This window comes from Staurois parvus, unplaced genomic scaffold (genome assembly GCF_062004578.1).
Source record: "Staurois parvus isolate SC_StPar_1 unplaced genomic scaffold, SC_StPar_1.0 ptg000561l, whole genome shotgun sequence".
In the NCBI taxonomy this organism is placed as follows: domain Eukaryota; kingdom Metazoa; phylum Chordata; class Amphibia; order Anura; family Ranidae; genus Staurois; species Staurois parvus.
Window position 1 is genome coordinate 2,293,924 of NW_028318357.1, and position 144,179 is coordinate 2,438,102.

Sequence of the window (144,179 nt, forward strand, 5' to 3'; positions counted from 1 at the left end):
GAGTATACAGATTTGTATTCATTGTTGGGCAGCGAAAAGGAAAAACATAATATTTCATATACTGCTACAAATGGGAAAAATCTAGTTACATTTTAGTATAACGCTAGCTGAAATTTAACCATTTCAGAAAATCAAGATGTATGCATTAAATAGGTAACATAGGAGTTTATTTACTAAAGCTGAAGAGTGCAAAATCAGGCTCACTCCTGTTCAGCTTCTAACCTCAGCCTGTTCAATTAAGCTTTGGCAATAAAACCTGGAAGCTGATTGGTTTCTATGCAGAAATGAGTCTGATCTTGCATTCTCCAGCTTTAGTAAAAAAAACCCATAGGTGTTCAAGGGTCTGTGTCAACAAGCTTTGAGTTTGTGTAGATGGCATTAGTTTGCGATGCTTCTAAGATCATTCAGAATTTATTGACAGGTGCACTTAACCTGCTTCAAGAGGGTTAGACCTACTTGAAGTAAACAAAAGCCAGTGAACACAGACCTAAGTGATAAAAGCGTTATGTCCTGTAAGCCTAAAACAAAGTAGTCTTTTGTAAATAACAACTTTCCTGAGAACAAGTGCCCAGCTGCAATGACTTTGCAACTGAAGAAGCACCAAAGGTTCACACAGTTCACTGATGAGCAAGCACACCTATCAATGTACATTGAAAGAATGTCAGACACAAGTGAATATGACAGTGTCACATTGGCTAACATCTTACTGTATACATAGACAAGCATACTTCCTGTTGGGTTCTGTCAATCCACCCAACAAACAGCCTAGCACACACTGTTCACATTGTACCAAATGGAGCTAAATATAAAGATAGAGGTACACATAACTCAATCAGATTATTCCTTTCACCCTTAAGGACAGTCAGGATTTCATCTTATTTACTTAGATAGGTGCTGTATGTATATAAATGAAGACTGAATGATGCTGCGCTACTCAATAAAGATATTATAACTAAACCCACACAATATGAAATAAAAATCATGTAACAATTAATAATACTATGTTAAGAAAAATATGTGACCCAATAATTGTGAACAAAAATATTGGGCAAGAAAATCACTCAATGCAAGTAAAATGAAACCACACAGTGTAAATAAAAGTGACAATATTGAATAAATATGTAACCAAAATGGAATGATCAATGGTACATAAAATAATAAATAAAGAAATGTGAAGTGCCACAATAAAGTGTAAGTCCCAATGAATCTTCAACAAAGGCCGTGAAACATCCAGTGACCACTGCAAAACCACAAATCCTCCACCAGCTATCGTGCGCGTTCACCTCCAGGCTGAGACCCACAAGGGGTCATAAGGCTTTTCAATGCACTCAAATGATTATATCTCTGTGTATCCCCTCGATAGTGGTCAGGATAATCCTCTATGGTGGAGATAGTAAGCACTCATAAGCGTACCAGCAGTAATGGCTCAGGTGTCCCCTCATGGATGTGAACAAATACTCTCCTCTCAAATGGTCCCCACATAGAAAATTAAACAAAGAAACTTCCCATAGTGTAATATGTAAACATATATTGATAAAAAAGGCAGAGTGACTACTCACATTAAAAGCAGGGACCGCAAACCCATGCAGGCAAGAGAAAACTGCAATGCAGAGAGAAGTAAACACTGAGGTGTACTAAGATGGCGGCTGCCGTCCATACCGGAAATTATGTCACCACGCTTCCATTCTACACGTTACGTTATGAATCATGTGACTTCCTCAGGGGTTTTTTTTTGCATGTTTTTTTTGCACTGAAACTTGTAAGCACATGCAAAGGAACACATGCACACAAACACAGTTTTCAAGTGAAAAAAATAGAAACACACACACATACACTATAATGCCTTACAAATGCACTAAAATGCATGAGTATGCGGATGTGGAAATGTACATAATGCAGGGATTGTTTTGTAAACTAGCCCTTAGCTCTGTTCAGCACAATGTGAACAATGTGAGCTGGGCTGTGCTGCTGGGTTAATTGATTGAAGGGAGCATACCTATAGTGATTCTAAAGGTTGTAATTTGAAAAAAAAAAGACAAATGTCATACTACCTGATCTGTGCAATGGTTTTGCACAGAGCATCCCCAGTCCTCCTCTTCTCTGGTTCCCTGCTAGCGGTTCTGGCTTCTCCCTGCTGCTGAGTACCCCCAATAACAAGCCTCTTGCTATGGGGGCACTTGAGCAGGCCCACTTCTGAGCCATACTTATGTGAATGGACACTGTCCATTCACACACAGAGTGTGGCTTGGCCCTGCCCCCTACTCTCTCCTCATTGGCTCACTGCCTGTGATTGACAGCAGCAGGAGGCAATAGCTCCCACTGCTGTGTGAGCCAATGAGGAGAGACCCGGGAGAGCTGTGGCTCTCATGTAAATTTCTGAATTGAGATGGAGCTCAGGTAAGTATGGGGGGGGGGAGCTGTCCCAAGAATTTTTACTTTAATGCATAGAATGCATTAAAGTGGTTTCAAAGGATGAAGGCCTTTTAATCTTTTTGCATTCTATGCAGGAAAGTATTAAAAAAAGTATGTGTGCTGCTCCCCCCACAGCCCCTCTAATATTCATGTGAGCACCCTCCCTCTTTATCCAGAAATGTGCATGGGAGCCTTGGTTGTTCCAGCTCCCTCTTTCCTCATTGGCTGAGACACAGCAGTGGGAGCCATTGGCTTCCACTGCTGTCAATCACAGCCAGTGAGCCAATAGGGAAAGAGCAGGGGGTGGGGCCAAACCATGGCTCTATGTGTCATATGGATGCATAGAGTAGGGCTCGGGAGCAAGCATGCACCAGTGCCCCCAAAGCCAGCTATTGGGGGCACTGGTGAAGGGGAGGAGCCAGGAGCACCTGCGGGGGACCCAAGAACAAGAGGCTCAGGACTGTTTTGTGCAAAAACCACTTTAACCACTAAGGTAATAAAACATTCTACCTTTAGAACCACTTTATGTATATTTATTTCAGGTACTTATATAGCACTGTCAATTTACGCAGCACTTTACATACATATTGTACATTCACATCAGTCCCTAACCCTCAAGGGGCGTACAATCTGAAGTCCCTAAAGTACATTCATACATACACATACTAGGGCCAATTTAGACTGGAGCCAATTAACCTACCAGCATGTCTTTGGACTGTGGGAGGAAACCGGAGTACCTGGAGGAAACCCATGCAGGCACAGAGAGAACATGCAAACTCCAGGCAGGTGGTGCTGTGGTTGGGATTTGAACTGATGACCCTAGTACTGCCAGGTGGAAGTGCTAACCATTTAGCCACTGTGCTGCCCACACAGTATATGCATGCACATATATATATATATATCCAAGGTTAGTCACCAGACACTATATAGGGAACAATGGCTGAAGTGCGCTCATGCAGTAAAGTCAAGATACATAATCAAGATGTGTTGGAGGCACTTGTAGGTTTTGAAATAGGAGCTAGTGCAGATCAGCAATGTTTTTATATTGATGTTTTGCTGGCATACTCTCTTGCGAAAGATGGGCGCAGCGCAGTGTGATGCAATAAACTTTGCTGATTTGCATTAGTTCCTGTATCAAGATCTGTGAGTGCCACGTCTGGAAAAAAACATCTGCCTTTAGAACCACTTTATGTATATACAAATATATATTGTTGTAGCTTTATTTATTTCAGGTGCTTATATAGGACAATTGACGCAGTGCTTTTACACATATTTATATTATACAGTCACATCAGTCCCTAACCCTCAAGGGGTTTACCATCTAAGGTCCCTAACTTACAATCATACACATATTAGGGCCATTTTAGACAGGATCCAATTAACCTACCAGCATGTCTTTGGATTGTGGGAGGAAACCAGAGTACCCTGAGGAAACCCATGCAGGCACAGGGAGAACATGCAAACTCCAGGCAGGTGATGCTGTGGTTGGGATTTGAGCCAATGACCCTAGCAATGCCAGATGGAAGTGCTAACCATTTAGCCACTGTGCTGCCCGGCATTAGTTGTTGTATGGGGGAATATTTCAGTATAAACTTTACTGATTTGCTCCTGTATCAAGACCTGTGAGTGAGTGTCTCATCTGGAATTTATATACAGTATATATATATATATATATATATATATATATATATAATATTTACTGTATTTATAGCTGTAGCATTGGTTGTTGTATGAAGGGTAGTTCAATTGCTGCAGTGTGATTTGCACTAGCTCCTGTATCAAGATCTGTGAGTGAGTGTCACATCTGGAATATATATAGATAAAATATTTACATTATTTATAACTGTAGCATTGGTTATTGTACAAGCAATACTTTAATTGCTGCATTCGCAGCGCAGTGCAGTGTAATTAACTTTGCTGATTTGCACTAGCTCCTCTATCAAGATCTGTGAGTGTCACATCTGGAATATATATAAATAAAATATTTACAGTATTTACAACTGTAGCATTGGTTATTGTATGAGCAATAGTTCAATTGCTGCATTCGCAGTGCGGTGCAATGTAGTAAACATTGCTGATTTGCGGTAGCTCATGCATCAAGACCTGTGAGTGCCACATCTGGAATATATATATATATATATATATATATATATATATATATATATATATTATATTTACTGTATATGCAGCTGGAGGATTGGTTGTAGAAGGGATAGTTCAATTGCTGCATTCGCAGTGCGGTGCAATGATGTAGTAAATGTTGCTGATTTGCGGTAGCTCATGTATCAAGATCTGTGATTGCCACATCTGGAATATATATATATATATATATATATATATATATATATATATATATAATATTTACTGTATATGCAGCTGGAGCATTGGTTGTAGAAGGGATAGTTCAATTGCTGCATTCACTTTAAATGTGATATCTTATTCTTCAAATCCTAAACAAAATTGGCAATTACCAATATAGATATAATAATGCAACGACAGTCTAACACTTTTAGTGTCAGCTGCAAAAGTTGGTTGTAATTTAGGTACTGCTAATTAATATAAAACAAACTCTACCCAGGCATGGCTGCATACTGTGAAAGGAAAAAAAGGGTAAATGCAATAGGAAGCGCCCTCTGTCTGCCAACACACGGAATTGCAGTGCTGGCCTCTGTCATTGTGTTCATTCTGTTATGAGACTGTAGTCCATCTGACACTTGTAGCCATATGCCATAAGGATAAGGCGTAGGTTAGTGCACATCACACAGCACATCAGGCTGTTTACAAATATTAGCACATCTCCAATGTCTTTGTATTTATTCCACCCTTGTAATCATGTATTTCTTGATTCCTGTTCCCATTTGCTTGTAGGAGAGCAGTGTTGCTGGTGCACGTCTGCATCCCATATGCCTTGACATTTGTTGAAATGTGCACAGAAAGCAAAGCCCTAGAAGCGTGTAGCTGATTATTGGAGGTTGCACTGGGGTGGGTGTGTTGCTGTTCTTGTGCACCACTATCTCTGTGTCAGTAGTGCTTCTCCCATTCTTCAGAGTAGTGGCTCTTGCAGGCTTGTGGTGGGGATTGCGCTGGTGCCAGGACTAAAACAGATTAACACGTGATGAGGAGCAGCTTGATAAATGGGACCTGAGAGCACTGGGAGCAGAGAAAAACACCAAGCAGACAATACACAACCTGGGAGCCCTGTCTGCTGCAACTGAAGCAGAAAAACGCAGCAAAAAAAAAAAATCAAGAGATAAGGGGAAAGCATCCTGAAGATTTGGGGCAGGATCAGCTGACCGAGATGTTAAATGTCATTGACGAGCAACACACCCCTGTGTCAGTGGCAGGCTAGGAATGCTCTTAGGTACAAGAGAAGATCTCAATAGCATTGACTTGGTCTGATCAGATTCCTAACAAGCAAGATCTGTACTAGAGATACATGAAGTGGATTAAGACGCCTCCTATCTTTATGCTTTGCTTGCACTGGCAGAGGCTCGAGCTTTCCCTAAATCGTGGCTGATCGGAGCAGACTGTGTGCTGTGTGTGTGACTTTGTGCTGCTGCGCCCGGGGCAGTGTACTGTGCTAGCGGCGCTCTCTTCCCTTCCTCCCTGTTGGGGGCAGCAGTTCAGCACCAGCGACTTCAGCACCACCGCCAGTGGACAGCGCACGGCTCAGTCCGCTCCACAAGTTCAGCCAGAGCCCCATCGCCAGCACGGGAAGGAGGCTGACAAGCGCAGGGAGCATCCTTCTCACACGGTGGCATGTAAGGAGCGGTAAGTCTCGTCTGTCCACGCCTGGATCCTTGCTTCCTTTTCAATCCCAATGCTATTCTACTATTTCTTTATCAATCTTTTGTTTTTCTTTAAAGATGGTAGAGATTAGAAAGTTTTCACTTAGATCGTTTCGTGCTGAAATTCTCATCTGCTAGATGGAAAACAAGCACAGTGTCACCAGCAACTGAGCTAAATGAAAAAAGGAGCACATTAATATTGGATAAAGGATATGTTTTACATGTCAGTGTCATGGAGATGTAAAGAGACTGTGAGCATGGAAAACAGAACCTGCAGCTGGTGTGCAGAGATTTGGTACTAGCCATGGTCCTGATCACACATTGTTAGCTCATTTCTTTAAATAAGTGGGAATATGGAGATATTTGGTATATTTTTTAAGTAGGGTTGGTTAAAGGCACGTTCAGCTTCCAATATCAGGGACAGTATAATGCCTGGCAAATGGGCTTGTTTACCAAGTGTGTGTGTGTGTTGGCTTTGTTTTATCATCTTCATATTACTACAAAAGCCGAATCTAATCACAATTCAAATATGATCTTAATGTGACCTGTAACATAAGGGTAGCATTAATTATTATTTTTTTTACCAAATTACTATAAAATTCATATCTAACCCCAATTAAATATGAGTCTAACGTAACCTGTAGCATAGAGCTAGTATTAATTCATTTTAAAAAAATTACTATCAAAGCCATATCCAAACCCAATAAAATATTATTCTAACTTGCCCTGTAACATAGGAGCAGTATTAATTAATTTTATAAAACAAATACTACCCAAGCCATATTCAACCACAACTGAATATGAGTCTAACTTGCCCTGTAACATTGGGTTAGTATTAATTAATTTTATAAAACAAATACTACCCAAGCCATATTCAACCACAATTAAATATGAGTCTAACTTGCCCTGTAACATAGGAGCAGTATTAATTAATTTTATAAAACAAATACTACCCAAGCCATATTCAACCACAACTGAATATGAGTCTAACTTGCCCTGTAACATAGGAGCAGTATTAATTAATTTTATAAAACAAATACTACCCAAGCCATATTCAACCACAACTGAATATGAGTCTAACTTGCCCTGTAACATTGGGTTAGTATTAATTAATTTTATAAAACAAATACTACCCAAGCCATATTCAACCACAACTGAATATGAGTCTAACTTGCCCTGTAACATAGGAGCAGTATTAATTAATTTTATAAAACAAATACTACCCAAGCCATATTCAACCACAACTGAATATGAGTCTAACTTGCCCTGTAACATTGGGTTAGTATTAATTAATTTTATAAAACAAATACTACCCAAGCCATATTCAACCACAACTGAATATGAGTCTAACTTGCCCTGTAACATAGGAGCAGTATTAATTAATTTTATAAAACAAATACTACCCAAGCCATATTCAACCACAACTGAATATGAGTCTAACTTGCCCTGTAACATTGGGTTAGTATTAATTAATTTTAGAAAACAAATACTACCCAAGCCATATTCAACCACAACTGAATATGAGTCTAACTTGACCTGTAACATTGGGTTAGTATTAATTACTTTTTTAAATTACTACACGAGCCATATCTAATCCCAAATAAATGGGATTCTAACTTGCCTTGTAACTTAGGGGCAGTGTTAATTCATTTAAGAAAAAAAATACTACCAAAGCCATATCCAACACCGATTGAATATGATTCTAACTTGACCTGTTACATAGATCTAGTACTAATTATTATTTTTTAATTACTACCCAAGCCATATCTAACCCCAACTGAATAAGAATCTAACTTACCTTGTAAAATAGAGCTAGTACTATTTTTTTTTTAATTACTATCCAAACCATACCCAACCCCAAATGAACATGCCTATCTTGACTTGTCATATAAGGCTAGTATTAATCCATTTTTTAAAATGACTACCTAAGCCATATCTAATCTCAATTAAATATGATTCTAATTTGTCCTGTAAAATAGAAGCAGTATTAATTTTTTTTTTTAATTACTACCCAATACATATCCAACCCCACTTTAATATTATTCTAATTTGACATATAACATAGGGGCCATATTAATTCATTTTTTTAATTACTCCCCAAACCATATCCAACCCCAACTGAATGTGCTTCTAATTTGACCTATAACATAGGGGCAGTCATAATTCATTTTTTAAATTAATACCAAAGCCATATCTAGTCCCAATTAAATATGCTTCTAACTTGACCTGTAACATAGGGCTAGTATTAATTTTTTTTTAATTACTACCCAAGCCAAATCTAACCCCAAATGAATATGATTCTAACTTGATCTGTAATATAAGGGTAGTAAAATTAGTTTTTTTTTTATAAATCACTGCCCAAGCCAGATATAATCCTAATAGAATTTTGATTATAATGTGACCTGTAACATAAGGGTAGTATTTTTTCATTAATTACTCTCCAAGCCAAATCTACCATAATGACCTGTAAAATAAGGGTTGTGTTCAATTCTTTTCATACATTATTACCCACGTTAAATCTAACCCCAAGTAAATATAATTCTAATATGACCGCTAACACGAGGGTAGTATTTATTCCATTTTTTCAGGAATTACCCCCAAGCCAAATCTAATCCCAGCATCATATTCTGTAACATAAGGGTAGTACACATTCAACTTGTATTTGTGTATGCCCTTATGTTATCTCTGAAAGGTACTAGGATGATGGTGATTACCATTTAATAGATGTTTATTCATATTATTGTCACTGTATCTATGTTTAAATTACAATGACTGTTTAATATTTTGCCATTTCACTCATAGGGACATAGGGAACAACCAAGATAGTGACATCACACATTCACAAGAGTTTGGTGTGTTCTTATGCCAGATTGGAATACTGGAGGTTCAGATGAAATATCTGGGTTGGGCATCTGTTGGTAACTGTTGAATGAGTGGTTTTAGAAATGAACCTGTCCTTTTACTGTGAAGGCTCATTATATGGGCTCTCCTAGAAGCTATATTGAATAAAACTTTGAGATATAAGCAAAGAGATCACAAGACTAAGGAAGGAGTGTGAGAGACAAGTATGTAAACAACATTAGGATAAAGGAAATTATAAAAAAAGAATATATTTAGTATAAGTTAATATGGTTATGCAATCTAGCTTTCTCAAAGTGAATGAGCATTATATATTCTATGCCATATAGTAGATTTATTTTTGCTGCACTAATAACTGTGAATCTTTTGTTAGATTCTATGAGAAGCTGTAGGCAGCCATTAACACAACACAAAACAAATCTAATGAGGTCAAGCACAATATGTTGTTAGCTCAGACTTTATAACAGATACACTGCTAACATCAGACACAGATTGCACTACATTAACCAAAGGTTTTCTACTGGTGATTCTCAGGGCAAGAGCCAAGAAGGATGACCTGCATAGTTCTTTTGCATTTTCCATTGCAAAAAAATCTAATTTGCCATAAGAATATTGCCTTTTCAATCATTGTTATGGTTATGATGAAAAAACATGTCAATTAATGCTAAAGGATAAAAATGCTATCAAGAGAAATAAAGTTAATCTAAAACAATATGTGATACTTAATTTGGCACTTGGCTAGGAATTTCTTAAAGAAAAACTCCCACAGTTGTATGCAAATCCTAAACCACTGTGTGTTAAATCATTAGTTCTTTGAATGAAATGATGGTATGCGTTGCATATGTGATGACATTTGTTTCAGTTGCTTAATTTGGATTTCTGCAGCATGCATTTAACACCTTTGCTTTTCCCTTACTATCTTGACAGCAGTAATGGTCTTCATTGTAAATATTACGGATAAGTTAAACACAAATGTCTATGAGCTAATATGTAAGCATTATCTCACTTTTATGGGAATTAGTGTATAGGTTAATTCCCCTTTTTCTACAACCATTGTTTAAACAGCCTACTGCCTAAATACTGCTCATTGGTAAACTTTACTGAGTGCTCATCACTTAAATTAATTTTAGCACAATAATGTATTGCTAAATGTGCTTTGTACATTGAGCCTTGCATCTGGTTCAAAACATCCACATATTTGTTAGCAGGGCAACGCATGTGCTTGGTTGAGGGAATATAAAATGAATGGCTTAAAAGTGTATGTTTTCACTGGCTCTTTCAGGGAACTTGCAGTGCATAGTAATATATAGTATTGATTTTTTTTTAGACAACCCTTTGCTTCTGTCAGCTTACAGTATATGTCTTAGCAGAGCGGTATTACCCAGATGTAATAACAACATTAATGCTCATGTCATTTTTTTATGGGCAATGTAATGAAAACTGCTATGTTATATAAATGGTACCCACCCCCACCCTTCTGCTATCTTATCTTCTGTTAACTTATGAACCTGTATTTTATAATCCTGAGTTAATCTGAAAAATGAACCTAAATTAGGAAAGATAGCATTGCATGATAATGGAATATTTATGCTTAGTCCATCTGCCACAATCTCAAGATGTTCACTTCATATATTTCACAGGCATTATATATATATATATATATATATATATATATATATATATATATTGTATATTTTTGTTATAAAAATTATTAGGTATGTAGTTAGAGGTCAAGAGGTCATAAGGTCATGAAATCTTTACAGATAGCCAACAGAGACATTTTTATCATAATGCAGGCAAAATAGGGAGTAAAACCCTATTTCTTGCCGTGTTGGGATTTACTGCCTTAGCGATAAAGAATTAGTATTTCACAATTGCTCTTAGTGTGAATTCTAACCTTCAGAACCACAGTAGCCAAAAAATATGACTATAATGCATGGCCCTTAAATTCACATTAGCTTCCCAAGGAGTTTGATGATAGGGTTAATATTGATTATAAGGACCACAGATGTTTGAAAACATAACAAAACAAAATATCCACAGCCCATTTAATTATATCTCAGGTGTTCACGTTTTCAGAGTATGGTAACAGACTTTGCTTACTTTGGTATTGACTAATCAAGGATCGCTTACATATTGGAGATTTTGTTGCCTTTTTTTCCACTGAGCATTGACTTCTATTTATTTTGTTATTATATTTGAGATTTCACACTGTCTTTCACAATTCAATATTTATAAGACTAATGGAAGATTCCTATCTACTGGATACATTACCAATGGTTGGAATAGCTACTCACCAATTCTTAGAATCAGATGACTAAAGTTTGCCATCTCATTTTATTCATATGGATAAGAAGATAGAAATCCAAGTGGTATCTGTTGTCCCTATAATAGTTAAACTTGTTAGAAAAGTCTCCAAAGTATCCATTAAGAGCCTCCATGCTTCTTTGCATTACGAAATAGTTTTGTTTTTTTCAAGAAAATATATTTGAAACTAACTTATTTGTAAAGACCATTGAAAAGAACCAAGCAAATGAATAAATTAAAAGCATGTAATAAAATACAAAGTAGAAATCCCCAATACACCCCTAGTGGTCATGTTCTATGACATTTTAACCTTGTGGTTAAATATTTAATAACATGATAACAGAGTGAACTATAGAGCAATCTTTGGCAACTACAGCAATACAGCGCTGTTTTAATAAATGGCGCTTCATTTGGTTACAGTTCAATAATTTTAGTGTCATTGGCTGAATATAAGCTACTTGTAAATTCTAGAAAAAACTTTTTAATTGCCAAATATCTACTAAGATAATCTTACAAATGTGCACGCATACATACTTCTTCTATCTCTCTGTGAATTGCCTTGTGTAATTACATTTTCAAACCTACTATTCAAACTGAAATTACCTTAAGTTATGTAGACCTAAACTATGTCTGCAAATTACAAACATTTATACTGTAATATTTGTTTTAGAAATTGCTCTTTGACCACTGTATTCTTGATTGCTGTTTTGAAACTGTCAGAGAACAAAAACTGTAATGCAGTCTCTGTGGATTGTGCCATAACAATGCCTACGGGAAGTCTGAAAAATACGCATAGTGGGTGTGAGCTATTACTGTTGCTATTAAGAAGAATGGAAAACTGAGAGTAACATAAATTTTTAATTCCCCATGATTTCAGATGAACTTTTCGCTGGCCAGTCTTACCAAAGTCTTTGTCAATGAGATGCGAGGATATTTGAATTTCTATCAACATTCTTGGCTCTTATAGGTGATTTTAGATGTTCAAATCACAACAGTGACCTTAACTGAATAATCAAATGAAAGTTAAAATAGAATTGATAAAAATGACATTCATCAGAATCAGTTTTCAAAGTAAAAGTTTGGTTTATATTTAAATAAACAGTTTTTTTTTACTGTCCCTATTCATGTAGTGTGTTTATTTGTATTGGTGTATGTATGTCATAGCTAAACCATTGTTATGTGCTTGTAGTCATGGCAATGCTAGCACCTAGAGCACACCCTGGAAACAAAGGATTATCTGTGCATTTAGTAATTGTAGTGCTTTACCCTAAGGGAGCAAGTATTAGATGTTTTCTATGTATCTGTGCACGTTGCACTGGGACTGCAAAGTTTTTATGCCCTGGAGCAAAGGGCTTTCTGTCTTCTGGCAATATACCATGGCAATAACATAATTTCTCCAATCACATAATATTTGATGGTAAGAGACTTATGTACTGTTAATATAATGTTAATAGTGTCTATTTTTGCAATAATGTACTTAAATAGCTTTATAGAAAGTAAGGTTTTATTTTGAGCAAGGAATGTAAGCAATTGTTGTAAAAAAGGAGTGTGGTTTGAATATGACATACTGATGCCAAGCTATCAGGAAGCACGCTAATAACATTAGTGATTTATAGGGGACACATTGTCTACGGATCTATTGTATCATAAGTGCCACGTGTTCTGTTAAATGCTATTTCACATACAAATCAGCCATTTAATAGACCCATTAGCATAGCACATTATAATCCATCACAGTAGTCCTTACCGCATTAAAGCTTATCTCCAAAGTTGCATTTTACCTTTTTCCATTTTATGATGATTGCCAACTTCCACAATTTCCTATGTGGCCACCTATTAAATTACAATAATTTTATTATGTGTGATTGATTTATGCAGAATACTATGCTAGTAGTGGGGGAACCGGGGAAAAGAGGACCCCACTCCCATTGTCAATAGAGAGGGTGAGAATAAAGATTAGGAGTTATTTATCATATAAAGTACAAATCCCATTTGAGTAAGTTACCCTAAAACATATTGGAAGGTGAACCCACAAAGAAAGGCTAGTTCAGTTTACAAATGTATACACACAGATTTATCTGGTGGCTAAAAATCAGCATTTTTGTTACCTAAGTCATATTGTATGTCATTAAAAAGTGTGAGTGCTTTTATTAAAAAATAAATAAATAAATAAAATAAAGACAATGTTGATTGCAGGTTTATACTTAGTGTGAATCACTACACTAAGTTGCTCCTGGGGATGTTTAAAGTATAACTAAAGGCAAAACTTTTTCAGTTCAGTTTTGGATAGAGTGGAGATGGATTAGAACACCTGTTTTTTTATATCTGTCTGTGCCCCCATTAGAGAAATTCACCCTCTCTCTTTGACTTGCTTACCCTTAACTTTAAAAGTAAAAGAAAATCCCAAATTTTGGTTGTCTCCAAAACAGGAATAGAGGTGAAATCTTCCAAAGAGGACACCAGTTCTGGTGACTCTTGTGACAATCAGGGATTCCCTCACATTGGAGCTATTTCCTCTCATGTCCTATTTCGGCAATGGAATAGGGAAGGGAAACCTCTACAATTGGACACACATGGCAGAAAAAACTTGACAAGGGTTATAACCCCACCTTATCCTATCCAACATAAAAAAGGTCTGCCCTTAGTTGCACTTTATCTCCATATCTAAGAATTATGATAAACTATAGAGTATATTAACTGCTCAGAGCCCACCCAATACCAAGTGATACTTTGTGGGAGGAGTAAGGTATTCTATGATGTAGTTATGATATGACTGTGAACAAAATATTGCTGTACATCATACATCTTGTTAGCAAGGCTAATGATGAACAGTGCAATGATATCCTTATTGCCTGATACAGCTGGAAACAGAGTTCATCTGATGGAGTGGAGTAACAGCAAACATTAAATTGAATGCAATTAAAGTGTGAATATTTCACAATATTCTTTCACACTGCATCAACTTACTTGCAAATCACGGTAATATGATGATTTTCAGTGGCAGCAAAGCATCCTAAAGACCTGGTAAGGCACATATATTTGTTCCCAGGTGACTACAGCTATTGCTTTAGTCTTGGCTTTCACATATTTCGTAGATGCTTAGTATTCATTCAACTAAATTAGAACTAGTCTTTTCTTCTTATTAAGCACATTCAATGTTCAGTATGTTTCCCATTTTAATTTTAATAGTATTGATTAAAATACATTCATAAAATAGGGCTATGCAGTAAAATTTGTCTTCAAAGACAGGTTAGGGATAATATTTTTTGTACCTAGAGACTCCAGACTGGCCCCAGTAAGTGCGCTTTTTATATGTTGTTACATTGTAACTTTGTTGACTATGTGTTTTTTGCCTTTTGCAGAAGAAGCTAGTCTCTGTAGTTACTTCCTGCTGTGATATCTTGTCTGCAATTCAGTAGGAGGAACTGGACCCGTAACATTTTGCAAAAAAGTCAGGATTACTGCTTTCTGTAGACATATTTAGGAGGTTTACAGTGCACATTGCTGTAAGGACAGGAACTAGGTGAGGGGGAGATACTTAATTTGGACCAGTGTATCACATGGGCTAAGTACCTTTTTTCTACCAGTCCCCAATCCTCTTTCTGTGCCAATGCCATTGAAGCATGGTCCTCATTCTGCTGCAGTGACTGCCTTTTTTGTATTCAGCTTCTTGCTGGGGTGTGCTGGGCATTTCCAGCAACTTCCCCCAATTAGCATGCAAGGACACGTAACTGTCAGGTTTCTGTGGTAGTGAGCCCCTGTAAAATGCCAGCCCAGGGTTCTTCAGTGTGCGGAGTCTAAGCCCCAGCTTGCTTCTTTACTAGGGCCCCTGATGGTGGGGATGGACCTGTAGTAAGCTGGAACCAAGTCGTGGCCCCCAGGTATGCCTAACTGGCGATGTGAAGACCACTCACATGTACAAAGTACAGATGATAGGAGACAGAAGAGGATCTGGAAAAAATTCAAGGGCAGGGCAGGTGGCAGAGAAACACAAACGGAAGATGAAGCTGGGGTCTGTACATGGGAAGTCAGGCACAGAAGACACATAATGGTAAGGGAACAGGAGCTTAGAGAACTGTGACGTTGCTTAGGCAAAGAGGGTTACACTGAGCATGTATATATATAGAGAACAAACTGGGGTGCTACTTAGGAAGCGATAAAAGGGAAAAGGTTATAAATCCACAGTAGAGAAGGCAGTGACCATAGATGAATGGAGAAGCCAGCAACACATGTGAATAAAATCACAGATCTAGCAGAACCACTACAGCAAGGACATTAGAAATACACAAACAGAAATCTGCAGGCTAGACTGTGACAGTAACTTTTCTTCTCACAATTTTTTGACTGTATGACCTATGCTTAACACATTGGCATATGCCTAATGAAGGCCAGGGGGTGATAACTAGTGGCATGAAGGAGGACAGAGAGAAGTATAATGCACAGTAATTGGATGTTGCCAAAAAACCTGATTTTCATCATAAACTTGAGGCTAACAGATGTACCACTAGGTGTCCTGCTACATTTTGCTGGTCAGTGGTAATTTATTATGTGTGTTTACCCCACTTAACCTACTCTATAGGTTACAATATAGAGTTAGTTGTTTCTGTCATAAAGGTTGCCAAAAACATCCAACAAAGCCAATTACTATTTTGCTCTAGTTCAGTTAGCCCTTGTCTCCAGTAATTCAGTGCTCGGGGAAAATTTCCAATTTGCATAGGATTTGGAGCATTGTGTTAGAGTATTAGGAAAGCCCCAGCTACAGAGCCTCAAGGAATTATTCTATACAAAAGCATGTAGTGAGAATAATTTTACTTTAAAGTGGCAGTGATCTTTCGACTGCCTTGTTAGGCCAAAGTAAAAATTATGTAAAGGATCGAAATTACCCAAATGAGATGCTGCATTGTATGAAGGCATCTGTTTTAAAAATGGAAATTGTTATATTCATTATGTCCATTATTATTATGAACACTGCAGCAATTAAACTGATTTGCCCCAAATATCATATGCTACCTAAATCACTAAAGGGCATATTTATAAAGAGTAGGTACATCTGGGCATATTCATCCTAATAGATTAACTTGCAAATATGTATCATATTTGCTGAGATTTACTCTGCACATTTGCAAACTTCCCAGGCATCAGAATGAATATAAATTAGGGCTTAAGTGTAAGTTCACCTTAAAAAGCATACAATGTGCTCTTAAGCCTTCTTAAAATCTTTTACAGCCTGTGATTGCTTCTAATGTGAGTTATTGTAGGGGCAAAGCACCTGTTGGAACCAGCAACCTCTTGTGATATGGGAGGGAGAACTGCTCTGTTCCTTTGTGCTGCACATGTACAGTAGGTACTCTTTCCTGACAGCTATACTTAGCTCATGGTCTACAACAAAACCATGTAATCTAAGGGTTGCTGGTCCCAACAGCTGCTCCGTTTCTACAATAATTCAGAATGGAGGCTTAGAACATTTTCTTTTTAAACCACTTACCTACTGGGCAGTTATACCCCTTTCCTGCCCAGGCCAATTTTCAGCTTTCAGCACTGTCGCACTTTGAATGACAATTGCGCTATAAGCCAAAAAAGAGCAAAAAATGTGAAAAATAACGTTTTTCTATTATAACATTTTGCAAACAGGTAATTTTTCTCCTTCACTGATGTGCGTTGATGAGGCTGAAATGATAGGCAGCACTGATGGGCACTGATAGGCAGCACTGATGGGAACTGATGAGGTGGCACGGATAAGCAGCACTGATGGGCACTGATAGGTGGCATTGATAGGCAGCACTGATGAGCTGGCACTGATGATGCTATGCTGATAGGCGGCACTGATGGGCAGCACTGATGGGTGGCACTACTAGGCAGCACTGATGGGTGGCACTGCTGGGCACAAGTGGGTGGCACTGCTGGGCACAGGTGGGTGGCACTGCTAGGCACAGGTTGGTGGCACTGATGGGCACAGGTGGGTGGCACTGCAGGGCACAGGCGGATGGCACTGATGGGTACAGGTGGGCGGCACTGATGGGCACAGGTGGGTGGCATAGGGGGGCAGCACTGCGGGGCACAAATCATCAGTGCCAATCACTTCTCTGACAGTTGACAGCATGAGGAAAGTGCAGGCGATAACCGGCAACAGTATTTACCCAGTGATCTGCTGTGTCATTGGACACAGCTGATCACGTGGTAAAAGGCCGCCGTGATTTGCCATTTACTGTATCATGTGATCAGCTGTAGGACACAGCGAACACCAGCGGCACCGGGTGCACACCATTTGGGGCATGGGGCATGTTCTGGAATGACGTCCATGGACGTTGTACCAGTACCAGACAACCGCGCTGTAGCTGTCCTTTGGTTATAGTGCGGTAGGGAACTGGTTAATGAAGTTTTGGCACACATTCTTTGGCAGGAGGATGGGTTTAGCACACCATTCTCCTTTAGGCCTCTTTCACACTGTCGAACGGTCTGTCCATTTTTCATCCATCCGTTGACCGATGAAACACAGACAATAATGTATTTCTTTGGACCAGCGAACGTGAACAGATGATCCGTGTCAGTTCCGGTCTATCTTTTTAAACGGACAAGGATACACCCAAATTCGCTGAAATGGAATAGATCGAATGTAAACAGATGTAAATGAATGACATCCGTTCCATTTATGTCAGTTTTTAGGCAAGAAAATTTTTTGTTTATACTTTTGTCACCCCCTTTGGTCTCTGCAAGAACGGATGCAAAAACAGATGTAGACTGATGTAAACTGAGCTGATATCTAATTTAAACTTGACTGAACTAAATGAAAGTGAAAACTGAAGTAAACTGACCTAAACTGACATAAACTAAAATGAAAACTGACGTAAAAACAGGTTTAAAAAATGTGACTGAATGGATGATACTCATTTGAAAGTGGCCATACCCATTTGGGACAGTTTAGTCTGCTTTTTGGAAAAGTTGAACTTACACTTTAAAACCTCCTTTACAGGACATCAACTGCATGATACATATATGCAAAGGTGAGTGAAAGTGGCAGATTCTCCATAAAAATCAATTGGTGAGTCATTGGTAAATCTATGTTCCACCCTCTAAAAATGTCAGAAGGCAACTTTGGCCAGGAGGCTTTAACTTTCAATGTATTTTTAAGATCCTAGTTTCTCACAGAATAGGGAAGCATTCAGATCGGTTGTATATGGGACTCAATCCAGTGAATGTGCAGGCAGCAGATGTTCTTCCGTAACTACAGTTAAAACCAAATAACAAGCATATAGGATATATTGGAGAGTAGCAAGAACGTAGGAATTTTACAGTTATTCTATTCCATACAAAATGCCATAGTAATGCATTGAAACAGAACTCAAATGAAAATTGGTTATAATTTTGACTGAAGATAATAGGGCTCAGTAGGTAGGAATACCAGATTATGTGTGGGTGTCACTCAGGAGTAAGGAGACCTGCTGAGATATTCCTCTGTGATATGGTAGCTTTTCCATATCCCACTTAGCTTCATCCTAAGTACTAGTACTCAGCACATTTGAGTTTATTCAATTACTGCTATGGGTAGGGATAGGAAAATAAGAATCACAGTAAATATGGAGAAGCAAGTTAGGCTGAGCAATGCTGGTGCTTGGTCTAAGGACAAAAGGCCCATGAAAAAAAAATAATGGTGATAATGTGGAGGGATCCCTATATGGATTCTCCAACAACCCATGTGGATTCTGTTTCACCCTTTGGTTTCAGGCAGATAGGAGCAGAGCTGACTGCAGGGAGCCCAGTACTAAGCGCAGTGTAGTTGCAACCTGTAAGTGAGTGCAAGGATCAGCATGCTACCATTTCATCTAGTGTAATGACTGTTTCCCTGGAAATAGACTTTACAGAGGGCACCATTGCTAAATATTAGTGAGATGCATGAGGTTATTTTATGGGGTAAGAATGATGATAGTGTGTAACACTTTTATTATTTCATGACCAATTGCAGATTAAAACTGGCAAGATAAACTGCTTTTTTCAGTGTGGCAATGCATATAATAATGTGTAAGATGCTGCAACCAATGGCAACCACTCAGCAGGATTCACTTTGTACATTACATGACCAAAACCTGACCCCTGTATTATCTTTGTTGCCCACTCTTGATCCTTGCTATTCTCTCCTGACTATGGATGAGATCCCAGTCCAGTTCTAACACAGATTCAGACCAAATTTTGTTTTCTGAATGCCAAACTCTCATCCCACACATCAGGAACCCAACATCATATTGTATATAGTAACAGGTTTTTCTGCTAGTATAAATGACAGTTTCCTTCTTCCACTGTCAGTGTTAAAATGAAATAGCAGGTGCCAGCACCCTCTGCGTCCTTAAAAACCAGTGACATCATCAGGCCACATTATTTACAGCTAGGAATCCCTAGCCATTTAAACAAATTGGTGTGGGGTTCCCCCAAATTATACACCTGGTATGGATTTTAAAGGGGAACCCAACATAAAAATCAAGAAAAAAAAAGCTTGATCCCCCCCAACAAAAATCCAAACATACAACCTGGTGGGCAAGGATATTGGTGGAAAATGAGAGTGGACCCCCCCCCCCCCTTTTTTGAACCAACCAGGCCACACACAGTTATTGAAAGGTCTTTAAGAAAAAAATAAAACAATAAAACAACAAAACATGTCCAACTATGTGAATCAACCATCAATTGCCCAGTGATGCAGATGCATGTCAGTCAAGATGAATAACACCAACCAACCTGCTGAAAGAAAAACCTGCCAGTGTGATCTAATTCCAATGGCTGCTCAACTACAAATGACACCATTGAAAGAGCCAAGTATAAACAAAAGAGCAGGGTCATGATCATATTTAGTCAAGTACATCACTTTTTCAAATGGGGGGTGATATCTGAGAGCCCACTTATTATTAAAGATGTCTTCCAGTTTCTGATAACTGTTCTGCCTGCAGACTCGAAGAGTCACTAGGACAGTTTTGTGGGGAAGAGGCCTTGTGCTCATCAATGTGGGAACAATGCTTTGCCTGGGGGTCAAAGTAACCCCCATGTTGAGGGCATGTGGCCTGGTATGGTTCAGGAGAAGTGCATGTTTGTCCCTCCTTTCCTGGCCTGCCCAGATGAAGGATTTTGCTTGGATAAGAGTCTGGTGTGATGGACCCCTATGCTTACTTTTTCTTGATGTTTGTGCAAATTGCCCCTCAAATTCAAATCTGGAATGGAATTTGGAGGGATGCCAACTCGTTTTTTTGTTTTTTGCATAGGATCTCCCTCAAAATTAATACCAGACCGGAAGGGGCCCAGTGGGAATTATGGGGAGAACCTTTTTTATGTGTGGGCTCCCCTATTAGCATTTATACCAGACCCTAATCTACAATAATGGTATTTTAATAATGAAAATAATCTCTTATCAATTTGTTTAAAAACAGAAGTGGCTGGAGCTGTCAATTGTCAGCAATTTAATAGCATTTTTTTTCTTTGTAAATGTCAGTTTTGCTGTAGTAGGTTGTATACATCATACAGATGTGCCACTTCACAGGCAGGTTAAGGGCATCCACAAGGCATGTTATTTAAATGAATTTTGCATTTCTAATCTTTAACTATAAGAATTCATAAAATCACTGCTCCCCACCGAAATTTTTAAAACATTTTTTGTTGTGGTACATTTTTTGCAGGGTACTGCCCAGCCCGTATGCCATTTGTTTAACAATCCCTTGCCTATTAGCTTGGAAAATTTATTCTGAGCCCAGGTACATTTGGCTCATCTGTACTCCTGACCCCTGCAATCTATACATTACCCATTTCTGACTCCTGCACTTGCTCCTTACTTCGACAACCTGTATGTTACCTACTTCTGACCCCTGGACTCTGTACGCTACCCACTCCTGATACCTGCACTCTGCATGTTACCCACTTCTGATCCCTACACTCTGCATGTTACTCATTCCTGACCCTGCACTCTATGCATTACCCATTACTGATCTTTGCACTCTGTACATCACATATTCCTAACTCCTAAACTATGTACAGTACTGTCACGCACCTTGCTTGTGAGCCTGACAGCAAAGGATGGCCTCTCATACTGCTCCGGCTCAATAGCCACTGAAGGTGGAACAATAACAACCACAAGAGCACATATGAGTACCTGGTCAGTCCTGTAGTCTGTGTAGAACAACTGGCATTTTGCTAGCAGATGGAACAGCTGTCTTCAGGCGGATGTCGTAGCAGAGCAGGTTGGCAGTAGGATGTGCAGCAGAGCAGGCTGGCAGTAGGATGTGCAGCAGAGCAGGCGGGCTGGTAGTACCCAGACATCATAGTTGGACAGGCTGATCAAAGAGCAGGCTGGCAGCAGGCAGACATCATGGCTGGACAGGCTGGAAGCAGAGCAGGCTGGCAGAGCTGGATGCAGGGTCAAACAAGCTGGGTCGGTAACAGATGGGCAGGTTAGGCATAAACAGCAGGCAGAAGAATAGTCGGGTCACAGGCCAAGGTCAAGGCCAATGGTGGGTACAGATCAAGCAGATACAGAAGGCAGAGGCAGAGTCCAAGAAGCAAGCTGAGGTCAATCACGGGTATCACATATAAGAACAGGCCCAGGAATACAGGGGGAGCTGAAGATCAGACAGCATAGGCTAACAGAACTGCTGGGTTTAAATAGTTCCATTGGCTCCAACATTAGCAGCGGCGGTCTTGCATACGCGAACGCAAATGTGTACGGACATCTGCGCCTGCGCAGCCATGTATGTTCCGATGCTTCAGCTGCACTATGCTAGTACCTTCCTGACAAATATCTTTTGATCTCTGCACACTGCAAATTACATACATTATATTGCCAAAAGTATTGGGATGCCTGCCTTTACATGCACATGAACATTAATGGCATCCCAGTCTTAGTCCGTAGGGTTCAATATTGAGTTGGCCCACCCTTTGCAGCTATAACAGCTTCAACTCTTCTGGGAAGACTGTCCACAGGGTATAGGAGTGAGTCTATGGGAATGTTTGACCATTCTTCCAGAAGTGTATTTGTGAGGTCAGGCACTGATGTAGGATGAGAAGGCGTGGCTCGCACTCTCCACTGTAATTCATCCCAAAGGTGCTTACTTGCTTGATTTTTTACACCTGTGGCCATGGAGGTGATTGGAAATCCTGAACCAAATGATTTGGAGGGGGGTCCCAATACTTTTGGCAATATAGTATACTTCCAACACCTGCACTCTGTATGTTACATACACTTGATACCTGCTTTGTATATTACATAATTTTGACCCCTGTGCTATGTACTCAGATTCTAGTTTAAAGTCCCCTCCACACTGCAAAATGATCACACATAATTTTCTTTTTCATACAATTATTTTTTTCACCTAATTTTTCATTCTTCTCTGTTGGCAAGCTGGGGGGAGGGGAGGCACTCTCAAGACCTACTAGGTAAGCAGTACAGGGCTCTGTGATTTCAAATGGCAACCCTATAGTGTAGACCTGGCTTTACAATAATAATATTAATTGACAGTCTGCATGGGCTCCTAATGTGATCAAGTAGACAGTAAAGTATATTTAAACCTTGAAGAAGAAATCTTATTTATTCCCTATTAGTCTGTTAAACATACAACTAAAATATTCATGGATCCTGCTTGAAATCCTGTGAGCTGACAGATACCTGTGCATTTTCTCGTTGCTTACTCTTACTAGTCAGCATTTTTTTGTGGACTACAAACTCCCCCCTCCCCCTTCCCCCTCATTTTATGGAGGACATATGGGTGCTCTGCAGTCTTATCCTAGGTTGACAATGGTTCTATACATACTAGGTTCTATAGGTTACTAGCTTCTATGGATACATTAGGTAGGTGACTGTTGTCACCCCAGGACAAGAAATGTTGTTACTGGCAGGATCACCAGTTGAAAATAAAGGAAAAAGCCTGAAAATAGAGAACTAATGCAGCCAACATATTTAAGAGCTGGTGAGCTGCAAAATATTACATTCTTGTTTTTCGTTTTACATATCCATTTAACAGACTGTCAAACAATCACTATCATTTCTGTATCCATTCCTTTTTGTTATAATATGGAAACGAACCCACTCAAAATACAGCATTCAACTACAGTATACGTGTTCATGGTTTTTTTTTTTAAAAATCCTGTTTGAATGAAAAGGAAATGTTCAAATATGTAACAGTTTCAATACCCTATCACTAACATCAGAACTGAGAGCCTCCCTCACCGCCCCTAATTTAAAAAATAGAAATATGGCGCAAAAAGGGTTTACATCATATAGAAAATATTCAACCAATTCTTCTTTTTCTAAGGTCTAACTAATAAATATATGAAATGTCAAGTCAATATTACTACTATCAAAAAGGTAACCAGCTTTATCCAGATAAAAAGATAAACCAGAGCTTGCCTGATTGCTTCAAATATATAGCACTAATGTTTAAACATCAAAAAGAACAACAGGTCCTCTTTTTTGTGTAGTCATCTGTGTCATAATAAATAATACTGGTCATTGGGATTCAAGAAGAGATCAAGTGATGTTTTTAAGCAGACACAAACAGAAAACAGCTTGTGCCCTTTGGCTGCCCTTCAGATGCTGCTCTAGGCTTCTTTCACAATGCCTGATGATATTGGAGAACGAGAAAACCAGGGCAGAAAAAGAAAATGGCTGTTGTCTTCATCACATTAACCTTTCCTAGTCAAGTTAAATGTTCTAGGGTAGCAAAACAGAGTGAGATACATTCTTTGTCATAACATCCATTTCTAAAAGAGAGGTAAAGTATTTTAGGTAGTTTTTTAATTAGAGATGTAAGACAAACAAACCATTTAACTTACAGGGGTGCTTACAATGGTCAGCTTTTATTAATTTATTCAAAACCTTTATCCCAAAAGGGAAAACAAAGCTGTTGTTGTAACTGCTTATAAACTGTTAGCTGGAATTCAGCTTAAATAGGTTAGTCAAGTCCATCTAAATCTGCTAGTTCAACAGTGGCCTCTTCCCAGACTGGCAATGCTGCTGTCCAAATGTGCCCCCATTTGCTCCTCTTAAGACATGAAATGTCTTAATTGCTGAATCACCAGGTGAAAATAAAGGAAATAGCCTAAAAAGTATAACAAATGCAGCCACCACGTCTAAGGATTAGTAAAATGCAATATATAGTAAACTTTTGTTTTCAGATTTAATATCACTTTAAGCACAGTATGAGCTATAAATATCCTGACCCTTTTTCAGTGATTTACTTATTATGTAATCCTGCATTTGTATCTACAATAATCTGTTCAATCCCTACAACCTATATCAGAACAGAACAATTTATTTAGAGAGAAACCCCTGTTTTTTAAATGTGCTTCACCAACGTGTACTGGAAACTTTTTAAAATGATATGCAGGGTCAATTGCTGCTGAGATGGTATATCTAAGCCAGTTGTTCATTATATTATTTTAGCATGCCTTGGGCAATATAATCCCATCATGGCATATTTAATACATTTGATTATGATGTCATTTAATATTAGAATTTGAATGGGTGTCTAAACACACGAAAAAAAAGGTAAGAAATTGCAGCTTACAGTCCATAAATGTGGTGGCTATATTCATTTCCTTTATCCCCTTTATTCATATTAATACGTTGCTGTAATTTTTTGTTACATACGTTCATTTGAAGCAGTACCAATGCATACTGCCAACAGCTAGGGTTGTATCTAGCCTGTCTGATGTGGTGGTGTAGTAAAAAATGGCAGGGAGGTAAGCAGGGTAGTGTACAGGGGGTCAGCAGGGCAGAGGATAAGGTTAGCAGTCTGCAGGGCAGTGTACAAGAGGTCAATGGTACCTCTGGAGGAGCTGCAGAGATCCACAGCTCAGGTGGGAGAATTTGTCCACAGGACAACTATAAGTCGTGCACTCCACAAATATGGCCTTTATGGAAGAGCATCAAGAAGAAAGCCGTTGTTAGAAGAAAGCCATAAGAAGTCCTGTTTGCAGTTTGCGAGAAGCCATGTGGGGGACACAGCAAATGTGGAAGAAGGTGCTCTGGTAAGGTGAGAGCAAAATTGAAGTTTTAGGCCTAAAAGCAAAACGCTATGTGTGGTGGAAAACTAACACCGCACATCACCCTGAACACACCATCCCCACCATAAAACATGGTGGTGGCAGCATCATGTTATGGGGATGCATTTTTTCAGCAGGGACAGGGAAGCTGGTTAGAGTTGATGGGAAGATGGATGGAGCCAAATACAGGGCCATCTTAGAAGAAAACCTGTTAGAATCTGTAAAGACTTATTTCAAGGGGTATGAATACTTTTTCAAGCCACTGCAGGTGCAATCCTGGTTCTTTGCAGCCTCTGAAGCACTCTGGCGGATAATTTGGTACAAATTTAGAAACACATGGTGGGACCAGCTACCAGTGAGAAAGAACTTTATAGGATGCTTCCAGTGTGGCAGTATTAGAACAGGACTTAGTTGCCAGCCAATTTTCAATACAATACTCAGGATCAATAATAACATTGAGGTTGGATTCCCGCTTGCTAATGTAGGTGGTGAGATGTGGGAAAAGCTTAGAGGAACAGGGAAGAGATTAAGCCTGGAGCATGAGGGTCTTTTTCACAACTGTGTTCAAGCATTGTAAGCTGATCTATAGATGAATGTGAGAATGATTTAGTGAGTGAGAAAGAAATTTTAATTTGGAGGTAGCTAAAGAGTTCAGATGACAGCAAGTTGAAGCATTGACACATCATCAGGAAAGAAAGAATACTGTTAAGGCCCCTCAGATGGTGCAATTTAGTTAGCTTTAGTTCAATCCAGGCATGAAAATAAGTAGGGGAGGTGTAAGCCGAATATAAAGAGGGATTCCCCACAAAAGATATAGCATGGGGGAGTTGAGAGAAGAGTGGCCTGCACAGTTTGTGATTAATCTATGATTCTTTGGAGCTATCCAAAGATGGTTGGTTTTGGCTAATGGGTAACACTCTTCTGCTTCCAGGACTATTCAAAGAGGGACTTCAGATTGGAAATGCCATTTGGTTAACTGACCCATCTGAGGGGCATGGTAATATTTTGTTGATTGAGGGGGCCCCGGGTCACCACTCAGTTTAGCTAGAAAAATGGTGGGTCTAGGGAGTTCTTTTCCCCAAAAGAACTGGAAAATGCAGCTCTGGAGTATACTTAGGTAATACAAGGGTAACCAGGCTAGTAAATATTTTGAGGAGTAGGGTCATCTTGACTGCAGTAATTTACCAAGCCACAGTATGTAGAGAGACGTCCATTGAGTCACTAAGGAGGTGATTTTCGTTAACATGGAGAGGTAATTAGCCCAGTGTAGCAACTTGTATAAATAAGTGAGGTTGATGCCCAAGTAAGGAATAGAGTTGGTAGACCATGAGAAAGGGAATGAAGATTGGAAAGAGGCTAGGGTTTGTGGGGTGAGGGTCAGATTAAGGGGCTTTTATTTAGTTTGATTGACCTCAAAACAAGAAATGGAGGCAAATTTTTTGAGGATCTGATAAAGATTGGGAAGGTGATGAATAGAAGGACATCACTGGTGAACATACTAAGCTTATTGTGACATCCCGCTAGATCCACGCCTTTGATGTTCGGGAAAAGCATATCATCTGGGCCAAGGATTCAGTGGACAAGGTGAATAGTAAGGGGGCAGCTCTGACTCATTCCCTGTGCTATAGGAAATAGTTCAGACTTACATTACATCATGAATATTTAATATAGGGATGAGATCTAATGGAGGAAATGGGGGTCAAATCACCATCAAATCAAAATGTAACAGAGAAATGTGACAATAATAATCGAGAGCATGAGGATCCTTGCCAGGCTTTGGGATCAGGACTAAAAGGACCTCTCGCATGGTAAAGCTGAGACCTCAATAATAGCTTTATACACTTCCAGCAATTTAGAAACCAAAATTCAGCAACCTGTGTGTAAAATTCAAGGGGCAAACCATCAGTGGCCGGGGCTTAGCAGGAGCAAATTTAGGTATGGCTGATTCTCTTTCTTCTGCTGACAGCTGGGCCTCAAGCAATGATACTTGGTCAGCTGACAAGGTTGGAAAAGGGACTGCAAAACTTCAATATTGGAGAAGTGTAAACCCCATGAAAATACCTAGCAAATTCAGCTGTGATCAAAGACGGGTCAGTCACAAGTGGGTCCTCTAATGTTTTTAAAGTAATCATCATGGGGGGTCTCGTGTTCATATGTGCCAAGTACACCAGAAGTTTTCCAGGGTGTTATCCATGCTCAAATATACACTTTTGTCTGGCCTTTTCATAAATCAGCTGATCCACTACCCTGGTCTGGAGTTTCATGATTGAGAGGTTACTAGGGGTCAGGGTATTGACATATTGGCCTTGGAGATTGGATAATTGGGTGGTGGCATGTTAAAATAGAGTTTTAGAGGCCTATTTAGCTCTAGGAATGTGTGTTGTGCGGAGAGAAGCATGTTTCTTAAAGGCTTCCCAGACCACCAATGGAGAGGCTATACCAGTATTGACAGTGAAAAAATAAGTTCAATCCTTGGCAAGTAATTCAGCATCAGGTATAACCATCAGGTAAAATTGGTTTAGGCACCAAAAAGGGTTGGGCGGATTAATATATACTCTAAAGATTATCAATAAGGGGCATGATCGGATAGCAAGCAAGGGCAAAAACTAACCACTTGTAGCCAAGGAACTAGCTATTTGGAAATAATAAATTCTATCTTTAAGGCATTTATATCTAAAAGGTACCAAGAGATCAACTATAAATTTTTAATCCAATGGTACCAAACATGGCCTTCCTTAAAATCTTTTCTACAGTCTCCAGTGTCTATTGTGAATGTGGGGAGGATGAGGGGACACTGTTTTATATTTTGTGAGTGTGTCCCAAACCCACTCCCTTGTCATTCAAAGTTACCCAGATTATTACCAAATTGACCACACTTTCTCTCCCCTGGCACTACTATCTCGAAAGCATTAAAAATGTATTACATAATACACATTTTTCGAAGAATTAAGCCCCCTATACACGTTGAGAATATCAGATGAATAATCATCCATTTTTTTTGCATGCTAGTCTCATATCGAAAGTGGAGAAGTTACTAATGTTACAAAAATTCAGAAGTGATATAATGTATTTGTATTGTATTTTCAGCTGTACTGGTTAAATGAAAATCATACAATCTGGTATTGTGCCACAAAAATTTTCATGCTTGTCCCTATTTCAGATGATTTTGTGTACTAACAATTAGATTATAGTACGATCGCTTTGAAAGCAGCATTTATCATATGATTTTCTGATCATGTATACAGGGCTTTAGGATGAACACTTCACACAGACCTGATTCTACAAGACTGAATGCAAAACCTTCCCTGAATTCTCACGCCCCCTACTACACCTACTTTGCAAATCAATACCCTATATACAGTAGACATATGCGTATGGATGCTTTGCTATTCTGACATGTCCAGCCTCCTGACCCCCTCCCACTCACCCAGACCTGCAAACCCCTTCTGTCACCCTTTCTTACTTTTTTCTTCCTTCCTTCTTTTCCTTCTCACTTTCTCTTTGCCCCACCTTAACAACTATACCCGCTCTTTTTCCCTGCTTTGTTTTACCTATTAAAAATATTAAAAAAGAGATAAGCTAAAAGGCAGGTCTATACTGCCAATGTGATAAATCTTCATTTCATTGCACCATTCCTCTGAATGAATCATCTACATAAAAGATTTAAAATAAAAAGAAAGAAACAATTCATTTTGTGTTGCTCTTGGGTGATTGTGGGAGCAGGTGACCACCAGGCTCTAGTGAGAACCTGTATGGCTGATGTGAATAAGCAAAATTATTTGTACAGGTCTCTGCTTTTAAGTGTAGCAAAGCTTCTTTTGAGGTTTTCAGGATACCCAGACATCTATCCAGCAGTGTATAAACCAGCTAGCATACATCAGTTCAATATCTTGTACTTTTGGGACATTCCCACCAAATATGTAAATGTGTACCCTGGGTCTGAATTATCTGAAGCAACAGTTAGAAGCAGTTGAAATAAATTTTGCCAAATGATGAGGGACAATATATCAGTGAATAAGTAATTTGTAGTTAGAATCAGTTGCTGATGCATTAATTACGCATTGAGTGGTGGTTTCCCAAATGTGTTTCCAATATTCCTGCCGTGGACTGCTCTTTCTCCAAAGATTACACATATGGAAAGGGATTAGGGATCTGTCCTGCAGATTATACCCCTAGCTGAGGAATCACATTGATAAATACTGTATGTTCAAAAGTTGTTAGGGTTTGTAAGGAGGAGAATTGCTTAATGGTACGGCAAATAAAGTTTTTAATTTCTAGGTATCAGAATATTTCTAGTGATTGGACCTTATGTAAATTTTAAAGCTGGAAACTGCCCTAGGCAACATGTTCTAAAACCAAGAACATTTTTAAAAAAATCTGTTTGGCAAATTGCCGAGATTTTGGTAATGCTTAAAGTGAAACATGAAAAGTGCAAAACTTAATTATATAACATGCCTGGGGGTGGTCTTACCCTGCCTGTGAAGTGGCACATCTGTACAATGTATACAACATACTACAGCAACACCGACAAAGAAAAACGTAGGTGTAAAAGACAGCTCCCAGCTACGTTGTTCTATGTGTAAACAAAAATGGCTGGGGATTCCCTTCATCTGGACCAGACCTATCTTAGATGAGTGTCTGGTATAGATGTCAATGGGGGACACCACAAGAGAGGCATATAGTTCACCCAAAACCTTGCCAGGCCCTTTCTGGCATGGATTTTAAGGGGACTCCACAAAAAAACAAAACAAAAATGTCTTTCTACCCCCACTCTTACCCACAATTTTTAAACCAAACCCTTTGGTGTGTATGAAGGAGCATGCAGCCCCCTTTCCTGAACCACACCAGGCAACATGCCTGCAACATGGGGGGGCACCAAGATACATGTACTCTTACTCATTACTTTTTTTTAAACGATCCCAGCTCAATTGCGTACATGGTCATGGATTCCAGCCATGTAAGTGAATAGGGCTGGTGATGTCACTGGTTGTTAAGGATTCAACGCTGCCTGGACCTGCCAGCATCCTTAACAACCATTGACAGCAGGAAGATGTAATTTATATTAGTGCAAGTAATACGGCTACTATACATGATGTTCAGTTCCCACCAAATGGGTAAATGTGATCAGACAAAACCTTAAAATATATGTAAACCCACACCTTGTTAAACAAAACATTGGTTTTAAAATAGAAGTTCAAGGACAAAAATTGTGTATGTACAGTATATACTGTACATATAAAAAAAATTATAAATACATGTTTTCTTATTTTTAGAAGTAATCACAGGACCTCTATTCTCACTTAAGGGGCTTAGATATCTGTGGGTGGAGAGTGCAAGGGGGGGGGGGGAGCAGGAGGCAGACAAACATACTGATGTTCCCAGTGAAGAGATGCATCAGCAGAAGTCTGACCACTGGATAAAAAGGAAGGCTGTACCCCCAAGTAAAATGCAAAGAAGAAAATTGACCACACTGAGATGAATGTGTTTTCATGTTTAGTGTGATCAATTTGGAATTGAAAAAGCAGGGTTCTGAAATGATTACTGGGTATTTCACACAAGTACATGTACTAGGAGAACAGGATACTTTTTCATACAAGTACATGGCAATGCAGACACATGTCAGGAATATGAAATGTTGGGGTAGTATACACTTTAATCTCATCCCTAGTTAAATGTAATCAAATTTAGTTATCTGCAGGGATCTTCCAAAGCATATTGTTGTAATCCTATAGCATACCAAATGATCTGGAGGGGATGTCAGTGTCTTGTATGAAGTACTAGCTAGTGACATTTGCCCACAATTTAAACTATATCATATTTTTCTTTGCAAATGTCATTTTGGCTGTAGCACATACTACAGCAAGAATGAGAAAACATTGTGTAGTCCTGGTGTAACACCAAAGGCTTTTAACATCCAGGGCCATCTTAATAGCATCATTGGTCTCTGGGAAAAGCAATGCACTTGGACCCCTACCAGCTTGCCCCAATTTATGCACCTACTCTCAAGAATTAAAGTATAAATCGTTTATAGAATTAAACATATTTATTAGGACTTTCAATACGATTAATTTAAAAAAATAAGAAAATATGCCATAAATTAACAACTAATCAACACAAAGGCACAGTACAGGGGGTAGCCAAGATTCTGGGATTATCTACAAATATATGTTGCGCTCCAAAATATTTCTCAATAAATAATAATTAAATTAATGTCATTAAATTAATTCAAATTATGATACAAATAACTAATAAGAGTGTAAGAATACCAAAAAGATATTTAAATAAATTATTTCAACTAATCAATCACCTCCAAATAAATATCAAAATAATTCCACATGATGTACTCCTCTAAAAAAATTTAAATCAAGTGCTCATAAATCATCTATTAGTGACATGATGTACTTACTAATACCCTCAATTTCATTTATATTCATAATACCCTCATTTAATATAATAAAAAATGTGAACCAACTTATAACCCTCAACTAAAACACATTTAAATGATCCCCCATAAATAAAAATAACCAAATGCTCATAAATCATAAATTAGTGATTAATATAAGTCCAAATATCATCAAAATAATAGTCCCATTGAATAAACAATTTTTTATATAGTGACTTGGTGCTTGTTGTTCTTCAATTTGTTCTTCAACAAGCGCCAAGTCACTATTTAAAAAATGTTTAATGGCACGTATGATGTAATGCAAGGTTATAATGTGGCCCCATGCACCTGGGGACCCTGGGCAGCGCCCAGGGGTGTCCATGCATTAAAACAGCCCTGTTAGCATCATAATCCAGGGGTTAAAGATGACACATCCCTGGGTATTATCAGGGTAGGGGTGCACCTGGATTCCATCAGGGAGACGTCTGGTCTGGGGACTGGGTTACACATTCACCTTGGTCTAATTCAAATGAATTGTAGACTGGTTTGGAGAAGATAGTATTGCTACTTTTTTCTAGGGGATATCACCTAAGGCACCTTTGCCTAAATAATCTGAAGCACAGCACTATAAATACAGGAAAACATGCTCACTAGAAAGGAAATGAATCGACATTGCAGAGTTTTTACCTTGAAGAAAAAACCTCCATCTTGAGCCCTGAATGAATACTTGGAGCAATGTCACATAGCAGGATGAAGTTCACTAGGGTGTGCAAGATGAAACAAAACATTACGTCCATTACCAAGGAGAAAAACTGATTTTGCTGTTTCTTGCTTGATGTGTATAGGATGGGAAACATCTAATATTTAAAAAGTAAAGTATATATTCCAACAATGACCAAAAATGGTTTCTATATTATTATTATTATTATTATTATTATACAGGATTTATATAGTGCCAACAGTTTGTGCAGCACTTTGCAAAATGAAGGTAGACATTACAGTTACAATACAATTTGATACAAGAGGAAACAGAGGGCCCTGCTCATTAGAGCTTACAATGTAGGAGGAAGGGTTGAGTGATACAAAAGGTAATGGCTGTGGGAGATGAGCTGATGGAGAAAATATAAGGCAGTGTACTAGTTAGAAACAGGATAGGCTTCTTTAAAGAGAAAGGTTTTCAGGGATCATCTAAAAGTGGATAGATTAGGAGATAGCCGGAGACATTGGGGTAGGGAATTCCATAGGATGGAAGAAGCTCTGGAAAAGTCCTGGAGGCGAGCATGGGATGAGGTGACATGGGAACTAGAGAGCAGAAGGTCTTGGAAGGATCAAAGATTGATGGTTTGGTTGATATTTTGAGACCAGGTTGATGATGTAGCTGAGGGCAGAGTTGTGGATGGCTTTGTAAGTTGTTATTAGTATACTGAATTTGATTAGTTGGGCAAGTGGAAGCCAGTGGAGGGATTGGCAGACAGGGGTAGCAGACATTGAATGGTTGGTAAGGTCAAAGAGCCTGGTAACAGTATTCATGATGGACTGGAGGGGGGATAGCCTATGTAAAGGTAAACCATTGAGGAGGGAGTTGCAGTAGTCGAGGCGATAGATAACCAGGGAGTGAATTAGGAGCTTTGTGGTATCATTGATTAAAAAGAGGCATATTCTGGAGATGTTGCAGAGGTTGAGGCAGTATTATTTGGACAGGGAATGGATGTGGACCTGAAAGGATAGTTCAGAATCCAGGGTTACTCCTAGCACCCTGGCATGCGGGATGGGTTAATAGTGGTGCTATTGATCCTGACCGAGAAATCAGGGGAAGAGGCACATGGAGGAGGAAATATTAAGAGCTCAGTTTTGGATAGATTGAGTTTTAGGAAGTGGTATAACATCCAGTCTGATTTGTCTGTTAGTAAATTGAAGATACGTGAGGAAACTGATGGGGTGAGCTGAGGAGTAGAGAGATAGATTTGTGTGTCATCAGCAAATGGTATTGGAAACCATGGAAAGCTATCAGCTGACCCAAGGAAGAAGTGTAGATCGAGAATAGGAGAGGTCCAAGGATAGATCCTTGGGGGACCCCGACAGTAAGAGGAGTAGGAGAGGAGGAAGTAGAGTTGTAAGTTTCACTGAAGGTGCGGTGAGATAGGTAAGATTCAAACCAGCAGAGAGTACAGTCACGGAGACCAAGTAACTAGGGTTTTTTGTGGAGAAGGGGGTGGATAACTGTGTCAAAGGCAGCAGAGAGAACCAAGAGTAAGAGTACGGAATAGTGACCATTAGTTTTAGCTGTTAGTACGTCGTTTGAGAGTTTTAAGAGAGCAGTTTCTGTGGAGTGTTGTGGGCGAAATCTAGACTGAAGACTAGACATTCAAGGAGTTTGGAGGCAAAAGGGAGCAAGGAGATGGGTCTTAGGTTGCCATGATTGGTGGGGTCCAGTGAGACCATTTGAAGTATGGGTGTGACTAGTGCATGTTTTAGAGAGTTGGGGAAGATGTCAGTAGAAAGGGAGAAATTGAAGATTTGAGTTAAAGAGTAAAGGATAGAGCCATAGGGTGACCTTAGTATTTGTGAGGGAACAGGGTCCAGGGGACAGGTGGTTAGGTGGGCTTTAGAAAAAAGATTACTAACCTCCTCTATAGTAGCTGGGTTAAACAAGGGAAGTATAGATTGTGCAGATGGGCAAGGAGTGTACGGTGAGGGAGATATCTGTACAGTGGATATCTCTTCACAAATTGTATCAATCTTATCTTTGAAGTGTTTAGCGATCAATTGGGCAGTAGGTAGGCAGAGGTAAAGAAGGATGACATAGAGAGTTAAAGGTAGAAAAGAGTTGATGGGGAGTGCCTGAGAGGATGTTAATGAGAGTAATAAAATAGGTCGGTTTGGCAGTGTGGAGACAGGATTTATATTGGTCGAAGTCTTTTGGGCCTTAATCTTACGTCATAAATGCTCAAGAGCAGGGCTATGTTTTTGAGGCATCTGGTATTGTATGTTTGCGGGGGGTTTTAATGGTCAGGGTCTAATTCTGTGTGTCCACGGTGATTGGCAGTGAACTTTTGTAGACAGAAGTGGCCAGGTTGGAGCAGGACAGGGATGAGATTTTGTCATAGAGACAATCTGTTGCTGAAAAAAGAAGGGAAGGGTAAGATAACAAAGGTTTTTACAGGTAACTGTTCAGTAGTTGGAAGACAAGGAGGAGGAAGCCAAGGGGAGGGTGAAGCTAATAAGGGAGTGAACAGAGAGGAAAAGGAAAGTTGGTGAGGTTGCAAGGAGTACATAAGTAGGAGAATACAAGGTCGAGGAAGTTACCATTAGAGTGAGTAGAAGCATGTGTCCATTGTTTTAGCTTAAAAGAAGAGGTTAGGATCAGAAGTTTAGAGGTAACAGGAGTGTTAAGATTAACAGGGATGTTGTAGTCATCAAGAATGATTGTGGGAATTTTAGAAGAGTGAAAGTAAGGCACCCAGACAGAGAAGTCATCAAAGAAGTGGTCCAGGAAGTCAATAGATTACAGCAATTCTTAAACTGGAGAGAGCAGACGAATACACTAAAATTCAAATGAGGAGAGGAACAGAGAGGGAGATGAATGAAGGACCTGAAAAGTGCTTTGAGGGAATAGAAGGATTCCAACTCCACCTCCTTTTAGTCCACTAGGCCTGGGATAGTGAGTCCAGAGGAGACCACCATAGGATAGGGCAGCAGGTGAGGGAAAGTCAGATTCATGAAGCCAGGTTTCCGTAATTGCAAGTAGGTTAAAGGAGTTTGTGATAAAAAGGTCATGGACAGAGGTGAGTTTGTTACAGACAGAGCGGGCATTCCAAAGGGCACAGGAAAAGGAGAGGCTGGTTCTAGGAAGAAGAATAGTAACCAAATTGTGTGGATTGCGGCCATAGGAGTAGGGAGTGCATGTTGCAGAGTGGTGAGATGAAGAAGCAGACTGGGTAGGAAAACAGGTAACCTATAGTCTGTTTAGTCTTTGAAGTTGTCTGCTGTTGTTTCTCGCTTTGTGCATTCGCTGAAGTGCAGAGCCAAAGTGCAATGCTCAATACTTAATCCAAGATCAATACTTTATCCAAGATGATAATTGCCAATGCTGCCCCTGGCTGTGCTGTCCCTGGCATGGACTCCCCCAAGTGGGAGGTAAGGTCCACAAAGGGTGCAGTTTCCACAGGTGTAGAAATTTCAAAGAGTAGGTGCAGGCGGGGTGGGGTAAATTGAAATTGCCCTATCAATCAATTGCATGAAAAACTTCTGCTAAGGAGTTTGACCAGCAGGACATTTTTATTTGGAGAGAACTGTTCAAAATGTACTAGAGACAAATGGTGTCTATACATATATATTAAAAAAAAAATCTCATAGCTATATGAATGGGACAAAATCAAGTGTTCTTAAAGTGGAACATTAGTCAGAAAATGAAGCCCTGCTAGATGACTTCAGGATGGCCCCTTTTGTAGGTATACAGTACTGTGCAAAAATTATAGGCAGGTGTGAAGAATTATTGTAAAGCAAGAATGCTTTAAAAAAATATTTATTATAATTGTTTATTTTTTTCAGTTTACAAAATGCAAAGTGAGCAAACACAAGAAAAATGTAAATCAAATCAAAATTTGGTGTGACTACCCTTTGGCTTCACAACCAACATCAATTCAATTCATCAAGCTATTTTGAAGAACAAAGAAAGGGGCAGCGTTGAGGACTGTAGATACAGTGGTCGGCCAAGGGAACTTAATGCAGCAAATGAAAGACACATCATGCTTACTTCCTTTTGACATGAGAAGATGTCCAGCAGTGCCATCAGCACAGACCTGGCAGAAACCAGTGGAACCTAGGTACACCCACTACTGCCCAGAGAAGTCTGGCCAGTAGTAGTCTTCATGGAAATATTTAGGCCACAAAGCAACACCTCTGACACGGAAACCAGGCTAAGCAACTCACCTATTAATGAAAACAAAGTAACTGGAATGCAGAGAAATGGCAGCAAGTGCTCTGGACTGATGAGTCAAAATTTTAATCATTTGGCTGTAGCAGGAGGCAGTTTGTTCACCGAAGGACTGGACAGCAGTACAATAATGAGTGTCACAGGCAACCATGAAGCATGGTGGAGGTTCCCTGCAAATTTAGGGCTGCATTTCTGCAAATGGAGTTGGAGATTTGGTCAGGATCAATGGTGTCCTCAATTCTGAGAAATACAGGCAGATACGTATCCATCGTGCCATACCATCAGGGAGGCATGTTATTGGACGCAAATTTATTCTGCAGCAGGACAACGACTTTAAGCATACAGCCAATGTCATTAAGAAATATCTTCAGCATAAAAAAAGAGACAGGTAGTCCTTGAAGTGATGGTTTGGCTTTCACAGAGCCCAGATCACAACGTCGCAATGTCTGACTGGGGTTACATGAAGAGACAGAAGGATTTGGAAGATCTGTGATTAGTTCTCCAAGATTTTTGGATCAACCTACCTGCTGAGTTCCTTCAAAAGCTGTATGCAAATGTACCTAGAAGAGTTAATGCTGTTCTGAAGGCAAATGGTAGTCACACCAAGTAATGATTTGATTTTGATTTCTCTTCTGCTTATTTAATTTTGTTCATTGATAAAAATAAACTGTTAACTAATAAACTACTTCTATTTCTGAAAACATTCTTAATTTACAGTATTTTTTCATAAATGCCTATAAAGTTTGAACAGTACTGTAGCTATGTAAAGCATTAAAAATAAGTGCCTATACTGTAGAAAATTGAGTAATACACTATTTCACCCTGCTCTGCACATTCTCAGTTGCTCATTATTGTTAGGCACTATGCTAAAAATGTACAGGCTGATCTTCTGGCAGCTTAAAGATTTACTGCTGCTCAGGGCTCTGGGCTTCAGCAAAATGACAGACTCCAGCAAGAAGAAGCAGGAACAATGCTGGAGGTAATTTACAGCACACACTCATTTTGGGAGTAGAATTAATAATGTAGAATGTGTTTTCCTTGCTAAAGAAAATTATTTTTTTTATCAAGTTCTTTCTGAATGTTGTAAGGCTATTTTTTTTAAACTATTTTCTCTAAATACTAAAATAATATGGTTGCATAAGTGTGTACACCCTTAAACTATACTATGTTGAAGCACCTTTTGATTTTATTACAGCACTATGAGTCTATCAGCGTGGCACATCTTGACTTGGCAATATTCTCTTCCTTGCAAATCTGTCAGATTGCGAGGGCTTCTCCTGTGCACAGCCCTCTTCAGATTACCGTACAGATTTTCAAACGGATTCAGGTCTGGGCTCTGGATGGATCATTCCAAAACTTTAATCTTCTTATGGTCAAGCCATTCCTTTGTTGATTTGGATGTATGCTTTGGGTCCTTGTCATGCTGAAAGATGCAGTTCCTCTTCATGTTCAGCTTTTTAGCAGAAGCCTGAAGGTTTTGTGCCAATATTGACTGGTATTTGAAACTGTTCATAATTCCCTCCACCTTGACTAAGGCCCCAGTTCCAGCTGAAGAAAAACAGCCCCATAGCATGATTCTGCCACCACCATTCTTCAATGTGGGTATGGTGTTCTTTTGGTTATGTGCAGTAGAGATGAGCGAATCGAAGTAGGCGAAGTGGAATTCGCTTCGAATATTAGAAAAATTTCGATTCGCGCCGAATCCGAAAATAAGCAGACTTCGGATGCGCGAATCAAAATTTTTCCTAAAATGGCGGCGACATGTGCGGCGACGGAGCGGGGATGTCTGGGAAGGCGCGCAGACAAGGCGCGCTGACCCATAATGCATTCATTCATGACATGTGATCGCATTAGCCAATCAGCAGCCAGCCAGCCAGCACTGTGTAATGGTCGAGCTATAAATGGCGGCCATTTTAGAATTCTCCATTTGCCTCCAGTCATTCAACAGAGGCAGACCTGGCTGTATTCAGGGAGAGAGTTAGGGACAGAGAAACGTTACTTAGGGACATAGAAACATTAGTTAGGGACACAGAAACATTACTTAGGGCCACAGAAACCTTACTTAGGGACACAGAAACGTTACTTAGGGCCACAGAAACGTTACTTAGGGACACAGAAACGTTACTTAGGGACACAGAAATGTTACTTAGGGCCACAGAATCATTACTCAGGGCCACAGAAACGTTACTTAGGGCCACAGAATCGTTATTTAGGGCCACAGAATCGTTACTTAGGGCCACAGAAACGTTACTTAGGGCCACAGAATTGTTACTTAGAGACAGACACAGAATTGTTACTGAGGGACACAGAATTGTTACTGAGGGCCACAGAACTGTTACTTAGGGCCACAGAAACGTTACTTAGGGCCACAGAATTGTTACTCAGGGACAGACACAGAATTGTTACTGAGGGCCACAGAACTGTTACTTAGGGCCACAGAAACGTTACTTAGGGACACAGAATTGTTACTCAGGGACAGACACAGAATTGTTACTTAGGGACAGACACAGAATTGTTACTGAGGGACACAGAATCGTTACTTAGGGCCACAGAAAAGTTACTTAGGGCCACAGAAACGTTACTTAGGGCCACAGAATTGTTACTTAGGGACAGACACAGAATTGTTACTGAGGGACACAGATTTGTTACTGAGGGCCACAGAACCGTTACTTAGGGCCACAGAAACGTTACTTAGGGACACAGAATTGTTACTCAGGGACAGACACAGAATTGTTACTGAGGGACACAGAATTGTTACTGAGGGCCACAGAACTGTTACTTAGGGCCACAGAAACATTACTTAGGGCCACAGAAACGTTACTTAGGGCCACAGAATCGTTACTTAGGGCTACAGAAACGTTACTTAGGGCCACAGAATCGTTACTTAGGGCCACAGAATCGTTACTTAGGGCCACAGAAACGTTACTTAGGGCCACAGAAACGTTACTTAGGGCCACAGAATTGTTACTTAGGGACAGACACAGAATTGTTACTGAGGGCCACAGAACTGTTACTTAGGGCCACAGAAACGTTACTTAGGGCCACAGAATTGTTACTTAGGGACAGACACAGAATTGTTACTGAGGGACACAGAATTGTTACTGAGGGCCACAGAACCGTTACTTAGGGCCACAGAAACGTTACTTAGGGACACAGAATTGTTACTCAGGGACAGACACAGAATTGTTACTGAGGGACACAGAATTGTTACTGAGGGCCACAGAACTGTTACTTAGGGCCACAGAAACGTTACTTAGGGCCACAGAAACGTTACTTAGGGCTACAGAAACGTTACTTAGGGCCACAGAATCGTTACTTAGGGCCACAGAAACGTTACTTAGGGCCACAGAAACGTTACTTAGGGCCACAGAATTGTTACTTAGGGACAGACACAGAATTGTTACTGAGGGAAACAGATTTGTTACTGAGGGCCACAGAACCGTTACTTAGGGCCACAGAAACGTTACTTAGGGACACAGAATTGTTACTCAGGGACAGACACAGAATTGTTACTGAGGGACACAGAATTGTTACTGAGGGCCACAGAACTGTTACTTAGGGCCACAGAAACGTTACTTAGGGACACAGAATTGTTACTCAGGGACAGACACAGAATTGTTACTGAGGGACACAGAATTGTTACTGAGGGCAACAGAACTGTTACTTAGGGCCACAGAAACGTTACTTAGGGCCACAGAAACGTTACTTAGGGCCACAGAAATGTTACTTAGGGCTACAGAATTGTTACTTAGGGCCACAGAAACGTTACTTAGGGCCACAGAAACGTTACTTAGGGCCACAGAATTGTTACTTAGGGACAGACACAGAATTGTTACTGAGGGACACAGATTTGTTACTGAGGGCCACAGAACCGTTACTTAGGGCCACAGAAACGTTACTTAGGGACACAGAATTGTTACTCAGGGACAGACACAGAATTGTTACTGAGGGACACAGAATTGTTACTGAGGGCCACAGAACTGTTACTTAGGGCCACAGAAACGTTACTTAGGGCCACAGAAACGTTACTTAGGGCTACAGAAACGTTACTTAGGGCCACAGAATCGTTACTTAGGGCCACAGAATCGTTACTTAGGGCCACAGAAACGTTACTTAGGGCCACAGAAACGTTACTTAGGGCCACAGAATTGTTACTTAGGGACAGACACAGAATTGTTACTGAGGGACACAGAATTGTTACTGAGGGACACAGAATTGTTACTCAGGGACACAGAATTGTTACTGAGGGACACAGAATTGTTACTGAGGGACACAGAATTGTTACTCAGGGACACAGAATTGTTACTGAGGGACACAGAATTGTTACTCAGGGACAGACACAGAATTGTTACTCAGGGACAGACACAGAATTGTTACTGAGGGACACAGAATTGTTACTGAGGGACACAGATTTGTTACTGAGGGCCACAGAACCGTTACTTAGGGCCACAGAATTGTTACTCAGGGACAGACACAGAATTGTTACTCAGGGACAGACACAGAATTGTTACTGAGGGACACAGAATTGTTACTGAGGGACACAGAATTGTTACTCAGCGACAGACACAGAATTGTTACTCAGGGACAGACACAGAATTGTTACTGAGGGACACAGAATTGTTACTGAGGGACACAGAATTGATACTCAGGGACACAGAATTGTTACTGAGGGACACAGAATTGTTACTGAGGAACACAGAATTGTTACTGAGGGACACAGAATTGTTACTCAGGGACACAGAATTGTTACTGAGGGACACAGAATTGTTACTGAGGGACACAGAATTGTTACTCAGGGACAGACACAGAATTGTTACTCAGGGACAGACACAGAATTGTTACTGAGGGACACAGAATTGTTACTGAGGGACACAGAATTGTTACTGAGGGACACAGATTTGTTACTGAGGGCCACAGAACCGTTACTTAGGGCCACAGAAACGTTACTTAGGGACACAGAATTGTTACTCAGGGACAGACAAGAATTGTTACTCAGGGACAGACACAGAATTGTTACTGAGGGACACAGAATTGTTACTGAGGGACACAGAATTGTTACTCAGGGACACAGAATTGTTACTGAGGGACACAGAATTGTTACTGAGGGACACAGAATTTTTACTCAGGGACAGACACAGAATTGTTACTCAGGGACAGACACAGAATTGTTACTGAGGGACACAGAATTGTTACTGAGGGACACAGAATTGTTACTCAGGGACACAGAATTGTTACTCAGCGACAGACACAGAATTGTTACTCAGGGACAGACACAGAATTGTTACTCAGGGACAGACACAGAATTGTTACTGAGGGACACAGAATTGTTACTGAGGGACACAGAATTGTTACTCAGGGACACAGAATTGTTACTGAGGGACACAGAATTGTTACTCAGGGACAGACACAGAATTGTTACTCAGCGACAGACACAGAATTGTTACTGAGGGACACAGAATTGTTACTGAGGGACACAGAATTGTTACTCAGCGACAGACACAGAATTGTTACTCAGGGACAGACACAGAATTGTTACTGAGGGACACAGAATTGTTACTGAGGGACACAGAATTGTTACTCAGGGACACAGAATTGTTACTCAGGGACACAGAATTGTTACTGAGGGACACAGAATTGTTACTGAGGGACACAGAATTGTTACTGAGGGACACAGAATTGTTACTCAGGGACACAGAATTGTTACTCAGGGACAGACACAGAATTGTTACTCAGGGACACAGAATCGTTTAATTAAAGAGTATGTCAGACAACATGCATAGGAGTGGCAGAGAAGGCAATGTTTTAGGAGCGAGCAGACGTGGCAGCAGAGGAAGGGGTCGAGGCAGCACTAGTCGCAGCCAGAGGCCAGTGCTCCCGGTGTCATCCAGCGGTCGTGTCTCCACCGACAACCCTGCCGTCATCGATTGGTTGGCTCGGTCGTCTTCCTCTTCCCAGGTCACCTCTGACACCTACAGCCAACGGTCGGTGGATACGTCAGACACAACCGTTAGTTGGCATGGCCCGGGAGCAAGCCCACTGAAATCACGTGTCCTCGACCTGCCCCTGTCCTTTGGTGTTCCCTCACCAAGCGAAGTATCGTATGCTGTGGGCTCAGCCCCACTGTACAGTGAGGAAGAGCTAACAGAGGGCAGTCAGGAACGGGGAGAGACATCCGCCTCTTCAGCAGCCAGGCGAAGAAGTATTGGCGAGGAGAGTGGCTCGGTAGCCGGTCTAGAGACAGGTCTGTCTCCTGACCCACACGCAGCCGAGGGGGCTAGTAGTGAGGCGGAGACCTTAATTGATGATGATGAGGCTGATCACACTTGGCAGCCTCGTCGTCATCAGGCTATTGCTTCCGCATCATCAGGAGAAGAGGGTGGCAGCTTGGCAGTGAGCAAAACAGTCGGTGGATTGCCCAGGAGGCAGCAGGGTCGCAGCAGTGTCAGTGGAGGCAAATGGCCACGGAGTACAGCACCAGCTCCACTGCAGCCTACCACCACAGCCAGTAGTGGTGCCGGTGTGCACGGAGAGAGCAGCAGTCAGCCAGTGAGGAGTATCGGGGGCAAAGTTTCCTACTCGGCGGTGTGGCAATTTTTGGTCAAGCCGCCCGAGGAAGTAAACGTAGCCGTATGTCGACTATGTGGCCAGAAAGTCAAGCGTGGCCAGGGGGCCCATGTTGGGACTACAGCGTTGCGGCAGCATATGCAGCATCGCCATTTGGTGGCCTGGGAAAACCGTGATAAAGATACGGCGGTTCTGCCTGCCCCAGCCCAGGGTTCCATTTTGTCATAGGGTGCTGGCAGATTACGGGCCTCCCATAGCTGCTGCCAGGCCCCTAATCTGCCATGGGCCCCTGTACCGCCTCCTCATGCTGCTGCCAGGTCCACAGTGTCTCATGCCATGTGCCACTTCCAGGTCTCCTCACACACTGCTGATGTGTTCCATTTTTTGTCATAGGGTGCTGGCAGATTACGGGCCTCCCATAGCTGCTGCCAGGCCCCTAATCTGCCATGGGCCCCTATACCGCCTCCTCATGCTGCTGCCAGGTCCAGAGTCTCTCATGGGTCCCTGTACGGCCTCCCATTGCTGCTGTCTCCATCGCCACACTCTGCCATGTGCCACTTTCAGGTCTCCTCACACACTGCTGGTGGTTTCCATTTTTTGTCATAGGGTGCTGGCAGATTACGGGCCTCCCATAGCTGTTGCCAGGCCCCTAATCTGCCATGGGCCCCTGTACCGCCTCCTCATGCTGCTGCCAGGTCCACAGTGTCTCATGCCATGTGCCACTTTCAGGTCTCCTCACACTGCTGGTGTGTTCCATTTTTTGTCATAGGGTGCTGGCAGATTACGGGCCTCCCATAGCTGCTGCCAGGCCCCTAATCTGCCATGGGCCCCTATACCGCCTCCTCATGCTGCTGCCAGGTCCAGAGTCTCTCATGGGTCCCTGTACGGCCTCCGTTTGCTGCTGTCTCCATCACCACACTCTGCCATGTGCCACTTTCAGGTCTCCTCACACTGCTGGTGTGTTCCATTTTTTGTCATAGGGTGCTGGCAAATTACGGGCCTCCCATAGCTGCTGCCAGGCCCCTAATCTGCCATGGGCCCCTGTACCGCCTCCTCATGCTGCTGCCAGGTCCACAGTGTCTCATGCCATGTGCCACTTTCAGGTCTCCTCACACTGCTGTTGTGTTCCATTTTTTGTCATAGGGTGCTGGCAGATTACGGGCCTCCCATTGCTGCTGCTAGGCCCGTAATCTGCCATGGGCCCCTATACCGCCTCCTCATGCTGCTGCCAGGTCCACAGTGTCTCATGCCATGTGCCACTTTCAGGTCTCCTCACACTGCTGGTGTGTTCCATTTTTTGTCATAGGGTGCTGGCAGATTACGGGCCTCCCATTGCTGCTGCCAGGCCCCTAATCTGCCATGGGCCCCTGTACCGCCTCTTCATGCTGCTGCCAGGTCCAGAGTGTGTCATGGGTCCCTGTACGGCCTCCCATTGCTGCTGCCAGGAGGCAGCAGGGTCGCAGCAGTGTCAGTGGAGGCAAACGGCCACGGAGTACAGCACCAGCTCCACTGCAGCCTACCACAACGGCCAGTAGTGGTGCCGGTGTGCACGGAGGAAGTAGCAGTCAGCCAGTGAGGAGTAGCGGGGGCAAAGTTTCCTACTCGGCGGTGTGGCAATTTTTCGTCAAGCCGCCCGAGGAAGTAAACGTAGCCTTATGTCGACTATGTAGACAGAAAGTCAAGCGTGGCCAGGGGGCCCATGTTGGGACTACAGCGTTGCGTCAGCATATGCAGCGTCGCCATTCGGTGGCCTGGGAAAACCGTGATAAAGATACGGCGGTTCTGCCTGCCCCAGCCCAGGGTTCCATTTTGTCATAGGGTGCTGGCAGATTACGGGCCTCCCATTGCTGTTGCCAGGCCTTAATCTGCCATGGGCCCCTGTACCGCCTCCTCATGCTGCTGCCAGGTCCACAGTGTCTCATGGGTCCCTGAACCGCCTCCCATTGCTGCTGTCTCCATCGCCACACTCTGCCATGTGCCACTTTCAGGTCTCCTCACACTGCTGGTGTGTTCCATTTTTTGTCATAGGGTGCTGGCAGATTACGGGCCTCCCATAGCTGCTGCCAGGCCCCTAATCTGCCATGGGCCCCTGTACCGCCTCCTCATGCTGCTGCCAGGTCCACAGTGTCTCATGCCATGTGCCACTTTCAGGTCTCCTCACACTGCTGGTGTGTTCCATTTTTTGTCATAGGGTGCTGGCAGATTACGGGCCTCCCATAGCTGCTGCCAGGCCCCTTATCTGCCATGGGCCCCTGTACCGCCTCCTCATGCTGCTGCCAGGTCCAGAGTGTGTCATGGCTCCCTGTATGGCCTCCCATTGCTGCTGTCTCCATCGCCACACTCTGCCATGTGCCACTTTCAGGTCTCCTCACACTGCTGGTGGTTTCCATTTTTGTCATAGGGTGCTGTATGGCCTCCCATTGCTGCTGCCTCCACCGCCACACTGTGGCTCCACACTCTGGTTTTGGCCCCGTGACTGCCCAAATGAGTGAAGTGTGCGGTGATTCTAAGATCGACGGCACTCATCTGCATGTCATTCTGACTGTCAGTATTATTTCTCTTCCCCAGCAGACTCCAAGGGCATTTAAATTAAAGGTACAGTGTTCTGCACATATATAAAGGCTCTCTGAAGCCTAGAAACACCCTTTGATAAGTTAAATTCGCAGCGAATTTATTCGACTCGAATCGAAATTTTTTCACGAATTCGCCCAATCAGTCGAATCGAATTTTTGAATAATTCGCTCATCTCTAATGTGCAGTGTTGTTGTTGCACCAAACATATCTTTTGGGTTTATGGCCAAAAAGTTCAACCTTGGTTTCATCAGACCACAACACATTTTCCCACATGCTTTTGGGAGACTTCAAATGTGCTTTTGCAAAATTTAGCTGGGCTTGAATGTTTTTCTTCGTAAGAAAGGCTTCCATCTTTCCGCTCTACCCCATAGCCCAGGTATATGAAGAATATGGGAGATTGTTGTCACATGTACCACACAGCCAGTACTTGCCAGATATTCCTGCAGCTCCTTTAATGTTGCTGTAGGCCTCTTGGCAGCCTCCCAGACCAGTTTTCTTCTTTTCATCAATTTTGGAAGGATGTCCAGTTCTTGGTAATGTCACTGTTGTGCCATATTTTCTCCACTTGATGATGACTGTTTTCACTGTGTTCCATGGTATATCTAATGCCTTGGGGATTCTTTTGTACCCTTCTCCTGACTGATACCTTTTAACAATGAGATCACTCTGATGCTTTGGAAGCTCTCTGCAGACCATGGCTTTTGCTGTAGGATGTGACTAAGAAAATGTCAGGAAAGACCTACTAAAACAGCTGAACTTTATTTGGGTTTATCAGAGGCACTTTAAATGATGGCAGGTGTGTACTGACTCTTATTTAAAATTATTTTGAATGTGATTGCTTAATTTTTAACACAGCTACTTACCCAGTTATAAGAGTTGCGCAAACCTATGCAACCACATTATTTTTGTTTTTTATGTTTACTTTCCCCCCTAAAAGATTTCAGGTTGTTTTTCAATTGAGTTGTATGGTTTATAGGTCACATTAAAGGTGGAAAAAGTTCTGAAATGATTTATCTTTGTCTCTTTTTTTTTACATCACAGAAACCTGACATTTTAACAGAGGTGTGTAGACTTTTTATATGCCCTATATGTACATATACCCCAAAATATGTATAATCAGTAGGAATTTCATCTCTGTGCAACTAATATTTTAGTTTTTATGAGAAAAAATATATATTTATATGATCTTTGACATAATTCAATTGTTGGTGGACAGTTGGTGTCTTTCTGGGTGTATAGACTTCGTCCCCTGCTGGGCTTGTAGACAGAATGGCTAGAGACTCCCTTTGAGGCTCAGTGAGATAACAATTCATTTATCCTTATCTATACCTACAAGAATGTAAGAAATCCATTGGCACCTACAGTTGCAAGAAAAAGTATGTGAACCCCTTGGGATTACGTGGAGTTTTGCATGAATTGGGCATAAAATGTGCTCTGAACGTCATCTAAGTCACAACAATAGAAGAACACAGTCTGCTGAACATAATACTACACAAACATTAGATGTTGCCATGGTTTAATTGCACATAACATGTAAACATTCACAGAGCAGGGAGGAAAAAGTATGTGAACCTTTGGACTTAATAACTGGTTGACCCTCCTTTGGTAGCAATAACCTCAACCAAACATTTCCTGTAGTTGCAGATCAGACCTGCACAATGATCTGGAGTAATTTTGGACCACTCCTCTTCACAAAACTGTTTCAGTGTAGCAATATTCTTGGGATGTCTGGTGTGAATCGCTCTCTTAAGGTCATGCCACAGCATTTCAATCGGGTTGAGGTCAGGACTCTGACTGGGCCACTCCAGAAGGTGTATTCTGTGCTGTTGCAGCCATTTTTTTGTTGAATTACCTGTATGCTTTGGGTCATTGTCCTGTTGCATCACCCATCCTCTGCAGAGCTTCAGTTGGCGGACAGATGGTCGTACGTTTCCTGCAAAATGTCTTGATAAACTCTGGAATTAATTTTCCCATCAATGACAACAATCCGTCCAGGCCCTGAGGCAGCAAAGCAGCCCCAAACCATGATGCTCCCTCCGCCATGTTTTACAGTGGGGATGAGGTTTTGATGTCGGTGTGCTGTGCCTTTTTTTTCTCCACCCATAGTGTTGTGTGTTCTTCCCAAACAACTCAATCTTGGTTTCATCTGTCCACAGTATATTTTGCCAGTAGTGCTGTGGAACATCCAGGTGCTCTTTTGCAAACTTCAAATGTGCTGCAATATTCTTTTTGGACAGCAATGGCTTCCTCCGTGGTGTCCTCCCATGTACTCCATTCTTGTTTAATGTTTTCCTTATTGTAGATGTGTCAACAAAAATGTTAGCATGTGCCAGAGATTTCTGTAGGTCTTTAGCTGACACTCTGGGATTCTTCTTTACCTCATGCAGCATTCTGCGCTGTGCTCTTGCAGTCATTTTTATAGGACGACCACGCCTAGGGAGAGTAGCAACAGTGCTAAACTTTCTCCATTTGTAGACAGTCTGTCTTACCGTGGACACATGAACATCAAGGCTTTTGGAGATACCTTTGTAACCCTTTCCAGCTTCATGCAAGTCAACAATTCTTGATGGTAGGTCTTCTGAGAGCTCTTTTCTGCGAGGCATGGTTCACATCAGACAGTGCTTCTTGAAACCAGTAAACCCAAAACAGGTGTGTGTTTTTTAAGGGCAGGACAGCTGTCAGCAACACATCCAATATCATCACACTGATTGGAGTCAAGGTTGGCTCACTCCTGGCTCCAATTAGCTCTGGGAGAAGTCATTAAGCTAGGGCCTCACATACTTTTTCCTCCCTGCACTGTGAATGTTTACATGTTATATGCAATTAAACCATGACAACATCTAATGTTTGTGTAGTATTATGTTCAGCAGACTGTGTTCTTCTATTGTTGTGACTTAGATGACGTTCAGAGCACATTTTATGCTCAATTCATGCAAAACTCCACGTAATCCCAAGGGGTTCACATACTTTTTCTTGCAACTGTAGGTGTCAATTCTGGTTTACAGGCCTGCTCTTTCCTCTAACATTCTACTTGAGGAACATTTGTCTACTACTAGTTACTGAATCTAGAGAATAGTGAATCTTTAATGCCACTGAAAATAACTTCATCTACAACCATACTATTTTTACAGGTTATGCCACAGCTCAGCTATTGGTAAAATTATCTTACTTCTAAATTTCTGTGACATCCCTTCCCTTCTTGATGATGCATAGCTGAGCCTAAATGGGTCAGCTAAGGTGTCTATATGGAAGGTTCCCTGAGTCGAGGGGTAGAGTTTCCTGAACTTAAGTATACCACTGACGTTTCAGCCTGTCCCTTTGCAGATAAGAAAGGGTTACTGCACACCTCTCTGATTAATCCGAATAGGTATTCATCAGGATTGGCCTGGAGATTGCCCTGTGGAACTGCTTCATCTACTAATCATATGATACATACTGGAATGGTACAGGCAAATTTGTCATTATGTGCTGTCATTCACAGTCATTGGCCCTGGCCATCTGGGGTACCCTGCTGTACCCATAAAGCCTCTCTTGTGTGACCTGGACCTGGTTACATGGTATGGGTACTCAGGTCCCCACCCTCTGACCAGTTTCCCTTTCATATGCTCTGTCTGCCTCATCAGAAGGTCTGTCAACACAACTCCTGAGTTCCTCTGGGCTGACATCAAACCCATCAACCTGTAAGTACTCAGTGCTATAAGCTACAGCAGCACACAATACCGAATCAGCAATGATGGTACTCGTAACTGTGTGGGACAGAGAATAAGGGGCACAGAAGACATTATTCCACCAGGGGTTATCCTCTGACTCATGGCCCACCTCTCTACTCTGTCCTTCTCAGCAGAAGACTTGTCAGTGCAACCCCTGAGTTCCTCTGGACCAACATCAAACCTATCATCTTTGCAGAGGGGATGGCATTTTTAGACCTCAGTTGTACCAACAATCATTTAAGGGGCATCCAGTTAGTATGAAAGCAGAACTCCTGACAAACAGCTAAATATGTAGGAAGGGATTAAGATCTCAATCTTGTACTCATATGCAAGCAGTTTAATCCTTTTATCTGCAGTGAGGTTTTCAGTAGTGAGATTTGTAAACCTAAATGATTACAAAATTGCTTAAATTATTATCATTATTATCATTACAGGTACTTATATAGCGCAGTCAATTTACGCAGCTCTTTACATATATATTGTACATTCACATCAGTCCCTAACCCTCAAGGAGAGTAAAATCTAAGGTCCCTAACTTACATTGATACATACACATACTAGGGCCAGTTTAGAAAATATCCAATTAACCTACCAGCATGTCTTTGGAGTGTGGGAGGAAATCGGAGTACCCGGAGGAAACCCACGCAGGCACAGGGAGAACATGCAAACTCCACCAGGTGGTGCCGTGGTTGGGATTTGAACCAACAACTCTAGTACTGCCAGGTGGAAGTGCTAACCATTTAGCCACTGTGGTAAAAATGACTTGAAGACTAAGCTCACCATTTTATGTTTAACATGTTGCTATGAACCCCCCCTCACTCTCAGACGTCACTGCCCCATGATCCACTGATCATGAATCCAATGCTCTACAGGCTCCTGAGCAAAAAAAAACAAATTCACATTCACTTACAAATACATATGCATTTATTATTTTTTTAAGCAAAGGTCAACCTAGCCTTTAAATTATCTCTTGTCTGTGCCTGGCCAACAATTTTCCCAGTTGACTATTATTTTTTCTCCCCAAGATAGGTTGGTGCTTAGTATGTAGTCTGCCATCCTCCTTCACAGGCCAGTAAAGGCATGTTCACTTAATATGAAGGTATATATATGTATCACAACTTTTTTTTTTTAAATACAGTTGAGTAGTCATATTATGCATGCATGATCGGTTATCTAAGTGTCTGTAGGTAGCCCATACAACAGTGTAAAGCCAACATTTTCTTAGTTTTTGACAAAGTATGGAAAGGTTGAACCATCAGTCAAGTTCTTTTTTACTGTTTGTGTCCCTGCTGGGAAGATTCCCCCCTCTAATTGACCAAGTGACTAATGTTTCCGAGACAGAAAGAAAGGGGAAGTCCAAAGATGTGAGTAGTCATCAGAGAAATAAGTGAAGAAGAATTATATATGAGGATAACTGTTCCTGTGACAATTCTCTAATCTGGAAACTTAGTTCACTTTGGAGAGATTTCCTCTCATATTCTCATATTCTGTTGTGTACAGGACAGGTAGTGAAGGGAACTCTCTCCAACTGGATGCAAAAAGTGACCTGATAAATGTTTTAATAATTCCTTTAACACAATATCTAAAACCAAAAAAAGATTTAAATTTGCATGCACTTTTACATTAAGTAGTCACAGATTCCTTTTGCCCTCAGACATTTTTGGGGAATAAACCTCATGATAATAATGTACAGATAGTTGGACAATATTATGGTAATCCAAAACAAGTGGCTGCAGCACACTATTGTTTTTATTTCATGCATATGTTTGCTATTAGTCTACAGTGCTTTGCTAGAAAAGGAATTTACATGTATAGAAAAGGGTGACTGACAGAAATGGAGAAAATCCAAATCCTATGAAATCCTCTGAAAACCTCAGTGAAAACGAGAGAAGTTGGAAACAGAAACTAAAGCTATCCTTAGCTATATAACAGCAATTGATAAACTCTAAACATTTTAGAAAATACTTTCACATAACACACATAAAAAATATACATGTACTGTAAATATGTGTGCATATGCTCTCAAACCCCCACCATAAAAAAGGAATTTATAGAATTACGGTGCTAAGAAACATTTAAAAAAAGTATTTAAAGTATACATAAACCCTCACCTTGTAAAGCAACCCATTCAGTTTAAAATGGAAATGCAGGGCAAAACATCTGTGTATAGATATAACAAAAACTATACAGTGATTGGCTGTGCGGGGGAGGAGGGGGGGGGGAGCAGAGGTCTGATGATTGGAGGAGAGCAGGCTGAGTTCCCAGCACAGCTATAGAACTGACCACAATGTGCTCTCTTGTCTAGTGTAGTCAGTTTGTAATAGGAACACAGGGAGACTGGAAGGAACACTAGGAATTTCACACAAGGAAGCAATACAGAGAGAACAGAATATTTTTTCATACAAGTGCAGGGTACAGTAGACACATATCAGGAATATGAAATGCTGGGTTTACCTACTCTTTTAAGTCATTGGTTTAGAAGCATTCATGGCTTAGATTAAGCTAAACACTTGATTGTGGTTTCTGAAACCCTGGTGTTTAAAACTAAAATTGTATTTAGTATTACCCACACTGTTTGAAGCTGCTAGATGATACTTATCTTGCATTAAACAAAGTCATTCCAGTCTACAGAAAAGCAGAGACCACTAATAAACAATTTATGCAATCTAGCCTGATCCACCTGAATTGACAATGTATGTTGTATTTTGCTGTAAACAGTCTACAAATGTCCTAAGTATAAAAAGCAAGGTATGCAGGCATATAATTCACATAATGTAGTGTCAGTAACTTCACAAAACCTAGATAATTACACAAGCTGAAACAATGCCAGCACTAATAGAACAACATGCTACAGCAGTGAAGGAAGCACAGACATTGCAAAATTCCGTAGGAGAGACTGAGAGTGGTGTATTAAGACTAGTACAAAGTAGCCAAGGGAATTAAAATCTTTATTTATTTGCATTTTATAGTAAGCACAAGAGTATACATAAAATTAGACTAGATTATAGCCGGTATACAAAATTTACTATTGAGAAACTGTGGCTAAAATGTAGACTTTATGCTGGAACAGAAGCTAATATAGTTCTATTTAGTTAACTACCTACTCCTGTGAAATGTGAACACCCAACCAGGGGCGGACTGACAACTCATGGGGCCCCCGGGCAATAGGGGATCATGGGGCCCCTGTGTCCTTGCCCAAACTCAAAAAAAGCCTATGAAAAAGGTACCAGGGGCATCTCATGGGGCCCCATACTGACCCCGGGCTCTCGGGCAGTGCCCGAGTTTCCAAATGGCCAGTCCACCCCTGCACCCGACCACTGTGTTAATGCTATATTATGGTGTTAAACTGATCCCCAAAGGATATGTGAGATTTTAACTAAAGGTCTAAGAACAGCTGAACTTTATTTGGGGTTAATCAGAGGCACATTAAATGATGGCAGGTGTGTACTGACTCCTATTTAACATGATTTTGAATGTGATTGCCTAATTTTTAGCACAGCTACAGTACTTACCCAGTTATAAGAGGGTGTGCAAACTTATGCAACCATATTATATTTGTTTTTTATGTTTACTTTCCCCCCTAAAAGATTTCAGGTTGTTTTTCAATTGAGTTGTACGGTTTATAGGTCACATTAAAGGTGGAAAAAGTTCTGAAATGATTTATCTTTGTCTCTTTTTTTTCATCACAGAAACCTGACATTTTAACAGGGGTGTGTAGACTTTTTATATGCCCTATATGTACATGTAATGTGCCCTATATGTACATGGGGCCCCCTACTGACCCCGAGCTCTCGGGCAGTGCCCGAGTTTCAAAAAGGTCAGTCCGCCCCTGCACCCAACCAGTGTGTTAATGCCATATTATGGTGTTAAACTGATTCCCAAAGGATATGTGAGATTTTAACTAAAGGTCTAAGGCCCCAATATTTACCTGGAGTTCTTTATTATGCAAAAGAATAGAATACTAAGTCTATTGTTTGATGGCAAAAGACCAGAAAGTTCTAAATTACACATTAGAATACTACATCTGTAAAGCTACAAGACCTGCAAAGGATTGCTGTGGTAAAAATAAAGGCAGATAATACAAAGGAGGACATTTTGAGGGGAAAGTTGATTAAGCAACACAAATAACAAAACTAAAACCAGCTACTTACAAATCATAACCATTTTTATTTCAGGAGGCAATGAGCAATTCAAATTTTACAGAAAAAAATTACAAACTTTAATACCTACTTGTGTATATGAAACCTGAGTTTAACAGTTGGTAAAAGTAACTAAAAGTAGCTGAACCAGGGGCGGACTGACCATTTGGAAACTCGGGCACTGCCCAAGGGCCCGGGGTCAGTAGGGGGCCCCATGAGATGCCCCTGGTACCTTTTTCATAGGCTTTTTTGAGTTTGGGCAAGGACACAGGGGCCCCATGATCCCCTATTGCCCGGGGGCCCCATGAGTTGTCAGTCCACCCCTGAGCTGAACGTTCACTTTCATTTTAGCATCAGCTCATGCAACCAGCCATTTAAAGATATTTTTCCTGCTGGTACGATGGTGGGTATTGGTGGGTCAGATATTGCTGAGTTACATCATAAGTAGAAAGTTGAGAGACCAGCATTTCTGTACATAACAGTGCTGCGCTATTGGGATGTCACTATACAGTATTTATAGACAACCTGCTTATAATACAGCCAGGTATCATGATACAAATATAACCTCCCAAAACTAAACAGGAACAATCTAGCAACTCCTTTTGTACTATATAGTATAGTTGTATGTATTTGAAACAAAATGCATTTACTTCAAGGGATTATTGAATTGTAAACATATAGTATATCCTAGTATCATTGTAATTCCTGGAGCTTTTTTTCTATACTGGAAGAGGGATCTGTGATTTTAGAGAGTAATGGGAATCTGATCCTTAATCCTCAACCTTTGTAAAATCCTTTCATTATTTTGAACCACTGAAACGACTTTAGTGCAAGACAATTCAATGCATGGAGAATTCAACAACATAAGGATTATTCTTTTTTTCTTACCTTCAGGTGGTGTATATTAAAATCAATTACATTCTTTTTTTTTCATTTTCTTGGGGACATCTCATACTAATATTGGAATTTTTATACTCCTAGTCTTCTACATTTAACAGTTTCTGAGGTACCCTTCAGACTATAGATTCAGTGCCTTCATTATTCCATTTTAAGGGTTTAATCATATTTTTCTTACTTTGACACCAATAATAGCAAAATAATTTTAGCTCTTTTGTGTAGATAACCATATATATTTCAGCACTAGCTTACTGTATAAATTCAGTCATATATTAAAGTGACTGTGTCATACACTCATGAAATACAAGTGAAATATATGTGATATGATACTCAAAACTATATAGCTCAAAAAATATATGAAAAACAAAAAAATCACAATAGTGAAGTCCATGACACAAAAATAATCTTTAACATACAATCCTTTTTCAATTCCCAAAATATTCCACCACAGTGTTTAGTGTACTATTGGAGAAGGTTAATGGCTCACCAGAATGTTTTTTGACCCCCTGTAATAAAGTGAGTCAGATAATGCTTTTCCCAATAGGGTTTATTTAGACGGGATCTCAGGTACACCTCCTCTTCCCAGCCTAGATGGACTAATGAGGAATTTCCCATTCTGCTATTGCTCTGCTCTCTTTAATCCTTTAATTTATAGAGAACTACAAGCCAACAATCACAAAGGATGTCGGTACTTGTAGTTCATTCATTCATTCACAGAACTCTGTGAATGAACGATACGGCTGTGCTGTTTTCAAAAAGTGACAGCTAGTATGGAGAACTTCATCCTGTACAGGTATCACAGGGAGAGAGGGCATCAAGCAGTAGTTGCAGCAATGGGAACATGTTACATGTTCCACCCTAAAAATGGGTGGAACGTGTAACATGTTTCCAGAGGTGAACTTATCCTCTAAAAAACACCCCTGTACTGACAAAATTTCTAGGCAAAGTTCACATACTTTAACTGATATATTAAGCTTCTCACTAACAGCATCTGCCTCAACAGGTGTGTCACAGACCTTTTGCGAAAAATGACAAATATCGCTTCTAGATACTGCAGACCCAGTTACAATTGTGGGAACAAATGCTACAGGCTCCAAGCAAAGGCACCACATCAAAATAATATTCTATGTTCCAGGTGTGGTCCTTATGACATCTCATCATGTAATAGCATGAGAGCATATGCCAAGTTTTTAGAGAGTTCCATTCTTCGCTTGAGCTTCATCCTGATACCCAAACTTTGATCAAAGGAGTTAAGAGAGAATTAACTTTTCAGTTACTTGGTGCTTGGTTGGGCAAATTACTTTGGTATATCTGTTTCTAAACTTTATTCCTTCTTCCTTCATTTTTTATACCTATACTTTTTGAAAGTTTACAGCTTCTTAGGGTGTAGTAATAACTTTTAGCATTCCCCAACTAAAGGAACATGCTGTAATAATAATAATAATAATAATACATCTAATAATTCCATCTTTCAGAAACATACTGTATGAACTATAGACCTATTTCTTTTTAGGACACAGTTCAACATATATTTAATAAAATAATAGCTAATATGGTTTTCCAATTTACTGTACCTAATGATTTATTGTCAAACAGGCTTAAGATAACACTATTAGATCAATAAACCACATATCTTTCAGTCATGGTTTTGGGAAGCAACTCTTCAGTGGAAGCTTTCTTTTCACTCTTCTCTTCTTCCCTAAATCAATGGAGTTCCCTCATCTACTTTTTATATCAGTAATTGATTCCCCTCATATTCATCTTAGCCTTTATAAACCATTCCCTTTGTATGGGCTATCTCATTAACTGAACTAAACATAACTATGCAGCATATGCAGACCTTCTTTCCTATTATTTCATAACAATGCAACCAAATGTTCATAAATGAATTTCAATGTGATGGAAAATGTTTTAACCAAACAAAGCCTATATCCTCTGAAGATGCTGTTTACAGTGAAACGCGTTAGAGCAGGGCCAAGCATGTGACATTATCATGCACGCTTGCGGGAATCCAGCAGTGCTCATCCCTTGTTATATGCCTGTGATTGTCTTCTTATTGTAAGTACATTTTCATATTAAAATCCCTTGTTTTTAACATACTGCACTACAATGGTTCCTTCTTGCTTATACCTATACAGGATCGTACCTACTGTAGATCCAGTAGCATGTTTGAACATTGTATGGTGTGAGACAGCAAGGCACTTTATGATCTCTATGTGGGATCAGTGTCTCTGGTAAGGAGTTTGTCTTACTTGTGGGTAGTGCAATTTCCTGGCATCCTCTATTCCTGCTGCACTGAATACTCTTATGTCTCACACTTTGAAGTGTGTCTTCCTTTTCTTTGGGATTTTCCATCTTGATTTTGGACTGTTCACCAGGATATTTATCCATGTTTATGGACATTTTGCATGTTTGCTTTATTCATCTTTATTATTTTTGTTTGCCCTATTGAATAACATATTTTTATTTATGATTGTTTATTTATTAGCGCCATATGTACATTTGTCCATCTGCACATGTATATACACCTCTCTATGTTTTTTTCTATTTTGAGTGGAGTACTGGGTTATATTATATATACTTTTTGTATTTGATTGATTTTGAGCTTATCGTTGGCCATAAACACATTTGTCCATCAGTACATATATACACTTTCCTATGTTTATCTTTATTTTGAAAGTAGAGTACTGTATTACACATGCTTAATGTTTGAATGCTTTTTAAATAGATGGCACAATTTTGTCTGTGTTTATATTTGGTTTTTAATTTTTACATTTTGAAAGTTATTGCATGTACTGTATGAGTTTACACTGTTATTATATTTTCATAAAATAATATGGTTTGATATAGGTACAGTATATTGTATGCACAATTGCACTTTGAAATATTTAAGAGACAGCACACCCACTTCTTGAATTATTGGAAAATGTTCTAATCGAGCTTTGCATGTTTTATACCGCCATAGAGATTCTTTTTTGAATTATAGACCAATATTGCAAAAAAATATTGTATTATGATAACTCTGCTTGGTTATTACAAAAAAAAGTGTAGGAATTCCATTTTTTCTCTGCCTATATTTATAGTTTCTTCACAATTACATAGAGACTAAACTGTCCAGAAAATATGGCAGCATACCAGTGACCACTCAGGAAGCTGGAGTTCTCAACCCATAACTCCATAGGTTAGTAAAATAGAATTACGCATTGGATTCTGCTGGGTGACTAAAGCTCAGCCAAAAGCAGTGAGCCTGCTAGCTTTCCAGTGCTGAAAGGGAACTGGTAAGCAATCCTTTGCATTTAAATTCACCCAGTGAACTAGTCTGTGTGAAACATAGATTGGTTAGTTGGCCTGAACCTGTGTTAAATATGAATCAGCCCATTCTATCACAAGTTCTGACTAAAAAAGAAAACAGTTCTGTTAATGGTTAATAAGCAGATGGATGATAAGCTATTGGATGGGGCCCAGTCTCCATTCAGTAGACTGATTCTTATGAGCATCTGACTCTTTTTGCTCTGGTGCTTTGAGAAAATACTAAAGGTAATTAAAACAGCTTTAGATGTACAGAAGGATTAGAGTAATGTTTTGAGGTGGGGGCCCTTTTGGGCTATGTTCCTGATACACACATCTAATACTTAACAGCATTCATACTGAGATGAAGGTAGCAGGGGGGTCACATTCTTACAGCTCTTTAGCTTTATCTGTCGTGTTAATTTAGTACTTTAGGACAGGGAGTGTGCTCTTTTCTCTCCTAAAATGTTGAACTACCATGATGGCCCATATTTTCCAGTATAAAGAGATTCTTTCTTTTGAACATAAAAATAAATAATTATATAAAATTGTAGAAAGAGAAAACAAAAAAAAGTGGACAAATTTTAGAGGACGGAGTGACAGTGCAGCTGATAATCAGCCTTGTTTGCTCATCTTAACTCTTGCTGTTTAGAAGAAATGCACCCCTATTTCAAATGAATCTCACTGCCATCTTATTTTAAAATGAATCTTGGATCAATGTATTCAAGTACTTATCATACTTACAAAGATTGTCATGATGAAATGTTATACCCTATTGTGCCGACAATCTATAGTCAAATGGCCAACTGTGGACATAGCAGACTCGCTGTCACTTAAAGAGAAAGTATTGTGTATTTTCAGTAAGTTATATTTATATCAAGCTGTGTTGATTTAAAAAAATGAAAAGAAAATGCATTTCTAGAAAAAAGCCAGGATTGAAGATAATACTACTAAAATCCACTGTGTCATCAAGCATGGCGTTAAGATAGCTATTAGACACTCAATGGTAGATTAGAGTTTAAAGGGATGATCTGCTCACTACAACAATTTCTATTCATGTTCATTTTGCTGTAGCAACATAGTGTTCTTCATTAGAAAGGGCCTCTGTTTGACATCTGCATAATTTTGTCATCATTGCTGAACATCAGCTAGAACTTGCAGTACTCACACTGGTATAAATGTCAGTGGAATAATGTGAATAACAATTATGTGCGAAAAGGTTAACAAGACCCATCATGTTATGTATATTTATCTAAAGCTGTCACTTTGTATGGCTGTGTAATGAGTTGTACAATGGGTTTCAGCTACCCCAGAGTCCCCAAAATATCCTGAACTTTAAGTGCCTGAGCAAACTCTCCAGCCCCAAAAACTTTCACATAAGGGAAGGGGATGTGGTTAAACCTATGAAAATGATGACTTTCTAAAAATAATTTTGGAGGAACACTGATGAATTTTTGAGAGGCTTGCTGTAATGAGTGTAGTACCTTATGCTGCCTAGCATCTATCAAGGTTTATAGCCTTACTATAAAAGGCTAGCTTTGTTGGCAATGTTGCTATTGTTTTGTTCACACTTCACACTCTACATACTTAAAGCTGATCTCTGGGCACAAAACTTTTAATACATATATTTCTTAATAGCCAATCCACTTTGTGTGCATCAAGTGTCTGTGCAAATCCAAATCTTACCTCAATTTGCTTTACTGAACATATCTTGGGCAGAAAAACAAGAAAAACCACTGCTAGCCCAAAAATATAAATACAATATGACTAGAAGTAAATGAATGAAGAATGTTAAATAAATAAAAAATAAAAGATTAACTGTTGCCGCTGGTCACTGATGTGTGTTCCCACACCTAACAACAAACCATTCCCATATAAAAGTGCAGCGCAACCAAAATATTTATCCAATAATAAACAAGTCCCCATGAGGAAGTTGCTGTATGAAACGCATCACTGGGTGTCACCTGCATGCCTGGAAGTTTGTGAGATGCCATTTTATCATATCTCTCCCATCGATGTCCAGCCTCAAAGGATCAGCTAGTCATATGTGAAAGTAATGATTTGGATTCAGTGTACTGGAATATAGAGTATATGTTTCTTGTGAGCAACATTTTATTGATTGATGAATAAAGGTCAGGGTGGATTTTATACTACACTATGAAATCTTTCATTCTTTTTGTCTCGTGCTAAGTTGGAAAGTTCCCTATAGTACCGAGAGAAGTAAGCTCTGGCAGAATTGCTGCATCCTTTTGTCCCAGTGATCTGAGAAGGCTGTATTTGAGTTTCACCTTATGGTGGGTCATATTCTTGAGGTAAGAGGCAGCAGAGACAGGTGTTGGGGCACAGTGGTGGATTTTGTTGCAGGTTTTTGGTGACAGAGCATGCATGTCACTAAAACACTTATTATTTACATTGTAGACACACATTGGTATTTTGAAGAGAGCTCCATGGACTTTACTTGAATAACAAGATTTGAGCTCTTTTTTCATCACTTGGACATTGGACTGCACTTTATTTGTGGTTAATATACAATATATTATTGTAGTAGTATAAGTGTATATGCATAGATGCATATTGAACTGCACCTTATTTGTGGCTAATATATAAATTGTTGATATAGTGTTATATGTTTACATGCACAGATTTATAATGAATTGTTTATTATTTGAAAAATATTGGTATATGGTTGCGCTGCACTTTTGTATAGGAGTTTTTTTATGAGTTGAGCCCAGCAGGCTACACTTACTACAGGCTGCCTGAAGAAAACTAAAGGATGAGATGGATAAAAGACCAGTCACCCTGTACAAGGAGAGAGAGCAGTAGTGACTGGTCTTTATCAGAGGACGTTTCACACTAGATTACTGTACAGATTTGGAAGAAATACAAAAAGCACAAGATTGTATTTAGACAATATTTACTTATACCTGAGTTCAGCTTTAAAATAGACTCATAAAGGTGTTCACCTGCTTCTCATGGATATGCTTTTAAACTAATGAGGGTATTTATTGTTGAACTATAGCTTTCCTAAAATTTAACATAATTATGATTGCAATGTAATGTAATGTCCAAAACACTAACTTTAAAAACAATAAATTATGCAACTGTTTCATATATACACCAATTTTAAATCTATTATTTTTTCCTACAGATTAAAACTACACTGTACACTTGGGTGGTCTTTTACATCAGCAAACCAAAATGGACACTCCATTCTGATCTTCAGGTGATGTATACTTAATATCTGAATTGCTAGCATTATCTAAAAAGCTAGATATTATGTATTTTCTTAAGCCCATCTGTTTCTTAAAACCAAACTGTGAATTAAATTGTTCCCTGCAAAGGAAATATCAAAAGCACAAGACAGAGCACCGCGGCAAACAGTAGTATGTAAAACTTTAATAAAAGCATTGAAAAGTAATGCACTCACACAGGGGCGGACTGACAACTCATGGGGCCCCCGGGCAATAGGGGATCATGGGGCCCCTGTGTCCTTGCCCAAACTCAAAAAAGCCTATGAAAAAGGTACCAATGGCATCTCATGGGGCCCCCTACTGACCCTGGGCCCTCGGGCAGTGCCCGAGTTTCCAAATGGTCAGTCCGCCCCTGCACTCACATTTTGTAATCCCTCTGCAGTAACATTAGGAAGGGAGGCATCATATGCTAGGAACCACCAACATTGATGTAGGAGGAATATGGGACTGTAGGTGCACAGATGGGTCTGTAGGGCACACACCACTGCTGAAGCGCACACTCTTCTCCAGTGGTCACCCTCCTTTTCCTCTCCTAGTCAAAATGTTCCCCCAGTGTGTGATCACTAGATCCAGTAGTTTGGGAACATGTTTCAGGGAGGCTTATCTCCTTTCTCAGACTAGCAACTTAATGACAGTTTAATGGCTATATATAGAGAATTGCTAGTAAAACTAATAAGCAGCTTTTGTTAACCACATTTATCCATGCCAACAGGCTTGCACAGTGATTGGACACCCCTACCCAGACTCAACTATTTACTGAAATGAGCCACTAAAACCTCTCTTCAGATTATGCAGGGACTGCCCACTCATGGCCCCTGATCACAATAATGAATGCTTTATTGAGTTACCGTGCATGCACAGTAACTCAAATAAGGGTGATACTGTGATCACAGGACATTGCACGTACACGGCATCCTCATGACTGAGGTCCAAGATGTGTAACCTGGATATCTGGCATCTATGTCTTTATGTTCGGCAGCTCCAGTGGCAGCTAATCAGAGCTAGCTTCCTTAGTGTTACAATGTTTGTGCTGAAGACTGCCCTGGACTGTCTGGATCAGTCAGTGGTCATAGGTGGGTGGTTGCGTGGGTGGGCAGGGAGATGTCCCTCCAGTCAGTTGAACCCAGCAGTGGATATTTTGGGCTGCTGCCTTTCTGGTATGGCCTTGAGGTCATTTCCACACGTATACTTGGAATAGTAGAAAACAAGGAGCACCCGAAGTCCAATAGAATGCACTTTTGATGGTAGATTAGGAGGCATGTATTGAGAGTAATGACGACTACATCAAGCCAATGTGTTTCAGGAGAAAACACTCTCTTTTCTTCAGGACTATTAAACAAATACGAAAAATATACAGAGAAACAAATAAAATGATATCTTGTATGTAACACAGAAGAATGGTAATACTCAAATGAATGTATGTGTTTTACTTTAGGAGAGCTTTATCCCCCATTTGATGCTTCATTGTGAAAAATGTACATTAACAGAAAAATGGTTTGAAGCTGTTAGTGTAACATTCGGATAACGCTCACTCAGGTTGTTTAGGGGACCAATTAGCACTTGTTCACAGGTTTGGTAATCACAAAAAATTGGAATGACATACGTGAGCATTTCTAGCTTACACAGTAAATGCAAAAGTCATCCAGATCATTGTTGGAACCTGGGGATTAATCCAGGGAGGGAATATTTTTAATAATTTTAGTGTGTATATATATATATATCAAAATTTTTTTGTCTTTTTTTGTAAATTCCATTTGAAAGACTATCTAAGTTTATCATGTCCACAGGGTGACAATGCTGCTGCACAATTTCATTGAGGAACACACAACCCTTTCATCCTATTACAGGAAGTAAACAAATAGCAGATCCATTGGCAGAATCAATGGGTAATAAAACAATGTTACGGGGGACTCAGAAAAACAGAACCTGTATTAATGCAATGACAGATTACATCATATACTATATGTATTTTGCCCATTTTAGACATTCAATATTATTTTGCAGTCCAACTGTAACTCCACAGCATAGACAGTAGCATAGAAATATACAGTATTTTTATTATTCTGTAATACAAACATAGGCAAAGATATAGTGATTCATTGAAGTTCACCGTGAGAATGTCTGGTGTAGGATGAAAAAGCCTTTCTAAATGGGAATCAGATAGGTGGGGAAAAGGGTGTGTTTTCCTGACATCAAAGCGGAGCTCTACCCAAAAGTGGAAGCTTCGCTTGTCTGCCTATTTCCCCCCTCCATTGCCAAATTTGGCACTTTTTGGGGAGGTGCAGGTACCTGGTTGTGACAGGTACCCTCTCCCACTTTAGGTATGTGAACTAATCTGGAAGTTCAGCCTCTCTCCTTCCCCCCACACACTTCTAGGACACTTCACAAGTCCAGAAGACTGAGAGACCAATCACAAGACACAGCACAACTCACACATTTGCAGTAGGGAACAGGCTATGAAGTGTCACAGTTTTACTTCTGGTTTCCCTTACTTGCAATGCTGGCACCGTGAACCCAGAGGCTAGCCCATGTAATGACAGTGCTGGACCCCTGGACAGGTAAGTGTCCTTATATTAAAAGTCAGCAGCTGCAGTATTTAATCACAATAAAACAAAACCTAAGCAAAAATATCAATGGTTGTAAAGGGATTGCAGGTGCCTCATCCAGGTCCATAATATAAATTGGTTAAAAAAAAGTAATACCAAGACAGGCTATCGTTATCAGTCATATACTATAAAGAATGACTACAGACACATTGACACAAGGTATCTGATCTTGTAAATATGCAAACTGACAGATATAATTTTATCTATTGACAAACTCCAATCTTTACAATGTGTTGATCATCCTTTTTTCGAGGTATTCGAACTATTGTCTCCTGATCTTCCCAAAGGGCATTTGCTTATTCTATATTCTGCTGAGCTTCTCATGAGTCATAATCCAAGACATTTTATTTCTGACAAAGATAAGATTTACATTGGATTTCTTCAATTCTTTGGCAATAATTTGAGCATGATGGGGACAATGGAGCAGTACTTTTCTTGACAGGTTCTGGAGGAACTGCCTTCCTGTTCCCTTGTGTTCTGGGCATTTTTACCCTAGGTTTTGGAGCCAGAGCCACCTTGGAGGAGTATGATTCTGGGCCAGGTGAAGCATATTGTTTTTCTCCCTTGTTTTGGGGTTTTTGGCATTTTCTTTAGCCAAAGGAGGCTGGGTAGGTGTGGTATAGCTACTAGTGCACATCGAGATCCTATAGATCAGGTCCCGTGATTACCTGTCAGTGGTTTTATGTTGGAGAGGTGCAGAGCAAAGGGATACAGCATTCATCACTCTCAGCCACATTCCCTTTTCTTTGCTATTTGTTGGGTATAATTTTCAGTGCCTAAGTATGTGTTTGGAGCTACAGAACATAATACAGGGCACAATACTCACTGTTAATTACCTTACGCAGAATTTCAGATTGATGACACATGACAAGAATGTTTGGTATGAGGAAAACCCTTAACTAGGTAATGTTTGATGTTTGTTTATAACCTCAGAAACACAATATTCTCCAATTGCTTCTCACTGAATACCTCTAACAGTGATCACACATTGACTGGTACAAGACATCGTAATGTAGATGCGTATTTATGTTCTCTAAACTCTGGGATTTGCATATCACTTTTGCATCTTTAGAAATATGCATTTTTAACTTTCATATAGGTCCTTCTTCTTGATCTCAGCACCTTGGTTAATCCAACATCTATGCTCCAATTTCTTCTTTTACTTTGTTCTCAAAAGTATTGCTAATCTCAGTAGTAGAGGGACTTGTCTCCTCAAAAAATTACAAGAGCTAGATCAGTGGTTGCATAGCTATCAATAGGGCTGCTCACGCCAGGAAGGTCTCTGCTAATAATTATATTATTTTGTTGTCTGTGTATGCAATGTAACATTCCTTTTCCAGAGAAAATATTCAGCTGATATAGAGTTATGTAAAGCATAACTTCAGCTATCTTACTTAACAGTGCCTACCTGCACCCCCTCAAAGGTCCCCCCAATTTTAATTTTTTTTAACAAACTGCCCCTTTTTCTTGCTGTTTTCCAGTCATCGTACTTGCAGTAAATGTTTTGAAAAACAGTAAACTCTTGCAGCCACCACATAAAATGACTGATAAGCAATAGTATATTTAATGTTTGTTCTTGGGTTTAGATATATTTTATTATATATTAAACAAAATTCCTGTGTGTGTGCTTCAAGTTTGCATGCTCTCAACAGGCTGTTTGTAATTACAAATGTTAAGGACAATAGATCTAAGGTACTTTTCATTCTTGCAAACCTGTCAATAATGACAGCTAAAATAATGTGCAAGATATCCACTAAGCTCTAGAAGGTTACATTTTTAAGCTCTGGGCTAATTTATCTGACAATTGCGCTTTCATGCAACACTGTACGTAAATTAAATTTATATAATTTTTTTCACACAAATAAATCTTTCTTTTGGTGGTATTTGATCACCACTGAGTTTTTCATTTGTTATTATATAAAAAGACTAATAATTTTGAAAAAAAAATCTACTTTCTGTAATAAAACATATCCAATAAACGAAAAAAAAAATTAATTTCTTCATAAATTTAGGCCAAAATATATTCTGCTACATGTCTTTGGTTAAAACAAAATCCCAATATGTGTATATTGATTAGTTTGTGTGAACGTTATAGCATCTACAAACTATGGTATCTACTGTATATTTGAAAAATTTCTCTTTTTTTCATTTCTGATGTACTGATGGCATATCTATTTTTTTTACATCCTTAAAATACCAGGACAGTTCATTTACCCTATTTTGGAATGTAGATAGTCCAAGGGTTTTAGTAAGAGGCATGGTTATTTTTTTGGAAGTTGTAATTTTTTTGTCACTTTTTTTTAGAAAATGAAGAAATGAAATAATATTTGTGTTTTTTTTTTTTAACATACTGTCACCGGTGCAGTACAGCATCATCATATGACTGGTGTGGTGGTGATCAGGGACACTAACTGGTGACAGTATGTAAAAAGAAAAAATATTATTTATTTATTCAATGTTAATTTTTTTTACTGACTTTCATCAGAGTAGTTCAGTGTCACTATAGTAACACTGTACTACTCATTGTTACAATGAAAATCACTGTATCATCAATGTTTTGAACTGTCATGAATGGGTTAAATTCATGAAAGCTGAGACTATTTTTGATCTGTGAGCTACAGCTAATCACATGGCAAAGGGTGCTGTGATTGGCCCAGGTACCATGTGATAGTGGTGGGCCAATCACAGCTCATTGGTATAGGAAGCAGAGCATGACTGGCAGGACATGCCAGTCAAGGGGGGTAGCCTTCTCCTAAACCTGTGCAGGTTGGATGACTTACATGTGCATGATCCAGCCTGCATGTGCCGCCCAGCAAAATAGTAAATGTATTGTGGGCGGTCGGCAAGCTGATATAAAGACTTCCTCTTAAATAGACCCAGAATTCATGTCTGTCTTACAAGAAAATCTGTGATCATTGCATTCTAAAGGTAAATGATAAATGATGCAGTATAGCCACTAAGTAAAGACAGCATGTGCTAGTAGTGACTTGTTTTTAATTAAAGTTGTCGCAAATAATGTATTGTGCAATATCATTCATCTTCCTTCTAGTAGCAGACATTTAGAAAGGCAATTATTGTATTCTGTCTGTGGAATATTAGCTGCATTGCATTTGTTCTAAATCTCAAAACCCTTGGGTAGTAAATGAATGGCAAATTTTTATGCTGCCAAATATTATTATACTTAGTATGCCTCACATCTGAAGGAGCATAGAAAAAGTTTCACGCAAGGTTCCTTATTAAAAAAGTTCTTCAATGCTCCCTCAAAACACATTAGTAGTGTACTTAACCTGGAGTATAATTGAGTTCCATTGCATGTCTAAATAGCATTTGTCATACTGAGATGGTAAATTAACTTCAGCTAATTGTGCAAAGGAAAATCCATATTTTTTAAATATAAGATGGCCGCTCCACACAAATATATCATATATCAAAAATATAGGCAAAAATGGAAAGCAGCGGTGTGTAAATCTTATTCTCAATAAAAGCATAATTTAATTTCATATGCTTTCAGTATTTTCTCATTTAGACATGCCATTATACTGTGAGGCTGGGAACAAAATGAGCTTTTTTCACTCCAAACTTCAATGAGGGACAGCCATAACATTACAAATGATGCTCCTCTACAGATCTGAGAAAGTATGCAACCACTCTTTCTTTTCTCAAGCAGATATAGAAAACCTTCAAGTTTAATCTGCTTATATTTTGCATTCCCTGGTTGCTATCACCCCCTCATCAACATGCTAATGAAATTTTAAAATGAAACCTCTCCATTTTCTTTGCATACCTTATTTGATACCACTCGGTCTCTGTACTTTTCTATTCAATACAGGCAGATCATGGCTGTTGGGTGGTGCCAAAATAGTGCCGTGATGTTGAACCTCCATGACTGAAATACACTTAATTAAAGGGGTGGGCCAGGGACAACACTAGATGTTCTTAAATTCCTTCAGCCTGGAAATGAAGAGGACTCTATCTGACTTTCTGGAGCTTCTGATGCATAGTGTGAGAAGCTCACTGTGTACAGTGAAATCCTATCCTGTACTGATAATGCTTAGTACAGGATAACAGTATAACTAAGCCATGGCCAGCATTACCAGGCAGCAACAGAATTTTCACAATATTTTCTGACAAAAAATGAAGGTGTCCATGCTATTTTGTAATGAGCTAGCATACTGATTTTTTAAATTTGTATTTATTTATTTTTTTACTTTAGATTAGCAAAAAACTCTGTAGTGGGGTTGACAATAACATTGAAGTTTAAGAGCCACAAGCCCCAGTGGAGGTCTGGTAAATCTAGTCATGTCCTGTCTAAACACGTAGCTTTTATTTTAGGACTGAAGTATTTTAAGCTTCTTAGCTGATGTTGTAAAATGAAGAACCAAATATATACAATGCCAGTAGCAAAAGAGGTATGCTAAATAGGTCTAGAAAATGTTATGAGCTTGATCATGTAAACTTACCATAAAGGTGCATATCAATTGAGCATTTCTTTTTCATTTTTGCAGTGTGGGATGTTGGTTCTGAATTAACTTTAAATATAAGTAAAGGCAAAACATATTTTTTCATTTGGGATAGAGATAGTGTCAATGCTTCCACTAGGCAAACTAGGCAGCTGTGCCACCTAGGGGCACCTGGGAGGAGCACAGGCTGGCACTCTCTGTGTGGAACGCAGCCACGTCATGAATGATCTGTCAGCTGAGGGGAGGGGCTGCAGAAGTGAGGAAGAAAGGACAGAGGAAGATGCCGGATGTCTGGGGCCAGTGTAGCAGCTTGGATGCAGCTCCTTCCAGTGTTCCTCTCAGACTCAGTCCCTAACTGCAAGCCGGCTGGCAGCTGCTCTTCACTGTGGAGTTCCAGCCCTACTCTTCCCATTCATCAGTGGAACTGCGCCTGGGGAGGAAGGTAATGTCTGACTTTGATGTCTTGTGTCTGTGTGAGTGTGACCTGGCCAGCCATCCATCGCATGTCAAATGTGTCAGTGTTGGTGGTGGTTTGTTTTGTCGGATCTGTCACTGTATGGGATAGCTCAGTTCAGGTGTTCTCTGTGTATGTGTGTGTGTGTGTGTGTGTGTGGGCTGGGCGGCCTGTTGTCACAGAGTTTTATCTCCCCTCATTGCCTGGGGAATTCCAGCCTGGGATCTGTCAGTGTGGATCCATCATCTTCCACTCACTGTAACTGTCACCCATCCACTGCCAGCCCCAAATACAGTCCGTCCGTGACACTGATTGTGTCTTTAATATTGGTGCTGGTGGCATCTTACGGCACTTTTTTTTGCAAAATAAATGTTTTTTGATTTAATATTTTCTTCCGTTTTTCAAAATTGTATTTACTTTTTTTTTGGGGGGGGCGCTAGTATCTGGTCTTGCCTAGGGCGCAAAATAGTCTAGCACCAGCCCTAGATAGAGAGAATATGGATTAGAACACCTGTCAGTTTTTATTGCTTTCGGTGTCCCTGTTAGGAAGATTCACCCTCTCCTGATTACCATTATCATTGAAAGTAAAAAAAAATCCCAAATTTTAGGTTGTCCCCAGAAAACTTAATAGAGAGGAAATCTTCCAATGGGGGCACTGAATCTGGCCTCATGAGATTCCAAGGATTTTCTCTCACTTCCTGTCTTGGCTATGGGACAGGAAGTGAAGGGAAATCTCACCAATGGGACAAAGATGGAAAAAATAAACATTACAAGGGTTATACCCCTCCCTTACTCTATCCAAAATGAAAAAAAATTACACAGAAGTGTACTTTAGTGACACAGGGCTCATTTACCCGTCACCTCTAAAGTGCAATCTGTGGTGAGTCACTTTTTAAAGGGCATTTGACAAGTGATAAGGAATCAATATGTCATCTCTTCACCACCTCATTATCTTCTAAGAGCCCACACCACCATACTGCAACCTCGGTAATACTATTGCTGCCTTCCTGTCCCCTTATGGAGATTTCCCTTCACTCCCATTCTAAAGAAATAACAGGTGATCTCTCTAAAAGAAAGTGAAAACCTCTGTTAGACAGAATAAGTGTCTCCATTGGAAAATATCCCCTCACCTCCTATTTGGGTGACTGCTAAAAGTTCTGGATTTTCTCCCAAATTTAATTTTGGTTACAATGGTCACAAGTAGAGATGAGCGAATCGAACTAGGCGAACCGGAATTCGAGTCGAATTTCAGGAAATATTCGATTCGTGTCGAAACCGAAATTTTGCCTACTTCGGGTGCGCGAATCGAACATTTCCCGATCAGCCGGCAAAAGTGTCCCTGCAGTGAGCTCCGCTATTTCTGACAGTTCTCTGACAGAAGGAACACATGTTTAGCGGTTGAAACATTGTATCTATTAGTTTACATTTAGGATACAGATGTTTCAACCACTGTACATGTGAAGAAGTTGTGAGAGAACTGTCAGAAATAGAGGAACTCTGCACATACACTTTTTGCCGGCTTGGAATTATTCTTCTTTTCATCCTACTTCTTCTTCTTCTTCATCCTCAGAAGAAGAGGATGAGGATGAGGATGAAGAAGAAGAAGAAGAAGAAGAAGAAGAAGAAGAAGAAGAAGTAGGATGAAAAGAAGAATAATTCCAAGCCGGCAAAAAGTGTATGTGCAGAGTTCCTCTATTTCTGACAGTTCTCTCACAGCTTCTTCACATGTACAGCGGTTGAAACATCTGTATCCTAAATGGAAACTAATAGATACAATTTGTATCTATTAGTTTCCATTTAGGATACAGATATTTCAACCGCTGTACATGTGAAGAAGCTGTGAGAGAACTGTCAGAAATAGAGGAACTCTGCACATACACTTTTTGCCGGCTTGGAATTATTCTTCTTTTCATTCTTCTTCTTCTTCCTCATCCTCATCCTCATCCTCATCCTCTTCTTCTGAGGATGAGGATGAAGAAGAAGAAGAAGAAGAAGTAGGATGAAAAGAAGAATAATTCCAAGCCAGCAAAAAGTGTATGTGCAGAGTTCCTCTATTCTGCAGATACACTTAGAGGAGCTCTGCAGATACACTTAGAGGAGCTCTGCACATACACTTTTTGCCGGCTTGGAATTAATCTTATTTTCATCCTACTTCTTCTTCTTCTTCTTCTTCTTCTTCTTCTTCATCCTCATCCTCAGAAGAAGAAGAGGATGAGGATGAGGATGAAGAAGAAGAAGAAGAAGTAGGATGAAAATAAGAATAATTCCAAACCGGAAAAAAGTGTATGTGCAGAGCTCCTCTAAGTGTATCTGCAGAGCTCCTCTAAGTGTATCTGCAGAATAGAGGAACTCTGCACATACACTTTTTGCCGGAAACCGCTGTATGGAGTGAATGTCCCAGAACTGTCAGAAATAGACTATTTATGACAGTTCTGTGACATTCACTGCATACAGCTGTTTTAACCGCTGTATGGAGGGAATGTCATGGAACTGTCAGAAATAGACTATTAATGACAGTTCTGGGACTGTCCTTCAATGCAGCGGTTGAAACATTGTATGTATTTGTTTCCATAAATGGATCCATTTATGGAAACAAATACATACAATGTTTCAACCGCTGTATGGAAGGACAGTCCCACAACTGTCATTAATAGTCTATTTCTGACAGTTCCATGACATTCCCTCCATACAGCGGTTAAAACAGCTGTATGGAGTGAATGTCCCAGATCTATCAGAAATAGACTATTTATGACAGTTCTGGGACATTCACTGCATACAGCTGTTTTAACCGCTGTATGGAGGGAATGTCATGGAACTGTCAGAAATAGACTATTAATGACAGTTGTGGGACTGTCCTTCAATGCAGCGGTTGAAACATTGTATGTATTTGTTTCCATAAATGGATCCATTTATGGAAACAAATACATACAATGTTTCAACCGCTGCATGGAAGGACAGTCCCAGAACTGTCATTAATAGTCTATTTCTGACAGTTCCATGACATTCCCTCCATACAGCGGTTAAAACAGCTGTATGAAGTGAATGTCCCAGATCTATCAGAAATAGACTATTTATGACAGTTCTGGGACATTCACTCCATACAGCTGTTTTAACCGTTGTATGGAGGGAATGTCATGGAACTGTCAGAAATAGACTATTAATGACAGTTGTGGGACTGTCCTTCCATACAGCGGTTGAAACATTGTATGTATTTGTTTCCATAAATGGATCCATTTATGGAAACAAATACATACAATGTTTCAACCGCTGTATGGAAGGACAGTCCCACAACTGTCATTAATAGTCTATTTCTGACAGTTCCATGACATTCCCTCCATACAGCGGTTAAAACAGCTGTATGGAGTGAATGTCCCAGATCTATCAGAAATAGACTATTTATGACAGTTCTGGGACATTCACTGCATACAGCTGTTTTAACCGCTGTATGGAGGGAATGTCATGGAACTGTCAGAAATAGACTATTAATGACAGTTGTGGGACTGTCCTTCAATGCAGCGGTTGAAACATTGTATGTATTTGTTTCCATAAATGGATCCATTTATGGAAACAAATACATACAATGTTTCAACCGCTGCATGGAAGGACAGTCCCAGAACTGTCATTAATAGTCTATTTCTGACAGTTCCATGACATTCCCTCCATACAGCGGTTAAAACAGCTGTATGGAGTGAATGTCCCAGATCTATCAGAAATAGACTATTTATGACAGTTCTGGGACATTCACTGCATACAGCTGTTTTAACCGCTGTATGGAGGGAATGTCATGGAACTGTCAGAAATAGACTATTAATGACAGTTGTGGGACTGTCCTTCAATGCAGCGGTTGAAACATTGTATGTATTTGTTTCCATAAATGGATCCATTTATGGAAACAAATACATACAATGTTTCAACCGCTGCATGGAAGGACAGTCCCAGAACTGTCATTAATAGTCTATTTCTGACAGTTCCATGACATTCCCTCCATACAGCGGTTAAAACAGCTGTATGGAGTGAATGTCCCAGATCTATCAGAAATAGACTATTTATGACAGTTCTGGGACATTCACTGCATACAGCTGTTTTAACCGCTGTATGGAGGGAATGTCATGGAACTGTCAGAAATAGACTATTAATGACAGTTCTGGGACTGTCCTTCAATGCAGCGGTTGAAACATTGTATGTATTTGTTTCCATAAATGGATCCATTTATGGAAACAAATACATACAATGTTTCAACCGCTGCATGGAAGGACAGTCCCAGAACTGTCATTAATAGTCTATTTCTGACAGTTCCATGACATTCCCTCCATACAGCGGTTAAAACAGCTGTATGGAGTGAATGTCCCAGATCTATCAGAAATAGACTATTTATGACAGTTCTGGGACATTCACTGCATACAGCTGTTTTAACCGCTGTATGGAGGGAATGTCATGGAACTGTCAGAAATAGACTATTAATGACAGTTCTGGGACTGTCCTTCCATGCAGCGGTTGAAACATTGTATGTATTTGTTTCCATAAATGGATCCATTTATGGAAACAAATACATACAATGTTTCAACCGCTGCATGGAAGGACAGTCCCAGAACTGTCATTAATAGTCTATTTCTGACAGTTCTATGACATTCCCTCCATACAGCGGTTGAAACCGCTGTATGGAGTGAATGTCCCAGAACTGTCAGAAATAGACAGAAACTGTCACAGAACTGTCCTTCTTCTCATCCTTCTCCTTCTTCTCATCCTTCTTCTCATCCTTCTTCTCATCCTTCTCCTTCTTCTCATCCTTCTCCTTCTTCTCATCCTTCTCCTTCTGCTCATCCTTCTTCTCATCCTTCTCCTTCTTCTCATCCTTCTCCTTCTCCTTCTTCTCATCCTTCTCCTTCTCCTTCTTCTCATCCTTCTCCTTCTCATCCTTCTCCTTCTCCTTCTCATCCTTCTCCTTCTTCTCATCCTTCTCCTTCTTCTCATCCTTCTCCTTCTCCTTCTTCTCATCCTTCTCCTTCTCATCCTTCTCCTTCTTCTCATCCTTCTCCTTCTCCTCATCCTTTTTCTTCTCATCCTTCTCCTTCTCCTTCTTCTCATCCTTCTCCTTCTTCTCATCCTTCTCCTTCTTCTCATCCTTCTCCTTCTTCTCATCCTTCTCCTTCTTCTCCTTCTTCTCATCATTCTCCTTCTTCTCATCCTTCTCCTTCTTCTCATCCTTCTCATCCTTCTTCTCATCCTTCTTCTTCTCATCCTTCTCCTTCTTCTCATCCTTCTCCTTCTCCTTCTTCTCATCCTTCTCCTTCTTCTCATCCTTCTCCTTCTTCTCATCCTTCTCCTTCTCATCCTTCTCCTTCTCCTTCTTCTCTTCCTTCTCCTTCTTCTCATCCTTCTCCTTCTTCTCATCCTTCTTCTTCTCATCCTTCTCCTCCTTCTTCTCATCCTTCTTCTCATCCTTCTTCTTCTCATCCTTCTCCTTCTTCTCATCCTTCTCCTTCTCCTTCTTCTCATCCTTCTCCTTCTTCTCATCCTTCTCCTTCTTCTCATCCTTCTCCTTCTTCTCATCCTTCTCCTTCTTCTCATCCTTCTCCTTCTCCTTCTTCTCTTCCTTCTCCTTCTTATCATCCTTCTCCTTCTTCTCATCATTCTCCTTCTTCTCATCCTTCTCCTTCTTCTCATCCTTCTTCTTCTCATCCTTTTCGTTCTTCTCATCCTTCTTCTTCTCATCCTTCTTCTTCTCATCCTTCTCCTTCTCATCCTTCTCTTTCTTCTCATCCTTCTCCTTCTCCTTCTTCTCATCCTTCTCCTTCTTCTCATCCTTCTCCTTCTCCTTCTTCTCATCCTTCTCCTTATTCTCAGCCTTCTTCTTCTCATCCTTCTCCTTCTCATCCTTCTCCTTCTCATCCTTCTCCTTCTTCTCATCCTTCTCCTTCTTCTCATCCTTCTCCTTCTCCTTCTTCTCATCCTTCTCCTTCTCCTTCTTCTCATCCTTCTCCTTCTCCTTCTTCTCATCCTTCTCCTTCTTCTCATCCTTCTCCTTCTTCTCATCCTTCTCCTTCTCCTTCTTCTCATCCTTCTCCTTCTCCTTCTTCTCATCCTTCTCCTTCTCCTTCTCCTTCCTCATCTCCAAGGGCATTTAAATTAAAGGTACAGTGTTCTGCACTAATTTAAAGGCTCTCTGAAGCCTAGAAACCCTTTAAATAAGTCATCTTCGTAGCGGAGAAATTCGCATCGAATCGAATTTCACACTGGAATTCGCCGAATCAGCCGAATCGAATTTTTCATTTCTTCGCTCATCTCTAGTCACAAGAACAGAACCCTTCCCTACATTATTCAGGGGGACAATTGTTTTAGGTGCTTTTTATGGTTTATTGCTATAATTTGGGGGTGCAGTAGCAGGTATGTAGTATGATATCCATGACTTGTAATGTCTAGTACTACTATAATGGCAATGGCATTATCACTTCCTAGGTTCCTTGTCAGTTTCAGTGACAGCATTGTTAGCAGTTTTGTGGCCCTAAATCTGTACTTACACTTTTAGTCTCCACCACTTAAATTTTTCAAAAACCATAATTATATATATAAATAAATGAAATAATAACACAGAGTTCAAACATATTTGGAGGCATTGTGCAATGTGCATATCAGACCATTGTAAACACCCTCATTTTAAAATAGAATCATATGTTTACCGCACCACTATGCAGGCAGGCATATCCCATCACTGTGTGATATCAACAAAGCCATTTGATTTCCATGACGTTGCTAATATGGTAACCACATGACATTGCTTATACACAAACAGTTAAAGTAGTTAAAAAGGTTGAATTCCATGCGTGAAAGCAAATAAAAACCTTCTGTGTATAGTCTTCCCTCAGCCCCCTCACCCCAATACTTATCTGAGCCTGATCCCAATCCAGCAATGTGTATAAAGACACAGAGCTCTCCTGGATCTCCCTCTCCTCATTGGTTGACACTCACAGCAGGAGCTATTGGCTCCCTTTGTTGTCAATCACAACCATTAATAATGGCTCTGTTAGTCCCATAGACACACCAAGGCGGCTCAGGAGCGAGTACGCATGCATGCCCCCAGAGTAAGCAGCTTTCTCTGGGTGCACTCAGCAGGGAAGAGGGTCCAGAATCAGGGGACCCCAGAATAGGAGGATCAGGGTACACTGTGCAGAACCATTGCAGAGAGCAGGTAAGTATAACATGTTTGTTATTTTTTTTAAAACCTTTATAACCACTTTAAGGTTTGTGTTAAGCTGGGTATACACAGATTAACATTCATCTGTTTGAGAAAGAACTGGATGAATTTAGATTTTTTTTAATTGAGCCCATTGATTTAATTAAAAAAAAACTCAGTGGGGTTGGTTTACTAAAGGCAAACAGGCTGGGCACTACAAGTGCATTCTAAGTGCATTTGGAAGTGCACGGACACTGCACAGAAAGTGCAGTTGCTCTAGATCTGAGGGGAACATGCAAGGAAAATAAAAAAACAGCATTTTTGTTTGCATATGATTGGATGAAAGAAATCAGCAGAGCTTCGCCTTATTTTAAAGCTTCCCCTTGGATAGAAAGGAACTGCACTTGCAGTGCACAGTATATTTACCTTTAGTGAATCAACCCCCATCTGAGTACCCTGCTTTAGGGTTATCATTAGGGTACTGGTTAGGGTTACTGTTTTGAGGCACAGGAACAGTTTCTGGATAGTTTAAAGGAGTTTTACTAAACCCAAGAGCAATTTAGCTGCTAAAATACCGCCCTATAGCAGAACTACTGCTACAGGGCGACAGGGCTGCTCAAAATCTAATATATATATATATTTAAAAAAAAATATATATGTGTGTGTGATTTCGCATTTCCAGGTAGGGGGTGTGTGTGCGTGCGTGTAGGCATTTCCCACCCTACCCGCGCTGCCATTAGTGGCTACAGATGTCGATCACCGGGTCCCAGCCAGAGATTCCCTGCCAGTGCCCAACGATCGCCAAGTATCACTGACAAGAGAGAGACCTGTACATGAACAATACAGGTCTCTCTCCTGCCAGCAGTAACATGCTGCTGTGTATTTCCCTGCACAGGAGTATGTTTCCTTAGTAAAACACACACAGAACACTTAGTAAAACAGCACACAGTTAACCCTTTGATTGCCCCAGATGTTAACCCCTTCCTGCCCAGTGTCATTAGTACAGTGTCAGTGCTTTTTATTAGCACTGATCACTGTATTAGTGTCATTGGGATGTCAGAGGCAGTTAGTCAATTCCCCCCCAGTGTCAGAATGCCCACCGCAGTCCCACTATAAGATGCTGATCGCCGCCATTACTAGCAGTTTTCTTGTGCCTGTAATCTCCCTGAAATATAGTGGTCTATTTTCCTACAGTCTCTTTGGCACCTAACAAATTTATTTTCTTGTCTTCTGCTTGGAATTTAGTGGCTTTCCATAGCATGTAACAATACTACAGGCTAGAGTGCAGGGATGTGGGTGCAGCTCAGTTCCTAAATAAATGAAATCTCTCATTAGAAAAAGATACCCATGGGACTTTGAAAGAGTTACGCCAAAACCCCCCCCCCCCCAATATAATCATATATAGAGATGAGCGAAGAAATGAAAAATTCGATTCGACTGATTCGGCGAATTCGTGGACAATATTCGATTCGAGTCGAATAAATTCGCTGTGAATTTAACTTAAAAAAGGGTGTTTCTAGGCTTCAGAGAGACTTAATATTAGTGCAGAACACTGTACCTTTAATTTAAATGCCCTTGGAGTCTGCTGGGGAAGAGAAATAATACTGTCTGTCAGTATGACATGCAGATGAGTGCCGTCGATCTTAGAATCACTGCACACTTCACTCCTTTGGCCAGTCACGGGGCCAAAACCAGTGTTTGGAGCCACAGTGTGGCGGTGGAGGCAGCAGCAATGGGAGGCCATACAGCAACCTATGACAAAATGGAAACCAGCAGGAGCGTGAGGAGACCTGAAAGTGGCACATGGCAGAGTGGGAGCAATGGGAGGCGGTACAGGGACCCAGGTCACACTATGGGCCCAGCAGCAGCGTGACCAGGCGGTACGGGGGCCCATGGCCGATATGGGGCTTGGTGGCACCTATGGAAGGCCTGTAATCTGCCAGCAACCTATGACAAAATGGACAACCGCAGGAGTGTGAGGAGATTTCAAAGTGGCACATGGCAGAGTGGAAGCAATGGAAGGCCGTACAGGGACCCAGGTCACACTGTGGGACCAGCATCAGCGTGAACAGGCGGTACGGGGGCCCATGGCCGATTTGACCTCATTCATCCCATAGTCCTGCCGACTCACGAATAGCGTGGCCTCCTCAAAGGGCCTGAGCAAGCGCAGGTGTCACACATGAGCTGCCAATGGCTGACATCTAAGTTACACAGGGAGTACCTTTATCCGCTTTTAACATCAGGAAATCTGTGATGGCCTTTAGCTGTTCGTAAAGGCGGTCTAACATATGTAGGGTTGAATTCCACCTTGTTGCAACGTCACAGCATGAGGAGTCGGTACGGGGGCCCATGGCAGATTACATGTCTGGCAGCAGCTATGTGAGGCCCGTAATCTGCCTGCACCCTATGTCAAAAAATTTAACACACCAGCAGTGTGAAGAGACCTGAAAGTGGCACATGGCAGCAGAGTGTGGCGATGGAGACAGCAGCAATGGGAGGCCGTACAGGGACCCATGAGAGACTCTGGACTTGGCAGCAGCATGAGGAGGCGGTATATAGGGGCCCATGGCAGATTAGGGGCCTGGCAGCAGCTATGTGAGGCCCGTAATCTGCCTGCACCCTATGTCAAAAAATTTAACACACCAGCAGTGTGAAGAGACCTGAAAGTGGCACATGGCAGCAGAGTGTGGCGATGGAGACAGCAGCAATGGGAGGCCATACAGGGACCCATGACAGACTCTGGACTTGGCAGCAGCATGAGGAGGCGGTATATAGGGGCCCATGGCAGATTAGGGGCCTGGCAGCAGCTATGTGAGGCCCGTAATCTGCCTGCACCCTATGTCAAAAAATGTAACACACCAGCAGTGTGTGAGGAGACCTGAAAGTGGCACATGGCAGAGTGTGGCGATGGAGACAGCAGCAATGGGAGGCCGTACAGGGACCCATGAGAGACTCTGGACCTGGCAGCAGCATGAGGAAGCGGTATATAGGGGCCTATGGCAGATTAGGGGCCTGGCAGCAGCTATAGGAGGCCCATAATCTGCCAGCACCCTATGTCAAAAAATTCTACACACCAGCAGTGTGTGAGGAGACCTGAAAGTGGCACATGGCAGAGTGTGGCGATGGAGACAGCAGCAATGGGAGGCCGTACAGGGACCCATGAGAGACTCTGGACCTGGCAGCAGCATGAGGAGGCGGTATATAGGGGCCTATGGCAGATTAGGGGCCTGGCAGCAGCTATAGGAGGCCCATAATCTGCCAGCACCCTATGTCAAAAAATTCTACACACCAGCAGTGTGAGGAGACCTGAAAGTGGCACATGGCAGCAGAGTGTGGCGATGGAGACAGCAGCAATGGGAGGCCGTACAGGGACCCATGACAGACTCTAGACTTGGCAGCAGCATGAGGAGGCGGTATATAGGGGCCCATGGCAGATTAGGGGCCTGGCAGCAGCTATGTGAGGCCCGTAATCTGCCTGCACCCTATGTCAAAAAATTTAACACACCAGCAGTGTGAAGAGACCTGAAAGTGGCACATGGCAGCAGAGTGTGGCGATGGAGACAGCAGCAATGGGAGGCCATACAGGGACCCATGACAGACTCTGGACTTGGCAGCAGCATGAGGAGGCGGTATATAGGGGCCCATGGCAGATTAGGGGCCTGGCAGCAGCTATGTGAGGCCCGTAATCTGCCTGCACCCTATGTCAAAAAATTTAACACACCAGCAGTGTGAAGAGACCTGAAAGTGGCACATGGCAGCAGAGTGTGGCGATGGAGACAGCAGCAATGGGAGGCCGTACAGGGACCCATGAGAGACTCTGGACTTGGCAGCAGCATGAGGAGGCGGTATATAGGGGCCCATGGCAGATTAGGGGCCTGGCAGCAGCTATGTGAGGCCCGTAATCTGCCTGCACCCTATGTCAAAAAATTTAACACACCAGCAGTGTGAAGAGACCTGAAAGTGGCACATGGCAGCAGAGTGTGGCGATGGAGACAGCAGCAATGGGAGGCCATACAGGGACCCATGACAGACTCTGGACTTGGCAGCAGCATGAGGAGGCGGTATATAGGGGCCCATGGCAGATTAGGGGCCTGGCAGCAGCTATGTGAGGCCCGTAATCTGCCTGCACCCTATGTCAAAAAATTTAACACACCAGCAGTGTGAAGAGACCTGAAAGTGGCACATGGCAGCAGAGTGTGGCGATGGAGACAGCAGCAATGGGAGGCCGTACAGGGACCCATGAGAGACTCTGGACTTGGCAGCAGCATGAGGAGGCGGTATATAGGGGCCCATGGCAGATTAGGGGCCTGGCAGCAGCTATGTGAGGCCCGTAATCTGCCTGCACCCTATGTCAAAAAATTTAACACACCAGCAGTGTGAAGAGACCTGAAAGTGGCACATGGCAGCAGAGTGTGGCGATGGAGACAGCAGCAATGGGAGGCCATACAGGGACCCATGACAGACTCTGGACTTGGCAGCAGCATGAGGAGGCGGTATATAGGGGCCCATGGCAGATTAGGGGCCTGGCAGCAGCTATGTGAGGCCCGTAATCTGCCTGCACCCTATGTCAAAAAATGTAACACACCAGCAGTGTGTGAGGAGACCTGAAAGTGGCACATGGCAGAGTGTGGCGATGGAGACAGCAGCAATGGGAGGCCGTACAGGGACCCATGAGAGACTCTGGACCTGGCAGCAGCATGAGGAAGCGGTATATAGGGGCCTATGGCAGATTAGGGGCCTGGCAGCAGCTATAGGAGGCCCATAATCTGCCAGCACCCTATGTCAAAAAATTCTACACACCAGCAGTGTGTGAGGAGACCTGAAAGTGGCACATGGCAGAGTGTGGCGATGGAGACAGCAGCAATGGGAGGCCGTACAGGGACCCATGAGAGACTCTGGACCTGGCAGCAGCATGAGGAGGCGGTATATAGGGGCCTATGGCAGATTAGGGGCCTGGCAGCAGCTATAGGAGGCCCATAATCTGCCAGCACCCTATGTCAAAAAATTCTACACACCAGCAGTGTGAGGAGACCTGAAAGTGGCACATGGCAGCAGAGTGTGGCGATGGAGACAGCAGCAATGGGAGGCCGTACAGGGACCCATGACAGACTCTAGACTTGGCAGCAGCATGAGGAGGCGGTATATAGGGGCCCATGGCAGATTAGGGGCCTGGCAGCAGCTATGTGAGGCCCGTAATCTGCCTGCACCCTATGTCAAAAAATTTAACACACCAGCAGTGTGAAGAGACCTGAAAGTGGCACATGGCAGCAGAGTGTGGCGATGGAGACAGCAGCAATGGGAGGCCATACAGGGACCCATGACAGACTCTGGACTTGGCAGCAGCATGAGGAGGCGGTATATAGGGGCCCATGGCAGATTAGGGGCCTGGCAGCAGCTATGTGAGGCCCGTAATCTGCCTGCACCCTATGTCAAAAAATTTAACACACCAGCAGTGTGAAGAGACCTGAAAGTGGCACATGGCAGCAGAGTGTGGCGATGGAGACAGCAGCAATGGGAGGCCGTACAGGGACCCATGAGAGACTCTGGACTTGGCAGCAGCATGAGGAGGCGGTATATAGGGGCCCATGGCAGATTAGGGGCCTGGCAGCAGCTATGTGAGGCCCGTAATCTGCCTGCACCCTATGTCAAAAAATTTAACACACCAGCAGTGTGAAGAGACCTGAAAGTGGCACATGGCAGCAGAGTGTGGCGATGGAGACAGCAGCAATGGGAGGCCATACAGGGACCCATGACAGACTCTGGACTTGGCAGCAGCATGAGGAGGCGGTATATAGGGGCCCATGGCAGATTAGGGGCCTGGCAGCAGCTATGTGAGGCCCGTAATCTGCCAGCACCCTATGTCAAAAAATTCTACACACCAGCAGTGTGTGAGGAGACCTGAAAGTGGCACATGGCAGAGTGTGGCGATGGAGACAGCAGCAATGGGAGGCCGTACAGGGACCCATGAGAGACTCTGGACCTGGCAGCAGCATGAGGAGGCGGTATATAGGGGCCTATGGCAGATTAGGGGCCTGGCAGCAGCTATAGGAGGCCCATAATCTGCCAGCACCCTATGTCAAAAAATTCTACACACCAGCAGTGTGAGGAGACCTGAAAGTGGCACATGGCAGCAGAGTGTGGCGATGGAGACAGCAGCAATGGGAGGCCGTACAGGGACCCATGACAGACTCTAGACTTGGCAGCAGCATGAGGAGGCGGTATATAGGGGCCCATGGCAGATTAGGGGCCTGGCAGCAGCTATGTGAGGCCCGTAATCTGCCTGCACCCTATGTCAAAAAATTTAACACACCAGCAGTGTGAAGAGACCTGAAAGTGGCACATGGCAGCAGAGTGTGGCGATGGAGACAGCAGCAATGGGAGGCCATACAGGGACCCATGACAGACTCTGGACTTGGCAGCAGCATGAGGAGGCGGTATATAGGGGCCTATGGCAGATTAGGGGCCTGGCAGCAGCTATAGGAGGCCCGTAATCTGCCAGCACCCTATGTCAAAAAATTAAACACACCAGCAGTGTGAGGAGACCTGAAAGTGGCACATGTTTGAGGCATGATTCATGGCGGATTTAGTCAGTTGTGTCAGGAACTGGTGGTTTGAAATCCAGACTAATCCACGCCTGATTCATTTTCACAAACGTGAGTCTCTCCACACTTTGGGTGGACAGTCGTGTCCTCCGCGGAGTTACAATACCTCCTGCCGCACTAAACACGCGCTCCGATGCCACGCTACTGGCCGGGCATGACAGCCTTTCAAGGGCAAATTCAGCTAGTTGGGGCCAAAGGTCAAGTTTCGTTGCCCAGTAGTCAAGGGGATTGTCTACCTCGGTTGGCAGGGTGCTGTCCAAGTAGGCCCAAGCCTGTTGTTTGAGCTCCTGCTCCAGGTCCACCTGATGCTGCTGCTGCTGCTGCGGCTGGTTAGTAGTTTCCTCACTGCGCTGGTGAAGAAAGCTACTCATCATCGACTGCAGACTGAGGCAGCCGCTGCTGGTGGAGCTGCCACTGCTCCTACCACCCCACCCCTCCCCTGCTGCCATGCCAGCGGAACGCGAGCGCACAGGGCCCACAGTGTCTGAGGATGGACGTTGGCGCACAAAGGCAGAGACCAACTGACTACATAGGTGGTTTTTATAGTACGTAATTTTGGCCTCCCTCTCAGCAGGTGTGAAAAAGGCCACCATTTTGGACCGGTAGCGAGGGTCCAACAAGGTGGACAGCCAAAAGTCATCCCTCTGTCTGATGGTTATTATTCGGCTGTCGCTACGCAAGCAACCGAGCATGCTATGGGCCATTTGTGCCAAGGAATGCGAGGGACTCCCTGCCTCCATCTCCACAGCATACTGCCACGGTGCGTCTGGGTCCTCTGTCTCCTCCTCCTCCTCTACCAGATGCTCCTGCTCCTCCACTCCTGTCCGCTGAGTGGAAAAACCACCCATTTCACTCAATAATTCCTGAGCACAAATGTCCTCCTCTACCTCCTCCTCTTCTTCCTGTCCTGCCCCCACAGGGGTCATGTGGCGTTGAGATCTGTGCGCCACGTCTACCGCACCCTGACCAGCCATTGTTAACAGCATTTGTTCCAGGACGTGCAACAGAGGAATGACGTCGTTCATCCCATAGTCCTGCCGACTCACGAATAGCGTGGCCTCCTCAAAGGGCCTGAGCAAGCGGCAGGTGTCACGCATGAGCTGCCAATGGCTGACATCTAAGTTACACAGGGGAGTACCTTTATCCGCTTGTAACATCAGGAAATCGGTGATGGCCTTTCGCTGCTCGTAAAGGCGGTCTAACATGTGTAGGGTTGAATTCCACCTTGTTGCAACGTCGCAGATCAGGCGATGCTGTGGAATTCCGTTCTGCCGCTGCAGCTCAATGAGGGTGTTCTTTGCGGTGTAGGAATGGCTGAAATGCATGCACAGTTTACGTGACATTTTAAGGATGTCTTGCAGTGGGATGGTGGATTTTAGGAACCGCTTGACAACCAGATTGAACACGTGAGCCATGCATGGCGCATGGCACAACCTTCCTTGACGCAGAGCAGACACCATGTTCTTTCCGTTGTCAGTCAACATGGTTCCGATTTTTAGTTTGCGCGGAGACAGCCATCTGTCGATTTCTCTGTTCATTACACTCAGCAGTTCCTCCCCTGTGTGACTACGTTCGCCAAGGCATACCAGGTGCAGCACAGCGTGACACCGTTGCGCCCTGCACATGTGATATGCCGGTCGGGTAATGGGACTTGGCACGGGGGTGGCGGCTGAGGACACGGCGGAAAAAGAGGTGGTAGAGGCGGACATGCTTGCTGGACCAAGGACGTGCAAACGTGGAGGCAAAAGCGTCGTGACCTGTCCAAGTTGCTGGTGCGGCTGTGCCGGCACCACGTTCACCCAGTGGGCCGTAAATGACATGTACTGTCCCTGACCGTAGTTACAGCTCCACACGTCGGCGCTGCCGTGCACTTTGGCAGAGACCGACATGCTCAAAGACTGGCCCACCATCTCTTCTACATGTGAATGCAGGGCTGGCACTGCCTTTTGGGCAAAGAAATGACGGCTTGGCACTCTCCACCGCGGCGCGGCACAAGCCATCATTTCTCGGAAAGGTGCTGAGTCCACCAGTTGGAAAGGGAGGGACTGCAGCACCAGCAACTTGGACAGGAGGACGTTCAGCTTTTGCACCGTCGGGTGCGTGCTCGCAAACTGTTGTCTCTTGGATACGGATTCCAAGAAAGACTGTTGACGGAATCCGAGAAGAGGAGTAGCAGGAGAAGGAGCATCTGAACGAGCGGAAGATGCCAATGAGCGACAACTCCCCTCAGCAGAGGTGTTGGAGCCTTGACTGGCTGATAGAGGGCGATTGACGACGTCGGGTGACGGAGCAAGTAACGGAGCGGGTGATGGAGCGGGGGCTGGGGCAGGCAGAACCGCCGTATGTTTATCACGGTTTTCCCAGGCCACCGAATGGTGACGCTGCATATGCTGACGCAACGCTGTAGTCCCAACATGGGCCCCCTGGCCACGCTTGCATTTCTGGCCACATAGTCGACATACGGCTACGTTTACTTCCTCGGGCGGCTTGAGGAAAAATTGCCACACCACCGAGTAGGAAACTTTGCCCCCGCTACTCTTCACTGGCTGACTGCTACTTCCTCCGTGCGCAACGGCACCACTACTGGCCGTGGTGGTAGGCTGCAGTGGAGCTGGTGCTCTACTCCGTGGACGTTTGGCTCCACTGACACTGATGCGACCCTGCTGCTGTCTCCTGGGCAACCCACCGACTGTTTTGCTCGCTGCCAAGCTGCCACCCTCTTCTCCTGATGATGCGGAAGAAATTGCCTGATGACGACGAGGCTGCCAAGTGCGATCAACCTCCTCATCATCAAGTAGGGTCTCCGCCTCACTACTAGCCCCCTCGGCTGCGTCTGGGTCAGGAGACAGACCTGTCTCTAGACCGGCTACCGAGCCACTCTCCTCGCCAGTACTTGTTCGCTTGGCTGCTGAAAAGGCCGATGTCTCCCCCCGTTCCTGACCGCCCTCTGTTAGCTCTTCCTCACTGTACAGTGGGGCTGAGCCCACAGCATGCGATACTTCGCTTGGTGAGGGAACAGCAAAGGACAGGGGCAGGTAGAGGACACGTGATTTCAGTGGGCTTGGTCCCGGGCCATGCCAACTAACGGTTGTGTCTGACGTACCCACCGACCGTTGGCTGTAGGTGTCAGAGGTGACCTGGGAAGAGGAAGACGACCGAGCCAACCAATCAATGACGGCAGGGTTGTCGGTGGAGACACGACCGCTGGATGACACCGGGAGCACTGGCCTCTGGCTGCGAATACTGCTGCCTCGACCCCTTCCTCTGCTGCCACGTCTGCTCGCTCCTAAAACATTGCCTCCTCTGCCACTCCTCTGCATGTTGTCTGACATACTATTTAATTCAACGATTAGGTGTCCCTGAGTAACAATTCTCTGGCACTCAGTAACAATTCTGTCTGTCCCTGAGTATGAATTCTGTGGCCCTGAGTAACAATTCTGTGTCTGTGCGAGTAACAATTCTGTGTCTGTGCAAGTAACAATTTTGTGTCTGTGCGAGTAACAAATCTCTGGCACTCAGTAACAATTCTGTCTGTCCCTGAGTAACAATTCTCTGGCACTCAGTAACAATTCTGTCTGTCCCTGAGTAACAATTCTCTGGCACTCAGTAACAATTCTGTCTGTCCCTGAGTATGAATTCTGTGGCCCTGAGTAACAATTCTGTGTCTGTGCGAGTAACAATTCTGTGTCTGTGCAAGTAACAATTTTGTGTCTGTGCGAGTAACAATTCTCTGGCACTCAGTAACAATTCTGTCTGTCCCTGAGTAACAATTCTCTGGCACTCAGTAACAATTCTGTCTGTCCCTGAGTATGAATTCTGTGGCCCTGAGTAACAATTCTGTGTCTGTGCGAGTAACAATTCTGTGTCTGTGCAAGTAACAATTTTGTGTCTGTGCGAGTAACAAATCTCTGGCACTCAGTAACAATTCTGTCTGTCCCTGAGTAACAATTCTCTGGCACTCAGTAACAATTCTGTCTGTCCCTGAGTAACAATTCTCTGGCACTCAGTAACAATTCTGTCTGTCCCTGAGTATGAATTCTGTGGCCCTGAGTAACAATTCTGTGTCTGTGCGAGTAACAATTCTGTGTCTGTGCAAGTAACAATTTTGTGTCTGTGCGAGTAACAAATCTCTGGCACTCAGTAACAATTCTGTCTGTCCCTGAGTAACAATTCTCTGGCACTCAGTAACAATTCTGTCTGTCCCTGAGTAACAATTCTCTGGCACTCAGTAACAATTCTGTCTGTCCCTGAGTATGAATTCTGTGGCCCTGAGTAACAATTCTGTGTCTGTGCGAGTAACAATTCTGTGTCTGTGCAAGTAACAATTTTGTGTCTGTGCGAGTAACAATTCTCTGGCACTCAGTAACAATTCTGTCTGTCCCTGAGTAACAATTCTCTGGCACTCAGTAACAATTCTGTCTGTCCCTGAGTATGAATTCTGTGGCCCTGAGTAACAATTCTGTGTCTGTGCGAGTAACAATTCTGTGTCTGTGCAAGTAACAATTTTGTGTCTGTGCGAGTAACAATTCTCTGGCACTCAGTAACAATTCTGTCTGTCCCTGAGTAACAATTCTCTGGCACTCAGTAACAATTCTGTCTGTCCCTGAGTAACAATTCTCTGGCACTCAGTAACAATTCTGTCTATCCCTGAGTATGAATTCTGTGGCCCTGAGTAACAATTCTGTGTCTGTGCGAGTAACAATTCTGTGTCTGTGCAAGTAACAATTTTGTGTCTGTGCGAGTAACAATTCTCTGGCACTCAGTAACAATTCTGTCTGTCCCTGAGTAACAATTCTCTGGCACTCAGTAACAATTCTGTCTGTCCCTGAGTAACAATTCTCTGGCACTCAGTAACAATTCTGTCTATCCCTGAGTATGAATTCTGTGGCCCTGAGTAACAATTCTGTGTCTGTGCGAGTAACAATTCTGTGTCTGTGCAAGTAACAATTTTGTGTCTGTGCGAGTAACAATTCTCTGGCACTCAGTAACAATTCTGTCTGTCCCTGAGTAACAATTCTCTGGCACTCAGTAACAATTCTGTCTGTCCCTGAGTAACAATTCTCTGGCACTCAGTAACAATTCTGTCTGTCCCTGAGTAACAATTCTCTGGCACTCAGTAACAATTCTGTCTGTCCCTGAGTAACAATTCTCTGGCACTCAGTAACAATTCTGTCTGTCCCTGAGTATGAATTCTGTGGCCCTGAGTAACAATTCTGTGTCTGTGCGAGTAACAATTCTGTGTCTGTGCAAGTAACAATTTTGTGTCTGTGCGAGTAACAAATCTCTGGCACTCAGTAACAATTCTGTCTGTCCCTGAGTAACAATTCTCTGGCACTCAGTAACAATTCTGTCTGTCCCTGAGTAACAATTCTCTGGCACTCAGTAACAATTCTGTCTGTCCCTGAGTATGAATTCTGTGGCCCTGAGTAACAATTCTGTGTCTGTGCGAGTAACAATTCTGTGTCTGTGCAAGTAACAATTTTGTGTCTGTGCGAGTAACAATTCTCTGGCACTCAGTAACAATTCTGTCTGTCCCTGAGTAACAATTCTCTGGCACTCAGTAACAATTCTGTCTGTCCCTGAGTAACAATTCTCTGGCACTCAGTAACAATTCTGTCTATCCCTGAGTATGAATTCTGTGGCCCTGAGTAACAATTCTGTGTCTGTGCGAGTAACAATTCTGTGTCTGTGCAAGTAACAATTTTGTGTCTGTGCGAGTAACAATTCTCTGGCACTCAGTAACAATTCTGTCTGTCCCTGAGTAACAATTCTCTGGCACTCAGTAACAATTCTGTCTGTCCCTGAGTAACAATTCTCTGGCACTCAGTAACAATTCTGTCTGTCCCTGAGTAACAATTCTCTGGCACTCAGTAACAATTCTGTCTGTCCCTGAGTAACAATTCTCTGGCACTCAGTAACAATTCTGTCTGTCCCTGAGTATGAATTCTGTGGCCCTGAGTAACAATTCTGTGTCTGTGCGAGTAACAATTCTGTGTCTGTGCAAGTAACAATTTTGTGTCTGTGCGAGTAACAATTCTCTGGCACTCAGTAACAATTCTGTCTGTCCCTGAGTAACAATTCTCTGGCACTCAGTAACAATTCTGTCTGTCCCTGAGTAACAATTCTCTGGCACTCAGTAACAATTCTGTCTGTCCCTGAGTATGAATTCTGTGGCCCTGAGTAACAATTCTGTGTCTGTGCGAGTAACAATTCTGTGTCTGTGCAAGTAACAATTTTGTGTCTGTGCGAGTAACAATTCTCTGGCACTCAGTAACAATTCTGTCTGTCCCTGAGTAACAATTCTCTGGCACTCAGTAACAATTCTGTCTGTCCCTGAGTAACAATTCTCTGGCACTCAGTAACAATTCTGTCTATCCCTGAGTATGAATTCTGTGGCCCTGAGTAACAATTCTGTGTCTGTGCGAGTAACAATTCTGTGTCTGTGCAAGTAACAATTTTGTGTCTGTGCGAGTAACAATTCTCTGGCACTCAGTAACAATTCTGTCTGTCCCTGAGTAACAATTCTCTGGCACTCAGTAACAATTCTGTCTGTCCCTGAGTAACAATTCTCTGGCACTCAGTAACAATTCTGTCTGTCCCTGAGTAACAATTCTCTGGCACTCAGTAACAATTCTGTCTGTCCCTGAGTAACAATTCTCTGGCACTCAGTAACAATTCTGTCTGTCCCTGAGTAACAATTCTGTCTGTCCCTGAGAATGAATTCTGTGGCCCTAAGAATTCTCTGGCACTCAGTAACAATTCTGTCTGTCCCTGAGTAACAATTCTCTGGCACTCAGTAACAATTCTGTCTGTCCCTGAGTAAAAATTCTGTGGCCCTAATAACGTTTCTGTGGCCCTAAGTAACAATTCTCTGGCACTGAGTAACAATTCTGTCTGTCCCTGAGTATGAATTCTGTGGCCCTAACTAGCGTTTCTTTGTCCCTAAATAACGATTCTGTGGCCCTCATTAACAAGTCTGTGTCCCTGAGTAATGGTTCTCTGTCCCTAAGTAACTTCTCTCTGTCCCCAATTCTCGTTTCTGTGGCCCTAACTCTGTCCCTGTCCCTAGTACAGAGCGGTCTGCCTCTGTTCAATGACTGCAGGCAAATGAAGATTTCCAAAATGGCCGCTATATATACCTCGACCATTACACAGTGCTGGCTGGCTGGCTGCTGATTGGCTGATGCGATCACATGTCGTTGAGGAATGCATTATGGGGCAGCGCGCCTTGTCTGCGCGCCTTCCCCGACATCCCCGCTCCGTCGCCGCACATGTCAGCCGCCATTTTCGGAAAAATTTCGATTCGCGCGTCCGAATTAGGCTGTTTTTCGGATTCGGCACGAATCGAAATTTTTCCGATATTCGACTCGAATTCCACTTCGGATGCTTCGATTCGCTCATCTCTAATCATATATAATTAAATTTTTATTCACCATGTTAAAAACAACTTGGTAAAATCACAAATACACATAGCTGAAAATTTTATAATTCATTGTTATACACTTCAAAAGCAGAAAACACTATGTAACTGCATTATGAGCACATAGGAATAAGCAGGCAATATCATATATCTTGATGTGTTTTGTGAAACAAGGTTCACTTGTTCAGGAGAAAATGGTATTTATACTAATTGAAATATCTGCAGAGAGACCTTGTCATTACTGTATTATAGTCAAAAGCATGCACCTACAAAAAGACATAAGCAATATAAACCACTTCCTATTAAATAGGAAAAAAATCAATTGTGAATAATTACACACCAATCAATCAACATCAAATTACAGCAGGACCATCTATGGCCAAACAAACAGGGCAATGGAAAGGTGTGGTCAGATCAGTCTTGCCCAGGAGCTGAGGAAAGGCTGGAAGCCACACATATGTGGGCACATAAACTAAATTCACTTGGTATCACCGGCTTAACAAAATAGGTGGCTGAAAATATGTGTGGAGAAAAGCATATATATATAAAAAAGCAATATATATGCGAATTACTGGACAGTGCAGCTAGCAACACCCAAGAAAGGTGACCAAGACAATCCAGGTAAAATGTAAGGAAAAAATGATGACAAGAGGCAGGCATTATTAGCTTCATTAACCACTTCAAGTCCGGACACTTTCACCCCCTTCCTGTCCAGGCCAATTTGCAGCTTTCAGTGCTATCACACTTTGAATGACAATTGCTTGGTCATGCACACTGTATCCATATGAATATTTTAGCATTTTTTTGAGAGAGATAAAACTTTATTTTGGTGGTATTTATTCACCACTGGGATTTTTCTTTTTTTGCTATATAAATGAAAAAGTTCAAACATTTTGAAAAAAAGTTTTGCAAATAAATATTCTTTCTTCATAAATCTTGGCCAAAATGTATTCAGCTATCTTTTTAGTAAAAATATAATAACCCTAATTAGTTTATAACCAAAAATGTATAATTTTTCAATTTTTTTTTTACATTTTTACTTTATTTTTTATATTATTATTTTTTTATTTATTTTTTTACATACTGTCACCTTAGCAGTACAGTGTCACCACAATGACACTGTACTACTTGTGGGGAGGGTGATGAAGATTTTTTGGCTGTAAAAGCAATCATTTCTCCTCTCTGGTTGCATTTTTGCAGCTATTGAGAAATACTGTGAGAGCTGTGATTGGTCACAGCTTGTCACATGGTGCAAGGCTGTTGTGAATAGCCTTGTACCATGTGACCTCTGTGATCATTCATAGATTTCACTAGTAGTAAGCAATGATATCAGAAGTGACATCTTGCTTACTATTATTCATGTGATCACTGATTGGCCAATCAGTGATCACACGATCGGGAAGTCACACAGAGGTCCCGTACAGCGATCGGTGTACGGGCACTGTATCACAGTGCCGCGCGCTCCTAGGGATCACACACAGGCAGGGAGCGGAAGGACGTTTATAAATGGCCACCCACTCCTGTACTGCTCCCTTCCGGCTATTTATATACATGGTTAAATAAATAAGGGATAAAATCAAAAAGTGTACAATAAACCCCACCAGGATTACCCCAGTAAAAGTTAAAGAGTGAAAAAAGTAGCTAATGGCAAAAGTACCCAAATGATGAAAGACCATAAAGATGTTCAAACCAAATAAATAGGCTCCATTGTATGGTACAATATGGGAATTTGTGCCCATACTGTGCAGTATTTGTGGCTGTATGCTGAATAGGACCAAGAAGGGCAATTATACAAGCACACAAGTGTGAGGGACTTATTTTTTTCCTGGGGGTTCACAGCAATATCTTATATTTTTCCTGATTGGTTGAGCTTATTGTCTATTTAGCAGAAAAGGTTTGTGGTCAAAAAGATGGAGAAACAGCAAGGTAGAATCAGGGGCGGACTGACCATTCGAGCACTCGGGCACTACCCGAGGGCCCAGGGTCAGTAGGGGCCCCCATAAAATGCCCCTGGTACCTTTTATAGGCTTTTTTGGGTATGTTTTGAGTTTGGGCAAGGACAGAGGGGCCCCATGATCCCCAATTGCCCGGGGGCCCCATGAGTTCTCAGTCCGCCCCTGGGTAGAATAAATCACTGGATCAAGAGCAAAGATCCTTTCATGTTACACCAGTTTTTGAGCATCTGCAAATGTGTGTGCTTTACTCTAATTGTGCAATTATCAAACATTTTTCTAAGAAAGGTGATTACCCAAGAAACAAAGCTAGAAGTGTTATAGCAAGCAGCAATCAGTAGTAAAGTGTATAATGTGGAGCTGATGGATGTGGGAACACATTTGAAGAGAATACGTGATGCTCTCTTACAGCAGTGGTCAGCTGATTTGGCAGAATGAGGGAGTTGAGCTGCTGCAGTTGTGCAGAAGCCCAGATGCTGGCTGAGTACATGCTAGGGTGGGCACATTGTTGAGTTCCTTGTTTTGTTCCTTATGTCACTACTAAGCAAAAGTGTAAGAGACCTAAGATATTGTTTTTACCACCAGCAACTATGAAGTGCTCTGTTGCTTTAAGAAGAATGGCCTACACCAGGTATGTCAAACTCAGTTTCATGGTGGGCCACATCAGAATTATGGTTGCCCTCAAAGGGCCAGTTGTATTTGTAAGACTATATAAATGTATCTACTCTTTATCATATTAAATAATTGCCTCTGCTTTTGATTATTACAGGTTTTAGTAATAACTTAAGAAATGACTAGCTCTGAATTTAGAAGTCTAGTAAAAAATAATGGCAAGCAGATAATCAAGTGTACAGCTATATAGAAATTTATTACAAAATGAGTTTTGGTAACTCGGTGAAGCTAGGAAGCAGAAAGTGCAGGGTCTGGAGGAGGACCATAGGAGGGCTGGAGTTAGCTGCCAGGGTCTGCTGAATGCTGCCACCTGGGTAAATGGAGACGAGAGGGTGCTGTGGCTAAGAGGAGGGTTCTGCAGCTGCAGAAGAGGTACGAGGGCCACATGACATGGCCTGGCGGTCGGCATTTGACCCACGGGCCTTGTGTGTGACATGTGTGGCCTACACAATTGACGTTAATGCACTTGAGAAGGGATCACACTGCTGTTTTAACACAGCTGTAGGCAACCTTTGAGAGGTGGAGATCTACTTGAGCAACATGGAAGAGTTCAAAGATCACTGGGTTGCAGCGCCTCCCCCTTTTTTTGCAGATTATTTTTAAATTAATAAACTAGCAAGGCCCTAATAAAAAGGATGGCATAACAATATGTATGATAAAACAAATGCCACCACAAAAAAAGATGTATATATTTATCTATTTTCAGCCTGACCTGGTCCGGTCATGTGATCTTCCCTGTGTCAGCCAGTGGTAGCTGCAGGGGAGAAAGTGCTTGACGATGGCTGGTAAGGCCTGGAGTGGTGATGTCATCCATAGGTTGTTGGCGTTTCCTCCTCTCCCCTGCATACGCCACTGGCTCATATATGACACTCTTGAAGTAGTCTGGAAATATGTTAGTCAGCATAGGTATTAGGGGTGGGGCAGTTTTTAAGGCTAGTTAGGTTTAAGATGGAATTCTACTTTAATCTTACTGCATTGATGGTCAATGGTACTGTTATTTCAAACTACCATCCCTTTTGGTATGCATATTAATTAACCCCTTTATGTCACATTAGTGGCCAGTGGCAGTGTTTATTAAACCCTTCATGCTGCAGCAAAAAGCGGTTAATTATCACTGACATTGGTGCCACTAATGCAGTGCAAAAGGGTTATTTACCTGCCACTGGACACTAATGCAACAGTGACCAGTGGCAGAACATTAACTTCTTAATGTTGCACATTAGTAATTTCATTATTAATTAACCCCTTCACCCCCCATCACAAACCCCCCCTCTCTGTCATTGTAACACCACATTACACTGTCAAAATTAAAGATCTGCCAGCCAGTGCCTGCTGCTTTTGTTATTGTTTATGTGCATTCAATGCTCCCATTGAAATTAGTGAGCTGGCAATGCACTAACATGTTAAAACAGGCATGTACCATTTTTGGCCACATGTTACAATACGATGATAAACAAAAGATCTAAAAGGAGCTAAAGGACCAACCTACAGAGGATTATGCAAACAACTATGTAGTGCAGTATAATGGCTTGCTTACTCGCATTCATGCCCCCTTGTGGTGTTGGCGCCATCAGGGGTGGACTGACCATTTGGAAACTCGGGCACTGCCCAAGGGCCCGGGGTCAGTAGGGGGCCTCATGAAATGCCCCTGGTACCTTTTTCATAGGCTTTTTTGAGTTTGGCCAAGGACACAGGGCCCCATGATCCCCTATTGCCCAGGGGCCCCATGAGTTGTCAGTCCGCCCCTGGGTGCCACTCTCTCTTTCTACCCAACCTTCCAACCTCTGAATGACAGCAAGTGAGAGGCTGGGACTAGAAATTGTCTGTCAGGTGGAGATCCTAATAGAGAAGTGTATGTGTGCTTTCTAGACATTGTGCAAGGTGCAGGAACGCACTCACCACCCCTCTGCAGCTCTGCAAGTGTATTGTATGCACAGTGTGTACCTAGCAACAGGCGTGCATCTTCAAATGCTGGACTTTACATGTTGTAGATCACACAGGTGGCAGGTGTGGTCAGGAACTGGTGGCATGTCTGATCGTGATCTACCTGTTAGATGGCCACGATCAACAGGTAGAGCACAATTGACAGGTTTCTGACCCTGGTTTAACATTATGGGGTTGGTGTAAAGTGGTATGCAGCATGATCTGTGATTTTAAAATGATTCCCACATAGTATTCCATTCAAACCACTAATGTTTATTGTGCATCTGTTCCCTTTAGTCCTCCTTTCCTTATCCCATTATACCCCTCCGTGCCACTTTTGCTTGGCTTCTGTGATATGTGGAACACACAGCACAGAAAACAAAACAGGCCATGTTAGGTTACATGAACTGTGTAGCTCGCTTACACTTGATATGCTTGCAATCAAAACATGAAATTCTTCCTCAAGGGATTTTTCTGCTTTCAAAGCTGTAAAATTATTACAGGCCTCATGGGGATACTTGCCCTTTTTTAAGATTCATAAGTCTTGCAATGGTGATTTTTGAGATTAGAACAAGCTTGGAGCTATTAAAACCATTTGATGCAAAAAAATAAAGTGTTTGGGCTATAGAACAGTGTACACAAAACTACAAATAATAATTTATTTAGGTTATGCAGAACCTAATAAAATTAAAGATCTTGAATATTTTCCAATATGCATGTGAAATGCATCTACATTTATGTGTGTGCGTACACATACACTTGTATGCTTAAGAACATATTCAAGTGTGTATATATATATATATATATATATATATATATATACATATACTGTATATATTTGCATATGTAGCACTAACAAAAATGTAGATAGTACAGTCAAAAGAATGCCGGGGCCAACTTCATGGACCTTTTTTTTTTTCCATATAAGTACACCTGCCCCCTACCCTATGCATAACACCTGCAGTTTTTGCTCTCACTGTACTTTTGGGGGAACAGTAGTGAATTTGGCCTCACTTTGAGAAACTGATTATGCTGTCTTCTTGCCATTAAGGCCTGTAGGATGTTCCACCTACATTTTTAAAAGGAAATATCACAGGGGATGCTGTGGAAACCTGCTGCCTATGAATTTAGATTACATGTGTCAGGATAGGAGAGTGTCTATTGTTGTCACATATTTACAGATTATCAAAGCTGGCCCTTTTTAGCCTGAATCTCCATACATATATTTCTGTCCCAAACTAATGGCTAGTATAAGCTATACACCTATTTATTTTTCTGCACTCATCTGATTGGACTAGTACCCCTAGGGATCCTTTGCAGTATATTCTTGCACTCCTAGAAGAGGGGGACCTCTGCTCCCAAAAATGCATAGACATGGCTCTGACAACACATCATTGTTTGGCCACAAAAATCCATGACTTACTGATAAGTAGAGATGGAACACATGAATATTATCATAGTGTGTTAAATTGAGGGGCTAGAAGGAATATACTTACCTAAGAATAGAAAGCAGCACCTTATAATGTTTTTATAATTTTGGCATTAAATATAATTTTTAAAGATATGTAAAATAAAAACACTGTAAAAAGATAGGTGATATATCTATATGTGGTACTTCAAAAGTTCCATAATTTTTTGGGGATGTTGGCAAATTGGTCTTTTTTGTGACACTGTGGGGTCGGGCTGTACAGATACTGTTTTATGGTTCTGGGTACACTTTAAAACAGTAGTAAATCACATACTAGCACATTATGACAGAATTACTTAAATAAATGGATCTCTCCAGCAGCGTGCTGTCACTACTGACAGGGATTCCATCTTCACCCGGTCTTCCTTCTGGGTTCATGGGCTCAAACCAATTGAATGGCCGATCCACATTGATGCTACCCCCATGCATGGCCATGGCAAAGCTCTCTCAATGGGCGGCAGCCAATGCACCAGTGACATCACGGCTGCTACACATTGGGATATCTCATAAACGGTGCACATTTAGAAGATATTCACTGTACCTAGAGGTAGCCTTATTATAGGCTTACCTGTAGATACAAGAGAAAAAGCAGGGTTCACTACTGTGTTAAGTCAGCCTGATGCTAATGTAAAATTGAGAATATACAAATTGGACAATTCTGCTTTTTGTGCTAATTGCAGTTCATTGTAGAATGATGCATAACAATTATATGGTTTGAATGGGTGATTAGTTATGTAGTTATGAAAAGTTATGTAAAAGGAGAGAAATTTTAGCATATCTCCCAACTGTTTGAGATGCCAAGAATGGATAAGTTTAAGTACATTTATTTAGGATAGTAGAAAGAGATAGCTATCCACAGGAAATTCAGTATCTGACTTCAGAGTCTGACTGGCCAAGCCATTAAAGCTTTTTGCATGACTGAAGAAATCAGAGAATGGATTTTAAAATAACACCAACCTCAACTATTCACACAAGACAGGAAGGAGCCGTAAATACAAGCAGTGTATGCCAAAGTCTGACCCCACCATCTGCATATTACAGCTAAATATCAAAATATATTATACAAGGAAAAGTCTCTCTAAACATTAGTTGTCCAGATTTAGTTGTCTTGTGTCCACTGTAGCCTTATTTTCTGTCCATTTTGGTTTCATAATCAGAAAGCTCAGCACTTTCTTGATTCTACTAAATATATGCATTCAAAAGTACTCAATTTTCAGACAGTCACACAATTTATTAATCACAATTGTCTGAATTGTTGAATGGAAAGATTATAGGTAGATCAGAAGCATTTGCATGCATATAGTTAGAAAAAGGACAATTAGCAAATTATAGATCTTATAGATCCATCAAGGTCCACAGAGGATGATTTACCAAAGGCAAAAAAGGATGTTCACTTTGTAGAGAACTTGAGCTTTGCAAGAGAATTTACCCCAGAGTTTAGTGAATGTGTTGAAGTTTCACTTTTCAAAGAATACACAATCGTGGCAGGGGAAAAAAATTACTTAGCTTGCAAATTGAACAGCCTATTTGCCTTTATAAAATCAATCCCACAGTTTCTGAGAACCTACAATCACCTTGTCTGCGACCAATAATACCTATAGACATTGTGATGACCTTGAGAAAGCATGACAGTTCATATGAAATGGCTATGGACTCGTTTATAATCTATAGCCATGGTGTAGCTTTAATCTTTTTCCAATAAAGTATTTAAAGATGCTAGTACTCCACTTATCAAGATCTTCTAAATGATATATTTGTAAACTTTTGTGGTGGTATACACTGGTTTGTGGCAAATGTAAATGATGAGACTTTTGGAAATTACTATCCGTCAGAGAACTCTATGTAGGTAAGAATCTTCTGTCACTTTTGTTTTATTAAATAACTGATTATCTAGAATTAAACAATGATCAGCTGAACCTTTTGACAACATCCTAGTACTTAGTTACAATCCCATGACTTTCAGTTTGACACTTTAATATGACTGGTATACCTTATAAATCAGAAACTGAATGTGCATGTTTGTGTCTGTATAGGACTTTATACACTTTTAAAATCATTAGAAATACCTCATCTGGAATATGCAGTTCAGTTTTAGCTGCCAATTTACAAGGATATCAGGGAACTGCAAAGAATGTAGAGAAGGGCAACCAAACTGATAAGAGGCATGGAGAAGACCAGCTATGAGGAAAGATTGGAGGAACTGAATTTATTCTCTCTTGAGAAGAAAAGATTAGGGGGATATGATCAACATGTATAAATACATAGTTGGTCCATATAATGAACTTGATGTAGAGTTTTTCACTTTAAGGACATTGCTGAGGAAAAGGGGCACTCTTTAACTCTTGAGAAAAAGAGATTTAATCTCCAAAAACAGAAAGGCTTCTTCACAGTAAGAGTGGTGAAAATGTGGAATAGAGTCCCTCAAGAGTTGGTTTTGGCCAGCTCAGTAGATTGTTTTCAAAAAGGCCTGGATCTTTCCTAAATGCATATAATATAAGTGCATACTGATATTTATAGGCAGAATTGATCCAGAGAATATCCGATTACCTCCCGGGGGATTAGGAAAAAGTTTTTTCCCCTGCTGGGGAAAATTGGATGAAGCTTTATTGGGATTTTTTGCCTTCCTCTGGATCAGCTGTGGGTATGGGATTGTGTATATAGGGTTGTACCGATATATTCTTTTCCATTTTATTGATTGATCTAGATAGACGTGTGCCTTTTTTGAACCAGACTAACTATGATCTATACTAAATTGGCAATTGCTGGTTATGAGGTGGGTTTTTATCAGGAGACCTCAGTTGTTATGAAGAAAGGATGATGCAGACAAGACTTCTGTTAACACTATTAGAAATATGTTCACTGATTCTTTTTTTCATTTCTGCCTGGAAATCATATTTAAATATGTGACTTTTGATTTGTGATGGTACAATCGTATTCACAAACTCAGTCTTCACTGTAAGTACTGCAGTCACTATAGTTAAACAAATCTGGAAATGGTTAGTGACATTTAATAACTAGATAAATTGCAAATTCCATATCATAATCCTTAATCAAACAGCTCAGGCTCAGTTACAGGTCCCTGACAGCTCAGTTACAGGTTGTCATTTTATACCTGGCTAAAATAAAAGGTAGGAACATTTGAGTATATATAGTTCCACAATTACATATTCTGGATAAAGTTTTAACTCTAACTAAATGCAATATTGAAAAAAAATCCCTGTCAAAATGTCCTTTTAACTTACCTAAAACTGTGGACATGTGATCCTGCAGTCCTGAGTTTCTTCTCCTTTGCTGTGTACATACAGTGGAGGCTTTCTTTGGGTGTCAACATCATAGCCTGTGTCACATGGGCACTTCCTATTGGCTATCAAGTAGTCTAGGATCCTGAAGAGGAGGGACATCATCCCAAGGAGACTGTCAGGGACTGATCATCAAGGAAGCATCTGCAAGACTAGGTTAGCAGTCATCTGCACCCTGAGACGAAGGACTCTACAAGGGACTTAGGTAAGTATAACTTGCTTCTTCAGATGAAGAAAAAAACCTTGTGGAGTGGGTTAGAAGGAGGTGGGAGATATGGTAGGGGGCTAATATTGACCATAGTGCAGCTTTAAGTACATTCAACCAATATGGTTTAAGGAGATTTAAAGGAGCAACATACTGTAAGGAGCAAGGCAGTAAGGGAAAGTGTAGTAGCCCAAAGGATGTGGAAGGCAAAGGGGGTGGAGGAATGTGATAGAAGACAAAGGTTAGAGTGGGCTAAAAATGCCAAGAGGTGATAGAGGTGGGGGGTGTAGAGGGAAAAGCACAGAGGTGATAATAATGGAGAGGGAAAGGAAGGAGAAGAGGGAAAGGGAAAAAGAAAAAAATTGTATCTAGAACAAGGAATAAGGCCTGGAATAAGATTGGAGAAGGAAATGAATGGCGGAAATCACTGGGTGGGGTCGGTGAACATCAATGGGAGCTTCAGGTGTTTATAAATTGCTGTGCAGGAGTTTCTTGTCTCTTGCAGTTTTCCTACTGAAAACATAAATTCTATCAATTATAACCATTTTTTTCTTCAATTTCCTGTTTATTTTTAGAGTAAAGAACAACATTTTTCATCAACCTTATCTCTTCTACTTTACAAATCCACATGGTTACCATGGGAGGTAGGGGTCCATTTTAAAGGGATACAGGACAGTATGGATTTTTGGTAGGATTTTACCTAAGGAAAGGTGTAACATAAACAATGTAGGGTCACAGTGTAGTCTGTAATTATTTGGGAGAATTCTCTAATCTTGGACCAGAATGGTTGCAGCTTGGGATAGGACAAGAAGACCTGAAGAATAGTACAAACATTGATATTGCCACAACAGTGGTTTAGCAATTATGGCTACTTGATACATGAGGAGGGATTAGAAAATTAACTTCAACCATCAATTATTCAGAGGAGAAACAGATATAATATAGTATAAATAAACAGCATGGTTATGGCAGTCAAGAAGTAGCATAATTCCAAGATTGTTTTATTTATATCATTAATATATACCAACTTAATATGTTACATTTTAAATCATTTTTATTAAAGGCATTCTATGACAGTAAAGGAGAAGAAAATGTAATACTCAAATCATAAAACTGAATCTGTTCAGCTTCACTCTTTAGTAGATTCAGTAAGTAGTTTGGGATCATAGAGTGAATGTGAAAATTTAGGCTGTGATTAGATAACCTATAACAATACCGAAAGCAAAGGTGGACTTTTAAGATACCAGATCATAACATAAATATTTTAAAACCAATTTAAGTTTTTATTAGTTGCATAGTAAAAAATGATAAAAATCATACAACTTATATCATGGTTTTCTAATACAGTGTCTTAATATATGTCATTAACCCTTACTCCTACCTATCTGCATATAATCTATCTGTATCAATTGTAATTATTGGTCATAGAAATGACTCAAAATATCATCACTGTATAATACTATTCAATTGGACATGTGATTGGTTGGAGTTTCTTCTGGACACATTTCTCGAAATAAGATTCCACTTCTTTAGAAGTGTTGAGACTGACTTGCTCTGTGTGTTGATACTGGAGCATTCACACAAAAAAATGGGGGTATTCCTGGGATGAGCATAGGTGTGAATGTGGCATGCAATGTTGTATGCAAAATTCACAGATTTTGAGGGACTCTACTCATTTTTTTTCATTCTTGCTATAGGATGTGCTTCAGCAAAAGTGACATTTAGAAAAAAAAAGGCCCCCCAAAGGTCTGTATGTATTTTTAAAAAATAAAAGTCAGAGGAGAAATGCCATATGTGCAGGCAATTTAGTAATTTGTCCTTTGTAAATCTCAGTGCTTTACAAGGTTACTGCTCCTAGCAACATTTATTTATTTTTTTTATCATTTTTGCACTGGTACAAGTACTCCCATGTCAGTGCTCACCCTAAGCTATTTTTTTGCTTAGTAGCCCAGAAAATGGGCATATTTGAATTGACAGATTTGGTTCCCATTAATTTCAGTTTGGCTCATCCCTTTAAAACTGTCCTTGTGGTTTTCTCTTTATTTACTCCATAACCTTGATTGTATTCCTAACTTGACTTGTATTCCTAAATTCAAATTAATTAAAAAAATATTTTGATATATTAAAATGAAACCATCTAAATATCAGTTTAAGTGCATTACTGAAAATGCAATAGCTGAAACCAATCAGGGAGTTAACGATGCATTCCAGTAAACACAACAAATACTTAAATCTCAATGTTTACTCAATTTACCTTAACTGATCTATAGTTCTGCTTCACATACTTGTTGTCCAGCCATTCAGCCACGAGTGTTGGCTCTCATCTCATCCCAGCCACAGACAACTAATGGCAAATAAAAAAGGAAGCCAAACTCTGGATCAATGATAATATGTTTGTATTCAGCAAAGCCCTGGTACATAGGCAATCATCCTGAACTTTTCTGACACACTTTGCTTGGTAAATGCTTAATTTTGTTCTTACTGAGTGAAGTGCTTCATAGAATTAACTTGAGGAAAGTTTGTGTACCACGGTTTTGTTTAATACGGAATAATTTGTTTAATAGAGATAATTTATCTGTAGTGTAGCTTCATGTCTTGTTATTGCCTTAATCTGAGTTTTCTGTAATCTACTGAAGGTAGATGGCGAGAAAATCTCTAACAGTGTACTTGAACACAAGGGAACAGCGCATCTAAGTGTAGCAGGTAAAGGCACTTTAATGGTTAAAAATTAAACAACTCACAAAGATAGCAAAATACGCAGTTGTAATCATGTCACAGAGAGCGCAGGAATTCACCAGCGTCGCTACCGGTTTACTACCAAAGTCACAGAGGCACCCAGTGGGATTACCTGGGACTACACAGTGGGATTTACATGATCGCAAGTGCTTATTCTTCCATCATTTTGAGTTGTTTACTTTTTAACCATTAAAGTGCCTTTAACCTTCTACACTTAGATGTGCTGTTTCCTTCTGTTCTTGTGCCTACAGAGTCCCTTATAGCTTTGGAAACAGCTACTCTATGGTGTTGGCATAATTTGAATTTTTAATCCAGAGACTATATATATGCCTACACAGATGTCCAAAATGTTTTTATGGACAGCTTCATGTGATATGTAGGATATAATCTGCGTGACAAATACTCCAGCTTTGCTTACTAACAGTGTACTTCCTGACTTCTGTACTGTGTATATTTTCTTCTGTATGCTTTCTTTATCACCAATCGCATTCAGGCTTCCAATGGTGCTTTGAATCAGGTTGGTGACTGTGAGAACATTTATAGTGCTGATTTTGTTTACTATTATTATTATGTCAGGTTTATAGGATGTAAGAGACAGCAAAATGCCTGCGGTAGTGTTTGGAAGTTTCCCTCCTACATTACAATTGTAAAAATAGTTTACACAAGCTTGTATCATGTCCAAGGATAGGTTCATCTTTAGTACATTATTCAGGATGTTAGTCAGGGTGTAACATGTTACTAAATCCTTCCCCTTCCAATCCCAATTTGTGACAGCGGGCGGGGAATATTCTCCCCACACATGCTGTCACAATTTAAAAACAGCGCAGCTGTGCAGGGCTCTGGCCACATGGCCACATCAATCATTTACAGCAAGCTGTGAATTAATAAACTACAAGTACCAATCTTCCACTGCGGCAGAAGGCTTGCAGTTCTAAATGAACTGTGAGGGTGCTGGTGAGTGCTCTTGTTCTTCATTGACTCTTTCTGGATTTCAGTAATTGTAGGCCTGTATGGGAGGTATGGGCAGACAGCTGTACTGAGAGTATGCAGGAACCTGATATTGCACCTATGATCTGCTGCAGCTCTGCAGACGTCTAAGAAAAAAAATAAAGGTTATCTTATCCTCTAACTCAGATGCTATTAAAGGAAAACTATCAATAAATTATAATCTCAAATAAGCAGCAGGACCCTAATTAAAGTAACATGATTCTGTCAAAACTGTCAGAATGTAAATTAATGCACAAATTAGGACGTGTGACTCTATCAGCACAAGTTAGAGTTGGCTGCAAATCTGCCTGTTTTGCTATACCTGGATACTTATGGATATGTGGAGAGGTATCTTTCAGATGGGTACCACTTTCAGACAACTTTGGCATTTCAATGATATTAGCTGGCCTGCCCATAAATCATAGCATCCTGTTTACCTTGTGCAGCAGCCAGTCAGCAAGGGTGAATTGTATGCATACATTCCATTACTAGTTTCCACAAATATAACCATCATTCTGTACAAAATCATCTCCTCTCCTCTTCTAGTCATTGTCCTGCCATACACCCTGACATTCAATACTTCTTATGAACTTCTCACCTCGCTGTACGGGACCTCTGTGTGAGGTCCCAATCACGTGATCACTGATTGGCCAATCAGTGATCACATGAATAGTAGTAAGCAAGGTGTCACTTCCTGACAACATTGATCACTATGTGTGAAATCTGTGAATGATCACAGAGGTCACATGGTACAAGGTTATTCACAACAGCCTTGTACCATGTGACAAGCTGTGACCAATCACAGCTCTCACAGTATTTCTCAATGGCTGCAAAAATGCAGCCAGAGAGAAGGAGAAACTATTGTTTTTACAGCCTTTATGGGTATAAAAGCAATCAGTGTAAAAAAAAAATAAAATCTTCATCACCCCCCACAAGTAGTACAGTGTCACTAGCTGACCATACATTAGGTGGGAACTTACAATAGACTAAGGACCAGGCTAAGGTCTGCTATCATGTGATAGTGCTGCTGAGGCCTGATGATTAGCCACTAAGGCTTCAAGTGCTTTACTGTGTGATGCAGGGAGAGAGTCATGGGCTCCTCCACACCTAGAAGGTTTAGCAGTTGAACAAGATGATGGGGAAGAACACAGATGGTAAATACAGTAGCCATACCACACTTGCTACCCCTGCAAACTTTTTACTTGGTCCTGAATGAAAAAAACACTTGATTGCTTATGAGTTTGTGGTGCATTTGTTAAAGGACATGTGACTTAAAAAACATAAAAAAAAATGCAACACGGTTGCTTTTTTGATGAGTTTTGCGGCATTTTCCATTCATCTCAAAGGGGAAGTGCGTTTTTGGTGCATTTTTTTTTTACTGCACCAAACCTGCACTAAAAATGCAGCAAGAAGGATTTTTAAAAATCCAGCGGACCCGCAAAGGATCAGTGTGAAGAGTTCCATAGGATTACATGATCACAAGATTTTCTTCTGCTTTTCTTAAAGCAAAAGCAGAAGAAAATCAGATCAGTGTGAAAGCACTGTAACTTAACTGTAAAATACAGCCAGAAAGACAGTCAGTACAGAAATTCACACTTTAAATTATCATGTATTATAAGTGACAATTTTGAAGTTGAAAATTCCATTGTTTATTATTATTTTGTGACAGCAAGCATTTATACAATATGTCAATTTCATTTCAACTTCACTAAGAAATTATGTATATATATATATATATATATATATATATATATATATATTAATATATATCTTACCTGGGCTAAAGAAAAACAGACCTGGTCTTCATGCTTCCTTCCGCAGACGAGCTTTATGGGGATGCTGACTTCATTTTCCAGCAGGACTTGGCACCTGCCCACACTGCCAAAAGCACCAAAACCTGGTTCAATGACCGTGGGACTATTGTGCTTGATTGGCCAGTAAACTGAACCCCATAGAGAATCTATGGGACATTGCCAAAAGAAAGATGAGAGACATGAGACCGAACAATGCAGAAGAGCTGAAGGCCACTATTGAAGCATCCTGGTCTTCCATAACACCTCAGCAGTGCCACAGGCTGATAGCTTCCATGCCATGCATTGAGGCAGTAATTGCTGCAAAAGGGGCCCAAACCAAGTACTGAGTACATATGCATGCTTATTCTTTTCAGAGGTCCGATATTGTTCTATGTACAATCCTTGTTTTATTGATTGCGTGTAATATTTAAATTTTCTGAGATTGTGGATTTGGGGTTTTCATGAGCTGTAAGCCATAATCATCACAATTATGACAAATCACGGCTTGAACTATCTTGTTTTGCATGTAATGAGTCTATCTCATATATTAGTTTCACCTTTTAAGTTGCATTACTGAAATAAATGAACTTTTGCACGATATTCAAATTTTTCGAGTTCCACCTGTAACACCAACATGTCAGAAAAAAATTCAAAAACAGAATCACTGAGCAGAGATCACCCCCCCCCCCTTAAAAATGTATTGTAAATTCAATCAGGTGTAGTTAATCACCTTCTCAATGGCGCACAAAGTCATTTGATCTGCTGTAGTCATTTTGGTTAGTTCAGCATAGAAAGTAGCTTTTCTGGAACATTTCAGTCCCTGATAGTGCAACTGAAGCAAACAATCAACTATGGGTGGCAAGGCACTGTCAAAAGGTCTAATTGTGGACAGGCACAAGTCAGGAGATGGATACAAATAAATTTCAAAGGCTCTAGAAGCATAGTGAAGTCTATTATTAAGACGTGGAATGTATGTGGTACAACGCAGACCCTCCCTGGATCAGGACGTCACTCCAATCTGGATGAAAAGGCCAGGAAGAAACTGGTCAGAGGAGCTACTAAGAAGCCTACAGCAACATTGAAGCAGTTGCAGGAATTTATGACAAACAATGGTCATTGTGTGACAACAGAATCACAAATTATCCACAAATGTGGCTTGTATGGGAGGGTTGCAAGAAAAAAGACACTCCTCAAGAAAGGCCACATGTAGCCACGACTGAGCTTTGTCAAAACGCACCTTGAATATTCTGAGACCACATGGAAAATGGTGTTATGGACGGATGAGACTAAAATTTAATTATTTGGCTTCAACACTAAACAATATGTCTGGCAGAAATCCAGTACAGCTCACCATCCAAATAACACCAGTCCCACAGTAAAGCATGGAGGTGGTGATATCCTGTTATGGGGTGTTTCTCTGCAGCAGGGACTGTAGCACTTATAAGAATAGAAGGAGAAATGAATGGGACAAAATACTGTTAAATTTGTGAGGAAAATCTGCTGCCCTCTACCAGAAAGTTTTCAATGGAAGAAAGTTTACCTTCCAACATGACAATGACCCACAGCACACAGCAAAATGACCAAACAGTGGTTGAAGGAGAAAAAGGTGAATGTCCTTCCATGGCCTAGTCAGAGTTCAGACTTAAAACCCATTGAAAACATGTGGAACTACTTGAATACTGCAGTCCACATGCGGGTCACCATCAAATTTACCTGAACTTAGAGTGGGCAAATATTGCAAAGTCTAAATGTGCTAAGTTAGTAGAGACATATCCCAACAGACTAAAGGCTGTAATTAAAGTAAAAGGTGGTTCAACAAAATACTGACACAAGGGGGTGATCCTTTTTCCAACTCAATGATTCTGTTTTTCATTTTTTTTTATTTTTTCTGACAAGTTGGTGTTATATCTTTCATTTAGATGTTATAAGTTTCACTGAGTAAATACAGTTGGATAAAACAAAAACTGTGTCTGTCTTCATTTCAGGCTGCAAAGCACCAAAATGTGATTATTTTAAAGGGGATGATTATTTTCTATACCCACTGTATATCTGGAGAATAAGTGTAAAGCAGTATTAAAAAAGAGCTGAATTTGGAAAAGAGTAAAGTCAGATATGTTCCAGCTAAATTTAAGAATAGTTTTTGGTAGAATTGTATGGCATGTTAAGGATAAAAGTAAGCACTTATGAGAACTTTAACAAATTATAAAAAGGTGGACAATTTTATGCTACCACCTTTGAGGGAACAGTTTGGGGATGGCCCCTTCCTGTTCCAACATGACTGCACACCAGTGCACAAAGCAAGGTCCATAAAGACATGGATGAGTGAGTTTGGGGTGGAGGAACTTGACTGGCCTCCTTACCTCAACCTGATAGAACACCTTTGGGATGAATTAGAGAGGAGACTGAGAGCCAGGCCTTCTCATCTGACATCCGTACCTGATCTCACAAATGCGCCTCTGGAAGAATGGTCAAACTTTCCCATAAACACATTCCTAAACCTTGCGGACAGACTTCCCAGAAGAGTAGAAGCTGTTACAGTTGCAAAGGGTGGGCCAACTAAATATTGAACCCTACGGATTAAGACTGCGATGCCATTAAATTCATGTGTGTATAAAGGCCAATACTTTATACTTTTGGCAACATAGTATATATATATATATATATATATATTTTTTTTTTTTTGTAACTATTATTTATTTGTAGGACAAACAATGCCTTCTTATGGTGATATTGTTGTGGAAAAAAACAAGAACATTTATTTTTTTTGCAGTTTGATCAGTATTAGTTTATTTATTTTTATCATTAACGAAAAGTGTACATTTTATTCTACAATTTATACTGATACAAAAAAAAGCATTACAAAGTTATTTACTAATGCAATAGCAGATTTTTCACTTTTTTAATGTGACTCACAGAATATTAACAAGCAAAACTAATAAAATAAAATAAAAAAGTTTAAATAATATTGAAATGTTTCTAAATAAAGAAATCAGTAGAAAAATAGAAACATAGTAGCTAAGGGAAGAGGGGATTAATTGGGGCTGATAAGGGCTAATAAGGAACAGATAGCAAAAAAAAACAAATATATATAGCATATACAATTGCTACACAAGTCATCTTGTAACTGAATGTTATTAAAAGGTACCTTTCCTTTTCAATCCATATCACTGTGATTATCTGTAAAATACAATGCAATATGCCAACCTACATCTGTGTACCAATTCTGTACACAGATGTAGCACAGAATGCCTCCCAGAAATGTAATTTCCTATTTGTATGATTTTCTCACTGATTTTCGCATGCAAGGTTAGTCTAACCGGGACCCAATCCCAATGTATGGTATGAAAACATCCAGAAAACATGAATTGCACAATGCATAATATCAGGGGCGTAGTTGCATAATATCAGTGGCATAGACAATCAATACTACCACCCACTTGTAATACTAGATGGAAGGTTAATGAACCTGGAGGCCTTTACCAAAAGTGGAAAAAGAATATGAAATACTCAACTTAGAGGTAGTGAAAAAAAGCATGTGAGACCTAAGTTGTAACATATAACACAGTGAACATCCAAAGTTGGTGTTGTGCATGTATGGGTATTTCGAATGCATAATAAACTGGGATCTAAACAACCTGTCCTGGTGATGGTTTAAGCATCTGATTTCCAGGAAGACATAATAGCAGACATAATGGGGTTTATTTACTAAAGCTGGAGAGTCCAAAATCAGACTCCTTTCTGCATAGAAACCAATCAGCTTCCAGGTTTCATTGCCAAAGCTTCATTGAACAAGCTGAGGTTAGAAGCTGATTGGTTTCTATGCAGAAGGGAGTCTGATTTTGGACTCTCCAGCTTTAGTAAATAAACCCCAATGTGACTCCACATGCAAAACCACCTCAGTAGCACAAAATGGTTACTCCACATCAGCCCCAGGAGTGAAGTACAATATAATATCTTGGGCCCAAAAAAATACACACTTGTGCCAAGACTGTAGACCTACCCCAAGAGACAGAACTCTGTTTAAGGTTATGGCAAGGATATGAATATAGCGCTACATAACCACTGAGGTATTTACAGTAAATGAGGTCCCATCAGTCCAATACCAAGTGAATGAAGATCATAGTATATCAGGTAACACAGGCAGTGATCAAGAGCTGAGAAGATTTATCAGTTAGCCTCTTGAGTTCTGTTCTAGTGGGAACAGAAGGCTCTGTGAGATAAGAGGAGATGAAATTTCTGCCAGCGTGTTGTGTTAACAGTCTGGAGATTGTATCATGTACAAGAATGCAAGCCATACACATGTGAGGCAGTCACACACAGGTAACAGCTAATAGAAACAATTAAGATTAATTAATGAGTTCTGTGAGCCTACAGTGGATTTAAAAAATAAATATACTGGTTTCTCCTACTGCTTGGAATTAGTATGCTTACAGAAGTATTCATCATCCTCTCCCTTTAAAGTGCAGAAAGTTTACTTCCACTAGACTTACTCACTGGATTAATCCAGGTAGAATGGAATACTGAGGCCAGGAAATCCCACAAAAGTTTCACCTTTTGAGGGACCACTACAAATGACAGAACAGGAGTTGGAGATCTGGGCACATATCTACCAAGAAAGACTTAAGGATTAGAAGGTGGAAGCCAACACCCCTTGCTACAGGCACTAGTTGGTTGCTACAGGTACTGGTACTCCTCCTCTCTCAGGATGTCCCAAAGTGAACCAGTCAAGAGAGGGAATCTGTCAGGACCCCTGAAACCCCCTAAGAAGCCCAACATTGCCCTGTCAAAATAATCCTAACACCAAGGCACCCAAGTAACAGATTACAGGCTAGGTGAAAACCTAGGAACAAACATAGGTGAAAGGAAGTAGGTACAGCAACCTCCAGCTTACCTGTTTCCTTCTGGTGCTAAGGGTGCCTATATGCACCTGAGCTTCAACTTGCATTGAAGAATCCAAAATGTTAGTTCCTCCAACTGTACCTTCCTGCATTTCCTGACAGCAAATGCTGGAAGGAACCCCCCATTAAAGCACCAGCTGGCCCTTCCCCTTTCTCTTCACTGAGAACAAGGCCTGGAACCAGAGACTCCAGTGCTTGGAAATTACTTCACCCAGCCCATGATTAACACCTAGCTTCATCCAATCAAACAGGAACACAGCTAGGCCACATACTCAATGCAGCTCCTGCATGGGCCCCTGCCACAAAGTCCCCTACACTGCAGACAGTACACTTGGATTAAGAACTCTTGCTGCCCATGCTGGTTTCTGTCAATGGAGTTTTATATGGCCTTCACCAGGCACAAAAGGAGAAGGGTAACCCAGTCACCTCCTTCCAATACTGAGGAGGGGTCCTACAGGGCAATTAAGTAGAGAACCCTACCAGGTGCTCATAGGGGAGATAGGTAGGTAAAAGGGTGGGTGGAACAAAAGGTTAGCCATAATAACAGTAGTTATAATACAATAATAAATGAAACACAAAAAATGAGAAGTTTGGAAGAAGGACTTTCTTTTAAAGTGTCTTTGGTGATGCTTTCCTGGTAACTGTTAGAAAAGGTGTCTATATCTCACATGCTGTCCTAGAAGATTATTTTGGAAAAACTGTTGCGAGTTTGTGCTTGAGCCAGCAGCAGATGCTGCCACTGTTACTCAGCAAGTCCTAGGTGTCACTTTGAAAGTGGGGAATTGCTAGTAAGAGTGCTGCAGTGATCCGCAGCCATTGAAGAAGAGGTAAGGGCATGTCCACTATGACCTATGTATCTCTGCAAAGGTTTTTATTTTCATATCGTATGTAGCATGCCTCCAGTCAGCAACTGTTAAAAACAAGCAACAAGCATGCATAGAAATGGAAGATTAGTAAAAGCAGATAACCCATTTGAATTGTAAAAATTTTGAAAGAAGCTATATAAGATACTTTTTGTTTTTCTGAACAAAATTGAAGAAAGGTTTTCCTTGCAAAACATTATTTGATGATTGGATTTTTGGAATGCTGGTTTGGTCTAAGACAACGTTATGAATATTTCAGTAACAGAGAGTTTTTAGCTTTCAAAGTAATTACTGTGTTCTGCATTGTAGTACTCTAGTTGTTCTAGTATAATGTATGATAAATCCAAGGTTTATTTCTGTCTAAAATTCACAGAGGTTTTCCAAGAAAGGGTTAAAATGTTTTTACTTACTCAGAGAGGGAGACTGATCAATTATTTATAACTCTCAGCTCATTAACTTCCACAGAAAGATTTAATTGTAGTTTAAAATTTTAGTCTTCACTGTGCTGTGATAGACTGGCTGTTAGGTAGGGATAGCACAAAAAGAACCATAGAATGAATAGATATCTAAGGCAGACATTCTCCTAATAGCCAATCTGTCTCAGCTTGACTGATTTCTGATAAGGACTGAAGTCTTAGAAAGTTAAAGAGCTGTTGACTATAGCACACTAAACAGATTCTATTTGTGAGTAATTAAAAAAGTTTAAAGCTTTTTTGGGGTGACCTCAGTTAGTAAAAGCTTATTTTCAACCAAAACAAGCTATACTCAATTAGGAAAATTAGCTTTGGATGGATACCAGTGTGTGTCATCTCACATTACTTGAACGATTTTCTTTTTTTTTCATTTGACTGTCACAATAATAATGTCCCTTTCATAGTAGGGCTTCCCAAATACTAATGAATGCTACATTATTAAAAAATCCATTAGAGAAGCCTTACATCCTTGTTTAGTTTTTCAGTGGCTACAGAGCTAGTCAGAACTAGGAATTCTGGCAGTGATGAAATCTTATGTGATGAGTGTAAGTGCATTTCAGCAAAAAAAAAAAAAAAAAAAAAAAAAAATATATATATATATATATATATATATATATTAGACATACAGTCTGCATTATTGTTGTATTTCTGAAAGTACATGAAAAATCCTTCGTTGCAGAAAACTATCTGGGTGTAAAACTCAATTTTTAAATATGCCAACAGTATTTCAACTTACTCTGTCTATTTTTTCACATGTTTTCTGTGTAGCAATTTCAAATTGCCTAACATTATTGACTGTTAGCTCATCAAAATATTTTAGTTTATTATTGATTTGAGCAATTTAATAGATGAAGAACAGCCTTTCATTTACAGGATATAATTCATCTTGACTAGACATACGAAATTTCATTTTGCCTGTTTACCATTTCTATGTTGTTTACTCTGCTGCAGGTGTGGAGCCAACAGTCTATCTTTTCCACTGGGAATATATTTAACAGAAACTTGAGGTGATGAAGTCAATTTTGGATGGCCTGGCAGACACCACATTCAGAACAATTACTACTGACCTTCACTACATGGGACCTAACGAAGTCCAGTATGAAGACACAAAGAGTGATCTTTCTAAACTGGGCTATTACCCACAGAAACTACCTTTATCCTCATATCAAGAAAAAATAATAGACGGTCAAAGTACCCTACATCTGGATTCATTTAATGCAACTGAATTTTACAACAAGTCAATCACTTCTTTTAAAGATGGTGATGACAATATACAATGTGGAAACAACTTCATGGACATGGAATGCTTTATGATTCTTACCCCAAGCCAACAGCTAGTTATCGCTGCTCTTTCCATAACCCTGGGTACATTTACTGTGCTGGAGAACATGCTTGTGCTGTGTGTCATCTTGCAGTCTCGTACTTTGAGATGCAGACCCTCCTACCATTTTATTGGAAGCTTGGCAGTTGCTGATCTTCTAGGCAGTGTCATTTTTGTCTACAGTTTTGTTGATTTCCATGTTTTCCATCGGATAGACAGCCCAAATGTTTTTCTGTTCAAACTAGGGGGCGTCACAGCTTCATTCACAGCCTCAGTTGGCAGTCTGTTTCTAACTGCAATAGACAGGTACATCTCCATACACAGGCCATTGTCCTATAAAAGAATAGTCACAAGGACAAAAGCTGTCATTGCATTTTGTATGATGTGGACGATAGCTATTGTCATTGCTGTGCTTCCTCTGCTAGGATGGAATTGCAAGAAACTAAAATCCATATGTTCAGATATTTTCCCTCTTATTGATGAGACCTATCTGATGTTTTGGATTGGGGTAACCAGTGTTCTTTTGTTATTTATAGTGTATGCATATATGTATATATTGTGGAAAGCTCACACCCACGCTGTGAGAATGTTGCAACGGGGCACTCAAAAGAGCATCATAGTTCATACATCAGAAGATGGCAAAGTGCACATCACTAGACCGGACCAGGCTCGTATGGATATTAGGTTAGCAAAGACCCTGGTCCTTATTTTAGTGGTGTTAATCATTTGTTGGGGTCCTCTCCTCGCCATTATGGTTTATGATGTCTTTGGAAAGATGAACAAGACCGTAAAGACAGTGTTTGCCTTCTGCAGCATGCTTTGTTTGCTTAATTCAACTGTGAATCCCATCATCTACGCTCTTCGAAGCAAAGACTTAAGAAGTGCATTTTGTAGCATGTTCCCTACTTGTGAAGGGACTGCACAGCCTCTTGATAACAGCATGGAGTCTGACTGTCAGAACAGACATGCGCATAATAGTAACGTCCACCGAGCAGCTGAAAGCTGCATTAAAAGCACAGTAAAGATCGCCAAAGTGACCATGTCAGTATCTACAGATACATCTGCTGAAGCAGTGTAAGTCAGTCATGCCGATAGAAAGGAAAGTGGAGTGTGCCCCTCTTAATCTCAGTTAAGTATATTGAGAGAAATACAGCAACCAGTATCCCTACTATTCATACAAAATTAAGGCAGTAAGGAAAATGGAGAGCTCACAAAAAAGTTTTACTCTGTTACAATCCTTAGTTTAGAATACAAAAAGAGCACAAATTTTATTATACAAGAATATTTTTTAATTATATAGTTTCATTTATTTTGAAAACAAATTGAACAAATCTGATATAGATTTACATTTTTTAAAGTATTGTTTGTAGTCCTTAAAGTATTCTGTGTTGTCCATTCGGACCTTTATCTTATGTATTGTGTTTGTCAAGACATGCAAACAAATAGAAAATTGGAAGACATTTTAATACCTCACATCACTATGATGAAAGTTATGGCTAATATAGTTCTAGAAATTAGAGGTAATCTTCTGGTTTGCAAAATGCAGAGAAATTTCATCTACAAGTTTGACACTGAAAGATTGAATATGGTTTGCTTTACTTGCACAGAAATGGAGACCTTAATATGTGCTTGAATTGATTGTGGTAAAATGGAATCTTATTTGACATTCAGTATAGAACAGTAGGCATCACATTTATGTAAGGTCCTACTGTAGAATAATAATGTGTATTTAACATAATGTAGGACTGACTTCTTTAAACCTTAAAGTCCAGAGATGTCTTGTAACATTTTGTAACTAAATGGAATGGAAAAGATGTCTTCTGCAAGCAAGGGCATTGATGTGCTATCAGCTGTTTGTTCAAAGATTGACAGTGTATAACAATACTGTTGTGAATTTAATGTACCTAATCATACATAGAAGTAGGTGGAAGTCAGTGATCTAAACTACTGAAATCCTATATGTTTTAAATGTACAGGATCGTACAGCTATCAAGTTAAAAAAGTTATATAAAAACTTTTAATAAGTTTTAATGTAATGTTACAATTTAATGTATTTCTTTGTGTTAGTCAATGTAATGTGCATGTCTGTTTGTAAATAACGAAATAGGTCATCTTATTAAAAAATGACCGACAACTATGACTAAGTATAATATAGCTCTTGTTGCACTATTTGCACATGAATTCAGTTTCTAAAGTTGAGTTCTACCATAGTATTATTGAATTAATTGAGAATTAAACTTTTTGTCTACAAAGTATTAACAGATTTGTGATAAGACTACAGCTCCTTTACTGTTTTACTGTTTTACTAAAATGAAATACTGAATCATGAATTAGTTTAAAGAAAAAAAATATGTCTTCTAGAAAAGCACTAAATTATCAAATCCTTCATATGAAATGACATGTTAAAATCATAAACAAGTACTGCATATATAAATTACATTTGGAGCCTATAAATATACACCACACAGAATATTGATAGCTCACCTTTTAAAATGAATGCTGCTATGGTAATGCCTCTGTTGAAGTAATGCTTTAAATGGATACTATATCCCATATGACTAATGTAATGTTCATTGATGCACAAATTTTTATTTTTGTGAAGTACAAAACATAATTACTATTACAACAAAATGTGTCATATCCGGGTAACTTTAATATGAAAATCAATTATCAAAGTAAAAAAAAGAAAAAGAGGACCAATGTTCCCTTTATTTAGGCACTGTACTTTGGTTTTAATAACATGTATTCTAGTTATTATTAATTAGTGCCTATTTATTAAGGGAAAAATGATCACGTGTAAAGATTTGTCTCTTTCAAGATTTCACTGGGTCATTTAGCCACTGGGTCATGTCTGGGCCATTCGTAAACTGCTGTCACTGCTTACTTCTGATAGAATTTTTTGATTAGAAATATCCTAATTTGACATGGTGCAATTTTTAAATTCTAATAGACACCTGTCTGAATACCCTATGTTGCTGATGAATGTGTATTGAATCAGGACAAGTCAAGGAAGGCAAATGTCTCTGATGTCACCAACAAGTTAATAAATTGACTTCACTGACATGCATTTATTAACATAAAACAAGGAATTTGTCTAAAAAAATTATATCTGGGAATTACATGTAGTTCATAAGAGAAACTGGAAGAGCTATCTTGCAAAGAGGAAGCACTGTGAATGTGAATGATCTGTGTTATAGTCCTGTGTTGAGTACCTCATGTCTAGCCTCCATAGCTTATAGTTCCACTGGCGATGCCATTGGTTATGGAGCATGTTATTATTTTAACCATTCATTGAACTGATCTTTGATCACAAATGTAAGTGCTGATTTTTGTACTCTACTGCAATATTATAATTACCCATTTTATGAACTTCACATTTATAAAATAACCCTTGAAAAGGTAACAGTGTCATAAACTACTCTATACGTGTAATTACCCAATACAGTTTTTCATTAGTTAACTGTATAATAAAAGTTTAATATTGTAAGTTTGTAAGTATGAAGGAGTAAGGAAGGTTAAGTTAACAATTTCATATTACAATTATGATATATTCTTTATTTTCATAGAAAGTAAAAAGTGCCAAAATAAAATGACTTTTTGCATGCTACTGATAGTCCTAAGGACAATACTGATGGTATTTTCTTACACAGTTTTATATGAACTGATTCAGTTTAATCCATAATTCACTCTCTAAATTAAGCGTTCTTCCTAAACTGCTTGAAACCCCTGTGTCTTGTTCAAACTAAAGTAACATAATTTTTAAGAAAAAAAAAGACAAAACAAGGAATTTTGACCAACTGATGACCACCAAAAGAGACACAATTTTAAGCTCAACAAAAAACACAGCCTACAGACATTTTGAGCATCACTTTTAGCAGGTATTCTATTAAACAACAGATAAACCAATACAAGTTTCTAGTGAATCAGATATTCTCTACTAGTATAAAAGGAAAGCAGTTAGTACAATTGCTTATTGGAGCTTCACAATGGTGCAGGTTTCTTTTACATTGTCTTAGGATAAAACAAATGTATACTAAGTGTCCTGCTGAAGCTCGTGGTTGCTGAAGAGTTGCTCCCTTTAGGCAGGTTATACACATACCAAAATTTGGATGGTTAAGCAGAAAACATGTGCATCTCTGCTCAACAGAAGCTGAAACGACTGGCTTCTGTCAAACAGCCATGCTGGAAAACCGGCATTCGGTCAGAGCTTTGAATCAATAGCTGCACCACTGATCAGTGTATTTTGATTGGAGAAGGGCCGCACCCATCAGAATACAATGACACAGAGATCCTTGCATCAGTGTGGCTTGCGTTGATGCAGTGATCTGTGAAGTTTTTTTTCCATTTGTTTGCTTTGCTGGTTGAACAAAATAAAACCTCAAAGCATATACCCAGCTTTACATACACACAGTACTGCTGCATCTTTGTAACATTCATAAGTATTTGAGTTCTATTAGCCTACTGGACCACAGTTAATGCAGTAGGAATTACTGAGCTCCATGGACAACTGTGAACAGTTTTAAGTACTTAAAGTGCTGATTAGAAGTCAGTAAGATTCACATATTTTTTTTTTTTAATAGCAACATAAAGTTTAGTGAATATGTTTTTTTTATATGCTGAAAAAATTAGAGAAAACACAAACCATCTGCATTTACGCAAACAACCAATTCTATATTAGTATACCAAAAATGTTTCTATAGTAGACACTGGGAGTTGGTTTTTCTAAAGGAGTAAACAGTTCACTTAGCCCAGTAAACCCATGTTCATTTTAAATACCCAGTGGTTGTTCCCCTAGAAAAGAGAATTTTACTTTGGGCTAAATGTTAGTGAATTAGGTGACTCTCTGTTACTTTAAATACCCGACACTTTTTTAGCAAAAATCCGTTTTTTTATCTCCTTTCCACATGATTAGGTATCTAAAGTGAGCACAGCTTCACTGTATTCACTAACATTCACTTTTAAAAGTGAAAAAACACATTCACTTTGTTAGTTGAACTGCATCTTCTTTAGTAAATCCACCCAGCTGTCTTTATGAGAAACATTTACACCTGAAAACACATTTTCCATTTCATTGCTAGTCTTCTAGCTTACAGAAAAGTTAAAAAAGTAGCACATTAATATTTTATGCCAGTAAATTAAGTAGAACAGCTTGTCTCGGTGTCTTCTAGGTATTAAGGATGCATTACATTTCATTAGAAATAAGGATATTAAATATGCTTAAGACTCGTTAAAACAATATACAACATCCCTTAGGCTATTTCCAGTGTACTCAGTGCAGGAAGAACCACATTTTCTTTTATTCTTACACAGCATTCAAAAGCACAATACTTCAGAAGAAGGCCATTTAAAAACCTAATAAATAATTTTGCACATGAGAGATTCTTAGTCATCAATTTCTGGCATTTGCTGAAGGTATGCTGAAATGTAATAATAAATATTCAATCAAATGAAAAATAAGATGAAGTGAAAATAAGCAGATGCATCCAAGAGCCATTTTTGAAACTGTATTCTTGTACATGCAACAAAAACTTTTACAGTTTGTTTTATACTATCAAGACTTAAATAAATAGCGGGACAATGGGGCTGTCTGGCACTAAAACTAGTGCTTGTTCATATGACAAATCATATTGTGTACAAGTCTGTGACATGCATTCATTATTCATTTCCATGCCAAGCCTATTGGGGCTAAGTTAGTGTAAAGAAATAAGCTACCTAAATCACTGTTCCAATGTTCTGTATTTACTGTGTAGTGTGTTAAAAAGCAAATCTGCAGTGTTGTTTTATTTTTATATACAGGGCCTTATGAAACCTCTTGTATATACATTTTAGGCTTTTACTTTTTTTCTCTTACTTTTAAGTAATAGTTATATGTCAGCTTAAAGGCACTTGGAACATGTGACATAGTGTTTGATAAAGGTGTGCTCATTTTTACTTTTAATTAACAATCCAAGTTACCTTGCATAAATGTGCAGTTATTTTTGGAGCATGCATTCAACTCTAAAGATTCTTTATAGAGTACTAAGTGGTCAATTTTAAAATAAATTGTGATACAAATATCACAGCATTTGCACAACCTTTGCAAATAATCCCTGTAATGTGTAAACATGTTTATTTCCTATCATTGTCAGCTACGTCTAGTAGCCATAAAGCAATTTTGTCTCAAAATACCCCAGTCAGGAAAATATTGCATTATGACCCCTAGATGGAGCTGAAAATCATAGAAAATAAACATATTAGGCACATTGCAGGGAATATTCGTTAAGGCTGAGCGAATGCTGCAACATTGGCTTAACAGTTTTTTATAAGTAGGCTGCTAAGTGTTGCCTTGACTTTCATCACACATGTAACATAGTAAGTTCTTTGTTAGAAATATTTCTCCTAAGTCTCACAGGCAAGCACATAGATTGTCCAGAGCTTCTCAGCTGGGTCTAAGAAATGTTGCCCATCCATTGAACTAATGTGTTAAAGGGCATTGATATAATTTTGGGTTAGCTGATTATGTATGTTCTCATGAAAGTAACAATGATGGCTTCTGGAACAAGAACATCTTGAAAATATCCTGTGATAAAATGTATAGCTGAATGAGCAAAGCTAGCTCCAAGGACTATATCCACTTTTTTGCTAATGTAATACATACCTATAACTATTATCAGTTGCAGCTCACTAGCGAAAGCAATATTTTGACAGGTGCTCGTATATACTTAGAACTCTTAATTTTCTAGAGACCTAATGTGTTGATAAATTTTAATCAGGCATTATTACATTTATATTAGTAAAAGCCAGTATACTGTATATGCTGTTAGACAACAAATGAACAAGATGGTAGATTGCACTTTCAATGCAATCAAAGATGAACATGGCATACTCTACATAATCCAGTGTCTCAAACAATCTTTATGGATCCCAAAAGATCATACAAACCTTGCCTTACTCCTCCTACTTTAATATGTTTTGCCAATTTAATGGGCTTAATATATTATCTAGGTTAGTGAGATATGGGCTCCCATAGGTGCTAATGGTGTGGTTCAGGCTCCCAGAGATTTTTAAATACCATATGTAGCCTTATACTTATGGCCAATCTTAAAACAAGCAGTATGCAATCACTGAACAACATATTTTAACTTGAAACATTGAACTTTGCAGTTTCCAAGCACCCTGATTATTTAGGGCATATATACCAGAACTCTAGAGAAAAACAGTATAAGCAACACAAGCAAAAATATATTGAAATGTGTCCTAAAAATAAAATTTACCATTGCTATATATCCCCCAAATTCTTGATCTATTTTCAGTCCTGCTTTGCACAAATTACATATGGAAGTTGTTTTTATTTGCAATGAGCAGCACGCAATTTTCTTGTTAGCCCTTTATATCTTGTTTTTTAGTTTATCCACTCATCTGTGAAGGTTCTCATTTGTCCAGGTCATTGGTATAACTAAAGAAGCTACTTCACTGTTACTGAACAGGTTCAGTTGAATGTGACTAACTACTACAAGCTTTTCCAGGCAAGTGTTGACTTTACAACTAAAATTCACAATGGTAAAACATACCTTATCTAAAATAAAACTAAAGCAAAGTGCAGTCATCATTCAAAACCAATCAAAAAAATATTCCTTGTCTTCACAACCCCAAACAGTTGAAAACTGCTCAAGGTAACTGCACATGATTGCTATTAATATGTGAACCCAACAGAGTTTGATATTCGCAAAAATGATTACATTGCTTTTATTAATTTATTTTTTGAATAAGCTGAATGGTGCCTTACAAGATAGAAAGCTACTAAATTATTGTTATAAAACAGTAACACTGAGTGCACCTTTCTAATAGGTCTCAATGTGTTCATATACTTCCATCTCTTAACCTGACTTGTATGAACTGTAATAGTAACTGTTCAGTCTAATCTAGTGTTGATCGTCTATTAAAAAAATGTTCATACAATGTATAAATATGTATTTGAAGAAAAACAAAAACTTGTAAATTTGTATCATACAGAGATTATCTTGTTGTTGCAATTGCTGTAAATGTTTTCTTACACTGGCCTTTTCATAAAACTGTTGGAATGGTTGAAGATGAACAGAAAAGTCATCTGCTCTAACAGGGCTGAATGTATGTAAATATGATAAATTTATTTTGTTGGAAACCTCTTGAGAAGCTGAGTGAAAATTATCTCCAGTTTTATGGTGGAATCGATAAGCGCCGATGCTGTCTGCTGACTAGTTGAGTCCTATAGGCCTGCTAAAACATACTTTAAAAAGCCTGTTCTTTCAGCCAATAGAAGTAGAAAATCAAAATAGCCCAAGTTTATTTCCATTTTCACAGCTAGGTACATTGAGTGAGGTTCATTAAGAGTCAAAGCCCAGTATCAGATCTCAGTCATGCTCTGTACATCAGCAAGTGCACAGCTGGCTTGTGATACCTTGCTTTGCTCTCAGTAATTAATGGAGATTATTCAATATTGTCTGTGATTCAAACATTGAACTTCCTATGAGAAGAATATTGTGTAATTTGATGTTTGTTCAGCTGGTAACTCCCCGTGTTTCTGCTACAATAACTTTTGTTCAGTAATCTGTTTCAAAAATGTACACAAAAGTACTAGTATAATCGTCTTTTAAAGTATTTTCACTCTCTGTAGGAAAGTGTATTTCTGTAATATTTCCAATATAAAACTACCATACCATATTTTATTTATACTCTGTAATTAAACTGTTCTTTGAAACATATGATCACTGTGTTGTTGTCATGTAATTATGCTTGTTTGTGGGTTATTAATATTTTAATTAAAAGCAAAATCAGAATGCACAATAAATAATCATAACAGCTGCATTTTAGAAAGGTTTTATAAGAATATATTGAGTTCCCTATTTGTTTGAGCACCACATCCCCATATTATTGCTATTTAGTGGCAGACTGATGTTCAACCAGTTATATACGTTGGTTCCATCTGAAGGTAATTGCATTTTGTGGTTAGCCCTCAGTATAAGATTGTACCAGTCAAAATCAAGAAACAATTGCACTCAGATTAGGCTACAAGCAACAGCTGTGGAAGGGCAGACATCAGAATTTCACTATAAAGTGCCCAAAACATACAAAGTGTACAGTTTACATGGAAATCCCATTTATGTAGGCAAGAGGGTATACAGCATTTTTTAAGAAGAGCAGGACCTAAAACATGGATTTTACCTGTATTTTCCTTTTTTGATGTATTGCTTAGGCCAGTAGACACTGAACTGTAGCCCGCAGGCTAGACACATTATTCATCCCATTATTACCAATAATGAGGAACTATTATTTCCGCTGACACAAATAACGCAGCATAATTCCCCCCAATGACAGTGAGGCATTATGCCTTTCATGAGCCCAAGAATAGGGCATTATTTCTCCACTCATTGACCACAAACACTATTGAATTTCCTTTACTACCACTGAGCCTGAGAAATTGTTTACTCCCACTAGTCACTGATGCCCGTGCATTTTTTAATCTCACTGTCCACAGTCTGGTCTCCTAAAATCTGAAGGACATTGAACTGGCCCTTTATTTGGAAATTAGTTTGGGAACCCATGGCTTAAGCCTAGTACACACGCTCAGAAAATCATATTAAAAATATTGCTTTTGAAGCAATCGTATGATAATCTGATCGTTAGTACACAACTTTAGTTCAAAATTATTCAAAGGGACAAGCATGAAAATTGTTCTCATATGATACCAGATCATATGATTTTCATTTAATCAGTGCGATTTTTGTCTGAAAATCCATACAAATACAATACAATACATCATGTCTGATTTTTTATTCTGTTGTAGAAGAATTTTCGTAACTTGAGTAACCTCTTCATTTTCAATATAAGCATGCAAAAAAATAAAAAAACGGACAATCATTTGTCCAATATTCTCATCATGTGTACGGGGTTTTAATGTAGTTGTAAACCTAACTAATCACAAAATGATTTTTTAACACATACAATCAAACCTATATTGACAGTGACTTGCCTTTACAGCTGTGTCCTGCTTCGTAAATGCAGGTCACATGATTGCAATTGAGTCCACAGTGATGCATGGACCTGCCTCTGGGTGTGTCCAGTGTTAGGGCATGTACCTCAAAACTGGGAATGATTTTGTCACCAAGCTTGTGCATTTTCATGGCAATAGTATGCATTCAGACCTGGCAGCATACATCACTTCCCCCTTTCCCCATTCAGTCAAGGCTGGAGTGAAGGACGGGGGTGTGGCTGTGTACTGACTACGGAAGATATAAATGCGCTGTGCTCTTGCACAACATTCTTATGTCTTCTGTGGGATGATGCAAAATATAAACTGACCATGGTCAGCTGTCATGCTTACTGTGGTTAGTTTTCTTGTAGGTGGAGCTGTATAAGCAAGATCAACTAGGTAAATCAGAACATCTGCAGGCAGAAATAAAATACTAGCAACAGAAATCACATGTACCTGGTTTAACCACTTGCCCTCCAGAGGATTTACCCCCCTTCCTAACCAGGCCATTTTTTACGATATGGCGCGGCATTACTTTAGTGGAAAAGAACAGACAAGGGCGCACTCTCATTGTGCATTACCGTGGTAGAACACATATTTATTGAATAAAAGAGGATATATACTCACAAACCAACGTGATTAAAAGCAGTATAAGTGGTCCACAAAGACAGTCACAATACATCTGTGTCTAATAATGCGAATAAACTGACGCGTTTCGGGAGCTGAACCCCCTTCCTCAGAGCTTCCTCAGCTCCCGAAATGCGTCAGTTTTTTGCATCATTAGACACAGATGTATTGTGACTGTCTTTGTGGACCACTTATACTGCGTTTAATCACGTTGGTTTGTGAGTATATATCCTCTTTTTATTCAATAAATACGTGTTCTACCACGGTAATGCACGATGAGAGTGCGCCCTTGTCTGTTCTTTTCCACTAGTGCTCAGATTTCCTGATCTTAGAAGGGCAGCACCTCTTCGGTTGGCATTTTGGCATCTCCTTGGTTGTATGAAGACTGGAGCGCTGGTTACGTTTGTTTATCTTTTATAGTGCGGCATTACTGTAACTGACAATTGCGCTGTCATGCAATGCTGAACCCAAATGAAATTTATGTCTTTTTTTCACACAAATAGAGCTTTCTTTTGATGGTATTTGATCTCCTCTGCATTTTTAATTTTTTGCGCTATAAACAAAAAAAGACCAACAATTTTGAAAAAAAAATTATGTTTGAATTTTTGCTATAAAATATATCCTGTAAAAAATTTTTTACAAATCTAATTTTGTCATAATTTTAGGCCAAAATGTATTCTGCTACATGACTTTGCAAAAAAAAATCCCAATACATGTAAATTAATTGGTTTACGTGAAAGTTATAGTGTCTACAAATGGTGGTATATATACTGGAATTTTTTTTATACTAGTAATGGCAGCGATTAGCGACTTATAGGGACTGCGGGACTGCGGCAGGCATTCTGACACTGGGGGGAAATGACTAACTGCCACTGACATCCCAATTACACTAATACAGTGATCAATGCTAACAAAAAGCACTGAGACTGTACTAATGACACTGGGCAGGAAGGGGTCAACATCTGAGGCGATCAAAGGGTTAACTGTGCGATGTGCTTTGTTTTACTGTGTGTTGTATGTGTTTTACTAGGAAACATGCTACTGTGTATTTCTCTGCTTTACACACAGGTCTCTCCCCTGTCACTGTTCCTTGGCGATCGCCAGGTGCTAGCGGGGAATCTCCGGCCGGGACCTGGTGATTGACATCTGTAGCCACCAATAGCGGCATGGGTAGGGTGGTGCGCTTGCGCAAGCCTGCTGCCCGGAAATGCAAAATCACTTATATACACGTGATTTTGCGCAGCCCTGCCACAGGTAACAATTTGTTTTTCTGCAGTTTTTAAAAAGCAGCCACAAAGAATGATATACAGTATCACAATTTATTAGTATGGTAATTTGAAGATTATAGTGTATAAGTAAATATTCACTCTTATTTTACTAGGTTAAGAGTGATATGCAAAATGAAGTTTTCCAGTGCCACATATCAGCATTTTTCTTTGATAATAACATTAAATATCATTGTTTACTATATGTTACTGCATTTTGCTCTTCAGCACTGTGATTTGTAAGCCTAAATGATCGTCATCATCCTCATGTAATTACTTATTACAATAACAACTGAAATGATGGGTTATTCTCAGTTACTGTGTATAAACTATCATTTGTATTGTGTAAATAAAGTCTTTAGGTCTTTCATGTGTACCGTGGTACTGTCATAATCAGCAGTCTACCTGTAATTAGTTTGCAATAGGCAGCCCAAAACTGTATGTGAAATGCAATTCACGTTGCTTTCCTAATTTGATAAAAATGTGTTATTGTAACATAAAACAGAATATCCTTAGACAGAAGCCTTTGTCCACATACTGTGACACTGCAGCTATAAAGTAAGAGATAAAGTAAACCTGTGACAGGCCTGAACAATTACAACCCTGTATACTATAAAAAAAAAGCATTGGTGGGGCATGGCTGGAGCAGAAGCTGAATGACTGCATAACCACACAGCTCTGCTGTACTCACAATGCCTGCACACAGCAGTGGACCTGACACTCCAAATCCAACCAGAGGAGAGGCAACAGCCCGGAGGCCCTCAGGGAGATGACAAAGATGAGGAAACTGAGAGGAAACACTTGAAATTAACCGAGTTTCCCCCTCGGCCAGATCACAGCAATCCCTAACATGGCAGCAGCAGCTCAGGATTCTCCTCCTCTCACTCAGCACACAGGCATCTGTCTCCCTTGCTTTCTCTACTTCCTCTATTGAGAGCCCAGCAAAATCTAAACCTAGAATGACAGATATTAATCCATAGCATGCTGTAACTTATTCTCATACTAATACTTCACATTCTGCAAGTAATTTCTCAGATCCAATGGCTAACTTTCCTACTACTAGTCAGTCTATTTATGATACATTAATGAAGGAGATGCTCCTTTCATTAAGATTATCCATACAGTCAGATATCATTAACTCTATGCAACAAATCAATTCAGAGATTAACAATCTTGGCGACAGAGTTGACCATGTGCAAACACAAATGGGAGAATACGCCACTTCCTTTAACACCCTAGTAGACACCCACAACGAAAGGGATGAGGAAATTCAATGGCTCAAAAGTAAAGTTACAGATCTGGAGGATAGATCACGATGTAACAACATTAAAATAAGAGGCATTCGAGAATCAATACAATCTTACCAATTGAGAGGATATACCCAAGAGCTCTTTTGTGCCCTCCTACCTGATACTACAAACACCGATCTGACCATCGATAGAATACATCGCCTTCCAAAACCCTCCTATCTACCAGATAAAATACCTCGAGATGTTTTGATGAGAATTAATTTTTCTCATGTCAAAGAAAAAATCATGTAAATTGTGTGCAAACCCCAAAATTTGCCTGCACAATTCTCCTCTTTACAGTTTTTCACAGATATATCTAAGCACACCATGCAATTTAGAAAAAAATCTCCTCCCAATAACAAAAGCTCTACGAAACCACAAAATATTTATCGTTGGGGTCACCCCACTAAATTGATCATCACCAGAAATTATTCAATCATCACAATCAACAACCTAGAGGAAGGTCTGCAATGTCTTAGAGAATGGGACATTCTCCCAGAAAGCGACCCACAACATTCTACCGCCACCAGAGCTTCTCCAGAGTGGAACCTGGTCACTCACAAACGCCAAACTAAACATTGACCGTATATTTGCAATCTTATCTCATGGTCCTCGCTTAGATGTAATTTCACATGTTTAAGCAAGGCCTTACCGAACACACTACCTGTAAGTATGCCTGCCAATGGCAAGATCACTTGTTTTGTTTTTGCCCCAAAAGTACTACGCAATTTTCAATGCCTTCAGATCTTGGCTAAGATCCTATTTTTTCTTGATTTGTTATCTGCTCAGTTATCTGTATTTGTTTATTTTTTTCCTTTTTGTTTCTATTATCGTGTAATTCCTGATAGTCTAAATGGTTTAACTGACATGTGCATAAAAATGTATTACCGCTTTAGGGGCCCCTTGGTTAAGCCTCGATTAATATCAGTAAATATATCCATTCAATGGGTATAAAAATGATCTCTATTAATGTCAATGGATTGAATCATCTGGCCAAACGTACAAACATGTGGACACAGGCATTTAAAGATAAATACGATATACTCTGTGTTCAAGAGACTCATTTTGTTGATTCAGCCCCTCCTAAATGCTCACACAAAAAATTTCCACATTCTATACTGCCAATGCCTCTGAAGAAAAAGAGGAGTACTCACTGCTATTAGAGACACACTAAACTTTGTTCTTCATAAAAATATCTCAGACCCCTAAAGGCTGGTACCTGATTCTTATATGTACTATAGATAATACAGATTACACTAATCTTGTAAATTCATTTGCACCTAATACTCATCAAAAAAGATACTTTACCAAGCTCTTCAAACTAATTTCAAAATATCATTCTGGTTCCCTTATACTATGTGGTGACTTGAAGCTCATAATTGACAGAAACCTAGACTCAACAAAATCTCAAAAAAAGACTACCCCTTTCTTTTACCAAAGATTTTATTAAGCATGTTAAAAGGAAACATACAAACCATAACAAATCGTATGATACAAAGTGACAACAAATAATAAAGAACAGGGAAACATTACATAACAAACACAAAGATAGACATATAAGACCCACAATAGGGTCCAGATAACATTATGGAAGGCAAAGGGCCACAAGGCCCGCAACCACTTTCAGAAATATAAAAGCTATATACAAGAAGGCAACAAAAAAAAGAAAACACATAGAGAGCCACGTTCTCAGGAGGCAATGTTGTCCCTGAGAATCATAGACCTGTAAGATGACAAAAATAACTGATAGACAATCGGTCTAATATAAACAAACCATACGAAAGAGGAGAGAGAAAATAGGAAAACAAAAGAAAAGAAAGCAGAAGAGCAGAGAGAAAAAAGAGACAGGTCATCAAAGAAGAGGAGTTTGCCTGGGGGGGGGGGGGGGGAGAGCCGGGAGACACAATCCCCACATAAGGGGAGTGGAGAGGCAAAACCCAACACATCATAGATTAGTAAGTTTTGGAGTAAAACGAGAACCAGTTGGTGATCCACCCACGGTCGCCAAACAGAGAGAAACTTATCATGTTTGTCCTCTAATACCGCCATCAATTTTTCATTGATAAAGAAACCTTGGATTCTGGACCTGACCTCTTCAAATTGTAGTGCAGGGAATTTCCAAAAACCAGCAATATTCTGCTTACTAGCCATAAAAAAAAATTGACCAATGAGCGTGGTCCACGAGGTAGGCCATGAAGTGGCTTAAACAGTAAGGCCTCAAAAGGATCTTTTTTAAGGTTAATAGATGTAACTGAATAAATAAGATGATAAACTCTAGTCTAGTCCTAAGTGGCAGGCCACTGGACAGGTCCACCAAATGTGAAGCATCGTACCCTCTAGAGAGCAGCCTTGAAAACACTGAGGGTTATAATCCGGTATAAATTTAGCTAATTGAGATGGGGTAAAATACCATCTTGAAATCACTTTATAGGAATTATCTAATGCCGGTATGTTGTGAGAGCAGCAAGACACTCCTTGCCACATAGACCCCCAACCCACAGTAGAAATTTCCATCTGAAGCTCCTCATTCCATTGCGCACAGTAAATGGTAAGGTTCAGCCATATGATTCTGGATTGATAGATAAATTTGAGATAGGGCACCTTTAGTGGAAGCCCACACCTTATAAAGCGATTCAAAACCCGAAAAGGTGCGAGGGGAATCCCATCTGCGAATCAACAAAAAGATGTAATTGCAAATAATGAAATAACTCAAAGGAAGGGAAAGAATAACTCTCTCAAAGCTGCACAAACGTACATAGACCTCGACCCCTAATTAACAAGTGAACCGTCGTAAAACCATGAGTTATCCACCAACGAAAGGCTATCTTATCAGAATCCCCTGGGGGAAAAAGTGGACAATCGAATAATTGTATTAGAGGTAAATGCGGGGAAAGAAGACCTGCCGAATCCCAAATTTTTAAGGTGTGAGTCAAGACAGGATTCATCAATTTAGGCCGCGAGGACGGAGTGAGCCAAGGCAAGGCTGAAGTCAGAAGGGGATGCACGTCCACAGTATCTATCAGTGCCCACAAGGGTAAGTCCTTTAGAGAAAAAAGCTGAATGAGGGGAGTAACTTGGGCTGCAACATAGTAGTGATGAATGTTCGGAAGACCAAGACCACCCCAGATACGTGGGCAGTAAAGCAACTGCTTAGACAAACATGGACTTCCCGAAGCCCATACAAACCATAAAATTTGGCGTTTTAAGATATGGAGTATATGGGGCTGAATCCGAACAGGGAGCATCCGAAAAGGATAAAGTAGCTTGGGAAGATAAGTCATTTTAATTGCTTGGGCCCTACCAAACCAGGATAAGGACATGGATGCCAAGAAGAGAGAAACTGGGTTAGTTGAGAAAGCAGAGGAGGAATGTTTGCATCGCAAATGGCGCTCAGCCTTGTCAGTCAAGCAAAGATTGAGACGATCTACCTTCTGTTGGCGCTCAACTATTGGAGACCTCTTAAACAGCACTGTAATCTTTTCAAGCTCACGTTCTAAAGTTTGCCGATGTTGGTCTCCTTTACGCCGCCTGGAAGCCAACTGTATGATATGGCCCCTAATAACCACCTTATATGCTTCCAAAAGAATAACAGGCGAAGAGACTGTACCCAGATTATTCCGAAAGTAATCCGAGGAGTGAATCCAAACATCCTCAACTACAGAGGAAAAAGAGAGAAGGGAATCATTAAGATAACAGGAGGGAGCTCGTGGACACTGAGAGGGAACTGAAGACTGCGCGATAATGGGAATATTGCCAGACCAAGGAACCGTAGGAATCCTCATCGAGAGTAAATGCGGAAGAAAAGAAGGAGTCACAAAAACGTGATCAATACAAGAATGGCTAGAGTGGGGATTGGAGAAAAGGGTATAATCTCTAGAAGTGGGATGTAATTCCCGCCAGTCATCGACCAGATTATGGGAGCGAAGAATATGCCCAAACTCCACAGAGAGCGGAGAGGAGGCTGCTGAGCCCATAGGGGATTTAACTAGTTTAGGATTAAGGACTAAATTGGAATTGCCTGACAGCATAAAATGGCTTTTCTGATGGGTCTGAAGAACCGACAAAAGATGCTCAAAAAAACGAGTTTGTCTCTGATTAGGAGCATAGTATATACAAATTGTGACCTCCACATCCTATAGGATCCCTACAACTATCAAATATCAAACTATCAAATAATGGCATTGGGGGTCCGCAACTACTTTGTGCTCTTGAAAAGGCTGGGATTTGCAAATTGCCAAAAGAACCCCCCTAACCACTTGCCTACCGGGCACTTATACTCCCTTCTTTACCAGGCCAATTTTCAGCTTTCCGCGCTGTCGCATTTTGATTGACAATTGCGCGGTCATGCAAGATTGTACCCATATGAAATTTTTAGCATTTTTTTTCTCACAAATAGAGCTTTCTTTTGGTGGTATTTAATCACCGCTGGGCACTTTACTATTTGCGCTATAAACAATAAATGCAAAAAATATGTAAAAAAAAAAGTTTCTTTGTTTCTATTATAAAATTTTTCAAACAGGTAATTTTTCTCCTTCACTGATATACGTTGATGAGGCTGCACTGATGGGCACTAATAGGCAGCACTGATGGGCACTGATGGGCACTGATAGGCAGCACTAATGAGGTGGCACGGATAGGCGGCACTGATAGGCAGCACTAATGAGGTGTCATGGATAGGCGGCACTGATAGGTGGCACTGATAGACAGCACTGATAGGTGGTACTGAGTGGTATCACTGCTGGGCACTGACTGGCAGCACTGCTAGGCATTGACTGGCGCAACTGCTGGGCACCGACTGGCACAACCGCTGGGCACTGACTGGTGGCACTGACTGGCAGCACTGCTGGGCTGCACTGATGGGCACTGGTGGGCACAGGTGGGTGGCACTGGTGGGCACAGGTGGGTGGCACTGCTGGGCACAGGTAGGTGGCACTTCTGGGCACAGGTGTGTGGCACTGCTGGGTGACACAGGTGGGTGCACTGCTGGGCACACGAGTGTGCACTGCTGGGCACAGGTGGGCGGAACTGGTGGGTGGCACTGCTGGGCACCAATCATCAGGGCACTGATGATCAGTGCCGATCCCTGCTCTGACAACTGCCGGTTCTTGGCAGTACTTTCCTCACAAGTGCAGCCGAGAACCGGCAATTGCATTTCCCGGTGATAAGCGTGTCATTGGACACGGCTGATCATGTGGTAAAAGGCTGCTGTGATTGGCTTTTTACCACATCACGTGATCAGCTGTGTCCGTAGGACACAGCATTCATGGAGATCGCCGGGAGCGCGCCCCCAGGGGTGCGCAGGAGAGCGCATTCTGGGAGGATGTCATATGAGGCCGACCGCAGTGTAGCCATCATTTGGCTATCTTCGATTGGCAAGTAGTTAACGGGCCGAGGCAAAAAAGACCTGGGCATAACGACCACCTAAAAAATGGGGATTATAAGGGAATAAAATAATTAAATTAAAAATACTGATATTAACCACTTGCCTACAGGGCACTTATACCCCCTTCCTGCCCAGGCCAATTTTCAGCTTTCAGCACTGTTGCACTTTGAATGACAATTGCGCGGTCATGCAACACTGTACCCATATGAACTTTTTATCATTTGTTTTAGACAGATAGAGATTTCTTTTGGTGGTATTTAATCACCTCTGTGGTTTTTATTTTTTGCTAAACAAACCAAAAACAACTGAACATTTTGAAAAAAAAGTTTTTTCTTAGTTTTTGTTATAACATTTTGTAAATAAGTGATTTTTCTCCTTCACTTATGTGCGTTAATGAGGCTGCAGTGATGGGCACCGATAGGCTGCAATGATGGGCACTGATGAGGAGGCACTGGTAGGTGGCACTGATGGGCATTGACAGGCATCACTGATGGCTGCTCAGAAGGGCAGCATTGATAGGCGGCACTGACTGGCACTGATAGGCAGCACTGACTGGCACTGGTAGGTGGTACTGGCTGGCACTGTTAGGTGGCACTGATGGGCACTGATAGGCGGCACTGATGCGCACTGATATGTGGCACTGACTGGCACTGATAGGCGACACTGACTGGTACTGATAGGTGGCACTGATTGGCAGCACTGATAGGTGGCACTGACAGGCATTGATAGGTGGCACTGACTGGCACTGATAGGTAACACTGAAGGGCAGCTCAGACAGGCACTGATATGTGGCACTGCTGGGGCTACACTGATCATCAGGGCACATTGATAATCAGTGCCCTGATGATCAGTGTACATGTCCCCTCTGAGGGATGGCGAATACTGGATTTCCACTCCTCACGAGCTGTCAGCGTGACAGCTCGTGAGGAGAGAAATGCCGATAACTGGCATTTCCCTATTTACATGCAATCAGCTGTGATTTACATGCAATCAGCTAATCACATGACTGAGCGGACATCTTCCGTTGACCGGTGAGCCACTGTGTCCGAGGGACACAGCGCACCACCGATCGCCATGCTGCGCTCCCCCGGAGTCGCGCATGCGTGGTTAGAGTGGGAGGACATCATATGACGTCCTCCTCCCAGAATGAGAGAACCGCCTTGCACCCTTCATTACCTTATATGGCGAGCGGAAGGCGGTTAAGATCTACGCTAAAGTTATTGCGTGCAGACTGGCCAATATACTCCCAGATTTGATCAGGCCTGATCAGTTAGGCTTTACTAAAGGTAGACAAATATCTGACACAGCCTGGAGACTAATCAACATAATTCATTACGCAGACTTACATAAAATTCCTTCCTTATTACTTGCTCTAGACGCCGAAAAGGCTTTTGATAGGGTACACTGGACATACAGTGGGGATTGAAAGTTTGGGCACCCCAGCTAAAAATTTGTATTAATGTGCATAAAGAAGCCAAGGAAAGATGGAAAAATCTCCCAAAGGCATCAAAGTACAGATTAGACATTCTTATAATATGTCAACAAAAGTTAGATTTTATTTCCATCATTTACACTTTCAAAATAACAGAAAACAAAAAAATGGCGTCTGCAAAAGTTTGGGCACCCTGCAGAGTTAATATCTTGTACTGCCCCCTTTGGCAAGTATCACAGCTTGTAAACGCTTTTTGTAGCCAGCCAAGAGTCTTTCAATTCTTGTTTGAGGTATCTTTGCCCATTCTTCCTTACAAAAGTCTTCCAGTTCTTTGAGATTTCTGGGCTGTCTGTCACGCACTGCTCTTTTAAGGTCTATCCATAGATTTTCAATTATGTTGAGGTCAGGAGATTGTGAAGGCCATGGCAAAACCTTCAGTTTACGCCTCTTGATGTAATCCCCCGTGGATTTCGAGGTGTGTTTAGGATCATTATCCATTTGTAGAAGCCATCCTCTCTTTAACTTCAGCTTTTTCACAGATGGCATCAAGTTACCATCCAAAATTTGCTGAAATTTTATTGAATCCATTTTTCCTTCTACTCGTGAGATGTTCCCTGTGCCACTGGCTGCAACACAACCCCAAAGCATGATTGATCCAACCCCATGCTTAACAGTTGGACAGAGGTTCTTTTCATTAAAATCTGTGCCCCTTCTTCTCCAAACGTACCTTTGCTCATTCCGGCCAAAAAGTTCAATTTTAACCTCATCGGTCCACAGAACTTGTTTTACAAAATGCATCAGGCTTGTCTATATGTTCATTTGCAAAGTTCAAACAATGATTTTTGCGGTGAGGACGTAGAAGAGGTTTTCTTCTGATGACTTTTCCATGAAGACCATATTTGTACAAGTATCTCTTTCTAGTGGAATAGTGTACCACAACTCCAGTGTCTGCCAGATCTTTCTGGAGGGATCGTGCAGTCAAACGTGGGTTTTGAATTGTTTTTCTCACAATCCTGCGAGCTGTTCTGTCTGATATTTTTCTTGGTCTTCCAGATCTTGCTTTAACTTCCACTGCTCCTGATGACTGCCATTTCTTAATTACATTCCGAATAGAGGATATTGACATCTGAAAACGCTATGCTATCTTCTTATAGCCTTCTCCAGCTTTGTGAGCGTCAACTATTTTCAGTTTCAGTTTTCTAGACAACTCCTAAGAAGAACCCATGGTGCTGATTGTTGGGGCAAGGTCAGATGAGTCTGGGCATTTAAAACCTTTGAGATTGACATCACCAGGTCTTCCCAGACGATGATTGAGAACAATCCATGACACTGGCAGGTCTCAGCTTGGCAAAGGGGGCAGTGCATGCTATAAATTCTGCAGGGTGCCCAAACTTTTGCAGACGCCATTTTTTTGTTTTCTGTTATTTTGAAGTGTAAATGATGGAAATAAAATCTAACTTTTGTTGACATATTATAAGAATGTCTAATCTGTAATTTGATGCCTTTTGGAGATTTTTCCATCTTTCCTTGGCTTCTTTATGCACATTAATACAAATTTTTAGCTGGGATGCCCAAACTTTCGATCCCCACTGTACATGTTCCAAGTACTGCATAAATTTGGATTTTCAGAAACAAATATTAATGCTATATCAGCACTCTACTCAAATCCTTCCAACCAAGTTTATGTATCTAACATGCTATCCAAACCATTCCTAATTACGAATGGTACCAGGCAAGGCTGCTCATTGTCGCCACTAATTTTTAACCTATCAATTGAACCTCTTGCTGAAACTATAAGAAACAATCCAGATATACATGGCTTCTATATAGGTAAAAAACTCCACAAAATAACATTATGTGCGGATGACATCATTTTAATGCTAACTAATCCCTCTACTGCTTTAGCAGCAAGTCAACAAACTCTCATACAATTCAGTAATATTTCATATTATAAAATAAATGCATCCAAATCTAATATCCTAAATCTAGGTGTAGATCTCATTCTAAAAATGCACCTTCAATTTACCTACATCTGGGAAAAAGAAGCCATTCCTTATCTTGGAATATTGTTGACAAACAAAACCTCTGACCTAGGAACTCTCAATTATTCTTAATCCATTCCAAAAATTTAAACCCACCTTAATCAAATGGCTAAACATGAACTATCCTGGTCTGGCAGACTGGCCGCATTTAAAATGTTCATATTGCCACAGATTTTATATCTATTTAGATCAATTCCAATCCCAATTAAATGTTCATATCTAACAAAACTACAATCTATGCTTAAAAAATACTTCAGGGGAAATATGAGACCTAGATGCTCACATAATATATTATTCAAACACAAAAAAATAGGAGGAATGGGATTTGTTGACATTAAGGACTATCACAAAGCATCATTATTAGACCAACTTAAACATTGGTTTATAGTGGAAGATGATACAAAATGGGGTGACATTGAAAAAACTCTAGCCTCTACTACATATTTAAGCACCATACTAGTGAGCTCGTGGCAAAGGATTCCCACTAGTAAAACAACATCAACTATACGAGCCTCAATTGAAGCCTGGAAATCCTTAAGCTCCATGCCTATAGATCCTCTCCTAATAAGTCCTCTTCTTATACCTATAACAGCCTTAGAATTCACAATGCCTAGCATAGATATATCGAATTGGAAACATAAGGGCATATGCACAATACAAGATATTTGTGTTAAAATTGAAATAAAAAATTTTGAATTCCTTATGAAAGAATTTAACCTCCTCCCTTCTGAAAAATCAACCTATACACGCATCAGTCGTTGCCTATCGAAAAAACATCCAGTAAAACAATACATATACCCAAAGTATCTTTACAGTTCTATAGCTCTTAAATCAGGTGGTATAACCCTATTTTATAACCTTCTACAATGTAAATCAGAATTTAATAAGACTAGTCCCTTAATCAAGTAGGAAAAAGACTTTCAGACTGAAATCTCTAATGAGCAGTGGGAATGTGCATTCGGGAATGTGTTTTCAGCTACTAAATGTGTTAACCTTTGGGAGCTAATGCACAAAATTTCCACAAGATGGTATCTAACTCCTTACCAAATAGCCAAATTCTCAGAACAACATAGTCCTCAATGCTGGAAAAACTGCGGTCAGATTAATACTCTATTACATATATTATAGACATGTGAAAATATTAGAAGCTATTGGTATAAAGTCTTCCACATGATGTTGGAAATTACTGGGATATTAAAACAACCAGATCCTACCCTAGCTATTTTGAATATAAATATTCCCTCCAGCCCATGCCCCCTCCCCTGACTTCTCCAAGAAGATCAATAACACAATCATCAGTCCCTCCCCTCATGTCAGGGTGCTAGGTGTAATCCTAGACTCCCATCTGTCCTTTCAGTCCCAAATCCAATCGCTGTCCAAATCTTGTAGATTTCACCTCTGCAACATCTCCATTCTTAACCTCGGAAACTACTAAGCAACTTATTCACTCCCTTGTTATATCTCGCCTTGACTATTGTAACTCCCTTCAGTCTATCATGAATGCTGCTACCAGACTCTTCCACCTTACTAACCGTTCTGTATCAGCTACCCCTCTCTGCCAATCCCTCCACTGGCTTCACATATCCCAACGGATAAAATTCAAAACGTTAACAATAACATATAAAGCCATTTATAACTCTGCCCCAAATTACACACACGTCTTGTCTCCAAATATCACCCAAACCGTACTCTCCGCTCCTCGCATGACCTCCTGCTCTCTAGCTCCCTTGTCTCCTCCTCCCATGCTTATCTCCAGGACTTCTCCAGAGCTTCCCCAATCATCCGGAACTCTCTACCCGAATTTATCAGACTATCGCCTACTCTGCTCACTTTTAGGTGATCTCTGAAAACATATCTCTTCAGGGAAGTCTATCCTGCCCTCAGCTAATAATGGAATCTTCTGCTCTTCCAACCAATCCATCCCCCACCGTTACTACCTTTTGTACCACTAGCCCCTCCCTCCTAGATTGTAAGCTCCAAGGAGCAGGGCCCTCCTATCCCTCTTGTATTGAACTGTATTGTTGCTGTATTGTCTCCCGTTATATTGTAAAGCGCTGAGCAAACTGTTGGCACTATATAAATCCTGTATAGTAATAATATAAATATAGAAACATATCCAATCCATTATCGACTTTTACTGACACATATTCTTCTAGCATCAAGACTTACCATTACTAGACACTGGAAAAAAGACTTAGCCCCTTCTCTAAAAGAAGTAATTGAGCTAGTCCATATCCACTTCATCTATGAGAAATCTTTAGCTTACCTAAACGATAGAATTACTAAATTTGATAAAGCTTGGAAACCCTGGTCCAACTGGTTCAGAACTGTAACCTAAGATATTGTTATGTTTAACCTTTTTTTGGATACACTAAAATTATTGTTTTGTGGAACTAATAGGACTGTTAGAAATTATTCAATATTTCCTTTTTTCTCTTTGTTAAACATTTCCGCAACACATATACTGTGATATTGTGTAGCTTTTCACTGTCCTATTTTTGTTTTTGCTGTTGTAAGTATATTTGTAAAACCAAATAAAAATGTATTATGTAAAGAAAAAAGCATTGGTCACCTTTAGTGAAACAATGGTCTCTTTCCCCTAATCTCCATATTGATCAATAAGGATGTAAATCACATTAACCTCCATGGCTGTCTAATTATGTCAATATTTATGAATGTTGAAATGGTGCACTATTTTGCATGGAAATTTGTTGTTTTATATTGTAGGCCTGTAATTCTTAGGAATAACTCTGTTAAATCTGTCCAAACAAGAGTCTAGTAAACATCCCAGGTATGATAAAGTTTGAAACACGAAATCTTAAATTATAATATAATAAATAATTATAAAAAATTATAATATAACAATAATAAATATAATTCAATAATGTAATCAAAACAAAACACTGAAATTTGAAATAGAGCACCAAGTTCACACATCACTGAGCTCAGTCGCAGAATCGTCGCTGTCATCACTTTCAGTGTCTGATGACAAATTTCCCCACAAATCACTATCACTCAATTCTGCAAGTGATTCCAATTCACTATCACTGTTTTTTAGCTGGTCTAAAACTGCTTTTGACTTAAAGGGACGCTTTTTGGATGCCATGGACATCCTCAAGTTTCCAGACAGAAAGAATGGTAAAAGTGCAGGCAGGGAACTGGACAAAGCCGCGGGACTGTGCAGCAACTGGAAGTGACGAAAGTGGAACCGGAAGTGACATGATTGGCGCCATTTTGTGTCACTCAGCGGTGGTGAGAGCACTGCAGGGCTTCACATGGTTCGGTTTCACTATCTGCAGCATTTTTGAGCTTGTTATTCGTTTTATTCTTGGCTATCTATTTAAGCTAATAAAGAAGGCAATTTTGTACTGCACCATTTGGGTTTCTCTTTCGTGTTTTTTCCCTTACATGACCATTTGGGAAGTGATTATAGAGGAGGAAGAAGGGTGGTTGTGACCATTTTCTATGCCTGTATATCCATTACCAACCAATCCATGGAATGATACCTGTGCATCCTGAAGAGAGTGACTTCTTGGTATATGGGAGATGGTGATTGTTTTCTTTAAGCGATTTGGCCAACCATGAAATTTGGGGGCAAATTCATTTGGTGAGTGTACACCCAAAAGGGGGGAGATTTATTTTTTACACATGGTGAAGTCGTTTGGAGAATTTGAAGATTTTTGTGGGACTTTATTTAGGACTTTTCCACATTTGGATATTTTGTTTTATGTTTTTTGTTTACTGTATGATATCTTGCGCTACTTAACCACATTAAGTTGTTTTTTTTTTGGCACAGGTAAGTGTTCTTATATTAAAAGTCAGCAGCTACAGTATTTGTAGCAGCTGACTTTTAATTTTTTGGGGGAAGCCTGGAGCTCCTCTTTAATACCGTCAAACATGTCTCTGTTACGTTATGTAAAAAGTTTTTATTTAAAGTTTTTCTAAAATGGCTGTCACAACTCTGATGGCATCCCTAGGTCATTAAACAGCATTTATTATGTATCCTACAGTACTTTACAATGCCAATCCTTGCTCAAACACCAATACATTTTCAATCACTTCTCACAAACAATTATTCCCTTAGGGCTCGTACACACTAGAATGTGGTAAAGGAAAGCTGCGTTCCTGTGTGGCTTCCCGCACTGCATTCTGATTGCAATGCCCTTGCGATCTGCTGTAGGGGTCAGTTAAAGTTAACAACACCCTGAATGCAGTTCGCAAATGCATTGCGTTTGCCCGCACCGGGCCGCACCAAACTGTGTGGTACAAAGTACCATACAATGTGGTTGCCATGCATTTAAAAAAAGTACTGTATGCACTGCTTTTAGTGTGGTGCAATTTCAGCTCATTCAAATGAATGGGCTTGAAATCACACAGCACAGACCTGCATATGAATCGATCAGGGTATAGTGTGAACAGACCCTTAAAGTAAATTGTGTGAAAAGTTTCTTTGTTCTAAAAGACTGATTTTAAACCCTATTGCCATTACCAGCAGGTAACATGCACACTGTGGAACCCTAATAGGAAAAACATTATAACATACACTTGAGCTTGTCCACCCTGTATATGTTAAAAGATTGCTACATTAAAGCACTAATTAATTTCATTGACTGCCACTGTTAAATATTTTCCTGCATATCATACCAACTCTGCACAAATTTAACTAGCATATTGCACACTGCTTATGAGAAAATCCAAGCTTTACTGTTATAAATACATGTATACTTGTCTTTCTTTATATAACACTAACTCACAAAGTCTTGTGTGTGATGGGTTTCTGGACTAACATACCAAAGCATTATCACCCTTTATTACCCTCAAAGCAAAAACATAATTGCATCTTTTTTGAAATCCACAAAAAGGAGCAAATTTGTCTACCAAAACAACAATCATTAGAAGCTGTGTTTGTTGAAAACAAACAGAGAAGAAAACAGACATCTGTGCAGAAGAAGGAAATTACAGCTCTGCAGCCAGTCCATTGAGGAACAGCAGAGCAAGGACACATCTCCCTTAATGACTATTCCTCTATTATAGACAATCACAAAGCCTGTGACAATGGGAGTCTGAAGTTCCCAGAAGATATTTGCAAAACACAGCATAGAAATCCATGTGAATGTATTAGACTAGCGAAATAACCTTGTTCTACTCCGTTCAGGGACTTTCTTATCATAGCCAGCACTAAGACAACATTCACAATTCAAGGTCCTTTCAAGTGTACTTCTTGAAATCTGGTCTGCCTGAGTACATGTAGACATTGTCTAATCAATGGCTGTTTTGTAGGAAAACACATATACAGTAATACTGAGAAAAAACACAAATAGACTCTAGTAACTCCTTTTTGACAAACTTATTTTAAGCACATTGGGATTTTGTGAAGATGAAATTTTGGGAAATGATGAGCCATTTTAAAGAATTGGGGGTACAGCATATATATGTATTGAATGTTTCAGCAGGTTGGTGGAGATACTGGTCCTGCTATATTTGAGTTGGATGTTATCTTGCCTCTCAATCCCATTTCTTTCTAGGGACTGACATTTTTATATACACATTTCCTTTCATAAATATGCAGTGGTATGTAGAAGGCATGAAGAACTGAAAGTCTTGGGGGTAGATTTACTAAAACTGGTGCACTCAGAATCTGGTGCAGCTTGTGCATGGTAGGCAAGCATCCTCTAAATTCAGCTTGTTCCATTATGTTTTAGCAATAAAACCTGGAAGCTGTTTGGTTTCTAAGCAGAGTTGACCCAGATTTTACACTCTCCAGTTTCAGTAAATAAACCCCATGGTGTCTTTTCTTTGTACAATCATCATAGAAACCAGGGATGAGAATGACCAAATGCATTTATTTAACATAGGGCACTAAAAGGTGTTGTCATCAGGGTAAAGAGAATGCTTAACCCCTTCGCGCTGGCGCCTCCTGGCCCTTTAACAGTTTCAGAAGCTGGGAGGCGGGACGGGCGGGGTTTAGGGTCATGTGACCTCCGTGACGCATCATCACGGCAGTCACATGATCGGGAAAGGCTCTGATCGAAAGAGCAGATCGGGACCTTTCTGTCAGTACCGGGCATGTGTGCTGGGAGCACGCAGGGTGCGCGCTCTTGGCACATATGTCCTTTTTTAATAGAACGCAAATGTGCGGCCTCTCGGTGTCTAGGCCCAGACGCCAGGAGGCCGCACATTTGTGTTCGGCCGGCGTGAAGAGGTTAAATATGAAAAATTATAAGTTTAAAGAGTAAATTTTTTTTTTTAAAGTAACCTCTTTCCAATGAATATAAGCTAAAGAAAGGTAAACATATAATACCTTAAATCATTTTAGACAAATATTGCCTTAATTCCTTCTATTTCCTTTCTTTATTGTTGATTGGTATAGGTATGGGTAGGTACAATGTTCACAGGATTCAATAAACCTAACCTTCTTACTGCTGCTACTAAACACTTACCGTAATGCTGAACAGTAGGTATCTTGCATTTTAAGAAATCCCTTTGGGTACAAGCCCTGAAACATCCCTCTTTGTACTTCATTGCATTGTGCAGATATTGTATAAACTGTTATATGGAGCTATCCAATTACCCAGCATTCAGACACTGCTCTGAATTATTATTATTTTGCAGGACTTATATAGCACCAACAGCTTGCGCAGTGCTTTACAATATAAAGGGAGACAGTACAGCTACAATACAATCAAAACAAGAGGGCACTATTCATAAGAGCTTACAATTTAATAGGGTGGGGCAAGCTGTACAAAAGGTCATAACAGTAGGGGATGACCTGATGGAAGTTATAAATGTCTGTTCGGAAGTGTGATAGGCTTCCCTAAAGAAATGGGTTTTAAGGGATCACCTAAAGGCAGCCACAGTAGGGGATAGCCAGACAGATTGATGTAGGGAGTTCCAGAGGATGGGAGAAACTCTGGCAAAGTCCTGGAGATTAGCATGGGAGGAGGAGACAAGGGAGCTTGAGAGCAGGAGATCAGGATTGGAGCAGAGAGGGAGGTTTGGGTGATACTTAGAGACAAGATTGGTGATGTAGATCAGGGCAGAGTTGTGGATGGCTTTGAATGTTGTTTTTAGTATTTTGAATTTAATTTGCTGGGCAATCAGAAGCCATTGAAGAGACTGGCAGAAAGGGTTGGCAGACACTGAGCGGTTGGTGAGGTGGATGAGTCTGGCAGCAGCATTCATGATAGAGTGAAGAAGGGATAGCGTATGGAGAGGTAGGCTTATGAGAAGGGAGTTGCAATAGTCAAGGCAAGAGATAATGAGTGAGTGAACAAATAGCTTGGTGGTTTCATTGATTAAAAAGGGGCAAATTTTAGAGATGTTATGGAGGTAAAGACTATAAGCATTTGATATTGATTGGATTTGGGGGCAAAATTACGTAGGAAAGTAGGTAAAGAACTATATTGGTGACAAATGGAGATATAGGACACAGCGGGGGAGATTTACTAAACCTGGTTCACTCAGAATCTGGTGCAGGTGTACATGGTAGCTAATCAGCTTTTAACCTCAGCTTGTTCAATTAAGCTTTGGCAATAAAATCTGGAAGCTAATTGGTTTCTATGCAGAAGTGCACCTGTGTAATATATAAAGTGGCATGTAGATAATAGCCTCTTTATATAATACACATCATGTAAGTCGTATTAAGCCCCAAAATAAATGTATTATATTGCAGTTTAAAAATTCTTAGATGTGGTGGCTGCATTTTTTTCTTTTTATTAGAATTTTTTCCTTTCTTTTTACATGTTAATCCTCCCGGTAAGTCTGTTATTTTTTAACAGAAGAGGCTGTCCAGCAAAAGTGGCAGTTAGAGATTTGAGACAGACCATTAAACACTTACAGCGGTGCTTGCGATGGTCAGCTTTTATTTGTTTATGTAAAAAAGCCTAAAAAAACTAATGTAGCCACAAAATTAAAAACTGGCAAGATGCAGTAAATTACATTTTTGTTTTTGGGATTAATACCACTTTAAAGAAAATCTATCACAAACATAATTAACTCAAACATAGCATATCAGGACAAAATATATGAGCAGAGGTTACCGTCAGTTAAAAAAGCATGTCAAAACTAAGTAGATCCTGACATGTAAGGCAGGTTAAGTAAATGCAGATTTTGACTTTTCTTGTGAAAGTCAAGCTTAGCCTGCTCCCCTTGCTATCTTTTTTCACCTGTGTTACAGGTTGTCTCCCTGACCAGTAGTTATGTCCTGCATATTGTATGAGAAAAAACGGGGCCAAACTTGACCGTGACTGGAAAAGTTATTTGTGTATAACAGGGGCGGACTGACCATTTGGAAACTCAGGCACTGCCCGAGGGCCCGGGGTCAGTAGGGGGCCCCATGAGATGTCCCTGGTACCTTTTTCACAGGCTTTTTTGAGTTTGGGCATGATCCCCATGATCCCCTATTGCCCAGGGGCCCCATGAGTTGTCAGTCCACCCCTGGTGTATAACTGCAGCTGTCATTTTCTCAGGATCTACTGGTCATTCTGACATGCAGTCTTCACTAAAAATAACATTTGCACAAGTATTTTTCTCACATTCTCTATTTCCTTTAGCCAGATTTGTGACATATCTACTTTACAAGTTCAGTACTCTTGGATCTCTTTTCCTCTGGTTCTTTTATTAAAAGCAGAAAATATAGATCTCCCATGCACAGATCACCAGTTTCCAATAACTTTCATCTTGATCACATACCGTAAGGGTTATTCTCTTTATTCCTGACTGTTTGCTGCTGACCCATTTCTTTCTTAGATGCCCTGCTCTTCTACTGGAATGGAATCAAAACCTCAATCAATTTTCCACCATTCTAAATGTCTATTCTTCTTGCATTATTTATTCTTTTTTAAATATATTTTCTTTTTCTGATCGTTGAAGAAATTAGGATTTTCATGTCATCAAAGCAGGAGTAAACATATGCACGAAGCTATTCTACAGCTGTTCCTATGCAGGCATACCCTTTTGCAGAACATGAAATAAAAGCAATGTATTCTTAGAACCATACAAAGTGTGGTTTTTAATAGATAAACCATTTTTTCTGAGTACTTAATAATTACTATGGATTAGGGTTATGCATGTCCTTGAACTCATGAATGCCCTGTCTGTCATTTGCAGAAAATACATTGTATATTGATGCTAGAGATATAATATCCATGTAAAGTCTACAGATAAATATGATTTATGGTGAAGAAGAATATCTGATTACAGATATTTCCTGGAACAGCTCTGTTTACTGTATCAGAAAACAATGACTGGTGATATTTCAAATATATAAAAATTAAACCATTCTAGTTCCATACAATAAAGTAGATGTTAACCCTAAATGGATGACATCCATTTGCTAAAGCAATATGTATGACAAACAGTTGTACTTTTTTATATATTGGAAAATATTATTTTTACATTTTCTTTCTTTCTTTCTTTCTTTCTTTCTTTCTTTCTTTCTTTCTTTCTTTCCTCACTCCACTTTCTGTCTACATGTACTCACTCCAGTGATGGCTGCATGTGATTGCTCTGGACTGGGTTGTTGACAGTGATAACTAAAAAAAAAAATCCAAAGGAAGGAGCACTGGATCAAATAGTAAAAAAGCCTAAATTAATTGGTTTGCATTAAAAATCATCCAACATGTGTTGGGGGCCAGAAAACACTCCCCCTTCTTTAATGCTTTGTTTAAAAAAGAAACTTGGAATCAAAATAGGGCTTTCCTAAGTGAATCTACTGTATGTGTGGAGGTTTACT

General features: G+C 40.4%; 1 protein-coding gene across 1 annotated transcript; it reads left to right on the top strand.

Moving 5' to 3' along the window:
- The first annotated feature begins 5,363 nt into the window (after nucleotides 1-5,363).
- On the top strand, nucleotides 5,364-121,140 carry CNR1 (cannabinoid receptor 1). Its single transcript, XM_089691309.1, has 3 exons — nucleotides 5,364-6,183; nucleotides 61,015-61,089; nucleotides 112,051-121,140. The coding sequence occupies exon 3, from the start codon at nucleotides 112,110-112,112 to the stop codon at nucleotides 113,496-113,498; it is 1,389 nt and encodes a 462-aa protein (XP_089547435.1). The 5' UTR covers nucleotides 5,364-6,183; nucleotides 61,015-61,089; nucleotides 112,051-112,109; the 3' UTR covers nucleotides 113,499-121,140.
- Nucleotides 121,141-144,179: the final 23,039 nt, after the last annotated feature.

What these genes read in the sequence shown, in the direction of transcription:
- CNR1 (XM_089691309.1), top strand. Translation starts at nt 112,110, where the DNA reads ATGAAGTCAATTTTGGATGGCCTGGCAGACACCACATTCAGAACAATT.